General features: G+C 39.3%; 5 protein-coding genes, 2 long non-coding RNA genes and 2 pseudogenes across 14 annotated transcripts in view; 3 read left to right on the top strand and 6 right to left on the bottom strand.

Moving 5' to 3' along the window:
* The first annotated feature begins 7,264 nt into the window (after positions 1-7,264).
* LOC148848580 (Nucleic acid-binding, OB-fold-like protein) lies at positions 7,265-37,072 on the top strand. Of its 2 annotated transcripts, XM_088950575.1 has the most exons (14): positions 7,265-7,635; positions 7,742-8,330; positions 8,412-8,523; positions 8,612-8,732; positions 8,943-9,041; positions 9,213-9,509; positions 9,593-9,700; positions 10,052-10,123; positions 10,243-10,329; positions 10,607-10,678; positions 10,794-10,883; positions 24,268-24,375; positions 34,116-34,184; positions 36,678-37,072. In XM_088950575.1, exons 1-14 carry the CDS (start codon positions 7,426-7,428, stop codon positions 36,750-36,752), a joined length of 2,109 nt encoding a protein of 702 aa, XP_088806701.1. In that variant the 5' UTR covers positions 7,265-7,425; the 3' UTR covers positions 36,753-37,072. The 2 variants fall into 2 exon arrangements, with proteins under 2 accessions (XP_088806701.1, XP_088806700.1); XM_088950574.1 differs by lacking the exon at positions 34,116-34,184 and having other exon boundaries at positions 7,286-7,635.
* Positions 33,603-36,604, bottom strand: LOC148848581 (uncharacterized). The gene is made up of 2 exons (XR_016100926.1): positions 36,340-36,604; positions 33,603-35,329 (listed from the first exon to the last, which is right to left on the bottom strand). It is a non-coding gene; the product is annotated as an uncharacterized LOC148848581 (long non-coding RNA).
* Positions 37,073-45,096: 8,024 nt separating the features above from the next.
* LOC148848579 (tetraspanin-10-like) lies at positions 45,097-52,556 on the top strand. Of its 4 annotated transcripts, none has more exons than XM_088952016.1 (12): positions 45,097-45,396; positions 45,650-45,740; positions 46,352-46,464; positions 46,576-46,630; positions 46,746-46,801; positions 49,265-49,312; positions 49,722-49,770; positions 49,868-49,951; positions 50,072-50,139; positions 50,287-50,412; positions 50,504-50,579; positions 52,191-52,556. In XM_088952016.1, exons 2-12 carry the CDS (start codon positions 45,687-45,689, stop codon positions 52,257-52,259), a joined length of 798 nt encoding a protein of 265 aa, XP_088808142.1. In that variant the 5' UTR covers positions 45,097-45,396; positions 45,650-45,686; the 3' UTR covers positions 52,260-52,556. The 4 variants fall into 4 exon arrangements, with proteins under 4 accessions (XP_088808142.1, XP_088808141.1, XP_088808140.1 ...); XM_088952015.1 differs by having other exon boundaries at positions 45,139-45,396; positions 45,485-45,740; XM_088952014.1 differs by having other exon boundaries at positions 45,231-45,391.
* Positions 52,557-76,057: 23,501 nt separating this feature from the next.
* Positions 76,058-81,582, top strand: LOC148848578 (splicing factor-like protein 1). 2 transcript variants are annotated; one of them, XM_088948107.1, is made up of 2 exons: positions 76,058-76,190; positions 79,113-81,582. In XM_088948107.1, exon 2 carries the CDS (start codon positions 79,167-79,169, stop codon positions 81,390-81,392), a length of 2,226 nt encoding a protein of 741 aa, XP_088804233.1. In that variant the 5' UTR covers positions 76,058-76,190; positions 79,113-79,166; the 3' UTR covers positions 81,393-81,582. The 2 variants fall into 2 exon arrangements, with proteins under 2 accessions (XP_088804233.1, XP_088804234.1); XM_088948108.1 differs by having other exon boundaries at positions 76,058-76,298.
* Positions 81,583-82,534: 952 nt separating this feature from the next.
* LOC148848577 (phosphomannomutase-like) lies at positions 82,535-88,788 on the bottom strand (annotated as a pseudogene). Its single transcript, XR_016101065.1, has 14 exons — positions 88,367-88,788; positions 87,709-87,794; positions 87,267-87,312; positions 87,096-87,162; positions 85,753-85,829; positions 85,102-85,137; positions 84,871-84,983; positions 84,742-84,796; positions 84,463-84,593; positions 84,290-84,389; positions 84,105-84,200; positions 83,914-84,004; positions 83,750-83,801; positions 82,535-82,736 (listed from the first exon to the last, which is right to left on the bottom strand). The product of XR_016101065.1 is annotated as a phosphomannomutase-like (transcript).
* Positions 88,789-115,454: 26,666 nt separating this feature from the next.
* LOC148848576 (short-chain dehydrogenase/reductase 1-like) lies at positions 115,455-118,023 on the bottom strand (annotated as a pseudogene). Its single transcript, XR_016101287.1, has 6 exons — positions 117,960-118,023; positions 117,743-117,827; positions 117,393-117,635; positions 117,135-117,242; positions 116,874-117,032; positions 115,455-116,312 (listed from the first exon to the last, which is right to left on the bottom strand). The product of XR_016101287.1 is annotated as a short-chain dehydrogenase/reductase 1-like (transcript).
* A 4,927-nt stretch (positions 118,024-122,950) lies between these two features.
* LOC148848575 (short-chain dehydrogenase/reductase 1-like) lies at positions 122,951-125,101 on the bottom strand. Its single transcript, XM_088952013.1, has 5 exons — positions 124,947-125,101; positions 124,609-124,852; positions 124,446-124,520; positions 124,098-124,277; positions 122,951-123,680 (listed from the first exon to the last, which is right to left on the bottom strand). The coding sequence occupies exons 1-5, from the start codon at positions 125,087-125,089 to the stop codon at positions 123,297-123,299; spliced, it is 1,026 nt and encodes a 341-aa protein (XP_088808139.1). The 5' UTR covers positions 125,090-125,101; the 3' UTR covers positions 122,951-123,296.
* Positions 125,102-135,376: 10,275 nt separating this feature from the next.
* Positions 135,377-135,944, bottom strand: LOC148848574 (uncharacterized). Its single transcript, XR_016100385.1, has 2 exons — positions 135,775-135,944; positions 135,377-135,675 (listed from the first exon to the last, which is right to left on the bottom strand). It is a non-coding gene; the product is annotated as an uncharacterized LOC148848574 (long non-coding RNA).
* Positions 135,945-140,932: 4,988 nt separating this feature from the next.
* The window catches only part of LOC148848573 (short-chain dehydrogenase/reductase 1-like), an 8,270-nt gene continuing 5,023 nt past the window's right edge, over positions 140,933-144,179 (bottom strand). The window contains exon 5 of the mRNA XM_088948770.1: positions 140,933-141,421. Coding sequence (XP_088804896.1) covers positions 141,408-141,421 — 14 coding nt within the window. The 3' untranslated portion in view covers positions 140,933-141,407. The remainder of the gene's footprint in view (positions 141,422-144,179) is intronic.

The following is a 144,179-nucleotide window of genomic DNA, read 5'->3' as shown; positions in this document are numbered from 1 at the left end:
CTGCCACAACAAGGTACATCCTTTTCCTATGGCCAGGGGGAAAGGTACAAAGAGGTCCATACCCCATTTTGCAAAGGGGCATGGGCAACTAAGGATCGAGAGGGTCGTTACAGGCCGATGGATGATGTTGGAATTCCTTTGGCATTGGTCGGATTTTTGTACCAACTCAATAGCGTCATTCTGGATGGTTGGCCAAAAGTATCCTTGTCTAAGTACCTTCTGTGCCATGGCCTTACCCCTTAGATGATTGCCACATATGCCATTGGGGATTTCTCTCAACATATACTCGCCCTCGTCTTGGCAGAGGCATCTGAGTTAGGACAAAGTGAAAGATCTTTTGTACAACTTGCCCTCGAGTATTGCGTATTGTGCTAACTGTCGTCAGACTCTCCTTGCCTCATTCTTGTCAAATGGTAGTTGCTCATGTTGCAAGTGAGTGAGAATGGGGTCCATCTTGTAAGGCTCAAGTTGGACGAGGCACACTTGCCTCTCTTTGATGTTGGGATGTGTTAAGCTTTCGATGTGCACAGTGCGGCCGAGGGCCAACCCTGAGTAGCTGGCAAGTTTTAATAGGGCATTGGCTCGTGTGTTATCGGTATGTGGGACCTGATGTAGAGAAAAGTATCGGAAGTGGCTGGTTAGATCTCAAACTTTGTTCAAGTACCCAACCATGTTTGGCTCTCTGGCCTCATACTCTCAATTAACCTGGTTCACAACCAATAGTCAGTCACTAAAAACTTCAATGTGCTTGCTCCCGAGGTCTTTTGCGAGCTGGAGGTCAGCTAATAGGGCCTTGAACTTGGCTTCATTGTTGGAAGTAAGGGAACCAAACTGTAGTGCATATTCTAATTCATTGTTATCTGGGATGAGAAGTATGAGACTGGCTCCGCTTCCCTTGGAATTGGAGGATTCATCTACAAACAAGGTCTAGGTCGGCAATTGCTTTTTCTCGTGTTCAGGGGCCTAGTTGTGGTCAAAGGTGCATTCAATCAAGAAGTCTGCCAATGCTTGCGCCTTTATAACAGGTCTTAGCTGGTAGTGTAAATCAAACTTCAACAACTCAATAGCCCATTTGGTTAGCCAACCCAAGGTCTCAAGCTTCGAGAGCACCGAATTTAGGGGTTGGTCAGTTAACACCGAAATACTGTGGGCTTGAAAGTAAGGCCTCAGCTTCCTGGCCGATATCACTAGTGCAAAGGCTACATTTTCTACTTTTGGGTATCTAGTCTTGGCCTTGTGGTGCACCATGTTGATGTAATACACTAGCCTCTGAACTCCCTTGTCTTCCCGAACCAACACTTAGCTTACAACCTCGTTCCCAATCAGGAGGTACAAGAATAAAATCTCTCTGAGGAGGGGCCTTATGAGCAAGGGTGGTGACATGAGGTAGGACTTCAATTCCTCGAAGGCTTTCTATCACTCTTCTATCCATTGGAAACCCTTCAACTTCTTGATGGCTCAGAAGAAGGGTATGCAATGATTTGGACATGAACTGGTTGAGGGCCGCGACTCGGTCGATGAGTCTCTAGGTTTCTTTGATTGACCAAGGGGGTTCCATGTCCAGTATGGCTTGTATTTTCTTAGGGTTGGCCTCTATGCCTCGTTGGGTGACTACAAATCCCAAGAATTTTTCCGATGTGGACCCAAAGGCACACTTGGTGGGGCTCAGTTTCATGTTATATTTTCTCAATACCCCAAATGTCTCACTAAGGTCCGAGGTGTGCTGGCTAGCCCTAAGACTCTTCACAACCATGTCGTCAACATAGGCTTTGACGTTTCCCCATCTGCTTTTTGAAGATCTTGTTCACCAACCTCTGGTAGGTGGCACTGATGTTCTTCAGTCCAAAAGACATCACCTTATAATAGTAAGTATTGTGCTCGAAGATGAATGAGATCTTCTCCTCGTTGGCCAGGTGCACCCTTATTTGGTTGTAGCTGGAGAAGGCATCCATGAAGCTCATTAGCTTATACCCTATGGTGGCATCAACGAGGTGATCAAACCTCAACAAAGGAAAGTTGTGTTTAAGGTAGGCCTTGTTGAGATTTGTGAAATTAATACAGATGCATCATTTCCCATTAGCCTCTTAACCATGATCACGTTAGATAGCCATTTAGGGTAGTGTACCTCTCTTATGAAGCCAACGTCGAGTAGCTTGTCCACCTCCTCTCTGATGGTTTTCCAACACTCCGGTGCAAAGTTCATCTTCTTTTGCTGAACCGACCTACAACTCGAGTCCACGATCAACCTGTGAGTAATGACTGAGGGGTCAATTCTTGGCATATCAACGGCGGACCAAGCAAACATGTTGGGAACTTCATGATAGGGTGGTAAGATGAGACAAACGCCTTAAGTGTGTGAAAAGTCTACCTCCCTATGATGGCATCGTAGAGTGAGCCTATCTTAACAACCAAGAACTTAGTCATCCGAGTGACATGCTGAGGTTCCATTCCTATGGTGACCGGTAGAGTTATTTTTCCTTCGGGCCTGATAACTGCCCTAGAGAAGCTGACAAGTGGCACGTCAATGGACAGTAGCCGGTCTGGTGTTAGCTGCATCTTCTCGGACATCTCATAGAACAAGATATCGACTGAGGAGCCATTGTCTATGAGGATCCTCTTCACCATGTAGTTGGCGATGGTCATTGACACCACCAACGCATCATCGTAGGGCATAAACACCCCTCATAGGTCATTGCCAGAGAAGGAAATAAGGTCCTCCAACCTTAGCTTCTTCGCTGCTTGGCTCTAGATGTTGTATTGCCTAGTGTATGCCTTTTGAGATGAGGTGGATGCTCCCCCCGAGGTCAAACTCCGGCTATAACTTCTTTGACTCCGACGATGATTGCGGGGCTCAGCTTATGGCTGTTGGTAGGATGACGTTGGGGCATTGCCTTCAACAAAGTCCTTTAAGTGCCCGTGGCAGATGAGAGACTCGATCTTGTTCTTGAGTTCGTAGTAGTCCTCGGTGTCGTGGCCGGTTCCGTGGTGGTATTTGTAGTATTTCTTGGGATTCCCTCTTCTCAGGTTTCTCTTCAACTTAGATGGCCACTTCATGAATTCATCCTTCCTTACTTGCATCAGTATGTGCATTTGGGAGGAGTTTAGTGGTGTGTACTTATTAAAGGAAGAGGTTGACAAGCTTCTTTTCTACACCTTAGTTGGTGGGACCATCTTCATGGCCATCTCTTTCCCTTCCTCTTCTTTTCATTGGGTCCCCGGTTGGCCTCGACTTCTAGTTCTTAGAGGCACTTCTTGGCTCTAGCTCTTCGGTGGTGATGTACTTCTGAACCTTCTTCAAAAACTCGGCTTTGGTCTTGGGCGGAGTCTTGGAGAGGGACCAGTTGAGGGGTCTAGATCGGAGGCCATTGATGGTCGCGTGCATAGAGACCGAGGTGTCTATGTCCTTGACCTCGAGTTCTTCCTAGTTGAACCTCTTCATATATGCTCGAATGCTCTCTCTGCGCTTTTACTTGATGGACATTAGGTAAATGACATTTTTTTGACATCGTTGACTGCTCATGAAGTGGCCTAGGAAGGGGTCCGCAAACTATTCCTAGGAGCTGATGGAGTGTGGAGGTAGTGTGGAGAACCATCGACATGCTGATCCCTTTAACGTGGCTTGGAAGGCCCAACACATGACAGTGCCAGAGTACCCGCATAGGAGCATGAGGGCCCAAAAGCTTTTGAGGTGGTCTTTAGGGTCTGTGCTCCTGTCTTAGGTCTCTAATGTCGAGGCCTTGAAATTTGGTGGGAGGGATCAGAGAGAATGGAATCTACAAATGCCTCCATTCGGCTGGATGAGGCATGGAAACTGGTGGAGGCATCACCTTGGCCCTCCTTTAACTGCCAAAGTTGGTCTTGAAGGGTGCCAATTTGTGCTTGATTGTCTTTGAAGCACTAGTCGATGTAGGGCATTGTTTCTTCGGAATGATCTTGGTTCTCTTGTATGTAGGACAGGCCGACCTTGTTCCCAGAGTGCTCGAATGCCAATATGTCCTGGGCCTTGCGAGCGCAACAATCATTGAAGATGTCGCGGAGGCCAAAGACTGGAGGGGGAGAGGCATGGCGTCGGCCTCCTGCCCCCAGAGGGGGACTATGGTGGCCTGAGCACCTGCCATCATCCTAGTTGTTCATAGTGTGATGATGCTGATGGTCTTGCTTCTTGCGATCGACATGGGATCCTACAGGGTTGCCCCCTCCGTTGAAGAGCCGAGGGGTCTTGGAATGGGGCTTGCTAGCCCATCGGCTACTACTGTCAGAATTTGAGGAGTTGACCCCTTTCGGGCCCCCCAAGTGTTGGCTTAGTGGGGTGTGGGCGGATCGCCCTCCACGTTGTCCGTGGTTCCTAGCGAGGCTTACCCTGTGGGTGGCTTCCTGTCGGATGCCCTATGTTGTCTAATTGCTGGGTTAGGTTGTCTAGCCTGCTTAGGACCAGCTCGCACTAGTTGATTGTAACTATGTTTTGGATGTCAAGGAGATGGTCTTGCTTGTCAACCATTTTAGGGATGCTAGTCGATTAAATTAGGTTAGTTTTTTTCTTAAGGGAAAGTTTTGAAGAAGTGTTCCCATAGACGACACCAATTGTTGCTACCAAATGTGGAGCTAAAGGCAACAAGGTAATTTCTAGCGTCCGAGGCTGATAGGTCCAACCTGAGAGAAGAAGTATGTCAGAGGCCCTGGGAGTTATCCCAGGGATGAAGACTTCGATGGTCAAGTTAGCCGAGAACTATGAGTGGTCGGACCAAGCAAGAAAGGAGACTTGGAGCTTAAGTTCTGGTGTATCTTTACCTCAATGTAAGAGCCCCTTTTTATAGTCAAAGTTGCTTCAGAGGAGGAGTAGTTGGGAGCAGGTGGCGGCGGTTGGTAGTGGTTGGTGATGGGTGGTCAGGATACATCTGGCCAATGCCACATATTAGGGTCCGCGAGATGGCTTGGATGCGTTTGGCCAATGCCATGTGTCAAGATCTACAGGTCGGCCAAATACTCCTACATCAGCAATATTCATTCGCATTGTTTTGTTTATTCGGGTTCTTGTTTTTGTTATCTTATTTGATTTTAGTGAATTGGTTGAGTGTCACTATGTTATGTCTGGGTTTTTCTGTCTCAACTTTGCAAGTTAAAGGACCTTTTGCATTACTTTTGATAAAAATCTAGTTTATAAGAAGGGATTGTAGGCCAAAACTTCCAAGCTATTGAGTACAATACCTCCATTGTTATGATAGATCTGCAAGTTTTAGAGATTCCAAGGAAAGGCTCCATTCCCATAGAGAGAGAGAGAGAGAGAGAGAGAGAGAGAGAGTGGTGTAATGGGCGAGAACGGCCTTGCTAGTGGGATTTTAACGAGGGGCAATTCGGTGAAAAAAGTTCGATGTTTTGTCTTGCTAATTGTTTTTGTAATTTGTTTTGAAACATATCCGATTTTGTTAATATGTAAAACTTTATTAATTTTTTTTTGTAAAAAGCCCTTTTATATATATATATATATATTGGTCAGTTCAATTAAACGCCAATTTTTTTCTAGGTTAATTGAAAACCAAACCGATCCTTCATTTTTTTAGAAATATCAAACCAATTAGTTTGATTAACCACATTTTTCGATTTGGTTTTCTTGGTTTAGTTTGATTTTTCATTTTTTTCGGTTTTTAATGAGCACCCCTACCTCAAAATTCATAATTTGATTGTACAGTTTGGGTTAGTGTCAGGGGGGAAAGATTCGTAATTCATGGGGAATGGTGTTTATTGGGGGAGCTGGGAATAAATACATTTTGAGATTATTCCCAATTTTGAGGTGAAATGGATTGTAAAAAGTCCATACAAATCAATGTTTTGAAAAACTGAATTGGATTGGCTGGTTGGATTGAGATCTAGCCCCTTGGCTGGTCTGGATGTTCCCCCAAAACTGGTGCGTTGAAAAAACACAAATAACCGGCCATGTGACTAGTTCAACCGGCGAACCGTAGATCCGATCTCAGTTTTCTATAACTGGTCGATTTTTTTCCATATTCATATTTAGTGCAAAAAGACAAAAAAAGCCAAACTGGGCCAAACAGGCCCTTAGGTCCAATCGGATCCTAAGTTTCCAACCTAGCCAAAGAAAAGTAGAAAACTATCGATCTATTTCTCTCCTCTTCCTCTCTATTCATTCAAACCTAACCTAACACCACCACTAGTGCCTCTAGCTCTACGGCTGCCATTACTGCCGCCGACGGGTACTCTCTCTCCTCCTCTTTCTTCTTCTTCTTCTTCCCATCGATGAACTCCGTTCACCACACACGTCCCTCTCCCTCTAAATCCGCTAGCTGGTTCCTCTCCTCCTCCTCCTCCTCCTCCTTCTTCTTCTTCCACTGATTTCTAAATTCCAAACCTGATTTTTGCAACATTTGTTTTCCAATTCTACAACATTATTCATTATTGATTAGGTTTTTTATAGTTTAGTTTATAGTTTACACTTAAATTTTTAATGTTTATTTTTTAATTACTGAACTTGATTATTTAATTACTCATAGTTTTGTAACTTATGATTACAAGTTTGCTCAAAATTGAAATTCCAATTTGATTTTTGCTCTAAACTTGGAATTTAATCTTTCCTTTAGGCTTTCACTTCAATCCACAAAGTGGAGTTCCAACTAATTGTTCAGTGACTTTAGTCTTGCATGTTTGCCTACCTAATTGTCTAAGCCCTTCGAAATAACTGAAAATTGAAATTGAATTCAGAATTGTGATAGTGATAATGTGATACTAAATAGCTGAAAATTGAAATGAGTTTTACTTTGATTGTACTAGTGATGATGGTGGTTATAATTAGGATTGAGTCTTGAATTTTATTGGATTGTTGATGTATTTGTTTTCATTGTGGGACATACTGTCTTAAACCTTGAAAGTTTGAAGTGTTATCGACTTATTTCTATTTTGGACTAATTTTCCTTCATATTCATTAAGTTTTTTGAATTTTATTTATCATTACATCAACATTGTTCGACCTCCGGTTAGACCCCAGTCAGACCTTGACCCATGAACCTCTCTCATCGATAAAAATCGCCTTTTAAACTTAAAACTAAAAAAAATGCCTTTTCAATCCTAACCCTAACCCGAACTTCAATCCAACCCTAAGTTTTCGGGCTGGATTCGGGTTGTATTTGGGCTAACCCGCCCAAGTTGCAACCCTACTTTTAAACCGTTTGACCGTTTGACTTGTAGGAACAAACGAGCCACGTGGCACGCCCTGATCGCTAAACCTCACTCTCTTTCCTCTCCGTTTTATCCTCAACGATTCCCCCCCGACACGAACTTTTAGCGCTCTCTCTCTCTCAACTCGACTATTCTTTTTCTGAGGCTGAGCAGAGAAAACCGCCATTATCTCAATGCTCCGTTTCTCCATCTGATGAATTCACTCCTGCTTCCCGGCCTTGGAACACAGTTAAGCAGATGGACGGTCTCACTCTCACCACCGGCTGCTCCCGTCGGTTTCTTTACTCCTCCGCGAGAGCTCGAACAATTAACCACCACTTTTTCTCTCGTCGACCTGGTTTTCTCGTTTTCGCTTCCAAAGATGGTCCCAATCTTGACCATTGGGACCAAATGGAGCTCAAGTTTGGTCGAATGCTTGGAGAAGACCCCAAACTAACCCTAGCCAAGGTATGCCTCCTTACTCGACTCCTTTCTGCTAACTTCTAGCTTTCTTCTATGGTTCTTGCTTATTATTTGTGTACTTAGAAGAAGGAATTGCATATTATTTCTGCAGATAATGGGAAGAAAATCTTACCCGGATATCTCTTATCTGGAAATCGAGAAATCATTTCAGAAGAACAGAGGCAAATTAAATGACAACATCAAGGAGGTTCCATTTGATGAGAGCAGTGAGGAAGGACAGGAGCAATTATCTACTTCCTTGGACAGCTTGAATTTGTTGCGACCTGTTCCGAAGAAAGGATTCAAACTTAAGGCCGAGGAGAAGGTGCCCGTATCCCAGATAAGAAAGCCAAGCCAACCAGTTGGCAAGGCAGTTGATAATACCAAGAGCAGCATTCCTAATGTAATATTGCGGAAACCTTCCACTTTTAATGAAGATGACGTTGATATGGAGAAATCTTCGTCGAGGTTAAAGATTAAGCCAAACTTGTTCTTGAAGATGCGAAAGGAGCAACCTAAGGAGAATTTTAGTGATATTACGCTTTTGAAGAAGCCTGGACTGATAAGTGTCCCTACGGATTCTGGTGAAGCTGTTGAAGATCGCTTAGTGTCTGCGTCTTCAAAAGCTGCTGATAATCTTGAAGACGATACTTTGAGCGTGTCTGCATCTGTTGGAATGGCTGACGCGGCTGAGAAAATAGGTAATGCACTAGTTTGCTAATTGTTTATTTTGGTGGTTGAAGTTCTAAAAACTAATGCCGTACTTGTTTTTATTTTTTAAGGATTACAGCCACTTGAGCAGAGTGATTTGGGTTCTGCTGGAAAGAAAGCTTCTGTATCTCAGCCTTTGAATACACTCTTTGTAGAGACTGCATTGCTAGGAAAACCTCAGAGGTTTTCTAAACATCTCCATTTTTTATAGTTTCTCCATTTTCTGCTCGTCAAACGTTGCTTTGTCATTGAAGGGATTATTGAATTGTAGGTTGGACATATCTTCAAGAGAAAGATCACCTCCTGCTAGAGTAGAGTCTGTCCGTGTGAGTTCTGAAAACTATAGTGATGCGGCTGAAATTGAAAAATTCCTACAAACTCCACCCCTACAGGTGATGGTCATTCTCTTACTTGATTCCTATATTTGAACTTCGAAATAATAGGTATATGTTCTTGATTACTGAGGAAGATAAGGATTTTGAAGAGCCATGCCAATGGTCCTTTCTGATAAACCATTCTCCTAAATTACGTTTAGCCTCCTGCTTTTGAATTCTCAACTTTCACCAGTACAATTGAATTCTGAGTATGTTAGATAATTGCAGGAACATGAAGATGCTGACTGGACCAGGGCAGAAGATCTCCTTAAGACAGGAGGGAGGGAAGAAGTAGAATTAATTAGCTGTAGCACCAGAGGTTTTGTTGTAAGTTCCCTCAGAAACTATATTTCTTCTCTGCTGGTTTAGTATGACCTTCATGCCTAAGACCTTGTCCATGCTTTGTTTGTGCAGTAGTGCTATACAGCATGATTCTAACAATTTCATCATTTCTATTCATGTTGACCTTTTTTTTTTTTCTTTTTGTATCATTTCCAGGCATCTTTTGGCTCTTTGATTGGATTTTTGCCATACCGAAATCTTGGTGCCAAGTGGAAATTCTTAGCTTTTGAATCATGGTTGAGAAAAAAAGGCTTAGACCCATCTATGTACAAGCAAAATTTAGGCATTGTTGGAAGTTACGGAGTTCAGAACAAAAATGTTCCTCTAGATCAAAATCCCAGTCTTGTTGAGCAGCAAAATAATGGAATACTGACACCAGACATGAAATTGGAAGATCTTCTTGAGATTTATGACCAAGAGAAAATCAAATTCTTGTCATCTTTTGTTGGTCAGGTTTGGAGAATTCAACTTGGGATCAGTATTCTTATCATTTCCATTTTGAATCTTGATTTCATGCAAGCCTTTCTGTTTTGCAGAGGATCAAAGTGAATGTGGTGCTGGCTGACAGGAACTCTAGGAAGTTAATGTTCTCAGGGAGGCCAAAAGAAAAGGAAGAATTGGTTGAGAAGAAGAGAAATCTCATGGTAAGTTGGTTCCTGTTTCCTGTAGCGCTTGCAAATATCTATTGTTTGGAGAAGAGTTTCAAAGGGTTTTCATGAATTTCATGCCTCCAATAAAGCACCTGCAAAAATCTGATTTTAGCAATTAAGCCCTCCTTTTGCATGGAAAACCATTTTGCACTTAAGTTGCAATTTTACCTATATGTTTAACAGACCAACTTTATCCAACTTACCAAATGGTGACGCTTGAGAATTATCAAAAAAAAAATGGTGATGTTTGCCAACAATTGAAGCTTACCCTTGTTTGAAAATACCAAATTATGATTTCATTCTAAAACTTGTTTTTATTGTTGATGAATTCTCTTTTTTTTGCAGGCTAAACTCAGTGTAGGGGATGTTGTGAAATGTACTATCAAGAAGATCACTTATTTTGGCATATTTGTTGAGGTAAATTGAAGGTTCTGCTCCTTTTCTTTCCTTTTACTTTAACTATTACTCTTATTATCATCTTCAACATGATCATCATTTTAGTTCATGATATTCCTAACCCATATAAAATTTTGAAGGTTGAAGGAGTTCCAGCTCTAATTCACCAGTCAGAAGTCTCATGGGATGCAACCTTGGATCCCTCATCCTTTTTCAAAATTGGGCAGGTATTTGAGTGTATTATGATCAGTATATTGCAAAGTGTTTTTTATTTAAGAATTTAGAATTTGTGAATTGAGAAAATAATTTATGGGATAAGTCTAAGAAGATACAATTATGGAGTCTGTCTTTGTCCATATGAGGCATGCCTTTCTCATTGCGTTAGCTGAATTAGAGAGAGGAATTTGCTTGGTCTTTCATTTGTTGCTGCTTTTAGTTCTCACTGTTGAATATCCTCTTTCCAAAATATTCTTCAAGTTCTTATGAAAACGATTGTGGTTTCAGATGGTGGAAGCAAAAGTTCATCAGTTGGATTTTTCACTTGAACGCATCACCTTATCCTTAAAAGAAACTACGGTACTCTTATGGACTGACCATTGCCATTATCCTGGTTACCTTATTAAGAAAGTTGTGATGAACTAATGGTTATTATTTTATCTTCATTTTATCTTTTTTCTTTCTTTTATTGCAGCCAGACCCACTAATTGAAGCCTTGGAGTCTGTAGTTGGTGATCACAATTCTTTGGACGGGAGGCTCGAAGCAGCAAAATCAGATGTTGAGGTATTGAATCCAGTCTGATATTGTGAATATATATATATATATATATATATATATATATATATATATATATATATATATATATATATATATATATGTATGTATTTCAGATAAACTTGAAGTAAGTGGGTTTCAGAGATTATTTTAACGGTAGTTGAGACTTCTACAAGAACTTGTTAATAAAATGCAAGGCAATAATCTAAAATTAATCTTACGGTGGTATAACTTGTTCAATGATGTTCTACATACACATTTGTGTTACCATGAAAATTGAACCTCTTCAACTAGACTGCTCAAGCTGTAGACTAACTAAATCCAAGGCTTCTATTGAAGGTGTATTTTTTTTTTTCCCTTTGGAATTTTAGGAGCTAAAGAAAGGATGTGAAAGAAAACTCACCAGAGAAACATCTAATAATCATTAAATCACAGATTGGATCAGAAAATGGAGGGAAGTGGCAAGGATTTCTACAAGAAAGACACCAATAAGAAGAGATTAAATACCATATAAAGGTGGCTTCCTAAAGCTTAACTTTAATGGTAGCGGTATTGGGAATCTAGGTCCATCAGGAATAGGATGTTTTTCAGAAATGAGGAAGGCCATACAGTGGCACTATTTTTGGGTCCAATTGGCATAGGGGACTCCTTAAGGGCAGAGATTATGGCGGTTATAGAAGGAGTACAAAGGGCAAAGAAAATGAATATCACCAAGTTAATTATTGAAGGAGATTCAAATGAAAGCTATTGATATTTCAACTCTCTCACAATGAAGGAGGTGGTTGTGGATTCGCCAAGAGATATCGATGACAATCTCAAACTGTTGGAGACAAATTTGGTGGGGCGTTTTGTTAATTCTGATCCTGATGCAAAAGTAATGGGGAGATGGGTGGTTGTAGAATGGCGTCCTCAAAGTTCTCTTCATGTTAGAAAATTGAATGTTGATTTTTTCCTCTTTATCTTTGGCAATGTGGAGGAAGTGAGAGATGTTTTAGTTTGAGAACTGTTAGACAGTTATGCCCTTAGCTCCAATCAGATTGATGTATCTTTTGACATTTATTGTAAATGAATAAAGTACATAATTGATTCATGTCATTGTGGTGCATTTCTGTGTAATACTCTTAAATTGGACGCTTATGACATTGTTGTTAGTTTAGAATCTTCACAACCATTGGATAGATCTGAGGAGATTTATCCTGCTAAGGCTGACATTGATGTGTCGCCAAGTTGGTTGGGGTGGCTTGTCTCAACTGCTAGGGTGAAACCTGAGGTACATGTAGTGTGGGTTTTCTTGAAACCCTAAATCGGACCAAATTCCAGTATTGCCCTAGACCTTGGAGATAGATGGGCAAAACTGCAATGTTACACCTGACCCCTAGACTCGATTATGGTACTGCACTAGGTGTCGGATTGGGTTGTCTTTGATATGCTAATCAGTAAGATCCTTAGAGGGGGTCAAAACTTGGGTGTGTTGGGGCAGTTTGAGAATTCACCTGAGTGGGTGATCATAGTGATAGAATTAGCCCCATTGTTGGACAAAGTGAATGATCGGGTAATGCACTCTCTCTGATAGAAACCTAAACTGCTGGCAGTTGATTTCAAATGTTGAAATTTGTTTTTGCAAAATATATTTATATATATTATGGTTTCAAAATGTTTGCAAAATGTTTTAATTCCCGAGATCCATGTGAGTAGATAATGCAACACTGTACCTTGTAGCCGAGGGAGATGTTCTCTCTTGTTGGGCAGAGTTTGATCATTATGGGCTGAGAGGTTAAGTGTAAGACCATTGAGTGTAATACCTAATGGGATAATCTTGCATCTACCCACAGTTCTTGAGTTTTCATAAGGTGGCTGGATCCAAGAACCATTTAGTGTAAATGTTGGGCCCATTAAGAGCCCATGGTGATGGACTTAGGGGTTCACTGTCTCCTACAGTGAATTCGGCCAGGCCTTGTAACAAAGGCTGGGCTAAACCCATGTGGCTGATGTGTATATCAATATTAGGGTCCCACGCCATACAAAGAGATCCAACTGGGTAGCAGGTTAAGGAGTAAGTGAGCACATAAGCTTAATGGGCCTAAAGCCCAATTTGAACTGGGCTTAAGTTAGTTAATTAAAAGGGGGCCAATTTAGTTTTAAACTGATTAGGATTAGCTGAAGGATAGGATAAGTCTTATCCATTTAAGAGTCCAGATCTAAATATAAGATTTGGATTAGGAAACTCTCTCCTAATTAGATTAGGAGGCTGATCCAAGAAGGCTATAAATAGGGGCGAATTCCTCAGATTTTCACAACAACAAATTGCAAAATTCTTCTCCAGTTCTTACCACCCCTACCCAGTTCGATCTCTACTTGTGGATCTGATCAAGAAAGGTTCTTGATATTGTTTCTTGGTAGAGGAAACAATCTGAAGTCGTGCTCACCAGCCCTTGCTCGATTCTTGCTGAAGAATTCAAGTTCTTGCTGAAGAACCATCTTGCTGATCCTGCTTCACTACACACTGTGTCATCTTTAGTGGAAGCGGGTTTTGGTCTTCTCTTTGGGTGTGAACACCTACATTGGGAGTTACTGTTAGTATCAGGTATATCCCTCACTTCCTAATGGTTTCAGATCTGGTCCTGTTTTGGATTCAAGAACGAAAATTGAAAATGCAGTTTTCTAAATTAGGGAATACGATTCCCGAATGGGAGAGAGAAATTTTTGAAATCTCGCCCAACCTTCCTGCAGGGTTCGGCTATCCATATGATGGATCTCCCATCCCTTCAAGAACAGGGTATGACCAATGTTTTAAAACGCGGAGGCGTGGCGCGAGGCGTTCCACTACCTAGAGGCGTGAGGCGTGAGGCGTAGTTCAGAATGCAAGGGGCGTAAGCCTCCTTAAGAGGAGGGGGGTTAGGAGGAAGGAGGAAGGGGAGGAGGATGAAGAGGAAGTGGGGTGGGGGGGGGGGTCTGGGGGCAAAGCCCCCTTGCCAAGGGGCAAGGGGCAAACCACTTTCTTTCCCCTTATCTTTTCTTCCCTTCCCTTTCCTTTCCTTTTCTTTCCTTTTCTCTCTTTTTTTTTCTTCTCTTTGGGCAAACCACTTTCTTTCCCCTTATCCTTTATTCCCTTCCCTTTCCTTTCCTTTTCTTTCCTTTTCTCTCTTTTTTTTCTTCTCTTTCTTTTTCTTTCCCTTCCCTTTCTTTTCCCTTTCTTTTCCCTTTCTTTTCCTTTTCTTTCCTTTCCTTTTCTTTGCATACACCTCTAGCACGCCTCATGAAAAATGCGCATGAGGCATAAGTGGTAATGTGGTATTATACCAGTATTCTGCCCATGACAGCCATTGAACCGATTTGGTGGGTCCGTCTCCTGCAAAGCACCTGAGGTAAGTCTTGAGTCAGCGGTTCACTACCTCTGCCTGGCCGTCAGACTGGGATGATAACTCGTGGAATGACACAACTGAGTTCCTTGAAGCCGGAAATATTCCTGCCAGAAATGACTCATGAATGTGGGGTTGCGGTCTATTGTAATGGCAGTAGGAGTCCCATGCAGTCCTGCAACTTCTTGAACAAAAACCTTAGCCACTTGTGCTGCTGAGTAAGGGTGGGATAGGGGTATGGCGTGAGCGTATTTGCTCAGTCTATCAACCACCACCAATATCACTATCTTCCCTGCTGACTTAGGCAACCCAGAAATGAAATCCATGGAAATTTCGTCCCATACCTGATCGGGAATGGGGTAGAGCTGTAGCAGCCCAGCAGGAGCCTGTGTGTTGTACTTCTGCTGTTGACAAACGTGGCATGCCACAATGAAATCTTGGATCATCTTCTTCATTCCTTGCCAGTAATAGTGTTCATGAAAGAGATGAATCAAAGTCATTACTGTAGGATGAGTGTGGGAAAATGACCAGCCGATTCTTGTAGAATAAGGTGGTGCCTACCACAGAATATCCAGGTACTGCAGCTGGATCAGTCTGCCACTTCTTCCGCAGGGAGTCCAATTCACAATCTTGCTGGGCTTCCTCTTTAATTTGCTCTACTAAATGGTAGATGGGCTGGGAAACCTGTATGTGAAGCAATTCCTCCTGCCTGGACAGAGCGTCAATGGTGAAATCATAGCCCATGAGCCGAAAAACCCACTTCTGTTGTTCCAGTGTGAGAACTCGCTGGTCCAAGAGATGTTTTAGGCTTTGCTGGTCCGACCGAACTGTGAACCTGCCAACCTAGGAGATAGCCCCACCACTTGTGTACTGCTAGAGCTACTGCCATCAGTTCCTTCTCATAGGTGGATTTGCCTAGGGCTGAAGGTGTGAGTGTCTTGCTGAAAAAGGAGATGGGCTGTCCTCTCTGCATGAGAACATCCCCGATGCCTCATCCCGAGGCATCACATTCTACCACAAACTCTTTAGAGAAATCAGGAAGAGCTAGTTTGGGGGTGTAGTAACTTCCTTCTTGAGATCAATGAAGGCTTCCTTGGCTTGATCAGTCCATTGAAAAGAGTCTCTTCAAAGCAGCTGGGTCAAGGGTGCCATCAATGCTCCATGGTGTCTAATGAAATGCCGGTAGTAACCAGTCAAGCCCAAGAACCTGAGAAGGCTTTTGACTGAGTTAGGCCTGGCCCAATTCGCCATGGTCGCTACTTTGTTTGGATCCGTCTTGACCTGTCCACCTGAAATGATATGGCCCAAGTAGTGTATTTGTGTCTTACCAAAAGCACACTTAGAGAGAGTAGCATATAATCTGTTTTTTCTGACAATGTCCAAAATGGATTTGAGGTGCACCATGTGAGAGGCCCATGTAGGATTGACTGTATACTAAGATATCGTCAAAAAAGACGAGTATGAACTGGTTCAGATGTGATAGGAAGAGGTCATTCATTAGGGCTTTGGAAGGTTGACGGTGCACTGGTCAAGCTAAATGGCATGATCAAAAATTCATAATGTCCATTTTGCGTGCGAGAAGCAGTTTTGTGCACATCCTCTGGGTGGACTCGGATATGATGGTAACTTGACCGAAGATCCAACTTGGAGAAATAGACTGACTGCTTGCCGCAACTCATCAAGCAGTTCCTTTATGAGAGGAATCGAGAAGCTATCCTTTATGGTGATTTTGTTCAATGCCCTGTAATCAATACAAAACCTCCAAGTCCCGTCTTTTATTCTGACCAACAAGAAGGGTGACGCATATGGGCTGTGGCTTGGTTGTATCCATCCTTTATCGAGCATCTCCTATACACTTTTCTCTATCTCAACCTGCTAACAGAGAGGGTATTCGTAGGACCTTGATCTTGGTGGGCGAGGCTCTCGGGTAGGTGGGGATTTTGTGGTCATGGGGGCGAGGTGGTGGAAGGTGCAATTGTTCATTGAAGACATTCTCATAATCGGACATGAGCTGTTGGAGTTGATGTTGCTCCTCTGGGGTGGTATTGGGGGTAACAGGGCAAGTGAGAGTGGGTTCGTTTTCCATGGACCCAAAATGAATCAGAGTGGCGACCTCATGATGCTGATAGTATTTAATGACTGCTTGGGTGGTTTTGGGTGTGGGTCTGCCGAGATAAACCCCCTGTAGTAGATAGCAGTATCCATTAAGTGTGAGCTCCATTGTTAATTGGGCCCAATCACAGGCCACTCGGCCCAATTGTTTCAACCACTGAATACCCAGAACCACGTCCAACCCAGTAAACTCTAAGGTGTAAAGGTCCACCCAGAAGAGACCTTGTATTTTTAGGCCCACCTCCTTGCAACATCTATCACACCAAATGTAGTGTCCATTTGCCACCCGTACAAAAAACAGGCTCGTGGGTTGTATTGCTAGGCCCAACCGTTTGGTCAAGGCCGTGTTGATAAAGTTCATACTACTCCCACTGTCTATCAGAATTGAAACCCCTCTAGCCCAATATGAGTCCATGCACTCACATTGTTTGATATGAGTGCAAACCGGTTAAAGCTTGTAGGAAGATCTTGGCATGCTCTGTTTCCGAGATCTCTTGGTTCACTTCCTCGGGTGGGTCTACCTTCAGTTTGGGGTTGTCTTCCAAGGGGTCATCCAATTGAAGGGCGAAGAATTGTTGTGATTTGCATCGGTGATTGGGAGAAAACTTCTCATCAGTTATAGCACAACCCTTTTTCCTGGCGTGCTTGCATCTCTGTCAATGACAACCTCTTGATGGGAACAACGGGCGGTGGGTTTGGCTTGGATGATATCGGATTAGATTTGGGTGGGGGAGTCTTAAGTATAGGTCCCACGAGTCGAGTCAGGCATTTAAGGCAGTTGAGCCTCTCCTCTTGGAGTTTGGCTAGACCCACCATGGCTAACAGGGAGGTCGGCTGCATCGCCTTAACCTCGACCCAAATATTGTCCCGCAAGCCCCCGATGAAACACCTTGTGAGGGCATTCTCCGGCCAGCCAATGACTTGGGTTGCTAGCCACTCAAACTCGACTTGATAATCCCTTACAATCTTGGTCTGCTTTACACTCGACAATGCCTCATCATAGTTATCTAGACCCGACAGTCCAAAACGGATAGTGAGGGCTTGAGTGAACTCGAACCAAGAAACCTAGGGGTGATTCTGATGATACCATTGGCACTAGAGGATTGCTTCACCATCCAAGTGGAGGAAGCAACCTACATCTTTTGGTTGGCGGGGGTCTCGTGGTACTCAAAGTACAGTTCAGCACTATATATCCAAGGGATCGGATCCTCTCCTGAGTACAGAGGAAAAGTCCACCTTGGCAAAACGTCCGGTGAAGCCTCCACCTCTCTTGCTGGTTCCACTGCTCAAAGCCTCTCCTTTGTTCTCTTTGGTTGGTGCCACAATGATATTCTCGTACTGGACTACGACGGTGGAGAGGACCTCCTTCAATTCCCTCAAGTCGCCGGCTACCTTGCTGACTTCATTCTCCACATGGCTTACTCGATCATCCATGGTAGTGTTGGTCATCTCGGATCGTTGCTCTGATACCAAATAATGAGATTGAAAATTCAAGGAGCTACTTCGAGGGAGCTCAACCTCCTAAAATCAGATTACAATGGAGAGATGAGGGGGGTGAGAGAAGGAATGAACAGAGAGATAACATAAAGGTAAGAATTCAATTATTCTCTTCTGCCAAGTCGTTACATAACAACCTCATTTTATAATCACTCGGTAGCCTTCACTAGTGCTAGCTGTAGTGGGCTGATGTGCCCTTCTGGTGTATATGTATTTGATAGGAGGCTTGTATAGGATATTGCCTCTGCCTTTTGGAATATGAATTTGGGCTTGGGCTGAGTGCTGGGCCTAATCAAGGCGAGGAGCACTAGCTGGGTTCTTATTAGACACGTTCCCCAAAAGTTCAGGATTGGGAGTTGGTACCCATTAATCAGTGCGATTAGAGACATAGGTCCCTCAAGCTTGGTGTGGTTAAACATATATGGAATTCCTTTGCATTTGTGGTGTTTCCAAACTTTTAAAGCCATGGGAGATGCGTGTGGAAGGTTCAGGTTCATGGATTCAAGAATAAGTTCTTGGCGAAACCTTGCTGTTGCTCGTATTTTAGTCGAAGTTGCAGAGATTCATTTGGTGCCCACATTGTTATCCCTGTGCTTTGCTGGAGAGAACTCCAGTCTAAGGTTAGTGGTTGAAGGTTTGTATCCACTAAGATTGGTTAATAAGTTGTCTCGATGGAGGGAGGTAAGTAGCAAGAGTCGGTTTCCTTCTACTGTGTTGGAAGGAAAGACGAGCAAGCAAGTTGGAGAGGAAGGGACGAAGGTTGAAGGTGAGGGTAAGCTTTGGCATTAAAGAAAAAATTAATGGTTGTAAGGATAATTTGGCAAATGTGGGGCACATTGAGAATGGAGAGAGTAGGACCCCAAAAACTGGATGTGGGTTCCACTCAATTTCAGATAAGGAGGATCAGCTTAGCCTGCTCGCCCTAGCGAATAGGGAGGTTGGTGGGGAGGGGGGACACATGGAAGGCCAAGAGAAGAGGAACTTAGGGTTAGATAAGGGAGAGGAAGAGTCTCTATTTTGAACACTGAGATGCTTTGGGTTGAGAAGTTGGTATTAGGGTCGAGTGAGGCCCATTTCAAGAAGCCCAAGTCTTTTGTTAGAAAGAAGTGCAGTAGTTTGGATCATTTAAGGGTAGATAAGAGGAAGGCATTTATTTGCAAACACCCAAAAGTTAAAAAATGCAGGAGCTTGAAATCATTTTCCTTGAGGAAGGTACAAGAGGGGAAGGAAGAGTAATGGGAATTGGCGCTCTTCAGATATGACAAAAGGAAGAAGGAGAAGGGCATCGAGAAGTCTGAGGTGGAGAATGTGGAACATGAAGTTGATCGAAGATGTATTTCTGAAGATTACACCCCCCGTTTGTTGCAATCATAACAAGAATGATGCTGGTTCGCTTTCTGGCACAGTGAACTAGAAGACGGCTGAATTGAATCGGGTTGTTTTCTCTTCTGAGGAGGATTTTTTGGCTTGCAATCCTAGGGGATTTGTAACGGAGTGAAGGATAGGTCGGGGGAGAGGAGGAAGGAAGATGCGGTAGGGGTTGGCAATGTTGAATTTGGAAAAGTTTTAGGAGTTATGATAGTGGAGCAAATGAGGTTAATGGTGCAACTGTCTGCGAATCTCCCCAAGTAGAGTGCTCAGATGCCATTCATAGTCCTTTTGTGCAAGTGGTGATTGGAAAGGTAGGGGTGGCAAATGGAAGGTTTAGCCAGTCATAAGTTGGTGAGGAAACTGCAACTTTTGAAAGAAAAACTAAGAAGTAGAAGGCTGAAGGTTTTGGGTAGAGAGGAGAGTAGAAAGGAGGAGGTTCTGGAAGGTATGGCGAGGCTGGACAGGTTAGAAGAAGGGGCTTTAATGAGGGAGGCACAATTGGAAAGGGAAGGATTGAGGGGAGAATTGGAAAGAATCATTTTGAAGGAAGAAATAAGATGGAGGCAGAAGTCTAGGGCTATTCTAAGAGAGGAGGATAAGAATTCAGCATATTTTCATGCTTTTGCAAGTGCCATAAGGAGGAGAAACCTTATCACAAGAATTGAGGTAGGGGAGGACATGGAGGATACTTGTGAAGGGATTCAGAGTAAGGTTATGGAATTCTTCAAGGGGCCATATAGGGAGAGGGGATGGAGTTGGGTGGCTCTAGGGGGCTTGGAGCCTAAAAAGCTGAGCAATTTTGTTGCAAATTGGCTAGAAAGAGAGATAGAGATTGAAGAATTTAGTGAAGCTCTGAAAAAAGTTAAATGGGGATAAAGCCCCAGGGCCGGATGGGTTTAATTTCAATTTTGTCAAGGCTGGTTGGAGTTTCTTGGAAGATGACTTTTCTCAGATGATCAAGGAATTCTGTGATGCAAAAGAACTTGACAAGGGAATCAACGCCACCCTGCATCTCACAAATTCAAAAGAACTTGACAAGGGAACCAATAAGCTTGATCAGTTGCCCCTACAAGCTATTAGCTAAGGTGCTGTCCAGGAGGTTGAGGGATGTGATCCATGAGGTGGTGGGAGAAACCTAAATGGCATTTGTGGAAGGGAGGCAATTTTGGATGGAGTGTTGGTGGCCAGTGAGTGCATTGACTCTAGGATAAGGAGCGGGAGACCGGGGCTGGTATATAAAATTGACATTGAGAAAGTATACAACCATGTGGAGTGGGGATTCTTGGAAGAGATGCAAAGGCTAATGGGGTTTGGAGAGAAATGGAGAAGTTGTGGGATGTTTGCATGTATATTGCCTGTCTCTTTTCTTTACTTCTCAATGGTGTCTCTTCGTAGTTTTTCATGCTTCTAAAGGGCTTCAAGAAGGGGATCCAATCTCCCCATTGTTGTTGGTGCTAGTGATGGAAGTGCTGAATTTGCTTATGGTTAAGGCTTCTCAGCTGGGTTGGGTTGAAGGCTTCAAAGTGGGTGAAGAGGGTCCTTGAATTTCCCATCTTCAATATGCTGATGACACTCTCATTTTCTTGGATGCCTCAGTTGACCAGGTGCTGAACCTTAGGGCTATATTGGCTAACTTTGAGATGCTCACAGGTTTGAAAGTGAACCTAGCTAAAAGCTCATTGATTGGGGTGAGGGAAATAGGGAGGGAGGAGCTGGAGCAGTTTGCTTGTGTTTGAATGTCAGATAGGGGAGTTGCCATTTCAGTATCTGGGTCTTCCAATAGGGTCTAAAGCTTTTGCAGCAGAAATAGGCTAGTAGTTGAAAGAGTGGAGAAAAGGCTTGAGAGTTGGAAAGCAAAGTGCCCGTCTCTGGGGGGTAGAATCACACTAGTCAGGAGTGTTCTCTCTAGCTTACTGACTTTTTACCTCTCTACTCAAGATTCCAGCAAAAATGGCAGAAAAAAATTGAGAAGTTACAGAGAGATTTTTTGTAGGAAGGTGCAGGGGGAGCAATTGGGAATTAGAAGGGTCAGAGTTTTCAACAAGGCCCTTTTGGGTAAGTGGCTGTGGAGGTTTGGGCTGGGAAGGGAGAGAGAGTCTCTTTGGAGGAGGGTAGTGGCTGAGAAATATAGGTTGGTGAGGTTTGGTTGGGAATCAAGGGAGGTCTCAAATTCTTATGGGGTGAGTGTATGGAAAGGAACAGTGCAATTCAATCAAGTGTTTAAAACTTAAGTTAGTTTTAAGGTGGGTGGTGGGTAAAGGATAAGATTTTGGGAAGACGAATGGTGTGAAGCAGGGAAGCTCTGTGAGGTATGTCCGAAGCTCTACAAGCTGACTAAGCATCAAGTCAAGGCTGACCAATGCTTTTTGCAGGACCAGGAGGTAGAAGAATGTATTCATCTGCTGGAAAAGCTTCAGAAAATTGAAGTCTTACCCTCTTTGAGGGATGGGATGTGGTGGAAAGAGTTCAAGAATGGGGTGTTTTCTGTGAAGTCGTTCTACATGGCGTTGGTGAAGGATCAGCTGAACTCAGATCAAGTGGAGGGGATTTGGGGGAACCCTGTTTCACCTAGAGTGGAAACTTTCGCTTGGTTAGTTGCTTTGGACAGCATACTAACTGCTGACCATCTAAAAATTAGAGGGATCTACTTGGCAAATGTTTGTGTTTTATGCTGGGCGGGTGAAGAAACTGTTTTACACCTGTTCTATACTTGCAAGGCAGCAAAGGTTATTTGGAGATTTTACTTCTTTTTACAGCAGAAATCTTTTCTTCATGGCCAAATTTTAGAGGGAGCAGGAAAGCAAGGATAGTTTGGAGCTGCATTCCCTTTGCAGTGTGCTGCGTTCTATGGAATTTGCAGTGTGCTGCATTCTATGGAATGAAAGAAACAGAAGACTCTTTGATTACAAATAAAAGAACATTGAAACACTAGTCTCTCTGGTTGGGAAGCTAGTAGCAGATTGGGTTTGGGTGCTACCAGATTTTGACCAAATCAGAAGATCAGAAATGGGGGAGAATTTTTGGAATGTTCTTGAAATTCAGTTGATGTAATTTGGATTAGTTTCTGTTCATAACAAGAGTTTGTTTTGATGTGTGTATAGAGGTGACATCTTGTCACCTATTAGTTTGTATTTCACTTTTTGAATTAATGAATTTTCATTCCCAAGAAATCTCGTGGAGCAAGGAGTGCACACATTGTTCATGTTACCAAGATCTTTTCTTGCTAAAACTTGGTTTGGCGGGGGCAGGACCTACAAAAAAATTACAAAAAGGTTTACAAGAGGAGAGGGGCAAAGACAATAGTGACCACATTCGAAGATACTAGAGGTGTGGACTTTCAGGTTAATAATAGTTCGGAATCTCAGATGGGTAACCTTCAGCTTGAAAAAGGAAATGGAAACGACTCCAGTTCTGAAGCGAGAAGTCCTGATAGTAGTCAAGACTCTTAGGTAGAGAGGTCTGGAAAGCTTCCTATTGAGAACATTGTGGAGAAAGAAGTTGAGAATTGCAAAAGCCTTGGCTTGTTCTTTTGGGGAGGGGAGGAGTTTTCTAGGAAGGCCTTTGAGGAATTTGAGAGGAGGGAAGAAAGTTTGAAGAGAATGGAAATTGGGGAGAGAAGAGAGAGGTGGGATGAGGATATTAATGGACAAGAAGTGTTCAAAGGGGAGGTTTAGGAGTTGGTTGCCTGGTTCCTTCTGTATTCTTTTTTCTTTCAATGAATTTCTCTTTATCCTTCAAAATGAAAATGTTGGTGATTGGGTGGTTGCAAGATGTTGAGGCTGCTCTATGGTCTTATCGAATTGAACTAAGAGGATTAAATGGCTGACTAGAGGAATGAATGTGAGACTTCAATGGGTAAAAAGGGGAAGTGAATAGCATGGCTGAGGCTTTAGCCAAGCAAGGGGTGGGAAAAAAAATCAAGGGTTTTGGGCACATTTGTTAGAAAGTAAAAAAAGATGAGAGATAAGAGTCCTTATCTCTTCAAAGAGTGAATGTATATCTACATTATAATTATCTCTTTTGAGCCTTGGAGTTGAGAAATACACCTGTAGTAATTCAGAAAATATAGGAAAAGAAAGAAAGAAAGGAAGAGAAAGGAGAAGAAAATCGTTTCAGCAGTAGGTTGTGGAAGAAGAGAAGGGAAGAGAGAAAAGAAGAGTTTGAATCTCTCTAGCCCCCTTGATCTCTTTTATTAACTTATTTCTAAAATTAAATACAATTACTTGGATGCCCTTAATGGGGCGGCCAGCACTTAAGAAATAATTAAAGAAAACAGAAAAAAGTTCATAACTAAGGCCCATAACCAACAAACATAACCTTAAAAACTACTTAAAAGAAATAAAAAACACTAAGGTCCATTCTGCCCATTCTCAATACAATAATTAATAAAGTTGCTGCTTATTGATAAAAAAAGATGGAATCTACTGGTTGAACACTTTTAAAATCTGATTTCATGATGGGACTATCTATGGATGAACTATCCTTAGGAGGGGTTTTGACAAGCCTGCTATTTTACTTGTGGATGTTGTGGTGACATCTCAGGTTTCACATGCTTGCAATTTCACCATCATTTTGTAAGTTCTAGCCCATTATCCTTTGACCATGTGCTACAAGAACCCTCCTCTATCATTATATGTATGTTTGTGTGTGGAATGTAGTTTTAGTGCCTGTTGTAGTGTTGTTTATACAAGACAACATCCATTGCCCCACACACAAATAGAATGTAGGAATCATAGTATGCTCATGTTCATGGGCCTGTTAATTTAATTGGGTGTCTGTTTGACCTTCAATATAAACCTACTTATGGACCTTAATTAGCCAGAAGCTGAGCTTTCAATAGGCCTGCACTAAGGTGTAGAGGTGGAATTTTCCTCTGGTAGATGAATCCCGTTGGAGCTTGCCAAAGAGAAACACTGAAGAAAGAAGATACCAGTTTGTGATTTCTTAAGCAATTAGGAAGTTAGTGTTAAGAGTGCTAAATATATCTTTCTTTTCTGTTACAAGTCTGCTTTCTTTTTCTATGGCTAAATCAGTTTTAAATTGAAATTGGGCAGTGGGCTGATGTGGAATCACTTATTAAAGAACTTGAACAGATTGAAGGTATCCAGTCAGTCTCAAAAGGCCGTTTTTTCTTGAGCCCTGGCTTAGCTCCTACGTTTCAGGTACTTCCTCTCTTTATTCATAAATTTATGTTTTTTTATAAGTTTATTCGTAAACTTACGTTATTGATCAGACAAAGAAAATAGAACTCTTGAAACTTGGTAGAAATAAAATGAGTTTATGCAGTCCAAGCCAGCTAACCTTTGCAAGGTTATTATTAAGTGCAAAGGGAGCACGATAAGAATAATGTACAAGCTAGATATTGATCAAAAGAATAAGAGCCAATTCTCCTCTCTGGTCTTGTCAAATTGTTGGTCCATGAGGTTTTTTTGGAAGAAAAGTCTAGTGGATTGGAACTAAAGACTGAACTGATGGGAAGCTGAAGTGGAGAAGTTTTTCATTTGGTGAGTAGATGGAAGTCTGAACTGATTATTGAAGAGAAGAAATTTTTATTTGAGAGCGGAAGGGCCAGAGGAAAGAACCTGTTAAAAATTAGGGAGGATAGGAAGGCCACGATACTATTGTTTGAGGAAGGAGTGGCATGGTTAAAGGGCTTTTTTGATGGTGTTATACAATCGGTTAGGACAATAGGATGAAAAAACGTCTTCGAACTGGGAAAGAAGAGGTACGAAGTGGAACTGAGATGCAATGGTAAAGGCTAGTTCATCATGGTCACAGAATATTTCGACGCAAGAAGACAATTGCTTTGCTTACCGGAAGGGAAGAAGAAACAAGGTTGGATGGCCTTTGCTGCAGCAGTTTCTTGTCTCTGTCGATGTGGTGTTGGAGCAAGAACAAAGTTCAGCACCCATTAAAAGCCTGGAGAAGCCGTTGAAGAAGAGCTCATGCAGTGATGGTGAACTTATTTCGAGCTCTAATACAGGGTGAAGCTGTGGTTTGAGGGTGAGAAAGAAGACTGGGAGCGGAGAATGGTGATCTCAGCGAGCAAAGCAATACAAGATTGGGGGAAGGTCCTAAACTCAGTGGTGCACAACTTGAAGCTGGAGTCCGAGGTTGCTCTGAAACCATTCTCAGACAGGAAGGCATTGTTGAGAATTGACGATGAAAAATCAGGGGATTTACATCTTTTGAATGTGAAGAAGGTTTGATTCAGATTCAAAACTGGAAACCGTTGTGTAATGAGATGGAATATGTCTGTGGAAGTTTCCTGCTCAAATTGGTAGGTCTTCCCTTCCATCTCTAGAGTGAAGCAAATCTGGGAAATATTGTGAAGCTGCTGGGCGGAGAAATGGAGGAAGTCCATCTGCAAGATTTTCGTGCCGCTGTGGTTAGGATGGTCGGGGTGAGACCGGAATCGCTCCCAAGAACAATAGAGGTTCTTGCTGAAGGTACATGGTTTAAAGTATGGTTGGTTTCAGAGGTGGAGGCAGAGCTGTGGGGACGAAGACCCAAGGTAGAAGACGATGCTGACGTGGAGGGTTGGACTACTAGGGGCCTACAGCTGGAGGGTAAGACTGAACATAGGGGGCAGCTTAGAAAGGAAGCTGAAAAATCGGTGGGAGAGAACCAAAAGCTACGAAATCTATTAAAAGAAATAAATTCAAAATTTTTTGAAATAGCTGGTAATTCGAAGGGACAAAACACCTTTGCTGACGTGGTTAAGAAAGGGTGATTTTTGCAGGTCGAGTCATCTGAACCGGTGGGTGGACTATTGGCTCAGCCAGAAGGGGGAATCCCTACCCACGTGATTGTTTAAGTGAGCACGTGGGTCAGGGGAGACGGTTGGGGACTATAGACGATAGACATCGTCTATCTACTTCTTCGAAAATTTTGGACGGGGGCGGTGATCTCAGGCAGTCAGAGAGAAGCTCAAGTACTCTCCGGTGGGTGCCTTGCGCAGTTCCTGAAACACCCAGGGAGGGACGAACATCACAAGACAGACCAAACCCCAGGTACGATCGAGATCATCTCGAGGAAAAGGATGATTTTGACGAGGGCTGGGTGGACTGCGAAATGGAGGAAGAAGACGTGGAAGAAGTTTCGGATAGCCAGTCCAGTTTAGGCAGTGTTTTGGGTGAGAAGTTTTCAGAGGAAGAAGCTGCTGCAAATTTTGATCTGGATACATTGTTCTCACAAAGACCAGGTGCGATAACGTCTCACTGTGCTGAGGAAGAGCCGTACATTGTTGTCGCTGAACACATTTCGAACTCTGGGGGTGGAAACTCTAACTCACACTCAGATGCTACATCTCAAAATCTCCTTACCGAACATGTTTTTTGTAAGGGATCCCTCAAGACTTCTCAAAAGCAATACAGGGACACAGTGGGGAGGGATAAACAGGTGGGTAAGAGTTGTGATCTCTGTTTAATAGAGGTGACGGAAAGGCTAACTAATCAGAACCGAACCTTGAAACCAGATGGAACCCACATTCCTTATCAGGGCCAGACTATTTCTGTATCTGTAAAGAGGCTGGGCCCAAGCAAGATAGTTCGTCCCATCTAGCTTAATTGTGGTAACACCCATCAAAACGGAATCTACTGGAGCAGGTCCAGAAGCTGGCACCTTCTTGAACTCACTTCCGTATCTCCATTAATCAAACGAAAATCAAAGAACAGAAAATTTTGATTATGTAAACTTACTTGAAGTCAAACTAGAACTTGGGTGCTTGAAAAACTAGGGTTTTGCTCCGTCCAGCAGATGGGTGGGAGAGAGAGGACACTGCCGCACCTACCAGAGTAACCCAAACTCTTCCAAACCTGAACCGCCCTCCTTTAGCAGTCACAAGACACCTTCCAAGCACAGAGCGCCACACCCAAGCTTCGCCTTTCCTTGTAACTTGAAAATCTCCAGCTGGCTAGGGTTTTGGGCAGCAGAAAAACAACATCACTTCTTGGCGAAATATGGCAAGAACTAAACTCTCCAAACCCTTCTACCAACTAGGCAAGTGATTCTCTATACTATAGAGAACCTATCTCTCCATACACTCTCTTGATTTTAGAGTGTACAGGAACAAAGAAAAAAAAAAGAAGAAAGAGGAATTGAACCCGTTCTGATACCATGTAAATCAGTCCTCTAATATCAAGATTAAATTTAGTGATTAGCAGAATAGAACAGATTTGAATAACTGTGTAAGAGAGGAAGATGGCGAAGAGAAGATGTAAGAGAAGAAGTCGAATTAATTACCCTTCTCCTCTAACCCTATTTTTTATTAATCTCTAAAAAATTGATGATGACAAGTATACCCTTAAGTGGGTGGCCAGCTTGGCAGTTACATAAAGAAAGTAAAATAAGAACAAATAACAGGCCCATTAAGTGAGGCCCATCAACATAAAATAAAAGATAAAATAAAGGATATCACATGAGAGGCTGTTAGGGCCCATTTGGCCCAGTTTCTTTATAGTATCCAACTCCAGCACTCCCAATCTTCCCCACCACAACCCAGGTAACCGTGTCCTTTCGTTTTTTGATATTAACTATTGCTTTTTGACTTCTGTGCCAAATACAGATCCCAACCCAGAGGCTGCAGCCCTTGAAGGAGGGGATGGGGTGAGAAAATATAAGCGATAGGGAGGGTCAGGAGAGAGAAGTAGGGAATGAAGGAGAAACAAAAAAAAAGAAAAGAATCCTGGAAATCCTAGAGTGTCCGTTAAATGAAGCAGTGGTGGAAAACAGTCTAAAGGAAGGGTCAAAGGGAGTTAGAGTAGAGGGTTCTGAGGAAGGAGATAGAAGGGGGGAGACAACAACAGTGGAGGGAAGTAGAAATTCAAGTGTAATAGATGTAATTAGTGAGGATTCTGTAGCGGGTTTTGTACAGAAACTGGGGTGCAAATTGAAGGATCCAAATGCTCTCAAAGTATTTTTGAAAACAAAGAAAGAAGCAAAATCTAAAAGGAAAAGAGTGAGTGAGGCTGAAAGGCTGCTAAAGGAGGTGGGAGGAGATAGAAGTTTGAAGGTTAAAGGAGAAAGAAGGAAGAGGAATAACTGAGGGCAGGAGGGTCTAAGGGGAAGGAAGATAGTTAGATGGGGATCTTAAGCTGGAATGTCAGAGGTTTGGGAAGTGCTAGGAAGAGAGCAGTAATAAAAGAGGCCATCAAGAAAACAGACCCAGATGTGGTACTTTTGCAGGAGACCAAGAGAGCAGATTTTGACATTAGGTGGGCAAGGAGTGTCTGGAAAGGCAGGGGGATTAGCTAGGCGGCTCTGCCTTGTTGGGGGTCTGCGGGGGGTGTTGTCACAATGTGGAAGAATGAAGTACTCATAGGTCAAGAAGAGTTAATGGGACAATTTTCAATTTCCTTGAAGTTTAAACAAGTGGAGGATGGGTTTGAATGGGTGCTTACCAATGCATATGGTCCAAATGATTACAGAGAGAGAAGGAAGTTGTGGGAAGAACTGGCCGATATAAGGGAACTATGGGAAGGGTCTTGGTGTCTGGGAGGTGACTTTAATGTTATAAGATTCTCGGAAGAGACAAATAGTCCGAGGCGGGGATCGACCTTGAGTATGAGGAAATTCAATCAATTTGTGGATGTTTACGAGCTTAAAGAGATCCCACTATCACACAGCTGTTTTACTTGGTCCAATCTCCAAGGGAACCCGATTTGCTCTAAGCTAGATATATTTCTCTTCTCAAATGATTGGGAAGAATATTAGGGGAATCTAAACTCTAGAGCATATCCAAGGGTGACTTCAGACCATTGGCCTATTGTAATCTGTAGGGAGGAAGTAAGAAATGCTGGTCCTGCTCCCTTTAGGTTTGAAAACATGTGGCTAGGACACCCAGGGTTCATAAAGAAAGTTAAAGAGTGGTGGCTAGAAAGCAATCCAACAGTGAAATGGAGTGGAATGAGGTTTCATAAGAAGCTCCAATATTCGAAAGGCAAAATCAAGGAGTGGAATCTGTTAGAGTTTGGGAGATTAGAGGAAAGAAAGTGAATAGTGACTGCACAAATTGAGGACTTGGATGGTAAGGAAGAAAGGGGTTGTCTTACAGAAGAAGATAATGAGCTAAGATGGAATTTGCGTAAATAGTTAGAGGATTATCTTCTTTAGGAGGAAATAAGTTGGAGACAAAAATCAAGGTGTAAATGGCTGAAGGAGGGGGGTAGGAATACCAAATTTTTTCATGCGATGGCAAGTGGAAGAAGAAGAAGGAATTTTGTATCAAGTTTGGAGATTGAAGGGGTTACAATATCCACCCAAAGAGAAATAGCAGGGGCTTTTGCAAACCACTTTAGATCTATCTTTAGAAAACCCGTAAATAATAGGGTGTGGATTGAGGGTATGGAATGGCCAACTTTGCACATAGAGGATAGGGATTGGTTGGAAAGGAAATTTGAAGTGGAAGAGATAAGGGAGCCAGTGTTCTCTATGGATAGATCAAAGGCACCAGGCCCAGATGGTTTTACAATGGCTTTTTATCAAGATTGCTGGGAGATATTAAAGGAAGATCTATGGACTGTGTTTGATGAATTCCACTCTAGAGGGGTGATCAACCTAGGGTTGAACTCCACTTTTATTGCACTGGTTCCTAAGAAGAGGAATGCATGTCACCCAAAGGATTTCAGGCCGATCAGCCTAGTCAACAACCTTTATAAGATTATCACCAAGGTACTGTCCATCAGAATAAGGAAAGTGCTCCCAACAATTATAGTAGATAATCAAGGAGCCTTTGTGAAGGGGAGACAGATAACAGATCAGATTCTGATAGCAAATGAAAGCTTGGAGGAGTTTAAGAGATCCAAGAAAAAGGGGTTGATTTGTAAACTGGATTTGGAAAAGGCTTATGATTTGGTGGATTGGTCTTTGTTGATGGAGGTGATGACCAATTTTGGTTTTGGGGATAATTGGTGTAGACGGGTCTTGGGTTGTATTAGGAACTACCATTACTCCATACTGGTAAATGGGACAGTGGTCGATTTCTTCCCAGCCTTGAGAGGGATTAGGCAAGGAGACCCCCTCTCTCCCTTGTTATTTACTTTGGTAGCTGAAGTTCTGGGGAGACTAATTTATAGATCAGGTTCCAGGGGCTTAATCAGAGGTTGGAGAGTTAGGAGGGAGCTTGTGCCACTCACACATTTGCAATTTGTAGATTGCACCATACTCTTTTGTGAAGCAAGGGACCCTAACAGGGTTAGAAATTTGAAGCTCACTATATGACATTTTGAGCAAATGTCAAACCTTAAGGTGAATTTTGAGAAGAGTTGTATAGTTGGGGTAAATATGAGTGAGGGGGAACCACTCTAATCAGGTCTACTTTAGCTAACCTTCCTGTTTACTTTTTGTCAATCTTCAAGATTCCGACAAATGTGGCTAGTAGATTAGAAAAACTAATGAGAGACTTTCTCTTGGAGCCAGGGGAGGAGAAGAAGGATCATAGGGTGGGGTGGGAGATGGTTTGTAGGAGTAAGAGGGAGGGAGGTTTGGGTATCGGGAATTTAAGGAATAGGAACTTGGCTCTTTTGGGGAAATGGCTTTGGAGGTTCTCATTGGAGAAGGACAAACTTTGGGTGAAGATAGTGGAAAATACTCATGGGGTTGCAACAAATGGATGGGACTCTGGGATTCTAGCAAGGAGTACAAGAGCATCTCCTTGGAAAGCTATTCAAGCTATTCTACCTTTGTTCTCTCCATGGATTAGGTATGACTTGCACTCAGGCAATCTCATTAATTTTTGGGAACATGTTTGGATTGGGGACTCCTCCCTAAAAGACCAATTCCCAAGCCTTTTTGCCCTTTCCACTTTTAAAAATGAACTGGTGTCTTCATTCATTGTTCCTTCTAATTCTATTTTTGTGGTCGAATGGAACTTGGGCTTGCGAAGAGATATCAAGGACACAGAGTTTGATGGTATCTCATCACTGTTATCCATTCTTGAAGGGGTGTTCCTAGAGCCAACAAAGGCAGATGGGGTTGCAACAAATGGATGTGACTCTGGGATTCTAGCAAGGAGTACAAGAGCATCTCCTTGGAAAGCTATTCAAGCTATTCTACCTTTGTTCTCTCCATGGATTAGGTATGACTTGCACTCAGGCAATCTCATTAATTTTTGGGAACATGTTTGGATTGGGGATCCTCCCTAAAAGACCAATTCCCAAGCCTTTTTGCCCTTTCCACTTTTAAAAATGAACTGGTGTCTTCATTCATTGTTCCTTCTAATTCTATTTTTGTGGTCGGCTGGAACTTGGGCCTGCGAAGAGATATCAAGGACACTGAGTTTGATGGTATCTCATCACTGTTATCCATTCTTGAAGGGGTGTTCCTAGAGCCAACAAAGGCAGATAGTAGAATTTGGACTCTCACCCCCTCTGGTTCTTTCACTTATGCCTCTTTCTTTAGCATTCTCACACATTCTTCTTCTACGGGCTTGTCTTTCCCTGTTAAAGATGTGTGGTGTCATCCTATACCTCCTAAGGTTGGGAGTTTCTGTTGGGAATCCTTTTTGGAAAGAGTTAACACAACAGATTTACTTCAAAGAAAAATACCCAATAGTTTTTTTTGTCCTCACTGGTGTGCCCTCTGTAAAGATGATGGTGAGTCTGGATATCACTTACTAATCTCCTATCGGTTCACTAACATCATTTGGGAGTGGTGTACTTCTTTGTTTGGGTGCAGGTGGACCCCCCCTTCGAATGTGCAAAGCCTATTCACATGTATGCCGTTTCGGCCAACAAAAAGGGCCAAGTTTATGTGGAGGTGTATGAGGGCTGCAGTCTGTTGGATTATTTGGGAGGAGAGAAATTCACGAATATTTACAGATAAGGAGAGAAGTTTGGAAGCAATGCTGGAGGTCATCCACATTAGGGTTATACACTGGTTGAAAACCTTGGCTCTGTTCGCAGAATTCTCAGTTGACGAACTGCAAAGAAAGTGGAAGGTGATAGCAGAACTTGTTCCAATGAGGAAGGCCTCAAATGTTGGTTGGGTCCCCCCACCCCATGACTTAGTTAAAATGAACTTTGATGGCAGCAGCTCGGGCAATCCAGGGCCATCCGGAATAGGAGGAGTAATAAGAGATGAACAAGGGAAGCTGTTAGCTATGTATTCTGGACCAGTTGGGGTGGGAGATTCTTTGAGAGCTGAGATTCTTGCAGCTCTTGAAGGGGTACAAAGAATCAAAGATATGCATATTAACAAGTTGATCATAGAAGGAGATTCTGAAGTGGTGGTAAACTGGCTGAAAAAGGATAGTCTTAGACTTTGGAATTACAGTAATGAAAAGAGGAAATTCAAATGGCTGACTAAGGACATGGAAATCCAATACAAATGAGTAAACCAACTCTTTGGCAGGTGGTCTAGCTAGGCAAGGGGTGAACAGACATTCTATTTTTTGGGCTGTCTTGTAATTTTTGTTCTTTTGATGCTTAATGGTTGTTCTTGGGAGCTAAGATTGTTTAACCCCCTTGCTCTGTCATTTTCTCATATTTTTAATATTAATTCAATCCACAGTTATTGATCAAAAAAAAAAAAAAAAAGATTAAGAGCCAAACCTAGTGCTATACAATCAAGTCATCTATACAAGCATCCTATGGTAGAGACGGCCTCCTCTACATTCTTTCCTGATTCAACGCTGATTTTCATAATTTGTCAGTTGTGTCATTAAGTTCCCTGTAACTCGTCAGCATGTCAGCACCACTGAGGCCTAATAACACATCCTGACTTCCACTTTAGTGGAATTGGCCTTTCAAATAAGTCTGTTCATCTGTTCAGAAGACAAGACAATATGCCTGCCAGACACCTGTTATTTGGTATTAGAGTAGTCTATCCTACGCTATCCTATTATTTGGCCTAAACAATATGCCCAGTAGATGCCTATTTCCTGAGCCAAGGAAAATGAAGGCCAAATGATTTTTCCAACCTTAATAAATCTCTACCTTTAGTCCTGAAATTATCTCTGAACCCTTTGAAACTCATTATTAACCTCCTAGTCTCATCCTTGGGTCATAGCCATCCTACATTATTTTGTACTAGAGCATGCCACTATTCTACATTATTTGGTATTATAGTCTAGCCTACATTATTTGTTGTGAGAGTTATTGGTCATGTAGCAGCTCCTCTTGGCTCAGGTCTCTGAACCTTGTGAGTTGTGATCACAAACCAAAGTGGAAAAAGATTAAAGAAAATTTACTCTAATTTCCATTAGATTACCTACATCAAGTCTCGTGTTTTTTATTCCTTGTTCAAGTTGTTGACTTGAGAGAAACTAAATAAATTAAATCAAGGGGTTTTTTAGCACTTTGGTGGCTCCTATTTGGGTTTCATAATGAACTCTCTGAGGTTTCCATTTGCTAGATCTCAAATGCTTACATTCTTTTAAACTTTGACAAAATTTCAAGAATTCTGGAATCAATTTCATGTGATTCTGAGTTTTTGGACATCCAATAGTCACGAATTTAGTGTTCTCCAATGAAGTCCTGGCATTATTAATCCATACCAACTTCATCCATAAAAGAGATTAATGCAAAAAAAAAAAAAATCCTATCCTTCTCACCGTTTTTTTTTTTTGTAATATCCTTTCCACTTTGAATAAGTCTATAATATGCCCTGCCTATACATGGATGATAGATGTAACTTGGGTGGTTGGTACTATGGATTTTAACTATGAATCACGTTCTGGATAAATCTTCTGTATGCCCTTCCTCACAATATGCTAGTATACAGTCCATGGATTGAAAAAGCATCTGGTTATGGACACTTGGAAAGTAAAGAATTTTCACCAGTTTTGTCTTCATATCTTGAACTTTGCTCTAACTTTTTTCTTTTGTTCTCTAAAGGGTATTTTGAACTATTTGATGGATTCTACTATTTTTTTCCTCCTGCCATGGCTCTTTCTTTGCTGCAGGTCTATATGGCTTCCATGTTTGAAAGTCAGTACAAGTTACTTGCTCGATCTGGAAACAAAGTACAGGAGGTATGTATTACAGAAATCCAGATTTTGTCCTCACCAGTGTTTTAAAAGGTGTGGGAGGTGTATGCCTGGAGGCACGCCTCCAGGCGAGGCACTCCCAAAACGTCCTGAGGCGTATGCCAGAGGCGCTGACACCTCTAAGGCTTACGCCTCATGTTCTTTTTTCATGAGGTGTGTGTGCTAGAGGTGTACGCCTCATGCACCTCATGCACACATTATATAAAAAGACTGAAAAAAAAAGAAAAAAAGAAAAAAAGGAAAGGAAAGGAAAAGAAAAAGAAAGGGAAGGGAAAGAAAAAGAAAAAAAGAGAAGAAAAGAAAAGAGAAAAGGGAAGAAAAGATAAGGGGAAGGAAAGTGGTCTGCCTCCAGCCTTTCAACTAGTGCTATGCATCTTATTCTTAATATAAAATATTTTTATTAAAAATAAAGAAAAAATGAGATCCCCCCTTCCTCTTCTTCCTCCCCTTCCTCCTGATCCTCTTCTTAAAGAGGCTTACACCTCCTTGTGTTTGGGAGGTTTACGGCTCTTACGTTCTTAACTACGCCTCATGCCTCTAGGTAGTGGAATGCTTTGTGTCACGCCTCCGCGTTTTAAAACATTGGTTCTCACAGCCTTTTGCAGCCATGTATTGGGAACATCTCAATACTTGTATGTTTTTATTCATGGGGAGATGTTCCCAATGCACAGCTACAAGGGGCTGTGAGGATGGCATGACAATGGTTTTGTGAGGATAAAATCTGATTTCATATTCCAGAATACCTACTGGAATATTGCACTCTTTTTGTTATTAGCCAGGACATTGGGAAAAACGGATTTACATTAACCGGTTCATACTCAAATGTAGACTAGCCTGATTGGAACCCACCTCATTATCTGCAAGAACATTACCTTGCCCTTATATGAGCTCTCTCTCTCCCTCTCCATGTGTGTGTCTCTCCTGGCTCATCCATCCCAAAGCATGATTTTGATGGTTCTGGTGCTCATTTACTGCCCAAAATGGTGGTCCTCAAGTTAGTTTCAGCATCCATCCCGATTTGTCAAGATGAATTTCTAGTTATACGTGCTGGGATTAGGGGCATACTCCCAGCCTGCTCTTTAACTGGTTCTCTTCGTTCTGACTTCTTCAATTCATGCTTCTTGAATTGACTGCAATGAATTGCATTTGCATTGACAGTTTAGAAGCAGTCCACCAACCATTAAGAAGAATGTCAAAACAATGATGCTTAAGTGCATTCTCCAATCTTTGATTTTCTTTATCATGCCAAGACAAGGGGGTTCTTATTGATATATCATATTATAAAACATTACCAACTGTTTGGGAGTAAAAGTAGTATTAAGAAACCACATTGTTTTATCTCAGCACTGTATTTTCACTCTTTGAAACAGTACTCAAGAGTTAGACAAGGCTCATGTGTTGCTTGGAAACCATGTAGAATATAATTATATTTTGCTTTTTCATTGTATCTCGATGTATAAGCTCATCCAGAATGTGGCTATCACTAATATGTTAAATTGAATTTTAAACTGAGAAAATACATTAACATAGTTTTCAAGGTGCCAAGGCGAGGCTAGGCGACAGGGGGGCACTTCTATAGGGAACCTAAGGTAGTTCCCTAGGTTCCGTAACTATATTTCCTTAATAGTTATCCATAATTTTCATAAAAAAAGTATAAATGTCACGTTAAAGTATAGAAAATCAACATATTCATGACAATAAAAAGAGGAAAGAAAAGAAAGTTCAAAAAATATAGGGGCTGAACACCTATTTTTGTTATAGGAAAAGAGGAAGAAGAATAAGAAGCAAAATTTTATGTTCGTCCTTATTGGGTTCAGGTTTTGAAGTCTTTGAGGGTTTAATACAACATTAGCAATGTTTGTGTTGATTAAACCCTAACATATAAGAAAACAAAAAAGAAATTAGTATATAAACACACAAAATGAATATTTTAGTTTAATAATGTCTATTTTATAATTATAATATAAAAAATTAAGAATATAAAACTATTCTATAACACAATGTACCAAACTTCCTGGTTATTAGGTGAGCTGACCCTCCAGGGATAACTTGTTGCCTAGGTGTTACCTTTGACAACTATGCATATTAATAGAATTTTGGAAATAGAAATGATGAGTTCTTAGAGTTTCAAAGGTTGTACCATTCAATTTAAGAAAACTCAATAGTCCAAATGCTATGTAAAATCACAATGAAATGATTCATTGCTGCCTGATTTCTGAAGTCTCCTCTCCCTATTCTCATCAAAGCACTCTATTGTAGAGGAAGTCTACATGGGTGCAGCATCATTGTACTTCCCAATGTTCTCAGTCCCTATTGAGGGGTTCTGAACCAACATAGCATTGAACATGCTTATATATACACTCATCAATGTCTGTTATTTCCCTGTTCTACTTTCCCTCCAGTATGATTTTATTGCCAAATATTTGGTATTTGATTTATTAGGAGTACTAAATCTGTATGTGTTTCTCCATTGGACAGGTAATAGTGCAAGCCTCCTTGGACAAGGAAGAGCTGAAAGCTGCAATTTTGACGTGTACAAATAGAGTTGTATAGAGAGTAAATAGACTGCTCTATTTAACATCTCCATAGGTTGTTTTAAATCCCCTATACCCTGTTTTTGAAGCCCATTTATCAAATTGGAAATGTCTCTGCAATCTTTCATTTGAAGGTTCAACCCCAACATACGTGCGCAGGAGAAGGGGAAAGATGGCAAAAAAAGAATGAAGAGGCAAGTTAAAGATTCCCTCGGCTGCCTCTTAGCGTGATACACTTACCAATTGTCTTAATCAGGTTCCCTGCTTACAGAAATTCCTTTGTACTCAAGAATCAAGATGCAAATAATGATAATTAATAATGCTATTCTTATCCCGTTATTGTTTCTTGCAAGGCTGAGCTACTTCCTAAGTTTCTATGCAGGTTTTATGGTTTCTTAAAGAATTATTTTTGCTCTACTTTTGGTAGCTTATATACACAGTTAGGCTTTATGCCCACTTATCCAGACCATCCCATTCCACATACCCGCCCCCCAAAAAGTGATTAGGGCCTTAGGGGTTGTTTGGTTTCTGTTTCCGTTTTTGTATGGCTTGAAAAGTGAGAAAAACGTTTTATATATATATTGAGAGGTGCCGTTAGACACCATTAGGTGCCACATAAGCAAAATGCCTATAGATGGTATGGATGGCACTGTTTTTCAGATAAATGACAATGGGACCAAACACCATATTATTCAAATAATGGAGGTTTGGATTGTTGGATATTATTTTATGCAACCTTTCAAACAGGAAAGAAAGAGACAGACCCTTTTACCCTTTTACCTAATAAATAATAATGTTAAGACGCTTAGTTCCTGTAACTATACATCTGTCTTTTGGGATTATCCATGATGCTTTTTCCTTTTTTGGAGACGGGTGTTTGGAGTTGATCAGCTTTCAAATTAATGAACTCTACGCCAGATAGACCGTTTCGGATACAGAGAATGGGAGATTGGAGTTACCTACAATCCAACTGGATCTGCATTTCTCGAGCTGAACAAATGTTTTTAGGTTCACGGCTTCACGCATCATGTCATCAGGAGACTCCCACAAGGCACAAGCTAGGCACGCCGCACGCGTACCGCAATGGACAAAAATCAAGGCTATGTTTGGCATCGATGCCATTGCTCCGAAAAATGGTGCTACATCAGTGCCACATTGAAAAAATCGGTGTTTTAGAAAATGACATGTTTGGAATGTTGCTCTAAATCATGCTTTGAAAATCGAGGTGTGGTATGGGGAAACGCCGAATTTGATGTTTTCTTAATTTGGAGCTCGTTCCTGCTAACAATGCAGTGACGTGGCATCCAACATGTATTATATTTAAATTGATATGTTGCATCACAATGCACCATTTTTTATGTCATTTTTTTTTGCGAAAGTGTACTATTTTTAAATTATTACATTTTTCAGCAATTTACTCAAATTTTTATGTCATTCAATTCTAGGCTTTTTATCGGTTTGTTTTTGTGGTTTTCTTTATATATATTTTCTTTTTTCCATGCAATTTCATTCATTTTTCTGATTTTCATACTTTGTACTATATTTTTTCATTTGTCTAAATTTTTCTATATTAATGTATGATTTTTTTTTTGCTTTTTTTCCATGTAATTTTCAGAATTTTTGCTATTTTCCTCATGATACATGGCAGCAATGTTTCCAAAAAAAAAAAAAAGATACCATTTTCAAAGAGAACAGTGCTTCCAACCCATACTATATGTTGTATATGCCATGGTATACACAGTATTGTATCGGTACTTAGAAATACACAGAATGCCTTTTTTTTCTTCAAATTTTGGTTTTTAGGAAGCTAAAAATAGGTTTTGGGGTTCCGAAAGGGGCATATCTTTTTCAAAAGATACAATACAATATGTCCGATACGGGGCGTATTGTATTGATACTTTAAACCTTGGTATATGCAACATCGATGCCAAACACATACAAATTATTTTGGTGGTGTGGTAGTTGTTTACGTTTGATTGAAAAAACAAAATCACTCGCATTGTCAAATAACCTCATATTGTGAAACGATGTGTTGTAGAGCTGTAGGGCCATTGTATCTTGGGGTGCGATTTGGGTGAATCCAATCCAAGATGGAACTGACTCAGCCTAAAATTTTATATAGGCTCGACTCAAGAATTTGGACTCTTTTTATTTTTCGGGCTGGATCTGGGTCTAGTCGTTAGATAACCTACACCCAGCTTTGAATTACATAATGGCTTGTGAGTCTTTGGCTCCTCATCTAAAACTATTGGATCTTTACGGCAAATGCAGAAGACGAGTCAAGGCCTTAAAGTATTATGGGGCTTCTCGAAGAAACCCGTAGAAGTTATTCCAACAAATAAGAAATTTAAGGTTTCTTTGTTTTTTTTTTTCTAATAAAAGGAAAAAGAATGGAGTAATTTCTTTTTGAAAGGAATTTTCTGATGCATTAGTTAATTAAAAGGATAGGGTCTAGTAAAAATGTTGTTTTGTGCAATGACACCTTAAGGATGCAGCTAGGGTGTGTTGATTCTAAGAAAGAAATCTGATTTACTGAGGAGAATTCCCTTGTTATAAATAAGTGGACTTCGAAGGCTGTCCCACAACAGCCTCCAAGGGAGAAATAAAGATCTTTAGTTGGAATTGTCAAGGGGTGGGATCCCCCTCAACAATCCAAGCCATTCATGAGGCCCTAAGAGTAGAAAAGCCAAAAATAGTTTTCCTAATGGAAATAAAATGTTCTCTGTTGTTGTGTAAATCTAAATTAAGATGCTTTAATGATTGTGATTGTTGGGGAGTTGTTGTGTAAATCTAAATTAAGATGCTTTGGTTTTTAGTAAAAATAAATTAAGATGTAATTACTAATTTACCCATTCTCATGGTAATTTGGCATTTCCAGAAATTCTCTCAACAGCATAGGCCATTGGCCACCAACAACTAAAGTTTTTCCTAATTCAAGTGGGCTAGTGAAGCAAATAAGAGTAGAAAAGGAATATTCTTGAACAAATGGAAAGGTCTGGCTAGTTCAATTAATGTGCCTTGACTTTGCATTGGAGATCTCAACATTATTCTCCATGGTTATAATAAAGAAAGAGGTAGACCACTGAGGTGGACTACCCCAAAGCGATTTTTAAGTGTAGTGGAGCAATTCTCTTTATTGGAAGTTGCTTCACATGGTCCTAGGTACACGTGGTCACACAATAGTCATGATCTAGACAATGTTAGAGCAAGATTAGATTGGGCTTTCTATAATGACAATATTAGAGAAAGATTAGATTGGACAAAAAGTCCTTCGTGTTGAGCAAATGTGGGTGACCCATTGTGATTTCATAGATGTTCTTACCTAATGCTAGAGCAAGAAAATAAAGGGTCCAAAGCAATTTATCCTGAGAGAAAAATGACATGCTCTTAAGATTGACAAGGACAAGTCTAATTTTGATAAAAGGAAAGTTGGGGTGTTGCCTGTTGGAGGCTAATCTTGATGTCCTCCTAAAATGAGAGGAGATTATGTGGGCCTAGAGAGCAAAGGTTAATTGACTAAGATTTGGTGATAGGAACACAAAATTTTATCATATGTCTACAATTAGAAGGAGAGCAAGAAATAAGATAGTTAGACAAAAGGGTGACTTTGGAGTTTGGGTTGAGGAGGAAGAGAGCATTCATAACATAACATGCTAGTGAGCCGTCTTTGGAGACATTTTTAAGACTTCAAACCCATCCGGTATTGAGGACTATCTGAGTTTTTTGAGCTAGTTATCAGTTTAGATCAGAATGCCTTGCTCCAAAGAGAAGTAGAGGAAGCAAAAATAAAAAAAAGTTCTTTTTCAGACGGCACCCCTAAAAAAGGCCCCTAGGCCGGATGGGTATCCAAATTCTTTCTACCAAAGCTGTTGGGATGTGGTAGGTTCAGACCTATGTAAAGCAGTAAAGGCATTCTTTCAAAGTGGTCATATCCTCAAAGAGTCAAATGAGACTTTCATTACTTTCATTCCAAAGGTAAAAAACCCAGTCACCTGTTGGTTTTAGGCCAATTAGTCTATATAACACTAGCTACAAAGTCATTGCAAAAATTTGGCAAATGGATTGCAACCTTTAATTGAAGGAATTATTGGTAAAATCAAAATGCATTCATCTTGGGGAGGTTAATAAATGATAATATCCTAATTACTCATGAAATTATGCATCACTTATAAACAAGTAAGAACAAATCATATTACATGGCAATTAAGATATATATGAGCAAGGCATATGATATAGTAGAGTGGTCATTCCTAAAAGCAATTTTGGAGAAGTTTGGTTTCGGCCCCAAATGGGTGGGGTAGATCACAGAATGTGTTTCATCATTCTCTTACAATATCCTTATTAATGGTGCTCCAAGTGAATAATTATTCCTCTCTAGGGGGTTGGGGCAAGGGGACCCCCTTTCCCCTTACCTATTCCTTTTATGCTTTGAAGTACTCTTTAAGAAGATTCAATTTTTAGTTTCTACTGGTTTATTTTCAGGCATTAGACTAACTTATCAGTGTCTTACCATCTCCCACTTGTTTTATTTTTTGTAGATGATAGCTACTTCTATACAAAGGCTTCTCTCCAAGAAGGAGCTATGTTGGTGGAAGCAATCAAAGAATGTGGGGTAGTTTCAAGCCAACAGGTGAACTTTGATAAATCAGAAATTTATTTTAGTAAAAAGATGCATCTAAGACTTAAGAGCATTGTGGCTAGATGTCTTTACTTTAAGTTGGTCTCAAAATCCTCAAATTACTTAAGTCTTACCTATTCCTTCTATGCTCTGAAGTATTCTCTAAAAAGATTTAGTTTTTAGTTTCTACAAGTCTGTTTTTTGGCATTAGACTAACCCATCAATATCCTACCATTTCCCACTTGTTTTTTTTTTTTTTTTGTAGATGATAGCTACTTGTTTACAAAGGCTTCTCTCCAAGAAGGAGCTATGTTGGTGGAAGCAATCAAAGAATATGGGGTAGTTTCAGGCCAACAGGTGAACTTTGATAAATCAGAAATTTATTTTAGTAAAAAGATACATCTAAGACTTAAAAGCATTGTGGCTAGAGGTCTTTACTTTAAGTTGGTCTCAAAATCCTCAAATTACTTAGGTCTTACCTATTTCTTCTATCATCTGAAGTGTTCTCTAAAAAGATTTAGTGTTTAGTTTCTATAGGTCTGTTTTCTGGCATTAGACTAACCCATCATTATCCTACCATCTCCCACTTGTTTTTTTATTTTATTTTTTTTGTAGATGATAACTACTTCTTTACAAAGGCTTCTCTCCAAGAAGGATCCGTGTTGGTGGAAGCAATCAAAGAATATGGGGCAGTTTCAGGCTAGTAAGTGAACTTTGATAAATAAAAAATTTATTTTAGTAAAAAGATGAATCTAAGACTTAAAAGCATTGTGGCTAGAGGTCTTCACTTTCATTTGGTCTCAAAACCCTCAAATTACTTAGGTCTTGCCTTAGAGGTTGGTAGCTTGAAGGTAGAGGCTTTTTCTAATGTTGTTGAGAAGGTTCAAGACAAAACACCATCTTGGTTTAGTCTCTTCCTAACCCCTATTGGTAAAGACCCTTCTTAAGGCAGTAATTGCAACTATCCTTGCGTATGTCATGTCCTACATTTGGTTCTAAAGAATATTTGTGATAGGCTTTCAAAACTTCATAGATAGTTCTGGTGGGGCAAGACCCAATCGAGTGGTAATAAAGTGCACTAGCTGAATTTGAATTAAGTTTGGAAGAATAAATTCAATGGATGCTTAGGATTTAGGGACCCTCACTATCATAACTTGGATCTTCTTGCCAAACTTGATTAGAGGATAGCTAATAATGAGGATTCTCTATGGGCTCAACTTATGAAGGCCAAGTATGTCAAAGGAAAGAATTTTGTAAGAGATGATTAGAAAATTTGGATCTTGGAAATGGAGAAGTGTCCTTGCAAGGAGGGAGGTTTTCTAAAAAGGGTTTTGTTGGGGAGTGAATGAGGGGAAGGTGATCCTCATTTGGGAGGACCCATGGATCCCCTCGGTTAAAGGGGATAGAATAATGGGCCCTAGACCTTACCAACATTCTCAGGGGATGGTATCTGATTTTATTGACCATGAGAGCAAAAGATGGAGGGAGAATGTTATTAGAAGTACTATCCCTGATGGTTTTGTAGATCACATTCTTAGCATTTCTTTAGCAGATGGTGGATGGTCAGATAGGTTGTTATGATTTTCTAATAGTAAAGGTGCCTTCTCAGCCAGATCTGCATACTTCCTAGCAAAGGCTTTACAAGAAGGCTTTTGTTCTTATGCAGTGGCTTTGGGTAATAATAAAGTAATGTGGAGTAGAGTTTGGTCCATCTAGGTGGAACCTAAAGTTAAAACCTTTGTGTGGAGAGCTTTGAATGAAGCTATTGTAGTAAATGATGCTAGAGCTAGGTGGGGTTTGGTGAATAGTGCTCTTTGCCCAATTTGCAAGAAAAAAAAGAAGAGTTAGCTATTCGTGTCATCTGTTTATGTGAGCATGCTAGGAACATTTGGCAAAGCATCAATTTTTTCCTCAATTTTGATAATGTGTTAGAAGACCTTCATTTCAGTAACTGGTTCTGTGATTGGACTTCCATATGTTGGCAAAGGAAGGAAACTAGAGAGGTTTCTCTTATATCCTCAATGTTGGTGCTTTGAATAGTGTGGAAATATCATAATAAAATAATTTTTGAAATCTGCTGTGCTGCAAGTATTTTAGCTAATGATATTATGTGATGATAAAGGACCCGATGGAGATGATCTTGATGAGGAAAGACACAACTCCCCCTTTTTTTTTTTTGTTCGGGAAGTTGAATTAGACTGCCTTAGCTTGATATTGAGCGTCAATGCTAGGTCATTGGATGCTAGTGTTGAGGCCTTCTTTTTGTTTAAAGATATTGCAGAATTGATAAAAAAAAAAAACAGGGTCTCAATCTCTTACACTAGGAGATCTAGTAATGGAGTGGCCCGTGCCTTAGCTCGTAAATGTTTAATAGATCAAGGTGTCTTTGTTGGTGACTGCCCAAATTGGCTTCAGCAGCTAGTGCAAGAGGAGAAGAAACACTCAATATCCTAGTCTTTAGTTGACTAGGTTATTTTTTTCTTTTTTTGTTTTTCATACCTGTTTTGTAGTGGCGTGGTGGTTTTTTTTTGCTACTCTGTTGTTTATTTATTTTTTCAATTCTTTGTTTGTTCTGCTTCTTTTTTATCTCTTTTCTGTGCTTTGGCCTTAGTAATGGAAAGTTTTCTAGTTTACTTCAAAAAAAAATTGCATAAATGCATACATATATGTATAATTTTAGAGTGGGATCATTGATTAATCTGAGCTTGATCTAGGCTTGAGCCCAACCCAAGTGCATCAAATTAAAATACGTGCTGGGCTCAGGTTGGGATGATTAGACTTGACCCTAGGCTTGGTCTAGGCTTAGGCCTTAAGCCCAAATCTTAAGGTTGTGCTTGGTTGACTATAAACACGGCCCAACCCACTAGACTTGCACCCCTAGTTGTATGATCTTGTATTAGGGGTGCAAATGGACCAGATCATGGTCTGAATCCGATCCTATTTTTGTAAGATTCGAACCCCCCAGGTTAAATTTTTGGATCAAATAGGATGATCCAAATGAAAATCAGATCGAATTTGGATCACCCCTAACCGATTTGATCCAACCTATATATTATATTGTATTTTTGTAATATATTTATTTATATTGCATCTTGCCATCTTTGTAATTTTTTTATTAAAAAAGGCATGTATATATACATCATGGTTTTCAAAACAAGACTGGACTGGACGATTAGACTGGAAAAACCGGGAATCGGTCACCCTAGAATCGTCTTTTTGGACAAAAATCATTGATTTGGTTAGCAAACCGCTGACCCAGGCAGTCGAACCATTCAAACTGTTCGAACTGTCTAACAGCTTTTGAGAATTTATTATTATTTATTTATTTATTTATTTCTTTTTTCAGAACAAGCTATCTATTCGGTTCGAACAATTAAAACGTTTAACCTAGGAACCGTACCTGAACGATTCATTGTCTGGTTCAATTTTAAAACCCTTGATATGCATGGTGAAAATACTTGTATTTTTTTTGTTTTTTATATAAATTGTTATGCTTTTTCTTTTAATAATTTATTATTTTTTTCAGAAATTAAATTGGATAGCATTAGATTCGGATATCTCCGACATCCTTAACATATTTTCCGTTTGCATTCCTTATCTTGTATCATTGTATGTCATCATCCGGTCATCCCCTCTACCCTACCCTAGAGTGAGAGTGTATTACCCTAAATTGGGGCCTGTATCTTTCTGAAATTTGGGGTGATTCTTGTTTTAAGTGCTTCTTACAAATATTTTATTTATAGTTGGCCTGCCCCACTTAAAATTCTAATTGTAGCTTATATCGATCGTGTTTGCCAAGCATCAAACGACAGCTATTATTGGTGTACCTTGCTGCTTGGTCTACGTTATTATACTTCCACTCTTAAGTCTTTGACTCTTGATTCTTGTCCCCTATTCCTCTCCAGTTTCCAGCTGCTCAAAAACAAATAGCCGTACTACTAATCCTGTATTGAATATCTGGATATAGTGATCAGATTTAGCTGATTATTGACCAGTTTAACTCTTCTGCTTACTTCTGTTTCTCTTCGTTGATTAATGGAGTGAGGTGAGTGGTGAGACTCATGTTATTTGTTTCTTGACTTTTCCTGGAACTTCATCCCCACACAAGTCCTTATCGTTCCTTTTTCTTGCAGTATAAGTGCCACTTCAGAATATTACTACCTTTTAAATTTAAATCATGTACACTGGCAGAAAATCCGACATTGTGCTTTACAATCTTGCACAGAGTTGTCTCTCTCTCCTCTCTGCGTATTCTTGTGTTTTTATTTTTATTTTTTATTTTTAATTTTCTGTGGAAGCTTAAGAGGGAAAAGAAGGAAAGGAAAGAGAGGAAATATGGGTTCCGGAACAAGCACCTTCGTTATCAGATGGATCAACTTCCTCACCATGGTAACCTTTTCTTGTCTTCCCTTTCCTGTTTGTTTTTTTTTTTCTCCCTTTTTGCTTTACTTTTTCCTTTCTCTTCTTCATCTTAAAGTGAAAACTCTGTTGTATTACCTGCTGGAACCTTCCTCAAGCTCCTTCATTTCTTTCTTCTTCTTCGAGTATCGTTTCCAACTATCTCCTTAATGGGTTTTGTTTCTTTTGCCATTTCGTTCTTAGCCTTTTTTTTTTTTTCCAATTATTGTTTTATTTGATTTTCTCTCATTTGCGTTTATTTTAGTGTCTCATGTTAATGCTATCTGCTTCTTTCATTTTATATTTGAGTATTAATTTAGTTTTTTGACATATTGATGGTTTGCTGCGAATATGCAACTGTGTGGCTGTTCTTCATTTTATAGTTTGGTAAAATGAAATGTTTTTCTATCCTTTTTTTGGTTGGATTTTCCCCTCCTTATTCTAGTTCAAGACTTTCCTGTGAGTTACTCTTTATCCCGTTACAAAAAAGAACAAAAAATGCGCTTCTCTTTACGTGCTATTAAAATGAAAATACAGAAAAGCGCATCACAGTCCTTTGATTTTGAGAAGGTTGATGTTCTCTCCATGTGTTTCCTGTGCAGCTAATTGCAGTAGCTGTCATTTGTTTTGGGGTGTGGATGAATACTCACCACGACGGCTGCCGAAAGTCACTCGCTTTCCCTGTTCTAGGTCTTGGCGGCCTCATTCTTCTCATGTAGGCTATCCATCTCTGATTTTCTTTGGAGCACTCCCCTCCCAACAGAGGGGGAAAAACGCATGAACATTTATCTATATTAAAGTGAACAACGCTTTCTTTCCTTTTCAGATCTTTAATTGGGTTTATGGGCGCATTGAAGAATATCTCCATATTGCTCTGGATTGTATCCTTGAATTAGTTTCTTCATCTCTTTTCATTCTAAGCTCCTTACCTTTCATTTCTTTTTTTTTTCTTTTATAATATTTTCTCGGGACTTGACCTTTACTCTGTGCTTCCAGTATCTAGTGATGTTATGCCTGATCTTAGTGGGAATTCTGGTATTCACAGTACTAGCGTAAGTATTGCCAATGCAAAAGCTGTAGTGGTATTCACAGTACTTAATCCAATATCTTCTTCAGTTTCCTGTTTTAAAAGTTATTATTTTGAAAATAGGGATTGAGGTTTCTTTGTATATCCTCTCCTGGAAGTGCAATATGTTATTTTTTAGCAACAAAATTATTTTCTTTCTTTGGCCTAGTAAAGAACTTGATACAAAACTAATTATACAGAATTCTTTTTATATGAAAGATCCAAAAGAAGTTATATTGCTAAAAAAACATCGTTTTTTTTCTCCTTGAAAATGTTTTTGCTCCATTGTAAACCAGATTAGTTAACAAAATAATAAAAAATATTGTTTGAGTTCCTGTTTATAAATCCGAGTTTGTATTACTATGGATGCTCCATGAAATTCTCGAAAGTTCCTTTCTTTGACTCAACAACATTAGAACCACCATGGTAATTAAGGATCTGTAAAAAATGGACTATTTGGTAGAGCTCAATGTTCCATCTTAACTTTTTCCAACCTCCACTCCAAATACCCATTATCTCCCATTAATATAAAAGGTTATTGCCCAATGTTTGTCACAGCTATATGGGGTCTTGGGAGGGGTAGACTGGATACAGCCCTAACCTCTGGCATTTTTTGCACAAAGTGGCTGCTCTCAGACTCGAACCCCTGTTTTCACATTTGCCAGCCCGAGATTTTTCCGCTACACCAAGTAATAACCCCTACTATCTCCCATTAATATAAAATGGCACTTATGTTATATAGCCAAACAGGTTAAGGTCTTTTCTAATATCAGTTTCTTTGCTGGTTTAAATTGAAGATTATTATTTTTTTAATTTACCAAAATTCTGCAATCTTGTATAAGACTTATGTAATTAGAGCTCAGCTTCTGAACTACTTTTCCTTCAAGTTTAATCAATATTTTACTTATATGGAAATGAAGACTTACCCTTACCATTTAACCTTTTTCTGTTTGTTGATCCTTCTATAAAGAGTGTAATCAATAGATCTTCACGGATGAGTTCTATCATATTGAGAAATTAATAAAGAGGATGAAAACCTTCTGTTTTTGTGGTGAAATTCAATCCTTATGGAATATGGAACAATACATTTTGCCATGTTTCAAGATTGTTGACAGAACTTTGTTTTTAATTGTACAATTTGTACTTCTAATGTATAGTTTTTGTACAGCTGACTGTCATTCTCATGGAACAGCTATATTTCTATTGTTTGTATATTGTAACGGTCTTTTCCCTTTTGTACAATAAATTATCTGCTGCCATCCCAATGGAAGGCCAAGTTAAATTGGTCTTCCTCAATGTTGAAATAAAAAGAATCTTCAAGTCCCTGAAACTGTACTTAGATTCAAATCTCTTGTGGATATGGTAATTCCAGGGTCCAGGATGCTATATTGTCTAATTCTGAAACACATATCTTCGTTGTTGCAATTCCATGTTGCTACTTAAGGGACTGTTTGATCACAGCTGAAGTAGCTGAACTGAATGGCTTATTGTTTTGTCTTTTAGTGAATAAGTTATTAAGGAGATTGTGGGCTCCTCTTAATGGCTGAAGATTTCAGCCTCCACCAACAACCCCTAACACTTAAATACATATCTTGTGTACTGTAAGATTTGACTGCGGCAAGATAGTTAAAGATTGTGTGTGTATATATATATATATATTGGACAAAAACTATCAATGATTAGGGCTGCAATTGAATGGGCCCGACCTAGGTCCAGGCTGACCCAGCCTGAGCTTTTGCTAGGGTTTCTTGAATTTTTGGGCTTTGGGTTGGGCCTGAAAGCTTGGGTTTTACCAAAAACTTGGATTGGAATTAGGTTGAGGCCTCGTGTAGCCTGAACCTACCTAACCTTCCATAATATATTTATCCATGTATGTATGCATATTGTGTATTTATGATATGTACTTATGTATATACATTATGTATTTAAACTATTATTTGCCATATCTAGCATATTTACAATATGTACATGATTAACCAGCCTCACTATCATGCACAAACATGTACATGCATATTATATATGTTTCATTTTTTCAACTACATATATGTATGCATGTATTCATAGAATATATGTGCATTATGTAATGGCATTGTACTTTTTTTATTTCTTATTTATAAATTTGATTGTATAACCCACATAAAAGTAAACGTGCAAAAACATGACAAGAAACCTTCCAAACCTGAGCCACCTGCCCAGGCCTGGACAAAACCGAGCCCAGTCTGAGTTGTATTGGGTTTAACTTGGTTGGCTTTGGGTTGGCAAACTTGGGATTTGACCTCAGGTTGGAACAGGCCTGCGCCTGAGGTCTAGATTTTTGAGTTCCCTGGTTGGTCAAGTTGATCCTAAACCTGACCCAACCAGATCAAGTTGTATCACTATCAATGATGCATTTCATTTCAGGGTATGCTGCATGAATAAATGCTAAAATCTGATTCTCTTGTGCTTATAGGTTCATTGTAACAAATAATGGATCTGGTCATTCCAAAGCTGGTATTCGGTAAGAGTACATGCCATTTCATATGACCATAAAGTTAAAGGTTGAGCGTTATAATTCCTTTATAATTAGACTAGAACCCTTGCTGTATTATGTATTCCAACATTATGATGAAGTTCTAGACAAAAAAAGGGGGAAGAATAAATTAATAGTGAAGGGGGCATAGCCTATGTTAAAATAAAAATAAGAAAAAGAAGAAAAGAGATGAGTACCCCCCTCCAGAAAAAGAAAAAGTACAATAAAGACTTGCAACTTAGTAGGTTTGCCATGAGTAATGCCAGACCATGTTTTGAATTGAATACTGTATTCATATTATTCATTGGGTACACATCAGTTATGGGCAAGGCACCATAAATAAATGCAAGGCATTCAGTAATTCGACCAACCTTCTTTTGTCTGATTATCTGTTCAGGTACAAGGAGTATCAACTTCAAGATTACAGTTCTTGGTTTTTGAAAGAAGTAAGACATTTTTCTTGATATTTGCAATCTGAAGAATTGATGCTTGCATACAAAATCTTATCTAGTTTAATATCCTGCATTGTGGTTCTGTATGTAGTTGAATAACACACGGAACTGGGAGCAATTGAAGACCTGTCTTGTGAAATCTGAAGACTGTAATAATCTCTCCAAGAAATATAAGGTCACTGTTCCAATGTGGTTTCTTCTTCCAAGTCTTTTTCTTTTTGTTAACCGTCTCCAATTCAATATCCAACATTAATATGCCTTGTTCCATTTTCACATTTTGGTAACTTCCGTGCAGACTCTTAAACAGTACAAAATGGCAAAACTCACCCCTATTGAGGCTGGTTGTTGTCGACCACCATCTGAGTATGAATCTTGCATATTCCTAAATGCTTGAGTTGGTGTTTAGATAAACTTTCTCCATTAGTTTACCATTTACCATGTTTGTGGTAATGTATGTTTACCACATATGAATGGCAGTGCTCTGGTTGAATTTCTTATTACACTTTTCAGGTGTGGCTACCCTGCTGTAAATGCTTCATATTATGACATGAGTTTTCATCCGGTTAGTTCTAACAATGACTGCAAACTCTACAAAAACTCCCGAGCCATAAGGTGTTACAGTTGTGATTCTTGCAAGTAAGAAGGGGAAAAGGAATTGCGATTTTTTTTTCTTATTTTTGTGTAGTATTTCACTCAATTATGAGTTTTTCTTCCATGATCATTTTAGGGCTGGAGTTGCGCAATACATGAAAACTGAATGGAGAGTGGTTGCGATCTTTAATGTGATTCTGTTTGTTGTCTTGGTAAGGACTTGGTACCTTTTGTTTTTTCATAGAAGTAGAGTCATAAGAAAAAAGTCTTAACAATCCAAAATAAATTATTAACATTTAAAACTTTATAGTTTCAGATGGGTCAAACTGATTTGAGTCCCCTTGCTTAATGACTGGAACTACCATCATGCCATCAATAAATTTCATGTTGAAATGCATTCAACTCGTGGAAAACTGCTGGCTTTAGATTAAGGGTTAGACATGTTATAGGGAGAATAAGAAAGTTAGAGGGTTACAGAATATCCCATCACCTTTTAAAATTGAGTACAGAAACTTATATTTTCTCCATCTAGCTATCATTATTTTAAAAGGTAATGTGTTGTATTATTGCTATCGGAAAGTGAGAATACAATAGCTAGCCCTGTAAAATACTAATACTGTGCATGGGACCGTATCCATTCTGTTAGCAAGATATTAACAAGAAAACAAAACTCCCTGTGTGTGGATAACCAAGAACATAACTTTCCTTTGATTTTTCCCAAAACATCCTGCTCACTGGTACTTCTTTGCTCAAGGATCTGGACATTTCTCTCAGCCCAAACACACCCAAAATCCACTGCAGGCAACAAATCTCAGACCATCTTTCGCCTCCTAGTTAATCTCCCAAGCTACCAGCTTAGCAGGAATGACTTTATATCTTTACTGTTTTCTCCATGTATCATGATCTTCTCATCGGGATGACATGGTGATCTAGGATTATCCAAAACAACTTGTAACTGCTTTAAGCCATGGCAAACGCATAGGGACATTCAAATAAGACATAATTCCCATATTACATTGACATCTATCACTAAAATGGTTTTAAGTTATAACTTCATCGAAACACATTGTATTTGTAAAAGACTTGGTCTTGACTCTTGATGGATAGGTAACATATAATGATGATAAAATCATATTAAATGGACCAGGTTTTGACACCTGAAAATTTTACTAAAAGAAAAAATGCCGAAATTGCATCTTCAATTTTTCAAAATTTCTAAAAATTCTATAATAAGACTCTACAGACTATCTTTTCCTTTTAAGATGATTAGTCCTATTCCTAAAACACAGATAAATCGGAAAACGGCTACTAAAAGACTCGACATTGATTAAAATAAAAAACATCCAAAAAATATGAAATTGCCACCAGTTGAAGAATTGGAAAAAATTGATTTTTTTTCTTCATGGTTTCTTTCCTTTTCTTTTATACTGCATTACATGGTAACAAGTGTCCATTCATATGTTCAGTTTTGTCAGACCCAGACTAGAATTGTTGGTTAAACTGTCAAGTCTGTGACCTAGTCCCAAAACTAGTTTCTGAAATCATGCTACCAGATGCTAACTTTACCATTATAACCCCAACACTTGCCATGGCCTAACGTCAATACACAACCATCCTATAACTTCTTGTAGAATTGTATCATCCTGTCTTCGTTATTTTTCATAATATTCACATTTTTTCTTTGAGTCGGTCAAGCAATCAGTCCAAACAGTTAAACCGTTAAGACTTGTGATCCTCCAGTCTCGGCAATTGAATTGCCAATACATGGTTTCTCTTGACTTGTAGTATTGATCACTGACATTTCTTTTGTTCCATGTTATTAGTCAATGATCTACTTTGTGGGATGCTGTGCAAGAAGAAATGCTGCCAGGAGTCGTTCGTCCAAAGTTTGAAAAGAACTGCTCTCCCAATACGTCACTCGCGAGGAAATTAAGACTCATTTCCCAATATTCATGGATTAGTCCATGCATTGACAAAGATGAAGGTAACGGGTAATGAGAAATGTACAATGTTGGCATTCCTTTGGGTCTGCAGTTGTGGATTTTTTTTTTCCCTACAGGCAGTGAAAGCATAGCATGCATTCTGAGTTTGTTGCTTTCATATTAGGGTGTTGTCATCATCCAAAGCCTTATCTCAATTTCATGGGGTTGGTTACATGAATCCTATTTCGCCATTTCATTCTGTTCAAAGCCATATTCATTGTAGGGTGTGTGCAATGATGGGAATATTAATCCATCAATGGACCTAGAAAGTGCAGCTCCTGTGGTTCTGTGTCAAATTATACCGATTTTAAGAATTAATCAACCCTAAAAAGCTGGAATAAAATGATGCACATACTGGGCTGGGCAATGGCCAACCTATCACAAGTGAACATATACATGAAATCCACATCTTATGTGTAAGGAACACTAAGATATTCACTTGTACTATCTTGCCCAGCCAAGGTTCAAAATATCGATATGCCAGTAGGGACGTATTGGGATAATCGATATCTTGTTTTTTTTTATTTTTTTTATTTTATTTTTCCGAAACTGGTTAGGGGAGCTGGTTTAGAGCTCTTCCACCCCCTGAATCGATCAGACCCCCGATACATCCACTGTAGGGACGTATCAGAAGGGTCCCGGAATGATACGGGCTGATACGTGTTGATACTTTGAACCTTGTGCTCAGCCCAGTGTTTGTCTCCTGCCAATTTGGATTTGGACTCCTGAAACCACACCCAATCCAAAAACTAACCTCTATAGCTGATCTGATTCATGTTAGACCTCGTAATATCCACATCTTACAGACTTTAGTTGTTCTGGTCCAGGGGTGCTCATGGCTTGGTTAAAAACCAAACCGGTATCACCTATTTTCCATTACTTACAACCGAAACTGAACCGAAATAAGTGGTTAATTCTAGTTGGTTCACTGGTTAACTGCTCTTTGGTTTTTCAATTTTTTTTTTTATATTGTAATTTTCATTAAAAAAATCTTCCAAAAACAACCAATCCACCATTAAACGATTATCCTGGATCAAGAATACAAGATAGCCTATACATCTAATGTCTATATCCATTAACCAATCAACCTGTACATCCATATCCCCTTCCAAAAATAGCAAAAACAATCTAACCTGTACATCCATGTCCCCTTCCAAAAATAGCAAAAACAATCTAACCTGTACATCCATTTCCCCTTCCAAAACAGCGAAAACAATTAATCTGTACATCCATTAACTAATCCAGCCAAAACCAATAAATCTATCCGTTAACGATCATTAACCATCATTAACTATTAAACAATCAACCTGAATCAAGATAATTTCTACATCTATCATAAAAAAGAAAAAAAAAATCAACCTATACATCTAATAAGCAATATCCACCCAAAACCAATGAACTTGCAAATCTGTTAAGGAATTAACCAATCCATTAACCATTAAACAATCAATCTATACATGATACATCTATTATTGAAAAAACCAACCTTTACATCTACTCTCTCTCTCTCTCTCTCTCTCTCTATATATATATATATATATATATCCATTAACCAATCTAACTCAAAACCAATAAACCTACATATTCATTAATCGATTCACTTGTACATTTAATAATAAACCAATATCATGAAAGTTGTAACCAATAAACCTAGTGGTAACCGTTCAACTTGTATCATAAAATTGGCAACCACTAACCAATAAACCAATCAATCTATATTATGATAAACTAATCAATCTTTAATTGCCATAAAATAAATGTTGTAAAAGTTCAACATCATCCATGATATTATTAAAATAACATAATACAAAAGTTTAAGTCCTACATCAGCCTTCAACAAGAGCCCATTCAACGAAAGTTATTTAGATTTCTTGATTCTTGACGTTAACACTCAATCATCAATATTAACAAAATGATCTTTCTCAGTGATAGATGATATCTATACAAAATAGATTAAGACAAATATAAACTAACATTACTATAATGAAATAAACATGAACACAAAAAAAAATAGAAAACATAAAGCTTAATTTTGTATTTTCAAGTTCATCTAAACTCTCCTCTATATGATCATAGATAACCATGTGATTTTTGTAACCAATCTTGTCCACAAATGCTAGCTTACACCATTTTTAGAGTTAAAGAACTACGAAATGAATCAAGCACGTGGCTTCTAGTTCCAAAAGTTATCTCGGATGCAATTATAGATATGAGTATAACTAATAAATCCTGAGTCAACAAAATAAAGCACTTGATATCTACAGAAATTAATTTTCCACCAACTCAATATTTTAAATAATTTATTTATCTTCGGATCTTCACATTCCTTCCCTAATTATCTATAAAATTCTACTTTGTTATCTACACATTGGCTTGCCTTTTGCTTTTTATATAGTGTATTCATAAAATCAACATCTTTCACACTATCAACTTCCATTTCATTTGTGTTTTGAGATTGATTAGTTGATTGAACATTATGAAATGATTGGGCTGAACTATAAAACTTAAACATGGAAACCAAAACTTGTTTCACCTTATCTTTCAACATTTGAGCATTACCAACATCATATGATTCACTAATAACCCAATCCATGTATTCCAATTTATATTAATGATTAAGAATTATCACAATGAACAACATGATATTGATATTGTTCACATTTTCCCAATACTTTTCCAAAATTTTTATCTTGGAAGATATAAAATTAACACTAAAATCATCATTACTATACCTTCTATAAAATAACAATCCTAATACTATAATTTTTTTTTTCACATATACATTTCTAATGGCATAAGGTGAGCAAGATAATTTTAATGCAGTTCTATAGAAAATTAAAAAAAAAGGCAACAAAGCATGGGCATATTCCTAATCATCATCGGTAGGCAAACCTTATTTTTAGAATTAGTAAGATCCTTTACATACTATTAATACTTTTCAACAAATTAAATACCTTTTAGAATTTTAAAACATATTCCAATATCAAGTAAGTAGAGTTTTCTCTAGTTTCAACATCTAGATAAACAAGACTCTACTCACTATCTTTTCTTTTTCTACACAATCCTTAAACCTTTGCGATCATATTGGAGAAGACCTTGCATTATTTTACTGTATAATGAATCCTAAAAATAAAAGCATCCAACTCTAACAATCCCTCTCTTACAATTAGACTCAAAATATGTGCACCACATCTCGTATCTAAGAACTCACTCTTTAAGACACTTCCCTTCAAACTATTGAATCTCCTTTTCTACATATTGAACCCATATATCATTTGAGTTTGCATTATCTATTATTATAGTGAAAACCCTTTTAATGCCCTAATCAAACAAGTATATCCAATAGATTTGCCAAACATTTTCTCTTGAATGTTCCAAAATTGGACAATTTGAAATGATGTCCATGTATTGGTAGTAAGGCAGACCCTCGATGGAAAATTTTTAAAATACTTCTTCAATTTCCTCTTCTCCCTATAGAGATAATAATAATCCCTAATTATAGCGTGGTGTGAAGAAACTATAAATCATGGTTGTGTCATGCCACAAAAGTCATGAAATCCCTCCCATTCCACATGCTTAAAGGGCAATTCATCTAAAATAACCATCATAGTAAATGCCTTTATACAATTTTCTTGGTCAAACTTGTAAGGTACAAGTGATAGTGTGGTGCTCTCTTTTTTGCATTTTAATATGAAGACTCCAAGGTTTTTTTTTTTTTTTTTTCTCTTGTCCACATTAAGAGGATACTCCTTACATTTAAACAAATGATTAATCAAACTAGTACCACTTATAGTAGGACAAGCTAAGTCCTTACCACAATAGTTACACAATACTATTTTCTTTTCTTTTTTTTTTTTTGGTACATCGAAAAAAAGGCTCTAACAAAGGTGATGTGTAGAGCTAAAGATCTGAAAGCTTGATTTTGTTACACATTGCTCTTTGATCACTTTTAACCTTACAATCCATCCTAGTGAAGGTGATCCCACACCCAAGTTTTTTACTTAGAAGTAGAAGAGATGCTAATCTTTGAATTAATCTCTAGAATATGTGGATTTGATGAGTTATCAACATTACTTGGAGGTATAGGAGAAAGGTTTGTGCTTGTACCATTAAGTAGATGATAGATACTTTGACCCTGCCATTGTATTATTATCACCCATACTTGACATCTAATGAATAAAAAGTTGTATGTTTAATTAAAAATAATAATCAAGTGTTATCAATGAACCAATCAATCTCACATCCTATTCCTTATATAATTGAAAAAAAAATCTGAAATTCATAATCACATTAATGGTATTAAAGCTTTAAACCATATAATAGAGTGATAAACATTTGCAAAAATTTAAAATAACCACAACATTGAACTCAGTCCTTGAAAAATTTGAAAGATAAAAGAATCAAAGAAGACAAGATATCATTATTAATTTTATTTATATCAAATAAAAAATAAAACACAAAATATTTTTTAAAATGAAATGCAAAACCTTAAAGTTGGAGACTTGAATTGAGAAGTCTCAAAGCCTAAAGTTTTAAATGATAGGAATCTCATAGCTGAAATCTTAAAATAAAATGCTATGTGCCATGATTGAAGCTCTATGGAATGAATGGTCTATGAACTAAAATAATGGCAATGGCAAGACGGGTTGCTTGTAGTTTTCGTTTTGAGATTTCCTTCTATTGATCCTAATTGGATTGCCTTGACCCATCAAACACTAATAAGAACAAGAAAACTCTAATTGTTGACAAAGAAGATAAGAAAATTAGATAGTTAAGAGTTGAAACCTTAATATCAATTGGCAAGAAGAGAAGAAGCTAAAAGGTATTGTAGCTATAGCTTTTTACAAGAAAATGTATCAATCAATCTATCTATCTAACTATAAACTAAGGTGGATATAAGGTTTTTTCCTCTACTTGTAACTCATGTAGTTGGGATGAGGCTTGAGTTGAGAGAATTGAAGAAAGATGGAAAAGTCAAATAAGCTATTGAAAAAAATCCAAATCCTGGAATTCTATACAAAAGGTAAAGTTAAATGAACTAACTAAAAGGATCAAGGTCTTAAAGTTAAATTGAAAGAAAAGAACCAAGGTCATCAAGTATTGTTTACAATTATTTTCAATTGGTTAGAGGTACCGTCAATGACAAAAACAAAGTCAATTCAATAATAAAAAAGGTGGAAAGAATTATTAGATGCAAACCCTTTAAATAGGATAACAATAAGTAAGGGAAATAGAAGTTTTAAAAGAATCAAAACTTACAAAAAATTATCAATAAAACTTCTTTCTATTGATCAATTGCTCATCACTATATTGAGCTCTGATAAAATACAGTCTGGAAATAATATCAACTACTTGAAATTTAAAACAACAAAATATTTCCTACTTATATGAAAACACATCTGTTTACAAAAGTTTGGCGGAGCAATAACTGCTACTATGATGATTAGATGGCAAGGGAAGATTAAACCATCAGTCATAGCCTCATAGGATTGTTTTTACTTTATTTTTATCTAATAACATACTAGAAAAAACATATTATAAAAGAAACTCCTTCAAAAGAGAAGGGTCTGGGGCAATGGATTGGACTAACCCACATAATAGCTAGGTGAACAAGAATACAATAGTAGTCTAAGTTCATTTAGCATTTAAGACACAATTTCTATTGATTTCTTCTAAAATCTTTACTCCATCTGACTACATTTGGAGAACCCACTTCAATCAAGGTAAGTGAGGATCTTAATTCTTGTTTCTTTTTATTTTCAGTTATAGAAAAACAACCCAATAAAAGGAGGAAAGCAACAAAAAATCAAAGAAAAGATGGGCAAGTGGGTTCTCTCTAATATAGTACTATAGCCATTAGATCAAGCAAGTCCAAAAATAGTTAGATCATTAGTTGAATAGTTGTTACCTTTAAGAGAGACAAATAAAGTAATGACTGTGATTCATGAGGCGGCGCAAGCAAGTCCAAAAATAGAGGAGCCTTCAACTTCAGCCAAGTCTATAATACTAATACAGAGGTGGTAGTGGTATAGGAGTCTGAGTTCCTTGGCTTCTTTCTTGTGCGACTAAATGAAAGTCTATAGTGGATTGAATTGTTTGATGAATCGGAGAATGCCAAAATGAAGATTAGAGAGAGTGAGAGAAAGGCATTCTTCTTTCTTCAATGACCAGGTGAAGTTCACTCTTTGGTTTAGACTTAGAGAGATTAGAGAGATGAGAAATTGAGAGATACAGCACACGATAGTACCAGGAGGGAGAACATTGGACAGCGGAGTACTAGAGGCTATGGTTCTTCTTCTTCATTGTTTGTTCACTATTCAACACTTCAGTTTTCGACTGTAGTTTGCACTGTGTAGAGGCTAGAGAGAGATGGGAGTTAAGAGGAGCTAGGGTTTCAAAACTTAGAAGTAAAAGGGAAAAGGGTGGTCAATGTTCAATTTAGGATTTTTGGGAGAGGAAGGTTTAAAATTGTAAAAATTTAAAAGTTGAAAACTTGTTTTAAATATACCGGTCAATTTAGTTAACCGCTGTTTTTTAATTGAAAACCAAACCTCAACGTTAACCAAAATTTTTTATTTTGTTTCCTCGGTTCAATTTAGTTTTTTCAGTTTTTCAATTTTTGATGAGCACCCCTACCCCTAGTTCGGGAATTCATGGCCTAGTTCAAGTCCAAAATTTTGAAAAGGCCTTCCCATTTGACCATTGGGCTTCCCGTTGAAAACCCAACTTGAGAAGTATTGATGTCGAGTGAGTTTTGTTCTTAGTTGAGTTCAATCTATTGTATAATGAGGAGAGTAATCAAAATTGGATACCTTGTGTACATTTGCAGAACATATACACAATAATTGGACACCATTTTTAACCTAAAAACTTAAGCTATTAGGCTGTGAGCCATCTTTGTATACAAGTCTTTTGCTTTTCTTATTGGAAAAATCTATGACAGGAATGACATGATACCAGAAAGGATTTGATCAATCAAAACTCTGGTGAATTTTAAGGAAAACCCACTTGATTTAATTTGTCACCATTTTTATGATGCTGATTGATTCGTTATAAGCTTTTCTGGCATCATAGTGCAACCCTTTCTTATTTCTTTCCAATGTTAGGTTCTACACTATGCATCTGAACAATTTTCTCCTCGTGTGAATCTCTCCCATATCAAATATGAGAGTACATTCCCATGAGTGGAAGCATGAGATCAATTGCTCTTGTCAACTATTTATCTATAGGGAAGCCAACAAAGTTATGGGAGTCATCGCATGCATCCATCATACTTGTGTCCAACCTGTTTGGGTTATGGTTGGGCTAGCCCCGCGTGCCACATGGTGGCCTCCATGGCCATTTTATTTCCTTGGCCACGTCGACACCACATAGGATGGATAAGTGTGATCAAGAAGAGGAGCCTCGTATGGATAATGAAGACAACTCTATCGGGGATTAAGACTTATCCGAAGACCTCAGTGAATAACCTCATCCCAACAACCCCAAAAGCCTCATCTGAATCGAATATGGATATTCGGCTATAAATAGGTAACCTTCGCTCAAAGTAAGGGACTTTTGACTCCTCAGATTCTATACTGTTACTCTACTTTTGCTTGGACCGACATTATTCTCAACTGTTCGGCCTGACCACCCGTCTCCCATATCATTGACTTGAGTGTCAGAGTGCCTATCCGGGGAACAATTCCTTGGGCCTCTAATCTCTTTCTTAGTTTCGGATTTTGTTATACGACTTTGTCCTTCCACCTTGGCTTCATCATGATTATCTAACTACAATTTTGATTCTGAACACTTCGGATCAAACAACATCACAAACAAAGGACCAAACCTTTGGCTTTGACATCATACATAAGAATTATATACAAAAGTTGGACACTAACTTTAAGACTTAACCCAAAATCTGAAACCGTTAGGTTGTTGACCAATCTTTATATATTAAGTCCCTTGCCTTTTTTTTTTTTCAATTCCTTTCCAATGTGGGATTTTACAATGTATATGCATCCTAACACAACCATAGTTGTAGATCTATGTACCAAATTTTGAAGTTAAAGAGTTTCAGGTTGAAAATAAAAGTATAACACTAATAAAAAATTGTTTAATTTATATTTGAGTCATTTTTGTATTTATATTTTCAATAAATGTTGCTGGATTGGATCTTAATTGAACCAATTGGAGTTGTTACAATTTTTTTCCAATATGAAGGGATACACTAATTAAGATCCAATATCTAATTTGAGTAGATTCTGGTCGGATTGGAATATTACACTTTCAATGACTGAATGAATGACATCGTAGGAGATGAACATAATGTTGCAATTCCAAGATGTGAGTTTGGGCCAAGATGAGAGTAGCATATACATCTTCTGACTTACTCTCTATTGCAACCTTACATCTGCACTTCCAGAGAATCCTCAAAAAAGTAAATATTCAACTTAAAGCCATATTTCCCAATCGAGCTTATAATTGGTGAGAATCAAGGTGAGAGATCAGCATATGGGACAACACATCTATCCCAATGTAAATAGATAGTGCCCTACCATAAGAAAATTTAACATTTTAGCATATTTTCCCAAGTTGGGAAGGGATTTGTACCAATTCTAGCAGTCTAGAGATTATTTCCATATTAGCCTTTAGAACAACTTAGATCCATAAGGCAGATGGTTTAGTCAAGAATTTCCAACAAAACTTTATTGTTAAAGTTAAGGTCTGTTTGATTTGTAGTTGGAATCAGAATCGAAATCGAAATCCTCCGGCATCAGAATTGGAATGATCCATTCCCATAGTTTGTTTGGTTCAAATAGGAGTGAGAATGAGAATTAAAATAAGTAGGAATGAGATTTCATTCCTGATGAGGGCGGATTTGGCCCTCCAATAACATTATGACACCTGATACCTCATGACAATTAGGTGTAGCTCGGCACTTCATAGGCAGCTTGCCATCATGTAGCTTGGCACCTTACAGGCAGCTCGCCACTAGGCAGCTCATCATCATGTAGTCTGGCATCTTACAGGCAACTTGCTACTAGGCAGCTCACCATCATGTAGCCTAGCACCTTATAGACAGCTCGCCACTAGGCAGCTCGCCATCATGTAGTCTGGCACCTTATAGTTAGTTCGCCACTAGGCAGTTCGCCATCATGTAGCCTAGCACCTTACAGGCAACTCGCCATCATATAGCTTGGCACCTTACAAACAACTCACCACTAGGCAGCTCGCCATCATATATCCTGACACCTTATAAACAACTCGCCACTAGGCAGCTCGCCATCATGTAACCTGGCACCTTACAGGCAACTTGCCATTAGACCTGTTCATGGGCGGGGTGGCCTGACGGGCCAGCCCGGCCCGACCCGACCCCCAGACGGGCTTGAATAGGCTTTTTGGCCTACGGGCTTAACCTCGGGCCAAAAAGCCCGACCTACATAAAATTCGAGCCGGGCTCGGGCTTTGCCAAAATAGCCCGACCCGAGCCCAGCCCGGCCCGACCTATAGTTAAACCTAAGTAAACCTGGCCCGGCCTATAGTTAAACCTAATTTAAAATCCTATGTGATGTCCATTTGAATAAATTTTTTGATTTGAGAAGGTTGTTGATTCACTTGTAGGCCCATTGTTCATTTAAATAGGGGAAAAAACATCTGAATTAAAATAGATAATGTCTATTTGAATAGGGAAAAATTTGAATTTCTTTTATTAGGTCGGGCTTCAGGCTCGGGCTTAGGCTTCGGGCTTTTTATCAGGGCCGGGCTTGGGCTTGAGCCTAACATTTTTCTGTTAATAAAGAGTCAAAGCCCGGCCCGAACCCGGCCCGACCCGGCCAATGAACATGTCTACTCGCCATCATGTAGCTTGGCACCTTACAGGCAGCTCACCATCATGTAGCCTGCCACCTTACAGACAGGTTGCCACTAGGCAACTCGCCATCATGTAGCACCCTATAGGCAGCTCACCATCATGTAGCACCTTACAGGCAGCTCGCCATCATGTAGGCTGGCACCTTACAGGCAACTCGCCACTAGGCAGCTCGCCATCATATAGCCTGGCACCTTATAGACAGCTCGCCACTAGGCAGCTTGCCATCATGTAGCCCGACACCTTATAGATAGCCCGACACTTCACAGGCAGCTTGCCATCATGTAGCCTGGCACCTTATAGACAAATTGACACTTCACAGGCAGCTCGTCACTAGGCAACTCGACGCTTATAGATAGCTCGCCACCGCATGACAACCCCGAGGAGCTCACCACCGTACCCCGCATTTTACGGGATTGTGACTTGTAACGGCTATATTAGCTCACCCACTCCCCGATTTAGGCAGAAATGGGCAACCTTACGGGTTGATGGCTTTATCCCCACCTAACACGCAAATAGGTCCCATCACATCAGGAATCCAAGAACTGCTCCACCAAACCTACGAGGACTCCAATATATAAAGGCCTCACCCCCGGAGGGGCGAGGGAGGGGAGGAGGTGGTAATCTCTACTCTCTCTAGCTCTCTCATTCTCTAATATCCTTTTCAGCTCACAACTAAGTGCTGACTTAGCCATCTGAGTGACCTCGCTGGGTAAACACCCCTGGGTTCTCTGATTCAGTTCTTGTAGGTTCCTCAGTTCCCGCTGTCTACAAAGATGAGCAGATCATCTCCTGCAGGGAGGATGGGTTCCTCAGTTCCCGCCATCTACAAAGATCAGTAGATCATCTCCTACAGGGAGGATGGGTTCCTCAGTTCCCACTGTCTACAAAGATGAGCAAATCATCTCCTGCAGGGAAGATGGGTTCCTTAGTTCCTGCCGTTTACAAAGATGAACAGATCATCTCCTGTAGGGAGCAGCTGGGTTGCGCTACACTAGGGAGCTCCACTTCAGCCTCTGAGTCATCAGCCACTTGGGAGTAAACGAAATGATGAGGTACTTAGACAAAAAAAAATGATACGCGACCAGAAATCGTTACATCAATTCCCAAGATAGGGGCAAGGAATGGCCACTCCCTCAAATGGGGAAATGCCATTCCAACAGGAATGAGAATGGGATTCCGATTCCTCCCAACCAAACAGTTGGAATCGGAATAGCGCCCATTCCAATTCCGATTCTATATCCCTATTCCTGCAAACCAAATGGATCCTAAATTTTGGTGGTATGCGTTATAGAAACCCAAACCGTCTATCTTTGCATATAGCAATGAATCCCAATATTTTAGGTCAAATGTGTCTACCATCACAACCACCGCACCAAAATTCATGACAAATTGAATTGGTCGAAGAACATACGTATTTAGGAATAGTAAGTGAATGTGCATAGTGGGCACACTTTCAAGAGTAGTTTTAATTAGGATTAATCACCCCACTTGCATTGAGAAAGGGTTTTAGTCTTTTACCTGGTGAGTTTGCTGCACACCTTTGCAACAAGAGATTTTCAAGTGAATATCTTAGACCACTGATTAGAGGTGTTTGTTATTGGTTGTTTGGTATGGTTTTCTAAATTTTAGAAACCAGTCCAAACCATATTAAACCGAATTATTAAGATACATTTATTAATGTGTATACATATGTTTAAACATATGTATGTATGTATTCATTTAACATTTTATATATTATTGCTGTTTGTTTCAATTTTTAATTTGTATATTGATGCTCGAGGAGTTGCATATGTTAGAGAAAGTGTGAATGTAGTTTATATAATAATAATAGGTGACACTTGTTAACATTTTAGTTTGATATTTGAATTATATTTGTTATTTATGTAGGTATGCATATTATTTGGTCTTTCTAATTGGGTTAAGTCCAATGGAATGGCCTAAACCATATTAGAAATTGGACAATGGTTTGATTTCTATAATAAAATGGTTTGATTTGGTATGAGAATATCTCAAACTGTAATTTACTGATTTGGTCTGAGATCTTCTCCAAACGGAACCAAACCAGACTATGAACACCCCTACTACTGATAGAAGAATGTCCCACTCCAATATATCTCCTTGGGATTCATGACTTTTACGCCCAAATAATTAGATAACTAATGTCTAGTTTTCAGGTATGTATTTTACTGAAATGGACAATAGATTTATGATAATTTACTTCTTGTCCAAACCATTTCTAGACAAGATCCAATTATTGTTTATAGATGATTTCCTATTATTTGGACCAATTATCTTTTTGGGTCCTAGTTAAATAGTGGTTTTTATGAATTGTATGGGCTAACCACCATTACTAATAAAACCATGAACCAATGAGCATTTGGATTTTTGTTCGGTCTTAGTCTTCGACAATACAATATTAGTATACAATAAAGGGTTTTTTACCGTTCAGACCACCTTTAAAAATCTTATCTCCACCGTACAGGTGGAATGAATCCTGACCATGAACCGATGCTAAACCCACGGGCAGGATGCAGTTTATAAAGGGGACTACTTGTAGACTAGGAGGGGACTTTAATTTCAAATTTCTGAGGGGAAGTGCAGTCTATATTATCCCTATAATTAATAAAAGTACCAAGTTTTTTTGGTAAAAAAGACCAAAGGATTTTATTACGTTGGATATTCAAAATGGACATCAAGAACTCAAAATAAAAGTATTTAGATCAAATATGGGTTTTGTTATAAAAGGTGAAAGGAAGAGGCTGAGATTTTTCCTCACCATTATATTTTCACACTCTAGTTAAGCCAATATATTATATTATGTCAATGGGTTCAGCTATGATATAGTATGTGTTTGATTCCGTTTATGTTAATTGGGTGGGCGTTTATCAGAAAAACGTTTATCTGATAAACACCCACTTTAAACGCTTTTCTTTTTGTTGTTTTGTTAAGCTTATTTCGGGCGTTTCAAGAAACGCCCCTTTACAAGTCAGCAATAATAAACCTTTTTCCATTTCATGCTGTTTGGTGGCACGTTTCAAGAAACAGCCATATGGATGATTCAGTGTAACACTTTCATTGTGGTGTATAGGATACATTACATGTGCTTGAATTTGAAGACTAATTTTCAGATCCAACGGTTAATATATGATATAATCCACATCCAACTGTGGATATATGACACTTTCACTTTGACTCTCTCTCTCTTTGTTACCTATAAGGGAATGATGGCTATTATTTCTATTCAAAAGAAAACTGAGCTAAACAACACGGAATTGTTTTACATTTCTGAAATGTAAAGTTGCCAATCTCTCTTTTCTTTCCAACATTTTATCGAAGCACCTTTTTTTTTTCTTTTGAATAACAAAGATACCATTGGCAAGGTAGATCAATTTGGACTTGGCTTGGGGACTAGCTAGGGGAAAGTAGTAGTCCAGGTGAGTTCTTGGCTTGAAGGAGATCCGGTCAGTCTCAGACTTAGAACAATTAAACATTGTCTTTGTTCTTTAACAACCAATCCCCTATCTGAACAACAGATCTCCTATCTGAACAATTAAACACTGCCTAGTGGGGAGTTCTTCATTGATTCATCGATCAGGCAAAGGGTCGTCTAGATTCGATCCTTTGCTGAAACGAATCTGGTATGGCCATGTCTGAGGAAGCCTAGATATCTCTAAGCTCTAAAGCCTGCCGTACCGTGCACTGGACAGTCTGGACTTGAGCTTAGAGAAATGGTTCTTCACTCATCAGTCTTACCTCATGTACCCAAGTTCCAGCTAGTTAATTAGAAACCGGCAAAGCAAAACTGATACTTTGGAAACTGAAGCCAGCATGACCCAATGTGTTTTTCCATTTCGATCTTGAAAAGAGTTACCATGAATTCAAAGATGTTCATTGGATACTGTATTTGTGAAGCATAGCACAAGCATAATAACAGACGAAAATACAAAATAACCCTAGATCTCAGAGATTAATACATATCCTCTGTTTTGCCTTTCATTGTTGCAGATATGAGAAACTCTCTCCAATTGTCGTTAGGGTGTTCTTCTCTGCATGCGGCGAAGACTCCTTTCTCTGGTTCGTGCTTTAAGACTTAGGTCATCGATGAGAGAAACAAAACATATTGGGATGGTAGATCCGGGTTGCACTGGATCAAAACTTAAGTGCGCCATGTTAGCCGAAACGTAGGATCCATGTCAACATAACGTTTCATGAAACACCCAGCCATTGGAGGAAGCGAGAAATTCTCACTTCTCCCAACGACTAATTTCACAAAAATCTATAAAAATAAATGCCAAAATGTTTATTTTTTGTGTTTTTTAATAAATGTGCATACCAAACAGTGGTTTTGAAGCCAATAAATGTTTATTGTGCCAAATGCTAATATGGCGTTGAGGTGGCACTATTTTTTCAAAAAACGTAAATGGAACCAAACATCCCCATAATCAATTAGTATCATGAAAGGGGTAATCGAATCTTGTTTCTTTCCCCATATCAATAAGGGTGTCAATTGACCAGTTTTGGATTGGACCCCATCCGGTCCAATATCAATTTTTACGAATTAGATAGACCAACAAGACATATTGGTGTTAGACAGTTTTGTATGCCCTTAGCTTCAATCAAAATGGTGTACTTTATGAGTTTATTGTAAATGAATAAAATTGCATATTTGATTCATGTTCCCTTGGTATGTTTTTGTGCAATACCTTTAAACTGGACACTCAATGAGACTTGTGTTAGTTTAGAATGTTCACAGCCAGTGGATCGGTCTGGGGAGACCTATCCTGACAAGGCTGACACTGTGGTGCCACCAAGTCGGTTGGGGTGTCCTGTCTCAGCTGCTAGGGTGAGACCCTAGGCACATACGGTGTAGGATTAATTGAATATTTGAACTGGACCAGATTTTCAGTATTGCCCTGGACCTTGGAGATTGATGGGCAAAACTGGAAAGTTACACCCGACCCCTAGACTCGACTATGATACTATAGTAGGTGTTGGATTGGGCTGTCTTTGATATACCATTCAGTGAGATCCTTAGCGGGGGTCAAAACCTGGGTATGTTGGGACAGTTTGAGAATTCATCTGAGTGGGTGATCATAGTAACAGGATCAGCCCCTTTGTCGGACAAAGGTAATGATCGGGGATGCACTCTCACTGATGGAAACCATGACTGTCGGCAGCCGATTTCAATCGTTGAGATTTGTTTTGCAAAATATATTTTATATGAGATATAAAAGTATATATATTATGATTTCGAGATGATTTGCAAAAGGTTTTAATTCCCGGGATCCATATAAACAGAGAGTGCAACACTGTTCCTTGCAGTCGAGGGAGAGGTCCTCTCTTGTCGGGTAGTGTATGATCATTATGGGCTGAGAGGTTAAGTGTAAGACCATTGAGGATAATACCTGATGGGCTAATCTTGCATTTGCCCACAGTCCCTAGTGTTACAAGGTGGCTTGGCCCAGGGATCACTTAGGATAAGTGTTGGGCCCATAGAGCCCATGAGATGGGTTTCAGGGGGTGCACTGTCCATAACAATGTATTCGGCCAGGCCTTGTAACAAAGGCTGGGCCGAACCCATGTGGCTAATGTGTAGATCAATGTTTGGGTCCCACGCCATACAAGGAAGCCCAACTGGGCAGCAGTTAGGAAGGTTAAGTGAGCACATAAGCTTAATGGGCCTAAAGCCCATTTCGAACTGGGCTATTTAATTAGTTAATAATGGGGCGAATTCTGAGATGGATTAGCAGATAGGATAGGGTCTTGATCCTATCCACTCAAAGAGTCCAGATCTGAATGTGATTCAGATCTAGAAACCTCATAATGAGATTAGGAGAAAGCTAATCTAATCTGTAGATAAGATAAGGGTTTATCCCTATCACCTAAAGAGAGATCTTATCCAAATATGATTTGGATAGGCAGCTCCTAATTGGATTAGGAGCTGATCTTTTAGGTTAACAAAAGCAAGAGAGGGTGGCAGCCTTTAGAAGACATCACATTCAGATCCTCTTCAGTGCTGAAATCAAGAAGGAAGAATTAAGCATCTTTGCAGAATTCTTTTCTTGCCGCCTACCTGTTCTTGCCTCCCTGTTTTGCCAAGTTCGATCTCCAGTTGTGGGAGAAGTCAAGATTCGATCTTGATATCAGTTCTTTGAGAAAGAATTGATAGGAAGCTGTGCTCACGTGCCATCCAGTTGATTCTTGCGAAGGGTCAAGTTCTTTGGAAGAACACTGTTGATTCTGCTCCACCCTGCACTGCGCCATATTCAGTGGAAGCAGATTTTGGATCATTCCTTGGGCATGAACACCTCAATTGGGAGATACTGTTTCTCCGTATCAGATATGGTTCAATTTATGGTTCAAGAATGATCCTTGAAAATATGATTTTCTAAATAGGGAATGCGATTTCCAGTTGAAGGGAGAGAAAAATTTTTGAAATTCGCCCCCCTTATTCTGCAATCTTTGGGCATCCTTGTGATGGATATCCTATCCCTTCAGTGGTATTAGAGCCAAGTTCAAATCTTGAACCAATTTGTTTCAGATCTGAACCTACGCAAATGGGCAGAAGGCGTTTGTGCAGATATGGGTTTTGAGAAATTTTTTCCCAAAATTAATGGGCTAATAATCTAAAATTAATTTTATATAAATCTGATTATTGTTTAGAATAGTTCTTTATGATTTTCTTGATTTATGGACTATTCGTACAAGAGTAGATCGAATTCTTGGTTTGCGTAGGGAAGCTGCAAGATTTGCAGTTTCTTGATTTGTTTATTACATTTGGTCTGTAAATAATTTTCTTTTTTATTTTTAGACTGAATGTATAGGTATTCGATCTGATGGAATTATTAATAGAAATAGGATTTCTCACGGTACCTTGGCATTCACGAACATGATGGGTAAGCACTCACTGGACAGAAAGGTTTACCTGAAAACGGCTCTGAACCTTGTTTGATAGAGGCCAAAGGGAAAAATCATATAATGAGTGGATATGATCCTTCATAGAAAGGTGGTGGGGTTATGCAACTGAAACAGTTGACTCCATGCACCCTATGTGATTTTCCACATTTCCAGAGACAACTCGTAGTCTCCGTCCCTGAGAAAGGAGAGAAATCTCAGAGATGAATAAATGGAAATGGACTGTAGATTAAAATCCATATCTATGAAATGAACATGAATCAAATTAGGTTGTGGACTGATGTTTGCTCTTTTATCAAAAAATGACAAACGGATCATTTGCAAAGCTTTTGACGACAACAAGCTTAAGGGTCCAAACTATGCCGACTGGTACATGAACCTTATGTTGGTTTTAACCTCTGAAAAGTTGGATAAGGTAGCCAAGAATCCTGCCTTGGATCATCCAGGAGATAGGGCTTCTGAGGCCCGTAGAAGAGAATACCAAGAATGGGAGGAGAAAAACTCCCTTGCCCGCTACTATATCATTGCCTCATTGGACAATCCAATTCAGAGGCAGTTCGATCAGATCGAACTTGCCAAGGACGTATTGGATAGTCTCAAGACAATGTACGAAGAGCAAAATCGTTCTACTCGACAAAAGGTCTTGAAACAGTTCATGACCGCGCAGATGTCCAAAAGTCAACAAGTTCACGACCATTGTCTCCGGATGATGGGTTATATCAACGAACTGGAAGCTCTTGGATCCGAGCTAGATCTGGTAACACAGATCGATGCTATTCTCAACTCTCTGCCTCCATCATTTAATCCATTCATCATGAACGTCAGCTTGCAGGAACTCAGCAATATGTTGCAGAGGGCCGAAGAATTGATTAAAAAGGATGAGCCCATTGCCATGCTTGTTGAAACTGGAAAATTGGGCAAGAAAAGGAAGGCAAAGAGAAAGCCCCAGAAGAAGGCTGCCAAACCTGAGAAGCAGAAGAAAGACAAAGCATCGGATGCCTGTCACTTCTGCAAGAAGACCGACCATTGGAAAAAGGAATTGTCCTGCCTACCTGGAATCCAAGAAAGGTAATTTCGAAACTTGTGTTATAGAAACGAATTTATTGGTAGCTTCTGCGTCCTGGTGTATTGACTCCGGGGCTTCAACTCATGCGTGTAACTCACTGCTAGGTTCAAGGTAAGCAGAAGGCTGAGTGAAGGAGAAGTCACACTCTACTTGAGGACTTCTGCAACTATTACAGCCACGACCATAGGAATCGTGGAGTTACTTTTTAGAGAAGGAACTATTGTACTAAGAGATTGTCTTTATGTACAAAATTTAAGGAGAAATTTGATTTCTGTCTCAAAACTGTGTGCAGATGGTTATTCTGTCTTCTTTAGTAATACAATTACTATTAAAAGAAATAACAGATTCATCGCATACGGGGAGCTGGAGAACGGTCTCTATGTTCTACATCCTTGTCTAGAAACTAACATAACCAAAACTACGTCGGCTGAAATCCCCAAGAAGAGAGTCTGTGATACAGTTAATCCCACGTGTCTGTGGCATTACTGACTTGGCCACATCGGTGTTGACCGAATCACAAGGTTGGTAAAGGATGGTCCTTTGGATTTTCTAATTGTAGAAGATCTTCCCATCTGTGAGCCTTGCCTGCAAGGCAAGATGAAACGGCCATTTAACGGTAAGCCTGAAAGATGTACAGGCACACTTGACCTAATACATACTGATGTATGTGGTCCCCTGAGTGTTAGGACATGGAATCAACATGTGTATTTTATCACCTTCACAGATGATTATTCACGATATGGTTATGTGTACCTAATGAGACACAAGTTTGAATCCTTCGAAAAGTTCAAAGAGTTTAGATAAGAGGTCGAGAAACAGTTAGGGAGAGAAATTAAGGCCCTTCGATCAGATCGAGGTGGCGAGCATCTCTTTGACGAATTCATGGACTACTTAAAGGATAATGGGATAGTATCACAATTAGCTCCTCCAGCTACACCTCAACTTAACGGTGTTTTAGAGAGGAGGAATAGGACCTTATTGGATATGTTCCGGTCACTTCTCATACACTTAGAGTTACCCACATCCTTTTGAGGACGCATTAGAGACAGCGATTTACGTGCTGAATTGGGTTTCAACCAAATCGGTTCCGAACACTCCATATGAACTTTGGATCGGAAAGAAACCAAGTGTCAGACACTTGAAGATTTGGGGGTGTCTAGCACACGTTAAAAGAATGAGTGCAGACAAGTTGGAATCCAAGACCAGTCGTTGCCTATTTATAGGCTACCCAAAAGGCTCAGTAGGTTACCTATTCTATGACCCAAATGAGCAGAAAGTGTTCTGTAGTCGAAATGCACAAGTCTTGGAAACCGATTTCATCCTGGACACCCATCGTCAGGAAGTTGTTATTGATAAGGAGAGCTCAGGAGTAGTGGGAGATGTCCCACAAGTTCCAGGTAGTGACCAACATAGAAGATCCACTCGGGTATTCAGGCCACCAGTCCATTATGGTTATGACCAGGATAGTTACTTGGTAGCAACCTTGACTAGTGAGGAGGATCCCGTGACTTACGTGAAAGCTATGTTGGACATAGATTCCCAGAAGTGGGTGGAGGCCATGAAAGCAGAGATGAACTCAATGGAGACTAATGGAGTCTGGACTCTAGTAGATCTACCCTCCGGGGTAAAAGCAATCGGTTGCAAATGGATTTACAAGAGAAAGAAGGGCCCCGATGGTAGGGTTGAGACCTTCAAAGCTCGTCTGGTGGCAAAAGGGTACACTCATAAAAAGGGCATCGATTATGAGGAAACCTTTTCGCCTGTGGCCAAGCTTAAATCCATTAGGATCCTGTTAGCTGTAGCAGCATACCATGATTATGAGATTTGGCAGATGGATGTCAAAACTGCATTCCTAAATGGAGATCTTACTGAAGATATCTATATGCAGCAGCCGCAAAGCTTCATTGCTACAGGCCAGGAAAACATGGTATGCAAACTTAATAGATCCATTTATGGACTTAAGCAAGCTTCTAGAAGTTGGAACATCCGTTTTGACTCTGCTGTCAAATCATTTGACTTCGAGCAGAATCTGAATGAACCCTGTGTTTACAGGAAGTACAGTGGAGATAAGGTTACCTTCTTGGTTCTGTATGTAGATGACATTCTACTCATTGGGAATGATGTAGGAATGTTAACTACAGTGGAAGTATGGCTTTCACAGCAATTCTCCATGAAAGATTTTGGAGAAGCCTCCTATATACTTGGTCTTCAACTCTATAGAGATAGATCGAAACGGATAATAGGATTATCCCAATCTGCTTACATTGACAAAATAGTCAAAAGATATAGCATGGAAAACTCCAAGAAAGGAAATGTTCATTTCAGGCACGGAGTCACTCTCTCCAAGAAAATGTCTCCCAAGACTTCTAAAGAGATTGATGGCATGAAAGGCGTTCCCTATGCCTTTGCCGTAGGAAGCATCATGTATGTCATGCTATGCACTCGTCCTGACATTGCTCAGGCAGTGAGTATAGTAAGCAGATTTCAGGTCAACCCAGGGCAGGAGCACTGGACTGCTGTGAAAAACATACTTAAGTACATTCGAAGGACAAAAGAGTTTTGTCTAGTATTCGATGGTAGCTCACTACAGATCCAAGGGTATACAGATGCCGATTTCCAGTCAGATCCAGATGATAGAAAGTCTACATCTGGATATGTTTTCACGATAAGATCATGTGCTGTTTGATGGAAAAGCAGCAAACAGGGGTCCACTGCAGACTCCACGACTGAGGCCGAGTACATTGCTGCAAGTGAGGCTGCCAAAGAAGCCGTGTGGATGAAGAAGTTCGTTCCATCCAGCACATCACCCATCTCATTGTTGTGTGACAACAATGGAGCCATTGCTCAGGCTAAGGAGCCATGAGCCCACTCGAAGTCGAAGCACATCAAGAGAAAGTACCACGTACTACGAGAGATTGTTGGTAGAGGGGTCGTCCAGATTCAGAAGGTAGCGTCAGCGGAAAATGTAGAAGACCCATTGACAAAGCCACTATCACAGAAAATGTTTGAGAAACGCATGGAAAGCATGGGACTCCAGCTTGTACCTGATTGGACCTAAGTGCAAGTGGGAGCTGTTAGACAATTTTGTATGCCCTTAGCTTCAATCAAAATGATGTACTTTATGAGTTTATTGTAAATGAATGAAAGTGCATATTTGATTCATGTTCCCTTGGTATGTTTCTGTGCAATACCCTTAAACTAGACACTTAATGAGACTTGTGTTAGTTCAGAATGTTCACAGCCAGTGGATCGGTCTGGGGAGACCTATCTTGACAAGGCTGACACTGTGGTGCCACCAAGTCGGTTGGGGTGGCCTGTCTCAGCTGCCAGGGTGAGACCCTAGGCACATACAGTGTAAGATTAATTGAATCTTTGAACTGGACCAGATTTCCAGTATTGCCCTGGACCTTGGAGATTGATGGGCAAAACTGGAAAGTTACACCCAACCCCTAGACTCGATTATGATACTGCAGTAGGTGTCGGATTGGGCTGTCTTTGATATACCATTCAGTGAGATCCTTAGCAGGGGTCAAAACTTGGATATGTTTGGACAGTCTGAGAATTCATCTGAGTGGGTGATCATAGTAACATGATCAACCCCTTTGTCGGACAAAGGTAATGATCGGGGATGCACTCTCACTAATGGAAACCAAGACTGCCGACAACCGATTTCTATCGTTGAGATTTGTTTTACAAAATATATTTTATATGAGATATAAAAGTATATATATTATGGTTTTGAGATGATTTGCAAAATGTTTTAATTCCCGGGATCCATATAAACAGAGAGTGCAACACTGTTCCTTACAGCCGAGGGAGAGGTCCTCTCTTGTCAGGCAGTGTATGATCATTATGGGCTGAGAGGTTAAGTGTAAGACCATTGAGGATAATACTTGATGGGCTAATCTTGCATTGCCCACAGTTCATGGGTGTTACAAGGTGGCTTGGCCTAGAGACCACTTAGGGTAAGTGTTGGGCCCATAGAGCCCATGAGATAGGTTTTAGGGGGTGCACTGTCCATAATAGTGTATTCGGCCAGGCTTTGTAACAAAGGCTGGGCCGAACCCATGTGGCTGATGTGTAGATCAATGTTTGGGTCCCACGCCATACAAGGAAGCCCAACTGGGCAGCAGTTAGGAAGGTTAAGTGAGCACATAAGCTTAATGGGCCTAAAGCCCATTTCGAACTGGGCTATTTAAGTAGTTAATAATGGGGTGAATTCTGAGATGGATTAGCAGATAGGATAGGGTCTTGACCCTATCCACTCAAAAAGTCTAGATCTGAATGTGATTCAGATCTAGAAACCTCATAATGAGATTAGGAGAAAGTTAATCTAATATGCAGATAAGATAATGGTTTATCCTTATCACCTAAAGAGAGATCTTATCCAAATATGATTTGGATAGGCAGCTCCTAATTGGATTAGGAGCTGATCTTTTAGGTTAACAAAAGCAAGAGAGGGCGGCAGCCTTTAGAAGTTGAAATCAAGAAGGAAGAATTAAGTATCTTTGCAGAATTCTTTTCTTGCCGCCTACCTGTTCTTGCCTCCCTGTTTTGCCAAGTTCTATCTCCAATTGTGGGAGAAGTCAAGATTCGATCTTGACATCAGTTCTTTGAGAAAGAATTGATAGGAAGCTGTGCTTACGTGCCATCCAGTTGATTCTTGCGAAGGGTCAAGTTCTTTGGAAGAATACTGCTGATTCTACTCCACCCTGCATTGCGCCATTTTCAGTGGGAGCAGATTTTGGATCATTCATTGGGCGTGAACACCTCCATTGGGAGATACTGTTTTTTCATATCAGGTATAATCTCTCTCTACTCCTTTTGGTTCAGATCTGATTCAGTTTATGGTTCAAGAATAATCATTGAAAATATGATTTTCTAAATAGGGAATGCGATTCCCAGTTGAAGGGAGAGAAAAATTTTTGAAATTCGCCCCCCTTATTCCGCAATCTTTGGGCATCCATGTGATGGATATCTTATCCCTTCAATTAGATTGGACCAATCCAAACCAAAATATTTAATAAATTGGATCGGACGTAGTCCATTCGTAACAAATTTATATTGGATTAAGTTGGATTAAGCCAATATCTAGTCCATTGATATAAGATAAAAATGTATGTATTAATGAATTAGATTTGGGTTGAGACCAATCTAAATCAAAACGAATTTTAACAGATTGGACAGTCCATACATTAAATTGGACCAGTCAAAATTAATCCAAAACATTCATTAACCTGTTACATTTATAATGGAATCACATTGTAGTGAATTAGATTGAACGAAATTCAGTCCAATTGTCACCCCTGCATTTCATACAAACACATTAATATCGAGCCCGATTTGCTCCTGCCATGGATCTCACAGCATATCCGAGGCGCACATTCAAAACATCTCTCTTATTTGTATATTATTATATATGTGAAATATTCTTAATACATGTGGGATGTGGCTGTAATATCACTATTAAGGGCGCTTTATGAATTGCAAATGCCAATTCATTAATGTCATAGGGTTCGGATCTGCTGACAGCAAAGCCACGGGCATCCTACCACACGTCACAAAACATTGGCTGTAATTTCAAAAACCGATATTCCCGATGTATAATTGGATGTGCGTGCCCAGCAATGTGATGTGATCAGCATATCCGAACTTATCATTTGCATGTGATGCTGCCCACGGACATAGTGCATCAATTCCGTCAGGTCGGATCATTTGCATCAATCCGATGGAAGATGTTCCCAATGCACGGATGCAAGTGGACGGTGTGAGGACAAATTTTGAGATGATCAAATCCGGATTCTCAATTAATGGTGATGATAGTTACTTTTTACCTCAGCGTGTTCGTTATTTGTATCCTTTATCCGTATATATCTTTTTTCCTTCAGCATTGGTTTCCTTTACACTGAAAAGAGATCTTCTGTTACAGGGTTTCGAGCTCCTCTCTCCCGGTTCGAACGATTTCTCGTCGTTTGGAGCTACTTTTGGTATTCGTGGCTTCACTCAGGTTTGTTTCAACGGAATCTCGATTCTTTTACCGCAATTTCGCATACGATTCGACACGACGTTTATTTTCCTTCTGTGCTGCTCTTTCGGCGGCAAGATTTCAAGAAATGTATGACATCTTCGAGAAAATACTTCGTTTCTGTGTTCTTTTCTCTCTCGATTGTAGTTAGCTATATGTCTCGGTTTATGGGATTGCGTTCTACTCATTTTTCGTTGTAATATGTTGATAAATTGTTGGAAAATGAAGCCCTGGAGATATTGTATGGTGGGCTCAGACTCAGGTCGTTCCTTTCAAGAAGGAGAAGAACAATCGATTATGTTCCGCCCGTTTCTCGATTAAATATAAGAAAAAGAAAAAGAAGATCTTGTTGTGCATAACCTAGCAATCTCTTATGTTTTCCATGATGGAATTTGGCCTCTCATTCATGGTTATTTATCTATTTATTTATTATTCTTCATCCCTTATTTATCTATTTATCTATTATTCTTTATCCCTTGTTTGGTTGAGAGCGTTGAAAACTATCAGTTGGCTAAGTAGCTTGTATCCCTCCTCCCCTTAATAAAACGAAAGAAGAGAAAAAGCAAAGTTACTAGGCCGATTATTAGAGACCTTTTTTAAAAAGAAAAAGAAAAAGAAAATTATAGACTTTTATTTTGGATATGGGAACCTGTAATTGTACGGCAACTTATCTGAGGAGAGTATTGCCCCGCTGCTGAACAGAGTCAATCTACTACTGTTGCTTGCCATTTGATTATTATGTTGCTTTCTCCTTCTGATGTTTAGTCCAAAAGAAGTTCTTGCTATACATTTAGAGGCTTGTTTTTTAGTTTATAGGTTTTGGAGTTTGTGTGTTTTCTTATATGATTTACTTGTCTAGTTGATGGTGTGCTGATTTGAGAATTGTGCGCACTTTGGAAATCCTTATGTACTCTAATATTATTGATAATAATAGGAGGAGAAAAAAGAAAGAAAAGTAAGATTCATGGTCTCTTATGCTTCTTCATTCAAGCAAATATTTGAATTTCTTAACAAGGATGCAGAATTGGGAGAAAATGTACAATAAGAGATGCATTCTCGTATAAGAAAGTTCTCCACCAGGATAGGGTAGCATATGGACTATTTTAATAGTTTATACTTTTTTATAGAGTGTCTGTGAGTCGATTTTTCATCTTTCTGAGTTAGACTCCCTAACACATGTCAGATTCTGATTCCCATGTCTATGTCCAAGCAACACTGCTCTTAGGAATCAATGACTACATCCCTGTATGAGTTCCTTTTTATCATACAACTTTGTGGCTAGGTCAGTGTCAAGTTCTTTGAAATCTTGTGTCCTTTTTCATTTACACATTTTTCTATGTACATTTTAGCCGTAAATAGATAGAAACAGATTTTAAACTACGGAACTTAGGGCTGTAAATGGATGGATTTACAACCATCAGAGTTTGGTTCAATTAGAAAAATGCATGCATTTAATTCAATTCAAAATCCAATTGTAGCTATGGGGTGTTGGATCAAATTTGAATCGGATCTTTGGATCTAATGCAAGTTTGATAATCTTTTATGTGCCTTATCAGATTCTAGTTTGTCCTCCTGTTATATCTTTTAGTTTTACAGAAACAGAAAAAAAAAAAGAAAAAGAAGAAAGAAAAAAGAAAAAGGCAAAAAAAATCCCTAATACAAACAAAAACAGGCAAAATGCTTTGCCATTGAAATGCAGTACACAAATTGAGAAAACAGAAAATTAGAAAAGAGGATGAGAGTGGACTACTCAAAAACCAAGCTGACGAAAATATGCATAAATAAAAATGGAAAAGAAAAAAAAAGGCATAGTAGAATTAGCTGCTTTCTTTTAATTTATTGCACCATCCAAGTAATGAGTGGCTTAGTAAAATATGTATCTCTTTCTACTTTGTTACAACGATTGGTGGTGAAATATGATTATTATTATTATTTTTTTCTCTTTTGGGTTGGATTAGATTGGGGGAGATGATGCACACTCCATGCAAATCTTCATTTCCTCCTTCAAATCTATTCTCTAACAGTGTGAGAGGCTTTACTAGAGCTTTACTGGTTTGGTTGATGGTTGCATATTAGAATGAGAAAATATGATTTACAAAACCTTTTGATAGGGGTTCCTTGGAGGTATCTAAAAGTCACAGCAAGTTTTATACATTGCCAATAGAGTAGGGAGGTTTTAGATTTCCCTTAAAATAAATACCAATCAATGGGAGAATATTCCATGGATGTATGCTGGGGTAGGTTGGTAAACTAACATCCCAAGTATGTAATGCATGTTTTAGTTGGACTTGGATCTTAATTAGAATCAATTATTAAATAGTTCCTGCTTGCATTGCCCAAGTTTGGTTTGTTTCTCTGTCTAGACCATCCATGTCTGAATAATTAGATAGGGGTGCAGACTTTTGGATCCTGTTGACAGGCCTAATGACACTCCTTGATACAATTGAAAAAAAAATGTAAGAATGATATTCTATGGGAAGCATGAGGAACATGCATAAATGAAAGCAGTGTTTCATGGACTCTTCTAAATAGTTGAAGTGTCTGTGTTGGGCATATGTTGGATTGTAACACTCCAATGGATTCTTGAGGAACACTTCTTTGTAACATTTTCCTTTCTCTTTGTATTTGACATAAATGAACAGTTAATTACATAATGTTATTCTTTAAAAAAATATGGACTGTTTTAACAGTTTATGCTTGCGTAAAGATGTATCCACCAGTCCTGCTTTTTTTTCTTGCCAAGTTAGATTCCCAGATAAGCAGTTGTTTTTTGATTCCCTTGTTTGTACCCATGCAATGTGGAATAAAAGATATATGTACTTGTTTTTTGTTTATGTTTTCACAGAATACAGTTAATTTCCACCTGTATATTACTTATCTGTTTCAGTATCTTTTATGATGCAGCATTATTTGGATTAAGCACCTGCTTTTTATGTACTTTGTTTGTACCAAATAAATATGAGGAAGTATATGGCATCAGATGCTCCGGATATTTTGAATGAAAGTAATGAAGAACCAAATGAGCAATTAACTGAGGAAGAAGAGGATTCAACTGAGGACCCATCAGAAGAATCTGTTTCTTGGTCATCTTCAGACAGCCACAATCATGGAAATGGAAAGCCAAATGAGGAGCCAGGTGCCAAACAACAGGAGCAATCAACAGAACTATCTGAAGATCCTATTTCTCAGCCATCTGCTGACAATGACAATGATATGACTGAACATCAAAGTAAGGAGCTGACTGAAGCTACATCTAGGCCTTCAGGTGGTTACGTTGATGATAGTGAGCACAAATTGGAATTTCATCCAATCATTTTGAATGAAAAGAAACGGGAACTGGATGCAATAGCAGATGACTCAATTCCATTGCTGGTTTTTCCTTCAGAAAAGAAGTGCAAGCGAGAGCAGTTCTTGGAATCAGATGACAGGTCTTCTGTTACAGAGATCCAGAACAAGTCTAAAACTTCCAAGGCCTTTGTTGCTGATGAACATGCTTCCGAGCAACAGGAACATACAGGAAGTTCAGGAAAACGAAGACGGAGTAGATGGGATCCACAGCCTGAGAATGAGGGGGAAGCAGATGGTCATATGACTAGTAAAAAGAAGAAAACCAGGTGGGATGGTGATGATTCTCAGATAAAAATGCTAGGCCCAATTCAACTCCCAGACTTTGTGAAGGAATCTAATTCTGAAGCTGTCAATGATCCTGAAATTAAGAAGTTGAAGATGAGGCTTATAGAAATAAATAGGAAATTGCAAGGATCAGAGATCCATGATGACAGGCCAGAGGAAGAAAGATCCCCATCTCCCCCTCCACTATATGATAACTTTGGAATCAGAATAAACTCAAGGGACATCAGATCCCATCAGAAGCTTATCCAAGAAAGGCAATGTATCGTTTCAATGTTGATTCAAAAGAATCCCACCTTTAAACCTCCCTCTGACTACAAGCCCCCAAAACTCTACAGGAAACTTTACATACCCTTGAAGGAATATCCTGGATATAATTTCATTGGTCTTATATTAGGCCCTCGTGGGAACACACAGAAGAGAATGGAGAAGAGAACTGGGGCCAGGATTGTAATAAGGGGTAGAGGATCAGTGAAAGATGGGAAGGCAAAACAAAAACCTGATCCATCCGATAATGATGACCTACATGTCTTGGTAGAGGCAGATGACCAGAAGTCATTGGATGCAGCAGTTACAATGGTTGAAGATCTGCTAAATCCAGTGAGTGAGAGGATGAATGAGCACAAACGTGCACAGTTACAGGAGCTTGCTGAGCTGAATGCAATGGTTAGAGATGTAAAGTCACCAAAGGTCATGGGTGAACAGGGACATGAGCCTAGGTCATACACTAGTGGATCCAAATATGCAGTTGCTTGTGATACATGTGGTAGCAGAAACCATGCAACTATAGGTTGTCCCTTAACTGCTTCAGCACCTGGTAGCCATGCTGACAACCAATATCGTAGCTTTCTTGCTGATCTTGGGGGTGGAATGGGCCCCAACTTCAGCACCTCACCAATTTCTGGTAGCACTCCCCATGGTTTTAGTAGTTTTGGCTTTGGTACCAACTCTTGTTATTATTCTCAACCCAGCATAAATTTGACTCCACATATGGAAGACAAGTACAACAATGTTGATGAAAGGAAGCTGTATGTGGGTTGTCTTCCTCAAAGTGTGGATGAAAACAAGTTATTTGAGATGTTCTCGCCTTTTGGCAGGCTTACTGAAGCAAAAGTAATAAAAGAAAGAACCACAGGTTTGAGCAAAGGCTATGGGTTTGTTAGGTATGATGATCCTACAAGTGCTGCTAGAGCTGTGACATGTATGAACGGTCGAAGTTTTGATGGCAGAATGTTGGCAGTGAGAGTAGCCAGTTGTCCAGTAGCAGTGGGATCCTCGGTGAATAGCCTTCCCAAGTATGAAGGCCCCTCGGCACTATTTCGAGATAGCCCTAGTCAAACAGGCTGGCCAGGTCCACCAGGTTCATTGCTGACTGAATCTCAAACTTCCTGTTTCAAGGGTGACTGGTTAGGTTTTCCTCATTCCTCCACCTCACCGCAACATGGTACTTTAAGTAAACAATTCCATTTATCTTATGGGTCATCATATGACATTCAGATCTCATCACCTGTTTCTTTTGCAAAATTCCCTGGTAATCCAAATTATGGTTCCTAATATTGACAGCTGAAAGGAAGATAGCCATATGGTACATATTCAGAAGGTTGCTTTGGTACCTACAAATTTCTTTTCTGTTACTTCTGCTACGAGTTTGAAAATTACTTCCCACTACAAATTTGAAAATTACTTCCCATGTGATGGGTAATTTCCATCTCCAAATGTTAAATGTAATTTCCCCCTTTTTTCCTCGTCTCCTTTCTTTTGGAAATTGCTTTAGGCATTTAATTTGTTTTGCAAGATGAACAAGTTTCTCAATCAGTGTATGCTCTTAAATATTCTTAGTGCAAGCTTCTACCAAAAAAATTGGTGCATTCATCATTCACACCACGGGCTTTTTAGCGCAAGGGGAATGGGTACATGGGTGCAATCCAGCATCGCAGCAATTGGCATGTCTCCACTCATCACTGTGGGCAATTCTCCGGGAACTCCATGGGGACTTCTGCCAAGGAAGCTTTCCACAAAGTGAAAGAGTCCCTGCGTGAAATTTCTCCTGGTTGGGAAACTGGGAATATATGAGAGTTTTTTTTACTGGGTTTTTATTTTAAAAAATATAAAAAATGGAGATGGGAGACATTCTATCTTGCACGTTTCCAAATGGTGTTTCGTATGAGGGACATATACTATCCCTAGGCTGTGATTGGTTGCAATGCAAATAAATTTGCACTGATATAAAACTATGGCGGGATATAAAATTTGATCTATTCTTGTTTCAAATTTTATTTTTTTTTGTTTGATTGCAGTACAAATGAAGTGATTTGAATATAAATCAAAGCGTGATGCAAAAATCATTATCACCACACCACATGATAGCTCATTTCGAGAATGAGAATATGACACTCATCTCATCTCTAGTTATGAGCACAAAAGCAATGCTTGATTTCTAAGTCGAATTGTTTACCAAAATAAAAAAGATTTCTTGGCCGAATTATGCAAAGAATATTAAGACTTTACTGTCTGTACCTATTTTTCATTATGCTTTAAATTTCATCACAGATTTAAGCAGATAATGCTTGCTGATGTTCATCTGGTATTTCACGTTCTAAAAAAACAATTTATATTCAAGAGTTAAAAAATGACGACATATAATTTGAGTACACGAAATTGCTAGTTTCCATAGTTCGTACCGGCACAAGATTTCATTTCTATTCTAAAATATTACATATTTAACTTGCACTACTGCTTACTGCTGGTTGTGCAGCACTTATTTTTACCAATGTAAAAATTACAATGACATAAAATTGAACACATGAAATTTCCGTTGCCATAAATTTAAGAGCTTTGATTGTGCATAGCAAGGAAGAGAACTGTACAATTGCTCTTCTGCATCCTCGGGGCTGGTAACTGTAATCAAAATGGAAGAACAACTTCAAATCAGTGGTAGCACAGGGAGAAGAAAGAAGAACAAAATAAAACAAAGCAGAAACACAAGTCTAGATTGGTGGCTTTTCCCTTTTTCTTTCTCCTATCCTTTTTTACCCTCTTTCCATTGATCCTGCACTGCTAGTACAAGGAGACCATTCAGATTGCATTTGCCATCCGTTTTTTGGTACAGTTGATAAAAAATAATTTCTACTGCATTTTTATTTATTACTATTAGTTTTGTCACCGATAAAAAACCATTTCATTTTGTGCAAAATCTACTTTAGGCAGATGTATGTTTCCACATTTACATAAGGTTCTAGTGTAGATTTTCCCTTGTATTTAGGGAAGGATTTAGATACAAATAACAAGAGAGTCTATCAGTCACTACTTTATGAAGTCTATCCTATTTATTTCAAATTCTAAAAAACCCAGGGACCGTTTGTCAAGTCTTTTTCGAAAGATCTTCTAGAAGTTCTGACAGTCAAAAGACTATATGAGCTTTTGCATCAACATCTTAACAGCTTCAAGACTGTTTGGTTAAGGCGCACCTGTCCACGTGTCTTTCCGCACAAAAATTAGTTGAAAGAATGACGAAAAATTCCATTTAGAGCTTTCCAAAAATAATCCGTGTAATACTTAAATCAAATCTCATGAATTGAAACTGAAAGCATCAATTTCACAGTTTTGGCACAGGTAAACTGTCCAACCACCTGTTCTAGATATCAATAAGTTTTAAGCCTAGACTCAAAAAAAAAAAAAAAAAAAGGCAGTCTTACAGTTGAGATACGAGTTTACTTTTGTTACGATACTATTGTAGTGCGGGGCTAAAACCAAAAATCAAGGCCTTAGATGTATTAAAGTAGCTCCACCAAGAAGTTACCTTATCTAATTCAAGGTGGAGCCATGACAAAACATCAAGGTTTTGATTTAGTTGTTTTCAGCACATCAAAACAAAGAAAAACAAGGTTACTCTACAGGGGATTGCAGCTGACCTTTGTGACCCACCGTTCGCTCTGATTCATAGATTTCATAGTCGTTTCCTCCCTGAAGATGCAAACTCTAGCTACCTTACTCCAACGAATATTGTTAAATGTATAAGCATAATGAAAATCATCAAATGATGAAATAAGAAACTATATTTGAACAAAAAGGTTACCTTGTAAGTTTTTGTCCCCAAAGAAGTGAATTTCATGAAAATCGTCAAGGTATCTCAAGCAATATGTCTTGTCCCAACCATTGGGGAATACCTGTGACAAATATTTTTCAAAAAATAAATTATACTCCATAGATTTCTCCCTGTAGATTTTTGTTTTTAACTCAATGCATAAAACGAATTAGTCCACTCACATCAAAGCTTATTTGTCCTCCAATGGAAAATGTCAGGTTAAGGTGAGAAAATCTCTCTTGAAGAACAGAAACCATTTTTGGCCGTATGTTGTGAACCTGAATCATATTTTTCGCAGATGAAAAAAGGGATCTTGATTATTAAGCAAGTATTTCCAGTTGTTTATTGGAAAAGACAAAGTTTATACCTTATCATACTTTTCGAATTCATCCCGCTCTTCCTGACTGCAATTTCTCCCAATCGGTGATACATTAAGCATCCCACTTCGGAACTCTATGAATGTTCCCCTGGAAAGCAAAAGAGAGAATCATATTCTGATCTTTTAGTTAACTTACAGGAATATTAGTGAATTTTACCAACCTTTTTATTGGGATATCCAAATCAGCAATATAATGGAGTGTAAAATCAATAACTCCTGCAAAATTTTCAAGAGGTAATGAAAACTTCATAATTACAAAATATAATCCTGGTCTCTTCCAGGTAAACCCCCACTAAGTTACCAAAGAAAATCAACCTAAGTAGTGCACATGCAGAGGATGAATATAATAAAATGGCCCCAGCTTAGGAATCTAGCAATGCCAATTTGAACCAAGGCATGAATAGGCCAGTTTTGAGAATTTGTTTTATGGGAATCCTTACCTCTACTTTAGGGTAGTGATTTGGCACATCCCATTTCTGATAAAGGGGAAAGCCCCTGATCATGAAACAAAAAATGTACAAATTGTAGAAGATAAAAATATCACCAAGCTTTGACCTTTATACCATTACAAATAACGGTTTAATTGCCTTATACAAACACGGATGATATAGCATATATGACATAATTTTGCTTGACACGGGATATTTTCTAGCCAGGATAATCTGACTTTGGATCCCAACCCCTGCATATGTACCGGCATGCCATTAGTAAACCATACTTGGGGGCTAACCAGAAGCAACCTATGTTTAAATATAAATTCTCTTAAAGAGAAGCCATTGGTAATACAGGGAAAATCTCACCTTGAGTTTTTCTTCTCCAAGGAATGATTTCAAGCTCTGACAGAGAAAAAAGAATCCATGTTTCACTAAATGGATAGTTCTCATACAAGAAAATAGAAAATGCATATAGTAGTGATTAAATGAAATTGGTAGACTGCTTAAGAACTCCAAGCTTTATTTCGAGGGATAATTAATATTTAGTATGATAGTTGGTCATATATGATTATACGCTTACACATACATACATCCTAAAGTAGTCCAGAAGAAGAATAGCACCAAAAGAGATGACTGATAAGGTAGTTACAGCTAAAAACTTCTCTACATTCATGGTTTTGGTTGTTTCATGACTGCAGGGTATTGATATTGAAGCAAATGCCCACTTTGGTAAAGCAGTTTGATGATAACATATAGAACTGCAAATCTATTAACCTAAGATGCATTATAAAGACTAGGGGTACAAATGCTTGATCAGGTAACATGGATGTAAGCTTCATTTCTTCAAATCTGTGACATGGACATCAATCCATATAATTTTGATAGTGTAGTTGACAGTATTTTATCATTTCTTTAAGAAAGAATAAAAAATCATATATTTATTTGATGCAAATGTCATCAAAATTTTAATATATACAAATGCATTAAGATTATCTCAACATAACTTGGAAACAATACCTGAGTGCCAATCAGTTTCCCATCTATGTGTGCGACAAGGCCATTTTCAGAGAAGACATAATCATAATCATTGATAACTGCAAGGATAAGAAATGATCATTACAAAGCTTCAAACATGGTAACATGGAAAGTTGGAAACTAACACATTCACTTGGAGATTCAGTCAAAAGCTATGCCTTATAAAACAGTATAAAGTTAGACAAATATGATAACAAGTAAGAATAGTTTGCAAATAAAGTGCAACAATTTTAGTTGAATTCCTATTTCGGACAAGTCATACATTTTATGATTTCACAACAGATGATACAGAATTTCAGGGTTTTTCATGGTATCCAAGTCAGTTTTATAATGTAAAATTAAAAGGGAAATGAGAGCAAAGATAGAAATTCAACCAGATCCCTCTAAATGCATGATAAAATAGATAGTTCACTGTCCACATTCAATGGCGTTTGAGTGAATATTATGGATCCTGGAATTGTAACTTATCATTCAATTATATGATTAAATTTTATTTACTATGGTTCCAAATTCAGGGTAAAAATTTCCAGCATTATCACAACACGTATCAATCAAGACTCGTTAGGAAATGATGCAAGCCTTTTCTTAGCTTCCTGCTTTTCTGCTTGAGGATATCTAAAGGAAATATAATCTGAAGTGATGACCTTTGTCCATTCATACAAACCGGAAAGTTGGACAAAAGGGAAAGAAACCATAACCCAAAGACTGACCAGCTGAGCCCAACTACCTCTGCAACCAGTAACCATTAACAAATTTTGCTGCTCTACTTGACAAGGCCCCCAATAAAGATATTGCCTCTTTACTCCTCTTTCCAGACATCTGCTAACATTAATTAACTGATCTTGGCATCCACCCGAATGAGCAGTTCTTCCTTAATGTCAGATATTTTGTTTCCCTTAGGAGATATCTAATGGCCCAAGGACCATCTGGTTGTGACAGCATCCTGATGCAGTCAGTTGATAACAGTTTGGGAGTCGTCAAGTGTTACAATCCAGTTGATAACAATTTGGGATTCAACAAGTGCTCAATATTTTCAGGAATGTAAATGGACAAATAGCAACTACTCAAGCAGGAAACAATACCGAGATGAGCAATGGAGAAAAGTGCATCCTTTCTGACAAGGGGATTAAGCTTTAAGCTGGTAAAAGAAGGGTTAAACTTCAAATGTTAAACTTATATGGGCATTCAAGTTGCAAGGCATGCTACAAAATATGGGAACCAGCAAGATCTGTTTTGCCAAACCTTGCTTTTAAGGCTAAATTCTATTTGGGCATCCAAGTTACCTTTAAGCATATGAAAAAGGTCAGGGGCAATAAAAAACAAACCTGTTCTACCAAGCTGCTCTGATATCTTAGCAAGATCAGATCCTCCAACCACACCAACTGTCACAACCTGCAATTGGAATAACCTGTTGTAATATAAGTGGGATCTATTACGGAATGGTACTGTGCTTATCCTTTCTGCTATACAGATATGAAGGCGGCATGACCAAGTACCTCGCGAAGCTTCTGCGTGAACTCTTAACATATTTGGAGTTGCTACCTAACATTCAATAGAGACAAATTGACTAAGAGATAGAACTACAGAAACCAGTTTTTAAGTTTCCACGATAACTATACAACTCAAGCTTTTCGAACAAAAGCAAGGAGGTTGAGTAAGGCAATATCAACAAAATTGTTACTAGAAGATTCAGTCAAGTCTCGAGAAAAAAAATTAAAAAAACTTGGCAACTACTGACCCCAGAGAGGGGAGAGCGGAGAGCGGAGAATGCAGTTCCATATCAAGAGATTTCTAACTAAACATAAATCAAAAAGCAAAATAATCAATTAAGAAAAACAAAAGAGATGCATAATCGACTAAGTTACACAGCTTTAACAACCCGTTTCACATGTCAATCAGAATACCGATAACAATAAGGGCAACAAAGAAAAGCCATACCTTTCTTGGAGCTGTAAGCGTACCATCCACATCAAATAAAGCAATCACACCAGGCTTCCTTACAGCCATTGTTATTATAATGCTTCCTGCCACCAAATCAACAAAATTGTAGAACTTCTAAACTATCCTCAATACCATGTGGACCTAATTGCTCAAAAGCGAAAAGTAAACAAGATGCATCTGAATTCCACTGAATCAACTCGGTTTCTGCGTATACTAGGAGAGTGACGTTGTGAACTCTACCAATTTTGTTGAAACCCGAGTTCAGATTCTGTAGCGAGATGAAGTCGACTCGGCAGAGTCGAGTCGAGTATCAATAAGTGAGCCCCCATGGATGTGCAAACGAACTCCGAGACGCACTACGAAATTCGTACTAGTCGACTCAATTCAGTTTGGTTGTTGTATGCACAAAACCGAAACGTTGATTTCACAAAATGAAGCCCAAACATACAGTGGATACTGCTGGAACAGGGGAATTAGAAGGGAGACGTTTCGATACAAGGCCAGTAATGCAGAAACATCCAATAACAATCCACCAAGGGAACATGAAAAAACAATAGAAAGAATGCAAAAATGCAACCGCTCGAATTGCGCCGAAAGCTAATATCAGCTCCAAATCTACGCTAAGAAGCAGAAGAAAAGGAAAGGAGGAATGTACCTCTAGTAATTCAACGAAATGGATGTGGCGCGAAATTCCTCCACAATTAGCGGGTTTCTCTGGATACAGTTGCGATCGCGGCAGATCGTTAAATGGTGTTGAGTTGAGCGCAGATCTACAGACTTGTTTAATTTAACTAACACTCTCCTTCTTCTGAGTGTAGGTGCACTGTAGAACGTAGACAGCCAGATCTGAACACTATCTTTTCTTGTTGAAGGCGCACTTTAGAATTTTTTATGATTCGAACGTAGACAGCCAGACTTGAGATGGATATAAGGGCAATTTTTGGTTTTGGTCCCAAACCCAATATCAACAAAAATAATATTTTTAATATAATTTTTAGAATAAATTAACTTTTTTAAAAAATATCAAATAAGGGCAGTTCACGTCCATCGGACCTCTAAAATAAGGAGAAGACACTCGTTCAATCGAGCACCGATGAAGGGATGGTAATGAACTGCAGCAATAATTGATTTGGTGGGCCTTTCACACTACATGCACAAGACCTGCCGAATCTTCAATATCTACAAACCATGGAATTTAGATTTTAAACTATTCAGAACTAAAAAAGTAAATAGACGCAAAGGTAAAGATTGAATCATGGTGAGCAATCTTGACATGTATTAGCATTGGAACTTGAATCTTGAATATATGGATTACATATAAAATTTAGACCTTTTCATGATATAAAAAGTAGAAAAAGAAATCAAAGATAAAATTGAATCTTTGGGAATAATAAGACATTGAATTTAACTCTGTATTGGCGGAAATTTACAGCACCAAACCGAGACATTGTCGGAATGATGATCAGAAGGCAGAACCAATCTGTGAGAATACTGGCCTGATCAATTATCATCTACATGTCTATGTTTAGAGAGAAGTTATTTATCTAATATTTTTCATTTTTTTTTATTTTCCAATGTCTCTTATTTTAATATATGTTATTATTATATTTAAGAGAAAGAAAGAGAGAGAGACTTTTGGGTTTTTCAAGGTCTCTTATTTTATGCATGTTATTATTACATTTAGAGAGAGAAAGAATAGTAATAATATTGAGGGTGTTTGGTTCCGTTTATATTTATGGGTGGTCGTTTATCTGTGCCTTTTCACTTTAAACGTTTTGATGGTGCGCGATCTGGTCACTCCTAGCTGGAAGTGGCTGCGCTCCTACCTGGCGAAGGATAAGATATACCTGTGAGGAAGAAGATGAAGGAACCCGGGGGGACACCCGGCGGGAACACTCCGATGGTTAAGTTAGTAACCGGATTGAAAGCTGGGAGAGAGAGAGAGAGAGAGAGAGAGAGTTGTAGAGAAATTAAAGAGCTAGAGTGATGATCACACAATACCCTCGACCCTGGGGGTCGGGGTCCTTATATACTAGTATCCTAACATGTTAGGTACAACCGCTTCTGAATCTCTGTTGCGGCGATCTGCTATCAGATAATGGCTTGGAGTGGTTGGCCGTTATTTGTCAGAGTTGAGTTGGCGGGCAAAGGTGATCGCTGCAGAGTATGGTCCTGCCAGACAAGAAACAACCTCCAGGGTTGGCAGGCATGACGCCGCCAGGCGGGATACGTGGGTGCAGTCTCTAGGTTTGGTAGGTACGGTTGTCAGGCAGAAAACCCCCTGCGATATGCTGAGCTTCTCTGCAGTGAGCTACCTTACACCGAGCTGCTGGTGATGCGCCAAGGTGCTTCGACCCGAGGCAAGTTTCCAAGGTGGCCTACTTAGGTTTGGACAGGAGCGAGCTTATTCTAGTTAGGGAGCTGACGAGCTTAACCCGAAGTGCCTTAAGTTCGGGGTGCTCCCTACTTGGGAGAATCTTAGCTCGGGGTGCTCCCTACTTGGGAGAGTCTTAGCTCGGGGCAACGGAGTATTATCTCGTAGCGAGCTGTCAGGTTGGGTTATAACGAGCTCATTACACTGAGTTGTAGCGAGCTTGTTATGCTGAGTTGTCATTTATGTCGAGTCACATCCACGTGTCCCCTTATTATGAGGTCGGGCTAAATCACCCTCCATCAATTGCCCCCCACTCCCTAGGCCAGGGGTCCTGACCTGGTGCGGGGAGTTTTTGGCATGACGAGTGGATTTGGCTTGAGGTTCAGGCTATCCAGTCAGACAGTTCGTCGGTCGGACCAGTTCGGCTGCTCTGCTCAACCAAGTATAACCCAGGTCGCATGCGGTTTATGCGCGAACGTCACACAATCTATAGACTCCACAGACGCCAAAAAACACGCTAAATTGATTTTGACCTCGAAGGCCGTGCAAACGGTTTTCTTAGGAACCGTCAAATCTCCTTGATCTCGACCGTTGATCCCCTGACCTTGCGGCTATAAATAGGGGGGGACCCGAGTCATTTTCTCCACCATAAGTTTACTAGCATTCGCCTTGAGGTCGTAGTTAAAGTCCTAAGCTCGGGTTTTCTAGTTCGTCAGTTTTTCAGTTCAGTCTCTCTTCTTGGTGCGTCTCCCTAGCTTCTCTTTTCAGTTTGTTTCAGTTCAATAGTTATGTCAAACCATAGTTTTGATAGCCTTCTAGATGAGCCCGATGTGGGTACCTCGGCTCAAGTGGGCCTTTCCGAGGTGCAATCCTCTTATGAGGTGCAAGAGGCCTCAGATAACCCAGCATCCACCTCTTCTAGAGGTCGGGTGCCGGACGAGTTCAGTTCCTCAACCATGACCGTAGATAGACTTAGGGCCCTGATACATAAGTACAACCTCCCGAGGGAGTATACCTATAAGCTTACCACGGGCAACTTCCCTTGGGAACACGATCATGATGAGATCGTGATCTTCAGAGAACAGCCCACGGCTAGATTCCATCTTCCTCTACACCCCCTAATCATAGAAGTCTTGAAGCATTTCGATGTCACCATAGACCAACTTCACCCGAACTCCATTCGGAATGTGGTTGGGACAATTTCCCTTTGCTTTGACTACACCCTGCCCCTCGACCTCGACGTTTTCTCATCTATTTTGTCAATAAAGAAGAATGCTTCTTGTGTCCTTCCTGAGTAAAGGCGGACCTATTACTTGTCCCCTTGTTCGGGCTACAAACTGTTACATGGCCTCCCTAGTAAAATCCCGGCCTGGAAGCGGGATTATTTTGTAGTCCGCAATCCCATGGGGTGGCCCTTCCCAACTCATTGGAGGGTGGCCATTCAGGACTCCGGCATTAGGTTGGACCTGAAAACAAGGGAGTCCAATCTTGGGCAGAGGTTGGCCTCAACTACAAGGATTACATCGCCGAGGACAAGCTCGTACAGGCCGGCCTGAGTCCTCGTAGGTCGCCTTGGTTTAGAGTTAGTATTTTACCTCAGTACCTGGTATTTCTTCTTGGTAGCATCGCTAATGTCGAACTTTACTGCAGGCCCCTTGTAGCAGCTCACCGCGGACAAGCTCTTCGGAAAGATGAAGGGAAGGAAGAAGCAGGCTGCTAAAAGAGCTCATGTCGAATCTCTGCGGCCCCTACTCCCGAGCCCGAACAACCTCCAAGCGCTCCTCAAGTGCTCGACCTGGTTGAGGAGTCAGAGAGGAGCCCTCATGCATCCGAGGTGCCCTCGGAGCCCGCTCCTTCTACAACTGTAGTTTCTTCAGGTAGTGAAGGGGCAGTTCAGAGTATTTTGACTCCAGAATATAGCCTCCATAAAAGTAAGGGAGCGGTATATGCTTATGAAGTCACGAGCTGGTCTGAGCTATCGACCACCTAGCTCAAAGCTCGAGCCGCTACTCATTGCGTGGTGGTAAATCTTGTTCTGCCTTGATTTCTAGTTTTGTAGCCTTGCCGGTACAAACTAGTATTCTCTTGGTAGGTCAACTCCGTCATGCACGCCCTGATCCTCCAGTCTGAGATGCGCTTGAAGCGGGCCCTGACTGCCAAGAGCTTGTCCCACGAGGCTCACACCGAACTAAAGTTAGCTTGCGGTCAGATCCACTGGCTAGAAAGCGACGCGATAGTCAAAAAGAGTATATCAAGGTGTTGATGTTGGAGAAGGAAGATTTGCTGCGCCAGGTGGAGAGCCTCAAGGCTGATGTTAAGGAGCGAACAAAGGTCCTCTTCAAATCTATGGATGAGGACAAGGTGAAGGCCGTTGATGACTACAAGAGCTTGAAAGAGTTCGATGGGGCACTGGTGGAGGCCTACCTTAAAGGCTTCAAGCTCAGCAGGTGGCTTATCAAGTGCGAGTTCCCGCAGCTCGATGTAAGCACCATCACCACTTCGTGGATCACTAAGGAGGTAGCCCTTCTAGCTGCTGAGGACTCGGACTCCGAGGAGGAGGGTGATGATGACATTGGAGAGGCCAATGTCATTGATCAGGGTGGTACTTCCGCGGAGGCTTCGGGCAAGAGTGACAAGTCCCCTAAGTAGTTCGAGTGGTCTTTTGTATTTTGAGCCTACGAGCTCGGCATTTTTTGTTCCTTTTCTGCCCTTGTAATGAATTACAAAATTAATGAAATACTCTTTTTGCAAAGTGTTGAGCAATTACCTCCTTTTTTATCATAATTATGTAATTTTCTCTGAACTGTTGAGTCATCGAGCTAGGTGATCGAGGTAGGGGTTCCTTAGCTGTTACCCAAAACTGCCACCCATACTTGGGAGTAATTTGTCGAAGTGAGCGACATTGTAGGGTATACGCCCGACCTGTTTGCACACAGGCTACATGTTGTAACAACCATTGTAGGTATTCGTACTCGAGTTGGGTGTGCCTTAGTACTTCGCCTATACCAAAGAGGCGACTAGGTCTTTGATGGTGTCGAGGTCCTTTGTCGGTATTTTTGCCCTTAGGCTAAGGGAGTGACTTATACTCCACTCTCCTCTGAAGATCACCCATGCCAAAGAGGCGACTGGATCTTATATGGTGCCGAGGTTCTTTTATTAGCTTGGCGCTTTGGCCCTTAGGCTCGAGGAGCGACTTGTGGTCCACCCTCTTCTGGAGTTTTCCCATGCTGAGGAGGCGACTGGGTCTTATAATGTCGAGGTTTAGCTTGGCACTTTGGCCCTTAGGCTTAAGGAGCGACTTGTGGTCCACCCTCTTCTGGAGTTTTCCCATGTCGAGGAGGCGATTGAGTCTTATAATGTCGAGTTTAGCTCGGAAATTTGGCCCTTAGGCTTGAGGAGCGACTTATGGTCCACTCAGCTCGGTAATTACAGATAATATTGCCTTAGGTTGACAATATTCCATGCCTGAAGTATTTGCTTCCCTTCTAGGGTTTCGAGCTCATACATTCCTTCCCCGAGTACCCACTTTACTCGGTAGGGTCCTTCCCAATTTGGCCCGAGCTTACCAACACCGGGCTCAGGTACCATGACTTTACGAAGAACCAGGTTTCCGACGTGGAGGTTCTACTTCTTGACCTGGCGTTATAGTACCGAGCTACACTCTACTGGTAGGTTGCGGTCCTAATGTATGCAAGGTCCCGTACATCATCAAGTAGGTCAAGGTTGGTGCGTAGTTCATCCTTGTTTGCTTCGTCATCATATGCTTCCAGGCGTAGCGTAGGGACCTCAATCTCGGCTGGGATCACCACCTCCATGCTGTAAGTGAGGTTGAAAGGGGTTTCACCCGTTGCGGTCTTCACCGTGGTTCAATAAGCCCATAGTACGCTGGGCAGCTTGTCTACCCACAGTCCCTTAGCTCGGGCTAGACGTGCCTTCAGTTCATAGAGAATGGCTCTGTTTCTGACCTCCGCTTGACCGTTTGCTTGAGGGTGCACCACCGAGGTGAAATTTTGTTGTATTCCCATGTCTTTGCACCAGTTCTAGAACTTAATGTCCTCGAATTGTTTGTCGTTATTAGAGACGAGCACTCAGGGTAGTCTGAAACGACAAACTATAATCTTCCAGAAGAAATTCTGTACGCTTCGCATCGTGATCGTTGCAAGAGGTTCGACCTCCACCCACTTAGTGAAATAATCGACTGTTACCACTAAGAACCTCCTTTGTCCTGTCGTTGGTGGAAACGGTCTGAGTATATTAATCCCCCACTGTGCAAAGGGCCATGGGATGGTAAGGTACTTTAGGTTGGCAACGGGCTAGTGGTGGATGATGGCATGCTTCTGACACTTGTCACACCTTCTCATGAACTCAATCGCATCTGCCTTCATCGTTGGCCAATAATATCCCTGTCGTAGCGCCTTCAGGGCGAGAGCCCTGCCCCCCATGTGTCCGCCGCACAAACCCTCATGAGTGTCATGGAGCATGAGCTCAACTTTAGAAGGTCGTAAGTAGCGCAGATAAGGGAGCGTATAGGATCTTCGGTACAACCATCCGTCTAGCATGACGTATTTGGCTGCCTGACGCTCTACCCTTCTAGTAGCAATACAATTTGTAGGGAGGGTCCCATGTAGCAGGTAGCTCGTGAGTGGATCAAACCAGCTCAGCTCTGCTTGTACGATAGGAGCGACCTCCTCTTCCCCCCCGAGAATGCTAGGCCGAGGCAGGTTCTCTATGTACACGGTTCTCATGGCGTTATCGCTTGTGCTGGCTAATCGGGACAGGGCATCGGCCTTAGCGTTTTTGGATCTCGGGATCTGCTTGAAGAAGTAGGACTGGAAGTTTGTTAGACAGTTTTGTATGCCCTTAGCTTCAATCTGATATGATGTACTTTTGACATTTAGTGTAAATAAATAAAGTGCATGTTTGATTCATGTTGTTTGGTTTGATTCTGTGTAAGACCCTAAAACTGGACACTTATTGAGACTCGTGTTAGTTTTAAATGTTCACAACCATTGGATAAGTTTGGGAAGATTTATCTAGCCAAGGCTGGTATTGGTGTGCAGCCAAGTGTTGGGATGGCCTGTCTCGGCCACCAAGGTAAGACCCAAGGCACATGTAGTGTGGGATTGCTTGAATCCTTGAACCAGACCAGATTTTCAGTATTGCCCTGGACCATGGAGATAGATGGGCAAAACTGAAAAGTTACACCTAACCCCTAGACTCGATTATGATACTTCAGTAGGTGTTGGATCGGGCTATTTTTGATATGCCAATCAGTGAGATCCTTAGCCGGGGTCAAATCCTGAGCATGTTGGGGCAGTTTGAGAATTCATCTGAGTGGGTGATCATAGTGACAGGATCAACCCCTTTGTCGGACAAAGGTAATGATCGGGAATGCACTCTCTCTAATGGAAACCAAACTGCCGGTAGTTGATTTCAATCATTGGAATTTTGCAAAATTTATATTTGATATATAAGCCCAATCAGGTGCCTAAGTGCAACTGGTTTGATTTGATCAGTTTAAATGAGGGGCGGATCTGAGATTGAATCAGTTGATAGGATTGGGCCTTGACCCTATCCACTCAGAGAGTCCAAGATCTAAATAAGATTTAGATCTAGGAGTCTCCTAATAGGATTAGGAGAGGGCTGATTTAATCTACAGATAAGATAAGGGTTCTTCCTTATCACTTAAAGGAACTTCTAATCCAAATATGATTTAGATCAGCAACTCCTAATGGGATTAGGAGCTGATCCCTTTAAGCCTATAAAAGGAGGAGGGGGCGGCAACCTTTAGACACAACAAACAACACAAGAGAGAAAAATGTCTCTAATCTTTAGAGCTGAAATCACAGAAGAAAGATTTCTGCAATCTCTGCAAAAACTCTTTCTTGCCACCTCCTTCCTGTCGCCGCTAGACCTCCAGTTCGATCTCCAACTTTGTGGGAGAGATCAAGATTCGATCTTTATTTTAACCCTTTGTGAAAGGACGGGTTGGAAGCAGTGCTAACATGCCATCCAGCTATTCTTACGAAGGATCAGGTTCTTGGAGAACGCTACTGATTCTGCTCCATCCTACACTGCGTCATCTTTAGTGGGAGCAGTCTTTGGATCCTTTCTTGGGCATGAACACCTCCATTGAGAGATAATATTTCTCTGTATCAGGTATACCTCTCTCCTACTTCTTTTGGTTCAAATCTGGTTCAATTCATGGTTCAAGATTGGTCCTTGAAAATATGATTTTTTAAATAGGGAATGCGATTCCCAGTTGAAGGGAGAGAATTTTTTTTTTTAAATTTGCTCCCTTCATTCCGCATAGTTTGGGCATCCATACGATTGATCTCTCATCCTTATGGTATACCCCGAGGTGGTTATCATAGTGAGCATATGCCCGACCTGTATGCACCTGGGTTAAGCTGACGTAGGTTGTCCCTTATTGGATTCAACTAGTATACCGAGGTGAGCCATGCATCATAGGATTCACACTCGAGCTGCCTATGCCTTCGATGTTAATACTTAGCCTATGCCGATGAAACGGCCAGCCGAGATCGAGGTTCCCTCGCTACAACTAGAAGCGTATGATAACAAAGCAAATGAAGATGAGCTACGCACCAACCTCGACCTACTTGACGAAGTACGGGACCTCGCATATATTAGTATCGCGGCCTACCAGTAGAGGGTAGCTCGGTACCATAACGCCAGGGTCAAGAAGTAGAACCTCCACGTCAGCGACCTGGTCCTCCATAAAGTTATGGTGCCTGAGCCCGGTGTAGGTAAGCTCGGGCCAAATTGGGAAGGACCCTACCAAGTAAAGCGGGTGCTCGGGGAAGGAACATACGAGCTTGAAACCCTAGAAGGGAAACAAGTACCTCGAGCATGGAATATTGTCAACTTAAGGCAATATTATCCGTAGGTGAGGTTGAAGGGGGTCTCCCCTGTAGCGGTCTTCACTATGGTCCGATAAGCCCATAGAACATTGGGTAGCTCATCTGCCCATAGTCCTTTAGCTCAATCCAGGCGTGCCTTCAGTCCGCGGAGGATAGCTCTGTTCATGACTTCTGCTTGGCCATAAGCTTGAGGGTGTGTGACTGAGGTAAAGTTCTGTTGAATTGTCATGTCTTGGCACCAGTTCTGGAATTTAATGTCTTCAATCTGCTTACCATTATCAGAGATCAGTACCCGAGGTAACTCGAAGTGGCACACTATATTTTTCCAGAAGAAGTTCAGCACGTTCCGAGCTGTGATTGTTATGAGAGGTTCAGCTTCTACCCACTTAGTGAAATAATCAACTGCTACCACTAAGAACCTCCTCTGGCCTGTTTCTAGTGGAAACCATCTGAGTATATCGATCCTCCACTGTGCGAAAGGCCATGGGCTAGTGAGATATCTTAGGTATGCGGCAAGCTGGTGGTGGATATTGGCATGCTTCTAGCACATGTCACACTTTTTGATGAGCTCGATCGCGCCTGGTTTCATTGTTGGGCAATAGTATCCTTGTCGTAGCACTTTTTGGGCAAGGGCCCTGCCCCCCAAGTGTCCGCCACACAGGCCCTCATGAGTGTTGCGGAGTACGAGCTCAGCCTCGAAAGGTCGCAAGCAACGTAGATTGGGGAGCGTGTAAGACCTCTGGTACAACTGTCCGTCTATTATGACGTATTTGGCCACCTGTCGCTTCACCCTTCTGGTGGCATTACGGTCTGTAGGTAGGGTCCCATGTAGTGGGAAGCTCGCGAGTGGATCGATCCAGCTCGGCTATGGTTGCACGACAGGAGTGGCCTCCTCTGCCTCCTCCACCCCAAAGATTGCTAGGACGAGAAAGGTTTTCTATGCACACGGTTCTCATGGTATTATCACTGGTGTTGGCTAATTGGGACAGGGCATCGGCCTCAGCGTTCTCCAATCTCGGGATTTGTTTGATGAAGTGTGACTGGAAGTTGAACAGAGCCTCTCTTACTTTGGCTAAGTAGGTGGTCATGGTTGGTTCGCGAACTTCGTATTCGCCTGTGACTTGATTGACCACGAGTTGGGAATCACTGCAGATGACGATATGCTTGGCTTTCACTTCCTTGGCTAGAGCCAGTCCGGCTATTAACGTCTCATACTCTGCTTCTTTGATGGATGCCGCGAACTTCAAATGTAGTGCATACTTCAGTTTTGTGCCGCTTGGGCCGTACAGAACGATTCTAGCTCCGCTGCCCTGCTGGTTTGACGAGCCATCTACATGAAGGATCCAGGGCTCCTCATTCCATTTCGCGCTCAGCCTAACTACGAGAGATGCTACACTGGTTGCTACATCACGGTGCTAGAGCTCAACCCGCCTGGGAACTTCCGGCTCGCCTGAGCTGGGGACCTCATGCTTGACCGGCCTGAGGACTTCGGAGCTAAAAGTGCATTCCATGATGAAGTCTGCTAAGGCTTGGGTCTTGATAGCAGTTTTCGGCTTGTATTGGAGGTCATACTCGCTGAGCTCAACGGCACACTTCGTCAGTCTACCAGAGACCTTGGGCTTGAGCAGAACTTGCCTCAGAGGTTTGTTTGTAAGGATGTTGGAGTTACTCAGTTCCAGACCCTTTTAAGGGGCAGTTACCTCTTATTTATACTTGAGCGTACTGGTGGTAGGTGGAGATGAATGTCTCGGATGAGAGTTGGTGTGTAGCTCATTGTGACACTAGCAAGTGCACTAGCCGTTCAAGTAATAAAGTAGTGAGTGAAGTATCGTTCCCACGAGGATTTAGGAAACAATTACCAATACTAAATTGAGCACTTCTTATCTGATCAAGAAATAAATCAAAACTCTAATGAAAGCTAAGAAATCCTAAATTAAAATCTATCTAAATCATTGGCCTAATTGCCTTCAAATCAGGTTAGAAGAGTAAGCAGTAAATGTCAATCTCAGAATTCAGCAATCTATCAATTTGGATCATTCGAATAAATCATGATTGAGCCTTGGTTTGGTGAAACCCCAAGGTCATGAACAGCCTCTCTCAAGCGCATGTTCATCCTATGCATGAGTGACGGTTCTTCTATCTCTAGCAAAAATCTAATCCCCATGCATGCATTTCTTCAAACACTTCTAAGGCATCAATTCAAATATGAATTGATCACCAACTGAATTGTGCAAGTTATCTCTAACCTTGCACTCAATTCAGTTCTTGAATAGTAGATCTGAATTCCTAGAGTCTCTCTCAAGCACTCTAGGAATTCCAAGCTGTAGATTAATTCGGCCAATCTGAAAATTACAGATCTGAATTCTCTTTCAAGCAATTCAGATCTTGCAATCTCAGATTTGAGAATTCATATATGAGTTTTGAAGGTTAGTTGGCCGAATTACTCTACAATAACACCCTTATTCAAGAAACTTCAAGTATAATTCATGACCATTTGAATGAATCAAAAAGAATTAGATTGCTGAACTGAAATTTTACAAGTTGAAATACATCAAGGAAGAATGGAAACAAGGAGAAAGAAGAAAGAAAATATAACAAAGAAACTGAATTCGAATCAAAAGAGAATGAAACTACAAATGATTTATTACAAAAGATCTTTGAATCACAAACCCTCAATTCGAACTCACCTTCTCTTCTAGCTTGCTTGTCTTAAACTTCCTTCAGCCCTTCTTCTTCTTCTTCCTTGCGCCTAGCCTTCTTCTCTTCTCTTCTCTCAAGGTGGCCGAACCTCTAAGAGTGGGAGAGCCTTCCTCTCAAGCAATTGAACACCTCTCCCCCCTCCTAGAGGCCTCCTTATATAGTTTTTCAAGGGGGCTCTTGCCCCTTCTTGAAGTCTCTAGAATTGGGTGTATTACACCCCTCATGAACCTTCTAGAGTGCTCCCTCCTTCTCTTCAAGAAACTTCTAGGAGTTGCCGCCCCTAGCTCCCTTTGGGCTGCTATTTGGGCTACAACTTAGCTTGCTTTTGAGCTCATGTGGGCTACACTCTAGGCTTTGAAGTCTCTAGAATTGGGTGTATTACACCCCTCATGAACCTTCTAGAGTGCTCCCTCCTTCTCTTCAAGAAACTTCTAGGAGATGCCGCCCCTAGCTCCCTTTGAGCTGCTATTTGGGCTACAACTTAGCTTGCTTTTGAGCTCATGTGGGCTACACTCTAGACTGTTATTTGGGCTAAAAATGGGCTGGGCCGAAATTTCCTTCTTGCTAGGCTTCTTCCCTTGGGTTTTTCAAAGAGTTAGCTTGCACTACTTGGGCCGAATGAAACTCCCTTGCTCTCATGGCTGGGCCGGGCTGAACTTGATAAATTTTGGGCTTTCTTTTCTTGCTTTTGCCTTCTTTTTGTTGATTTGGCTCCCCCTGAAATCTTTCTTGCAATCAAGCTAAAATAGGGCAAAATCTAATTAAACCAGCATAAAATTTCATGCAAAAACCTCATAAAATATAGATAAATTGTAGGTTCATCAAATACCCCCACACTTAAGCTTTTGCTTGTCCTCAAGCAAAGACATCAGCCATAAACTTAACATTCCCCCCTTCTGTTCTCACCATTTACCTGGTGAACTTTTTAAGATAGAAATGCATTGAGTAGTCGGGGAACTTTTGTAAGTGCTCAACTCTTATTCTTGTAAATTACCGTTTAAGATATGTATCAGATCCAAGGAAAGGAGAATATGAATTTCATCATAGTCTAGCCTTCACTCCTAATTCATATATAAATCAGCTCCTTAATTGTCAAGGTTAATAACCAAATTTCACTAAGTTTCACATCTGTAACTAAATCTTAATGAGAGTTCAACTTTAGAGTGCCCCTTTGAACCTCGGTTGTCACCACAATTACTTATTTCTAAGGGTGAGTGCATCTTATGCTCCATCTCACCCTTTTCTTCTTTTTTTTTTTTTCCGGTGTGAGTGCATTTTATGCTCCATCTCACACACTTTTCTCTCTTTTACTTTTTTTTTTTTTTTTTTTTTTTTTTTTTTTTTTTTTGGTGTGAGTGCATCTTATGCTCCATCTCACACTGGTCACTTACTTGAGGTAGGTAAATAGTACTCATGTTCTGAGCTGCTAGTTTTACTATTCAGCTCAAAATAGCGGAGTCAATTTGGGCTTTTGTCCTTTTTTGCAATTATTGAACCTCAAGAATCAATACTTCAGATGTGCACTAGCTTTCTTGACCATTAACAATGAAATCAAGGGCTTCCATACACATGAAGGAAGTTAGGGCTATTCATGCTGAAAGGCATATTCAGCTCCCCTTTTCTCCTACATATATCAAATTGGGTCATTCACAAGAATAAAAACTTAACAAGTACATCAGTCTCCCTCAACTCATTGAATTCCTTCTTAAAAAAAAAATCATCAAATAAATAGTAATGAACTTGAGGGGTTCCAGTCTTTTTTGGTTATGTCATTGCCTGCATATGTGTGTTGGGGTGAATGAGGTGCATGGTTTCAACCCCCATACCCTAGCCTCGGGCTCACTCCCCCACACTTAAGATGAACATTGTCTTCAATGTTCGTAGTGTTAGGCAGTAACAATAAAACTAGCAAGAGCATCAAGTAAAGAGAAGGGTAAAGAGGATTTCCTGAAGATTAATTTCCAGATATGCAAGAGTTCTTTTGGTGGGAGCCTCTTCTGCTAGAATTTACTTGTAACAGAAATCATAAGCTTTGTTCTAACTAAAAATAATTTAAACCAAATAATAAATAAAGACTACTATTCACAATTCAAAAGAATGTAAGTAATCCTAATCTACCAGCTATACAAGAAAAATTTACAAAGCCAAGTAATTAATAAGACAAACCAAAATCATTTGCTTCTCTCTTTTTCTCTCTCTCTCTCTCTCTTTTTTTTTTTTTTTTTTTTTTTATAAACAAGAAAAACAGAGCTCCATTACTGAAAACCAGCATTCAAGTGTGAAGTAGATCATTAATGAAAAAGAAAGCTAGCTAAATTAGCAATAGATATTATTACACACTATTCTAGACTAAATAGAAGTAAACATATCTAACATCTACTATAATCAGATCTAAAATCAATTGCTGAATTTAATATCTTTAGGCTGCTCTTCAGGCTCTTAATAGAATCAGACCTGAAGTCTTAGCTTTTGAGAACAGTCTTACAAAAAAACCTAACATCAATAAGTCTGAATAATGATGCAATTAGGTTTGAAATAAGTCCGAACTCAAGAGTTTAAGACTTCTTATTTCAAGTCCCAACTTATATGTCTTGTATGCGTCAATAAATTGCAGAGACTTGAAATTAGATCTGCAAACTTACCTATTGAGAATAGTCACCTTTGGATCTGAGTTCAGATCTGAAATTACAGTAGTCATTTATACTGAAATCATTGGTTACTAGCATTCAAATAACCACTGATTTTAGATCATAAATGATTTTGATTATTAAAAAGGGAATCCAAACCAACAATCTTATTTACATTCCTTAATTATAGCATCTAAATTCAAATACAATTTATTTGAGTTCAAATATACAATTTACAAACCATAAAATTTGGAGTCTGAATTGAATATACTTATTGAAACTATTGCACATCACCATTTACATCTGCTATACTGTGGGCTGCTATTCAGAGCTGAATTGTCAATGTGCCTTCAGAGGGCTTAAATTGGGCTACAACCAGACCTGAGCCAGGTTTGGATTCAGGTTTGTAAGCTATGCAAGTGTATGGTTTCATAATCTTGAAGACTTCTGTGACCTGAAATCAGGTCTGCAATGCATACAACCTGTAAATTCAGCCCACAATTAGTTCAGCCCATGTTTTGTTTAAGATCTCATATCAGCCCATATATATCAGCCCAAATCTGTCTAGCTCAAATATATTAAGCTGTTCAGTCCACAAATTTACAGAAACCTGAAATCAGGTCTGCACTGTTTGGCATTGTTACTGCTGCAATTTAGCAGTGTTGCAGAACAGAACTGAGTCCAATTTTAGATCATTCTCAAAAGAGATCAAAGCTGGTCATCATAAATTTTTTTTATTCTTTTTTTTTTCTTTTTTATTTTACAAAGAGCATCCAAGAATGTGTGGGTGTTCGAAAGCACAAACCTGACCTGAAATCAGGTCTGCTAACTGTTGTACTGTAGCATCCCTACTACAGATCTGAATGCTAATAGAAATACTTGGAAAGTGCTAATTTTTATTAAATATCTGAGGCATAACAATTATTCAATCCAAACATACACCTCCTTAGCTAATGTAGCTCGGTTACAAGTGGATAAAGCAAATGTTCAGTTCACCCAAAATCCAAAATGTGCTCTGTATCAGTTCAGTCCTCAACTATAGTTCAGATCTGTATTAGTTCAGATCTGAATTTTCTTTTTCATTCTTTGCTATCCAATTACCTTTGGGGTATGTCGGATTTATCATAGGGTGAATTGGGGTGATGATGGCACCCAATTCACCTTAAACTTGTATCAGTTCAGGTCTGAGTTCATCTGAACTCAGATCTGAACTGAGCAGTTCTGCAATAGCAGAATTCAGGTCCGAACTCAAGTCTGAGTTCGGATCTGATTTCTCAATTGCCTTACCTTCAGTTATTGCTACCAAATTGTTTTTTTGGGGAATAGCAGAAGTGCCCTAGGGTGAATTGGGGTGGTGATGACACCCAATTCCCCTCAAAATTGCATCAGTTCAAGTCTGAGTTCAGAGGAACTCAGATCTGAACTATTGTAGATCTGCAATAGCAGAATTCAGATCTGAACTCAAATCTGAATTCTGATCCGAATTCTCAATTGCTCCTCTTGTTGTTCAAAAGATCTCCTTTTTTTTCATTTTATATATTATTATTTTTTTGTAATGGAAAAAGAAATAAAAGTCTGAAACACAAGCAATTCTTTTCAGCTGAGTGCTGCAGATCTGAAATCTGCTGATCTGAGTGCCGAATGCAACTCAGATCTGCAACACTCATGTTTTTGTGAATTTTTTCTTTTTTTTTTTTTCTTTTTGAAGGGAACAACACCAAGATTGAATAGAAATCAAATATGCCTTTATTAAAATGAAACTGAAACCAGAAAAAGAAAGTAATCTAATTAAGGAAGAAGAAACATAACTACAGTAGTACAGCAGTTGCATTCAAAGCTAAAATGTAAAGTTAAGCAAATTAAACCAACTATGAATGCAATGCTGAATGATACCAGATTAAGAATGCTCAATGTTTCCTAATATTGCTTCTATAAATCCCCAGCAACGGTGCCAAAAACTTGGTGTGTGGCTCATTGTGACACTAGCAAGTGCACTAGCCGTTCAAGTAATAAAGTAGTGAGTGAAGTATCGTTCCCACGAGGATTTAGGAAACAATTACCAATACTAAATTGAGCACTTCTTATCTGATCAACAAATAAATCAAAACTCTAATGAAAGCTAAGAAATCCTAAATTAAAATCTATCTAAATCATTGGCCCAATTGCCTTCAAATCAGGTTAGAAGAGTAAGCAGTAAATGTCAATCTCAGAATTCAGCAATCTATCAATTTGGATCATTCGAATAAATCATGATTGAGCCTTGGTTTGGTGAAACCCCAAGGTCATGAACAGCCTCTCTCAAGCGCATGTTCATCCTATGCATGAGTGACGGTTCTTCTATCTCTAGCAAGAATCTAATCCCCATGCATACATTTCTTCAAACACTTCTAAGGCATCAATTCAAATCTGAATTGATCACCAACTGAATTGTGCAAGTTATCTCTAACCTTGCACTCAATTCAGTTCTTGAATAGTAGATCTGAATTCCTAGAGTCTCTCTCAAGCACTCTAGGAATTCCAAGCTGTAGATTAATTCGGCCAATCTGAAAATTGCAGATCTGAATTCTCTTTCAAGCAATTCAGATCTTGCAATCTCAGATCTGAGAATTCAGATCTGAGTTTTGAAGGTTAGTTGGCCGAATTACTCTACAATAACACCCTTATTCAAGAAACTTCAAGTATAATTCATGACCATTTGAATGAATCAAAAAGAATTAGATTGCTGAACTGAAATTTTACAAGTTGAAATACATCAAGGAAGAATGGAAACAAGGAGAAAGAAGAAAGAAAATATAACAAAGAAACTGAATTCGAATCAAAAGAGAATGAAACTACAAATGATTTATTACAAAAGATCTTTGAATCACAAACCCTCAATTCGAACTCACCTTCTCTTCTAGCTTGCTTGTCTTGAACTTCCTTCAGCCCTTCTTCTTCTTCTTCCTTGCACCTAGCCTTCTTCTCTTCTCTTCTCTCAAGGTGGCCGAACCTCTAAGAGTGGGAGAGCCTTCCTCTCAAGCAATTGAACACCTCTCCCCCCTCCTAGAGGGCTCCTTATATAGTTTTTCAAGGGGGCTCTTGCCCCTTCTTGAAGTCTCTAGAATTGGGTGTATTACACCCCTCATGAACCTTCTAGAGTGCTTCCTCCTTCTCTTCAAGAAACTTCTAGGAGTTGCCGCCCCTAGCTCCCTTTGGGCTGCTATTTGGGCTACAACTTAGCTTGCTTTTGAGCTCATGTGGGCTACACTCTAGGCTGTTATTTGGGCTAAAAATGGGCTGGGCCGAAATTTCCTTCTTGCTAGGCTTTTTCCCTTGGGTTTACAAAGAGTTAGCTTGCACTACTTGGGCCGAATGAAACTCCCTTGCTCTCATGGCTGGGCCGGGCTGAACTTGATAAATTTTGGGCTTTCTTTTCTTGCTTTTGCCTTCTTTTTGTTGATTTGGCTCCCCCTGAAATCTTTCTTGCAATCAAGCTAAAATAGGGCAAAATCTAATTAAACCAGCATAAAATTTCATGCAAAAATCTCATAAAATATAAATAAATTGTAGGTTCATCAAGAGTCATACGAGGTCACGCTGTAGGCCCTGACGGTACGCCAGATAGTTATGTGATTGGCTCCATATGAAGGTAGTAGGGCTTCCTCTTACAATGGTTGATGTTAGTAGGCATTAGTGGGCTGGGCCAAGCTAACCCACATCACTTGCCCCCCACTCTGAGGTGAGGCCTCGGCTTTTGCCCGTAATGAGGATGGTCATCGAAGTGAGGCTTTGGCTTCGATCATTGGGAGTAGTGGTTGTTATGCCTTTGAAATCTTCATTCGGGGGATACCTTGCAGTGGTGTCATCTTCGTTGTTCGTGTCATCACTCTTCAGTTCAGAAGCCCGTGCGAAGTGAATGCCTCAGCCTGGCAGGGGTGTCCCGTATCCTACACGGGCATGTCACATTAGCGGGGCTACCGTGCAAGGGACAGCCATCCCAGGAGTCTTGTGTTTGTCGGGTTGAACGGTCTGCCCAGTGGTCCATGACGAGCGAGACTTTCGGTTCGCTTAGCAAGTTATCGCAGGCGGCCTTTGTAGTTCACTCAACGTCGTTTTGCCTTCTGAGGGCATGCGTTAGGAGGTGCGGTGAGATTGGTTCATAGAAGTGGTGGGCTCCCGCATCCATTGGATCTGTGTTGATCTAAACCATTGCTTTGGGCGTCGTTTCATCTTTTGAGGGCCTGCTCTAGGGGGCTCCCACATCCATTGGATCTGTGCCAATCTGAACTGTTGTTTTGGGCGTTGTTTCATCTTTCAAGGGCCTATGCTAGGTAGCACACCGTAGTTGGATGGTGGGAGCGGATTGATATCAGCCATCGGATTTAGATAAATCTTGGCCATTCATTTTCCTTTAAATATGGGCCCTGACAGTGCTTTTCTTCTCCATTTGAACTTAGACACCCTTGCACTTGAGTGAACACAATTCCCTAACTGCCAAGTCTCCAGAACTCCTTTGCTTCTTTCTTTTCTTTGGGACACTTCATTCATTTTAGGTAATCTCAAAATGTAATTTTTAGACTCTGGTCTCGAGTGCCATGAACTCCCGAACATCTTGGGAGGGAGCTCTCCTGCAACCCCCTCACCCTTGTCTTCTTTAGGTTCTCTAGTTGTAATCCCCCATCGACGGGAGGTGGCCATTTTGAGGGAGAGGTTAACCTTGGGGGGTGCCAAGGGTAGTCACCAGGGAAATGACTCTCCCCATGAAAGCGCCGCCTCAGTGTCGCCAAGGGAGCCTGAGGGATCCCCTCTCTCCAAGGGTGATGCCATGGAACTCATCACCAAACCAATAAGGGGGAGTGCTGCTCGAAGGGTGGCTGACGTTGGGATCCCACGTTCGGAGTTTGACAGCTCCTTGGACGTGTGCTAGGTCAAATCCCTAGCGAAGAGGTTCCATATACCTCGGTCCTACAGCCTGAGGGTTCCCGACGTGGGGATAGGCCATGGGCCCCCGAGGAGGGGGAAATCTGCATCTACCAGCATTTTTTAGAGTCTGGCCTTAGGTTTCCCCTCCCAACCTTGATCTCTGAGCTACGGAGTGGTACGACATCACTATCAGCCAGCTCGTACCTAACGCCCTCAGGTCCATCGTGGCAATGATGGTATGGGCTCAGCTTAGGGGTGTGGAGTTGACATGGAGACTATTCCGCATCATGTTCGTGCTGAGGAAGCATGCTTCTGAGGCTGACATGTACTACTTCCACCCGAGGAGAGGGAAGCCAGTGCATAACCCCTCTTCTGTTCATGGGTGGAAGGACAAGTTTTTCTACGTCTCATGCCCCGAGGGCTGGCGCTTCAGTTCCGACTAGGGGGATGTAGTTAGGGGTGTGGAGTTGACATGGAGACTATTCCGCATCATGTTCGTGCTGAGGAAGCATGCTTCTGAGGCTGACATGTACTACTTCCACCCGAGGAGAGGGAAGCCAGTGCATAACCCCTCTTCTGTTCATGGGTGGAAGGACAAGTTTTTCTACGTCTCATGCCCCGAGGGCTGGCGCTTCAGTTCCGACTAGGGGGAGGCCTGCCTCCTCGTCGAGAGATATCCCCGACACTCATCTACTTGTAATGGGAGGCGAAGTTGTTGGTGGAGGAGGAGGTCTCCCTTGTCTTTGCTGTGATTAGCCCAACCCCCCTCGGTAGGAGAGGTTATGTAGTTAGTGTGTCTTCCATATTCTTTTCTTTTTCTTTTTGTTGATATGCTAACTACTTTCTTTTACTGTTTCACAGAAGTGCCAATGGACGTCAAGGAGTGATTGTTGGTGAAGGCCCAGGCAAAGCAGGCTAGGAAGAAGGCCGGTGGACAGACAACGAAGAGGCCTGGTGACGAAGTTGCCCCTACCCCGAGAAAGGGGGGATTCACAAGTACCTTCCAAGGTAAAAGCAGACGGTGGTACCGTTGAAAAGGACGGTGGAGGCACCAAAGAAGGCCACCATCGAGGGAGAAGAGCCTAAAAAGCCCACCACTCGGGATGAGGTGCCGAAGAGACCAATGGATGGCCCGAGGCGGGAAAGAAGAGGCCCATTGCAAACACACCGAGGGAGGAGCCCCCGTGGAAGCTTGCCAACATAGATAGGCAGGCCGAGGAGGTGGTGTGGAGGTCCATGCCTGGGGAGCGCCCATCTGGTCCTTTGTCAGCCCCCCCATTCGTGTAGGGCACCTTTGAGAGGACAGAAGGGGCTGGCATGACTTTTTGCCCCCAATGGAAGCTCTGAGAAGGGGATTCCATCCGCGATGAGGGGATTTGCTAGGAGCTGGTGAGCAGATCCATCCTGCCAAGGGATCGTTACCGCCTTCTACAAAGCGACCCCAAGTCAATTTACAACGAGGGCCTGTACCACTTGGCCGAGGTAAGACTTTCTTTAATATTTCCTCATGTATATGCTTCTTTTTTATTTTTTATCTTTGCTGATTAGTTTTGTGGAAGACCTGTTTGAACTTTGTCGGTTTGGGGGACCGAACAAGGATGGCCATAGGTCGCATCGACAAGGCCGAGAAGGAGAAGAAGACCGCAGAGGAGAAGCTCCAGAAGGTAACTGCCGCTACCGAGGAGAAGCACGAGAAGTTTCGCAAGGCACTTCTAGATGAACAATCGCTTCGAGACTGTCTTGAAGTTTAGCTGTAGGAGGCGCGACAAGGGCTCTCCAAAGAGCAAGTGGAGTGGGTGTGGTTGGAGAGTATCATCACGGAAGCGGAGAGACGAGCTGTCGAGGCTGAGAAGAGGGCTGTCGAAGCCTTAAAGAGAGATGTCGAGGCGGAAGCGAAGGTTGCCAAAGCCCTAGCTTCAGTAGAGGAGTCAAAGAAGGCAGCGGCCAAGGTAGTGGAAACGTACAAGAAGTCTTCCAACTACTTGGATGCGTTGGCGAAGTACGCTTTGTCATCTTACCTCAACGGCATAGAAGATACTAAGAAGGCACTCCTACTAGTGCTACCGGATTTTGATGTCGAGGGACTGCAAGTGATCCCCGACACTCCTACCGAGGCTCCCCCAGGTGAAGACGTCGTTCCCCCTCTGGCCCATGAGAAGGCCCAGGCATAGACCTCTCCCCTTCTTATTTTGTTCTGTTGCTGTAATAGTTGCCATCTATTTTATTTTATTTTTGAACACAATACAATATTTTGCAAAGACTGTACAAGATCAATGAATAGTGAATGAAATGAACGAAGCCATTTTTTGTGTATGTTGTCTCTTTCCTTTCTTTTTTTTTCATGTGAGAGGTCCTTGCCCCTCTGAAAGGTTGAAACCACGATACACAAGGCACACACGATTCAGCCGTAGCATTCATTTATTTGCACACTCGTCTCGGCTTGTCAGGATATTGGGAGTTGAGGCAGAGTATACTCTCGATGTGGGGCTCGCTTGCCTTCCAAGTCCCGCACTATCCCAGGCAAGGCCGAAGAGACCTGGTACCTTGGCCGAGGTCTAGGGCTGAAGTATACCACCGAGGTACTTGGGTGGATGAAGAGCCATGGCGGAGTAGCACCATCGGGGTGTAGCTCCCCTGACTCATTCTTACCAAGTTTTCTCTTGGGGGAGGCCAAGGCATCCCATCGCTGAAGCCGAGGGATCTGTCTCATTATTTTCTTTCCGTTGAGTGTAGATAGCCAAGGGGGTCACCACATTCTGAGGTGACAAGGTGATGAGGTGAAGTGAAGAGGAAATTTGCTTCATTCATTCATTACTTTCATCTAAAAATTATATTCATCTGTAGTACATCCAGAGGTTCTCTGAGTTCTACATCCGAGGGACGGGTCTTCCATCTAAGTTTTCCAATCAAAATGTGTTGGGGCCGAGAGCTTGCTTGATCTGATAGGGGCCTTCCTAGTTGGACCCTAGTTTTCCTACTCCAGGTTCGGGAACCATGACCTTCTTGAGGACATGGTCTCCCTCTCTATAGTGTCTTTCTTTCACTCTAGAGTTGTAGTAGGGGGCCACTCGCTGCTGATAGGCAATCATCCTAATCTGTGCTTGTTCTCGGGTTTCTACCAACAGGTCTAAGTTTACTCTGAGTGCCTCGTCATTCCCGTCCTCGGTATACCCTTGGATCCAAAGCATTGGTTGGCCAATCTCTGCTGGGATCACTGCTTCTGTGCCGTAGGTTAGGCCGAAGGGGGTTTCTCCCATCGCTGTCCGAGGTGTGGTTTCGGTACCCCTAGAGGTCGCTGGGTAGTTCATCGGCTCATAGGCCTTTAGCTCTATCCAGCCTGGTCTTTAGTCCGTCCAGGATGGTTCTGTTCGTGACCTTGGCCAGGCCGTTCGTTTGGGGTACACCATTCTCGGAATTTAGCGTCATCAAATTGCTCTCTGTTGTTCGTGACCAACATGTGGGGGAGGCCAAAGCAACAAATGTTGTTCTTCCAAAAATAGTTCTGAATTGCCCATGCAGTAATAGTGGCTAGAGGTTCAACCTCCACCCTTTTAGTGAAGTAATCCATAGCGAGGACAAGGTACTTCTTGCCTCCCGTTGCCTGAGGGAAGGGGCCGAGGAGGTCCATCCCCCACTTGGCAAAGGGCCAGGGGCTGTTGAGGGCCGAGAAGGTGGTGGCTGGTTGGTGGTAGAGATTGGCATGCCTCTCACATTTCTGCACCAGCTCGGCCGCATCCTTGTGAAGCGGCCAAAAGTACCCCTGCTTAGTGGATTGCTGCAGATGCCTTTGTGAATTTCCCAGAGCACGTACTCACCCTCCTCCTCATGGAGGCATTGGAGGTAAGGCAAGGTGAAGGACCTCCTGTACAACTTTCCTTCTACCAAGGTGTAGTGCGATGCCTGTCATCGGAGTTTCCGGGTTTCATTCCTGTCATCGGATAGCCTCTCCGTCAGTAGGAAGTCTATGAAAGGATCCATCCAAGATGGTTCGGCTTCCACGGGTAGGACTTGGATGTCCTCTATAGAGGGTTGGGCTAGTCTTTCCACACACACAGTGTGGCCGAGGACCGCATCCGAGGTACTCGCCAGTTTGGAGAGGGTGTTGGCTTGGGAGTTCTCGGCTCATGGGACTTGCTGTAGAGAGAAGCACTGGAAGTGGTAGGCTAACTATTGAACTTTGGTGAGGTACTTAGCCATGCTTTGTTCTCTGGCCTCGTACTCTCCGTTGACTTGATTCACCACCAATTGTGAGTCGTTGAGGACTTCAACGTGATTGGAGCCAAAGTCTCGGCGAACTACAACCCTGCTAAGAGGGCCTCGTACTCAGCATCATTGTTGGACGTAGGGAACTCAAATCTCATCACATATTCTATGACAACATTGTTGGGGGTGAGGAGAATGAGACCCATTCCACTTTCTTTGGCGTTGGATGAACCATTGACAAAAAGTCTTCACGCAGGGGGGACCTCCTCGACTGGTCGTGCTTCTTCTGGATCATCTTCGTGAGGCCGACCGAGGGGCATGCTGAAAGTGCTTTATGCTATGAAGTTAGCCAAGGCTTGCGATTTAATCACGGGCCTCAACTGGTATTGTATATCAAACAATGTCAGTTCTATTGTCCACTTAATCAGGTGCCCCGAAGTCTCTAGCTTGGCGAGGATGGCCCTAAGGGGCTGGTTTGTTAAGATCACTATGGAGTGGGCTTGGAAATACGGCTTGAGCTTTCTAGCCGAGGTGACGAGGGCGTAAGTTAGGTTTTCCACTTCAGGGTACTGGGTCTCAGCGTCACTGAGGACCTTGTTGACATAGTACACAGGTCTCTGACCTCCGTCACCTTTCACCAGGAGCGAGCTGATGGCCTCATCTCTGACTAATAGGTAAAAATACTGGGTTTCCCTTGACACCGGCCAAGTGAGGAGCGGAAGTGAGGTGAGGTACAACTTAAGTTTGTCGAAGGCACACTGGCCTTCCTCTGTCCATTGGAAATCTTTCATGTTCTTGATGGTGCGGAAGAAGGGAAGGTAGTGGTCTGCCAACTTCGACATGAAGCGGTTGAGGGTGGCTATTCTGCCGGTGAGCCTCTGAATCTCCTTCACTGACCGAGGGGGTGCCATGTCTAATATGGCCTGTACCTTGCTTGGGTTGGCTTCATGTCTAAAATGCCCCTGGGGTTGGCTTCACCCCGAAGGCACACTTGCTCAGATTGAGTATCAAAGGTCTCGGCCAAGTCCAAGGTGTGCGCTTCGGCCTTCAGGCTCTTCAACACCATGTCGTCCACATAGGCTTCAACATTCCTCCTCATTCTTAAGGCCGAATGGCATTACCTTGTAGCAATACGTGTCGTGCACAGTGATGAAAGATGTCTTCTCCTTGTCGTCGGGGTGCATCTGGATCTGGTTGTACCCGGAGAAGGCATCCATGAAGCTAAGCAGTTCATACCCTGTAGTGGTGTTGACGAGGTGGTCTATCCTCGGCAAAGGAAAACTGTCCTTCGTGCAGGCTCGATTAAGGTCTGTGAAGTCAATACAGGTCCTCCATTTTCCATTAGATTTCCTTACCAAAACCACATTAGACAACCAGTTGGGATAATGTACCTCACGGATGAATCCGGCCTCGAGTAGCTTATCAACTTCCTCTCCTATAGCCTTCCATTGTTCCGGTGCAAAGTTCCTCTTCTTTTGCCGAATTGGCTTAGAGCTCAGGTCCACGCTCAGCCTGTGAATAATCACCGAAGGGTCAATTCTGGGCATGTCAGCGGTGGACCAAGCAAAGACATTGGTGTTCGTTCTAAGGAAACTTACCAGTTCAGATAAGTGTTTAGGGGGGAGGTTGGACCAGACGCGGACTGTCCTTTCTTGGGCTGACTCATCCAAGAGAACCGAGATGAGGTCCTCGGCTGGTTGGCCTCGGCTCATTGATTCTTCCTGGGCGTCAAGGCCTTCCAATGATAAGGCCTCCTTATTCTTTCCCTTCAGTGCCACCACGTAGCATTGGCGGGCGATCTATTGGTTCCCACTAATGACTCTGACGCCGTACTCAGTGGGAAACTTAAGGGCCAGGTGATAAGAGGACATGGCTGCCCCTAGTGCATGAAGGGTTGGTCTTCCCATTATTGCGTTGTAGGGAGAGGCAACCTTCACCACTAGGAACTCATGCATCCAAGTCACCTGGTGGGGCGTTGTCCCTACCGTGATGGGTAGGGTAATCTTTCCTTCCAACCTGGTGACGCTACCGGAGAAGCCGACGAGAGGAGTGTCAGCTAGCTAAAGAATCTCTGATGGCTAAAGAATCTCTGATGCGAGCTTCATTCTCTCATTGGTGTCATAGAAAATGATGTCAGCTGACTAACCATTATCCACCAAAATCTTCTTCACAATAAAGTTGGAGATGATAGCTGCGACCATGAGGGCATTGTCGTGGGGGACAGTAACCCCTTCTAAGTCATCATTGGTGAAGACGAGGGCATGTGAACATCTCGGCCTCTATGGAGTGTTTGGGTATTTCTGCTCCTTCGGGGCAGGCTCTTGGATGTTGAGCTGCCTGGCGTAGGCTTTTCGAGCTGAATCTGAGGCTCTACCTGAGGCCATGCCTCTGGCAATGACGTCGATGATGCCTGCCACTTGCAAGTGCTGCTGCTGTTGCTGTTGCTGGGATGACGAGGCACCGACCTCTCCTCCGACGAACTGCTTGAGGTGTCCTCAGCGAATGAGGGACTCTATTTCATTCTTTAGATCGCAGCAGTCATCGGTGTCGTATCCAATGCCGCAATGGTACTTGTAGTGAAGGCATCCTCACCTTGGGAGCAAACTCCAGGGCAGCCGAACTGCCCTCCATCGTCCTGGGGGGTCTCCCTATGACAACGGTGGTGCTGCTCCAAAGATTGATGACTGCCTTCGGATTGACTGGGCACACTCTCCCTCTGGCTAGGAGGACAAACATTCCTTCGAGGTGAGTCTGGGAGGTGGTTATTGCCTGATTCTAATGGTTTAGCTAGTGGATTACCATGGCCGAGGGCTGGTAGCTCGATGTTCTCATGTCAGACTTGATCCTCTAACACCCCAGCGGGGCGGTCATCTTGAGAGGGACCTCCTGTCGGGGGCAAAATTCTTCCATTCGCTGGGTGAGGCGGTCCAAACAATCGAGGACGGCCTGAAACTATTCATAGGTAACCAGGTTCGGATTGTTCCTGGCTTTCCTTACCATCATTTTCAAGCTTAAAGAGGGTTTGGATCTAGAGTGTTATTATTGTTTAACCTAGAGTGGGGGTCGTCTTAGCAACCACGCTCCAATAGATGTCGCCAATTGTTGCCGCACGAGTTGGCCGAGGGCAACAAGGTAAATTTACTAATCATTATCCGAGGACCTCAAGGCTTCAGAAGAGGCTGATTGAAGCCGAGGACAACAAATTGAGGCGAAGTACTCCTTCCGAGGACTATGGTAGACGAGAACTGCTTGTCGAGGCAAGGTCCTTGGTGACCTGAGATATTGCAAGACAGGGAGTGTCAGAGGCCTCGGGGTGGATACCCGAGGTGGAGGCTCCGACGCTCAAGTTAGTACGAGGTGTGAAGCAGGGGAGAGTGTGAGAGTGCTTTTGGAGAGAGTCCTTGGATGCACCAGATCTTGCTGAATTAATGCTAAGTAGACAATGTAGGTGCAGGAAGTAAATGAGTGAGTAAATGTTGGAGTTACTCTGTTTCAACCCCTTTTAAGGGGCAATTACCTCTTATTTATACTTGAGCGTGCTGGTGGTAGGTGAAGATGAACGCCTCGAATGAGAGCCGTACAAGGTTAGGCTGCAGCCCCTGGCGGTAAGCTAGATAGTTATGTGATTGACTCCGTACGAATGCAGCAGGGCTTCCTCTTGATGTGGCTGACGTTAGCAGGCGTTAGTGGGCTGGGCCAAGCTTATCCACATCAAGTTTCATTACCTTTTCCTTCAATCTTGTCGGGGTGGGGATGTAATTTCCAACTAGCCTCCATGTCTGCTATGCCACTAGATAGTTAACTAGGATGTGGACTACAGCCCCACTCATTCTGCACGAATTGCATTGAGGTTCAATTTTAATGCTTTCTTATGGAGACTCTCTTAAGAGGGAGGTTTATCCTTGGTTGCAAGGTAGAGAAAGAATTTTATCTTTGAAGGACGTAGTATTTTTTCAACTTTCTTGAAGATCTTCTTTGTTTGCCTTTTTTATTCCCTCTCAATATTGAGGGGTATAGGATATTTTTTGTTTCATCAGTATTAAGGCTTTTAGCATATTGAACAAGCATACAACATTTTTTATTACATTTCCAATAGAACTTCAAGGGAGACGAGGGACCTCCAATAAAAAACCGAACTGTTTAAGTAAGATTCTTCAATTGATCCCTCTCAAAGAAACAATGGAATTATATATACACTCCAATTCTCACACAACTACCCATAAGGCCATAACCCATTAGACCCATACACAAATGACCTATAATGACACACTCTCACTACTAGTTGACCCATAAATAAGTAATAAATTAATAAACAACTTTTCACAAATGGCCCACGTGGCTCTATATTCCATGCATTGCCCAACACCTAGAGACACCTATTAACTTATTCTTCCAACTTCAACCACATTCAATAAGTGAGCCCACTAACGGACCCATTTGTGCCGGAAAAGCACAAATTTGGACCAGAAAAGCAGTTAAGCTGTTTCAGATTTAATGGCTTCGGAAAGAGAGACATTTCTTATTTCTTAACCATTTTTAATCAAAAGGGTGCAATTTCCCTGCCGGAAAAGAAGAAGCCAGAAGGACCACCGTCAGGCATCAAAGCCAAACTTACAGGGCTTTCCGCCCCTTCATCAGCAGTTAACACCCGTGTTCTGGGTCATATCGGTTTTCACATATCCAGGACAGACAGTTTATTTTGAAATTAGGAAGCCTCTTCGCCATAATCCTTGTATAGGCATTGATAGCTATCTTGGAGACTTTATAGGCAGATCCACTAGCAGACCAACCATTCGTTTCTAAGCTGTCTTCCTTGAAATCGCGTAGAAACTCGTCCAATACTTCATCTACCTTCTCTTCTGTAAGGTTATCCACATCGCTTAAAACCTGTTTCGCCTTTTTATTGGAGATATTCTGGCGTAAGAAAGAAACACGGAGGAAAACCCAATATCAAAAATAGAACGGATGACTATAAAACGAAAGCTGAAATTCATAGAATGAGAACACAAGAAATTAAAGAAGAATATATATTATTCACCAAGGATATCAGAGGTTCATTCCTGGCTCTGGTCACCAAGATGAGAAAAGACTGGGTCCGTTTGGTTTGTAGGAATAAGAGTCTAGAATTGGAATTAGAATGGACCATTTCGATTCTAACTGTTGAGTTGTGTGGAATTGAAATTCCATTCCCATTTTTGGTGAAATCACATTTTCCCACGAGAAAATGACCATTCCACCCCTTTCCCTAGAAAATGAAATTCTGTTCCAACTAATTTCAATTCCTATTTCGATTCCTATCTGAACTAAACAGATTATAAGAATAGATCATTCCAATTCCAACTACAAATCAAACGGACCCTTTTGTTTTTATGTTTTTTTTTTTTGGATATACATGGACCCTGTTGTTTTGAATACCACAAGATAGTTATCTGGTTTCAGATGATTTGGAACTGATCTGAAGGAGGAAATCTGTACCTCTAGTTTCCCGAGGGAGGAGGAAATGTTGATAATTCTAGCTGAGTTAGATAGCTGGAGAAGAGGAATGAGAGCTTCAGTGACTCGTTTGGTGCCATAATAATTTGTTTTCAGGCATTCTTCTGCCAAATCGTATGTCTGTGTCGTTATTTCATTTGACTGCATCACCACCATCACCACCACAAGGAAATTACAACTTACTTAGAAAAAGTACAGATAATGTTTAATTTAATCATGGGTTAATAACAATGAGAGACTTACACCACCACTACTACCACCACCATCACCACTACCACCAACGGCAAGGAGACCGGACATGAAAGCATCAGGATCAAAAACTTTGACTCCATTAACTCCTGCATTGTTGACCTGAAAATAGTTGTGGTTTCACTTAATTTATCCATTCTATTATATACAACCATCAAAGGAATCTCAAAACGATTGACAACTTTATAACAAAATCTGATCAGGAATTGTTTGAGTCTCTAATTCTAAATATACATCAAGTGAAGTTTCTACCAAAACATCAAGCTTCCCAAAATGGGTTTTGATGAAATCTGCCAAGGAAGCGATACTGGATGTGTCCATCACGTCAAGCTGATGGAAAACTACATTAGAAGGCCAGATCCTTTGAGTTTCTCAGCAGCTTCACCACCCCTCTTCTCGTCTCTAGCTGTTAATATCACCATTACACCATTGGAGGCCAATTGTCGACATATTTCCAGTCCAGTCCCTTTATTGGCACCAGTGATCACTGCACATCTACAATAGAGCCGAAGTTGGGGAATGCTAGACGATCAGAGAGGATTTCGTCTCAGAAAAAAATAATTGAAGAACAAGTTCAAGAAAAGCAGTAATTAGATAATTACCTCTTTGATGAAGGAGAAGGCAAGTTGACTATTTCTGCCATGTTCTTTTGGTGAAATGAGAACTTCGTTTCGTCCAAGGAGTTTCCTATATAAGATGTGACAATGGAGGCAATTACAATATTAAGACTATCCTGACTCGTAATCTCACCAGATCTAGCTATTTCGTTGATTACATCGTTTATTGAGATATTCAAGCTTGGTCTGGTCTGGCTTTTACCTTGATTCAAAGTTTTAAACCAATGGAAATGAGACATCATCTTGATTGGCTGAGGCAGCTTTTTCGGGGCGTTTGGGAATAAAAAATTATAGGTGCAATGACCCCAGTGGTAAAAGCCTAAAACCACGTGGTGGCTGCTTTCTCTTCCTTTTGCTCACTGGTTGATCATTGATTAGTTTGGTGGATCCAGGCAGGATCAGGCCCCAGCTGGAAGGAAATTATGACTGTATTTGGTTTGAGAGATTTTGGTGGAATGGGAAACGATGGGATGGGTGGGATGATAAAAGAAATGTGGGTGGAAGTTTTTTCGGAAAAGTATATTGCACCACAATTGCAGAATTCTGAATTCCACTGAAACAAATAGCCCCACTCTAAAACACCAATACTTCCCTGTGTATTGATATGAATTTGGAGCTTGCACCTACCCCAATTGTACTGTGGAGCTAAGAATTCTTAGCATGTGCTGAACAGTCCATTCTCCCAAGTTTTTTTCCCCAATTTTATTGTAAAAAGAAAAATAGTGAGAAAATCAACCTTAATCACAATTATTAATTAATTAATTGGTTATAATAGCATTTGTATTATTTTGTATTTTATTATGAATTAAAAAATAATTGTTAATGTTTTTATTAATTAATTCTATAATTAATTAGTTAATATTTCTTATGAATTAATTAAGAATTTATTCCTAATTTGCATTACTAATTACTTTTAATTAATCAAAATCTTTATTTTTATTTATGAAATAAATAATAAATGAACAAATAATGATATTTTTATTAATTATCATTTTAATATTCAATAATAATTAGATATTCATAATTAATTAGTTATTTATTTAGCTGCTAACATTTATTATGAATTAATTAATATTTTCTATTTTCTATTGCTAATTAATTCTAATTAAAAAAATATTTTTATTATTTTTTAATTAATTAAATGAGAGATAAAATAATTATTTAATTATTACAATATTTATTTGTTAATTTTGTAATTAGTTAGTTAATTAATGCACATTAATAATTAATTGATTATGAATTAGTTAACTGTAATTTTTATTTAATAATTTTTTTTGTATTACTAGCTATTTTTAATTAATTAACACTTTTATTATTTATTTATTATATAAATTAATGATAAAAATAATTATTTAATTGATTAATCATATTTTATTATTAATATTTTACATTATCAATTTGTATTTATTAATTAATTGCAATTAATTCTTTTGTTATTGTCTTATTAAATAATTAATAATTTATTATTAAGCCATGGGTATATAACTCTTAAAAACACTATTTCTATTAAACAAGAATTTCCCTCCTTTTCCACTTGTTTCTTATCACATCTCATGACATCCCACAAACAAAACACAAGAGGGGAAGAATATTCAAGTATATTCCATATTTTCCCTTCCCTTCCATCTCACAAACCAAACAGAGCTTAACAAGTCCAGATCTGGTCCTAATACAGGGTCCAACCGTCCAACAACCATTACAGCTGCGCATCAGAAATTTCTAGCCACGATGACTAAGGACAAGAACGACTTCCATGGCTGACTGGCTGTTGGGATTAGATCCAATTTCAGAAATAATGTCAACTCTTTTTAGAGGAATCTTCATTTATGATTTACCCCACAAATTTGTGAAGTGGGTTTTGGTGAGACTTCCCCTTATTTATTACACATAGGAAAATTAGGAGCCAAAACAGTACAGCAAGGTGCATAAAACCACTCGCCATGCATACCACGTACACCCAGTGATTTGGTGACTTGCTACGACAATAGTTATGGCCCCACTTATTCCTAACTCTAATTCCTAAGCTTCCTATTTTGGAGGAATGCCAAATGATATCCTGATGAATGATGTGATAAAAATCATGATTTTCAAAACTAGACCGGAAAAACCGAAAATCAGTCACTTGATAGGTTTCTTTTACCTTATAATTGTCTTTTTGGTCAAGAACCATTGATTTGGTCAGCAAACTGTTGATCTAGGTGGTTGAATCGATCAAATCGTTCAACGGTTTTTTGTTGTTTTTTAAAATTTGTATTTCTTTTGTCAAAATGAACTATCCATTCGGTTCGAATGGTCGGACTATTCAACCCAAGAACCGGGCCCCTGAACGGTTCGGCTTTAAAAACCTTGGTAAAAACAAAGAGAGCTACTTATATCAGTGTATTGTATTTATGTAAAGACTGAGGAGGGTATTAAATTAGAATTTGCCAATTGAGATCTGCTCCTCATAAAACACACCTCACAGGTACATCCCAATGTGCGTTGGGAACACATTGATTATCTTCTACCCATTAGTTGTTCCCACAGAGAACCAGCACCATATATTGGGAATACCTCCCCATGAATGAATGATAAAGGGGATATTCCTAATGCACAGCTGTAAGGTCTCATGGGTAGTAGATCTGAGCCCTTGGGGCATCTCCCATGAAATAATAACATGTACTGGGATATGCCAGTGAGGTCGGTGTAAAGTGCTGTGTGAAGAGTAAATTCAGACTCAGAATTTGAAAGTACATCCTAACTGTATATTGAAAACATCTCTCAATGACAAATACAAAAAATATTTCCAATCCACACCTAAATGGAAAAGTGGGTTCTGATCTCATATATAAGTCAATTAAACAAGTTCAGATCTCCATACCCACAATAACTTTGCCCATATCTACCAATGCACATAACATCATATCCACACATGAAAAATTTTTCATCCTCCTAAATAATATTTTATACGGGAGATGTTCCAAATACACAAGGAAATCCGGAGTCCAATTAACGCCCAAACCCAATTTATATTGGCATTTTATTTGAATAGATTTTACTTTGGATTGGGTCCATTCAAAGTTTAACAAACCCAAGTCCTTTCAAATTGCATCTGTAAGTATGGTCTAGATCTTTAAAGACATATATGGGAGGATCCGTATAGCCGGCCTGGATTTTGATCAACTTTTGTAATTGGATCTAGGTCAGTTTTATCTGGAATATGGATCCTTGTGAAGATCCACACCCCCCTAAGGATATATGGATGATGGCATCAGATTGATTCGCCTGTTCCATGCTCTGATTCAGATCCAAATTCCGTTGGTCACCAAACTTGATGATCATGCAGATTTTGGTTAGGGAGAAGAACAGACAAGTTCAATGCAAATTTTTGAATTCCATTGCAGAGTTATAAACATTATACCAATGTCCGCTTAATTCCGACTTGACACCCATTCCAACTGTACTTTGGGCCTTGAAATTCTGACCCTGGGCTGCTCCCATTTGGTTATAGGTCGGTCCTCTCTTAGCTTAGTTGGTTGGATCCATTCAATTAATGATGATTTCTGATCTTATAAGCATATGCCATTTGGTAATTTATAATTATCCTAGATGAGTTAGTGTTAGTATACCACAGTTTGAGAGTGCTTATTTTTAGCTTATTTTTAAGTATTTTTTCAATAAATATTTATTACATTTTTAAACCTATTTTAACCTGCACGTAGTTTTCAAAATACTTTTAAGAAAAACACTTTTTCACAAAAAACTCATACCCAAGCCATTATGGGGTTGTATTTTGTTTATATACAGAGAAATAAGGTTGTGTTTAGTTTGAAGGAAAAAATAAAAAAGGGAAGAGAAAAGTAGAAAAACTTTTACAAATACTGTATAGATTTTCTTATCTTTTCCTTCAAATCAAACATAGCCTAAATGTAAAATGATCCCTATTGTTCCAGTCCGATTGATTTGAAGGACAAAATAAGAAAAGGACAGGAAACCTGTAATGTAAAATGGTCCCCTTAATTTTTCCTTCAAACCAAACACAGCCTTAAATTCGTGGCCCATTCTTTATCCTCTGTGTAGAACCCGACGAAAGGACTGTAGATTGATGGAAGACAAGACAACATAGCACAAATGGCATGGGTCACCCCATGCGTCCTTCCGAACACTTCACCTATGCACACGCAATCAAGTCATACATCAACTTGAAAATAAAATTTTTCAGTCTTTATCCGATGCCGAGTGGTGAGTACCCTTAACCTTTCTATTAGCACTAAGGGTGTCAATGGACCGATTTTGGATTGGATTCCATTCAAATTAAAATCAATTTAGATAGATTGGACGGACGAATAAAGCATTAAATTATAGTAATTCGTCGATTGGATTGGACCTGATCTATCCATAATAAATTTATATTGAATTGAATTTGATTGAACCAATATCTAGTCCATTGATAGAAAATACGAATATAGATGTCAATGGATATATTTAGTTAGAACTAATCTAAGTTAAAACAAAATTGAACAGATTAGACAATCCAAACATTAAATTAGGCCAGTAAAAAATGGTCCAAATTAAAATATTCATAGGATTGGATCAGACCTGCTCCATTTGTAATGGATTCATATTGGATTGGATCAGATTGGACCAAATCCATTCCAATTGACACCTTTATATGCACAAATTATAAGTAGAAAAAACAGGACCCATGTTATAATTAATCTTTTTTTTGTGGGATTTTTGCAGATAAATAAAAGATAATATTTTTATAAAATAATCAAAATAAGGTAATTTTTTTTTTCAAAATATCAAGGACGGACAATAAGAGGGCAATGAAACTGTTCATCGTCTTCCTCTGCCCTTCGTTCTTTGCTCTCTCGCGTGGGATAAAGGACGCAGCCTTTTATAGTCACTGAAAGCATCCTGATTTCTGTACCGGATGCGCCTTTTATAGTTAATGGGATTGGATTTGAAAACCGCTTTGGTCGATGAGATTCGATTTGAAAACGTAGAAAGGGGAAAAAGGACGCGCCTTTTACAGTCGCGGGAACAGCGTTTCTCGTTCGCGTAAATATGCGCTCTGGTTCAGTTTTCTTAGTGTTTCACAAGAATGTATTTATGCATTAACAGTAACAAAAGACACAATTTTTAAGATATAAATGAAAGATAATTTTACGTCGATAAAAATATGTAAACATTTGCAGTTTGCAATCAAAGTGATCAATGTTGAAAACGTATTTTTCAATATCAGGAATTCGTGTTTACATTCATTAATTACAACCAAAAACCATTCGGCAATAAAGTACATTTATCAATCTAAAATAAAATAAACCAACTTTACATTTGTGTGGATCAGATCATCAGAATGCACTCTGGGTATTTGCATTTGCACTCTATTTGCATTCTTTTCCAAAAAGCAGCAATTATGACATCGGAGCTAGAGGTTTGAAGTGTCACTCAGTGGTGTGAAAGACTTCATTTCACACGCAGGTAATTTCACACGCTGGTAGGAGTAAATGAGTAGTATCTTGGTAGAAACGTACAGTAAGCCCAACCATTCCAATCAAAAGGGTGATACCTCTTTCCGAACAAAGAATAGGCCAGAAGGCCCACCATCACCATCAGGACGCAAGGCCAAAGCTACAGGACTTTCTGCACCTTCCCCAACGGTTAATATCCCAGTATTGCAGTTAACGTCTGTTTTTACAAAACCTGGACACACACAATTTATGCAGAAAGCAGGAAATTTCCTTGCTAGAATTCGTGTATATGCATTCATGGCTGCCTTGGAGACCGTGTAGGCAGAGAGATTTGCAGGCCAGCCTCTGGATTCCAAAGAATCCTCCCTGAAATCCTTCAGAAACTCATTTATCACCTCATCCACTTTCTCTTCTGTAAGGCTATCAATATCAGTCAAGACCCCTTTCCCTCTTCCGTTGGAGATGTTCTGAAGACAATGAAATAAGAAAAATCAACATCAATCTAGGTGATGTTTGGTACCTGTTTATCTTTATTCAGTAAAAGTTTATTGATAGTGCCCATAGGCACCATTTCAGCATTTTTTCTTTCTTGTTATTCTGCATATATTGAAAATGTAAAAAGTGAATTTTGGTTTATGTGCATGCAGTCATTTGTAGAAGTTAAAACTTTCACAAATGGCTAGGCATTTATTTATTGTTAAGCTGAAGTGGCGCTCAATTGTCATAAACGGTTGCAATTATTGCATTTCTCAGTTTTACCAACAAATAAAATACAAATGTTTATTCAATAAACATAAAATAAACATAAACGGTACCAAATACTTACCTAATTAAACAGCACTTGCCTTTCTATGGCTAATTAAATTTATGGGTTTCCTACCTACCTGGAGCTTCCCCATGGAGGAGGAAACATTAACTATCCTTGATGAATCAGATAGCTGGAGAAGGGGAATAAGTGCTTCAGTCACTCTTTTAGTTCCATAGTAGTTTGTCTCCATGCATTCTTCTGCCAAGGCATAAGTTTGCTTCATCATTTCCTTCATATTGGGTGGCTCACTTTTTGTCTGCATAGATAAAAGACTAAAAGTAATTTAGTCCTTTTTGCAGATAATACCATCAAACCCCAGAAGATCTCCACCAAAATTCTAATTACAGCAAGTGCACAGATAACTGAACTAGGCTTCAAATACAGTCTACATTGAGTCCATCAAGCATGTTTGTAAAAGCTCTACCTTATCATCCCGAGATTGCAAAGCCCTTAAAGCATCACAGTCTATTATGACTCCACTAATCCCTGCATTGTTCACCTGCAAGAAGATAAATGGGTTCAACAGAAGAGAAGGATAAGACCAGTACAAGTACACGAGTGATCAGTTGGGTTGCAATTAATATTACCAATATGTCAAGCTTCCCGAAATGAGATTTCACAAAATCAGCCAGAGAAGCAATGCTAGAGGGGTTCATCACGTCAAGCTGATGAAAAACCACATTAGGGAGTCCAGATGCTTTGAGATGTTCACAAGCTTCATGACCCCTCTTCTTGTCTCTAGCTGTTAACACCACCATTACACCTTTAGATGCCAACTGCCGACATGTCTCCAATCCAATCCCCTTATTGGCTCCTGTAACAACTGCACACCTGCAAATAGAACCACAGTGGGGGATGTTAGAAACCTTGAGGATCGATTCTGTCAGGAGACTTAGACAGAAAGAGCCATCGATCTGTAATATACCTCTTTGGTGCCGGACTGTTGATTGTTTCTGCCATTTCCAGCGAAATGAAGATGAGTTTGTCCGGGGATATATAACAGCCAAAATTAAAGATATTTTTTTCCGTCCATAATTGAAACTTCAAAGAAATGACGTGGCGTCTCATGGGCCTGGAATTGATTATCTGAAATGAGGTTAGACACGATTCAGTTTTTTCTTTTCATTGGCTCAGTTTGGAAAGAGTACCTTCTCATTGGGATAAAATTTACAAACAGAAGAATCTATACTATTTTAAAAAGCACCAATAGCCTCAATAAAATTTCTGTAATTTTTTGAGGACAAAATTTAATCTTTCATATTTAAATTTATTGATAAAAATGAGGGCAAAAGGGTAATCAATTGTTAATATTAAATGAGTTGAAAAGAGATAATTATAAGATATTCAATACATTTAATTTCCTCTAAATAAATCCAACACTTAAGGTATTAATTTGCATTCACCTCCATTGAATCATATATTTAAGGAATTTTTATTTCTTCTCATCATTAAATTCTATTAATTAAATCCATATATAATAAATTAATAATTCTAATAACATAAAAACATGCATTTAGAATCTACCTGAAAAAATAGTGTTTCCATCTAGACAGTGATAAGAAATTAAACCATTCCGAGTCAAATGGGCCAATCCATGTTGTCACAACTAAATAATAAAATTAAAAATAGATAAAATAAAAAATATATATAGAAATTAAAAAATTTGGGAACATTTTTAACATTATATATTTGACATATTAAACAATAATAAGTATGATAAATAAGAAATGTTTTTATTAATGATGGAAATGGAATGTAAGTTTAAAATAAAACTATTTTCCTAATCTCTCTCATTAAATCTCATATTAAGGTATATTCTCTTATTAAATCCAAAAAATTAATTTTAATATTATAAAAATAAATATTTAAAAAAAAACTATTTCCTTCCCTCCCAATAGTGGGTATGCAATTCAACCATTTTGGGTTAAATGGGTTAATAATAAATGTCATAATTAAATAATAAAAAATTAAAATATATAAAATATATAACACAAAAATTTAAAAAAAAGATAGAACACAAATAATGAAAAAGTAAAAAATTCTATTGCATCTTGGAACATTTATAATGTTATATATTCATCATAATAAATAAAAATAATTATTGAAATAAAATTTATTTTTATTTATGTCTGTTATTGTAATTTAAAATTTTCACATGCAATGCGCGTACACATTTACTACAAGCATTTGAGTTTATTTTTAATCATATTGTTACTTTTGTTAATTTTCAATTTTTATCTTAATTATGATATGTCTAAAATTCAAGTAATTAATATGAAAAAAAATTCTCACGTGCAATGCACGTGCTTAATTACTAGCTAAATAAAATATATGATGGGAAATAATGATTAAAGGAACAAAATCCCAATTTGATCGGTTATATAATATTTATAGCAGTTATTTTTTAGAAATTTTTCTAAAACATGATATCCTTTTTAAATTGCTTTTAATTTAGTAATTGAAACGAAAAGCAGTTCCAATTCCATGGAATTGGACTTCATAATTAAGGGACTTCTCCAAACATGATATCCTTTTTAAATTGCTTTTAATTTAGTGATTGAAACGAAAAGCAGTTCCAATTCCATGGAATTGGACTTCATAACTAAGGGACTTCTCCAAGTCCGCTGAATTTGTGACAAGTGGACAAGTGGACTGTCAGAGGCTGGTCTAGGTTTGTAAAACCGAAGAGAAAAAGACAGAAGCAAGTTTGTGGGTGTGTCGAATGTGGAGCTCAACACCCTAGGAGAGAACTTTATATTAAAAAAAGTAAAATGACCAAATTGTCCTTAGAGTACAAGAGAAGATAGTGTACAAGAAGAAAATGAAATACAACAAATTGTAAATTATAGAAATATCCAACTCGGCCAACTCTCTTTATCACTACACTCCCCCTTGAATTGATGCCTAGGAATCAACATCAGTTTGTCCATAAGGAAAAAGTGGCATGCCCACATCATAGCTTTTGTCAAGAGATCTACAAGTTGAAGCCCAGAGGACACATGGAGAAGAGAAATAGTGCCAGCTTGAAGAAGATCACAAATAAAGTGGCAATCAACTTCAATGTGCTTTGTGCGTTCATGGAAAAAAGGATTAGAAGCAATCTTGATGGCATTGACATTATTTGCAAAGAGGGGAACTGATGGCGGTGACTCCTGTAGTATGTCATGTAGCATAGCCCTAAGCCATATAATTTCACTACATATAGAGGACATGGCTCTATATTCAGCTTTAGTAGAAGATTTTGAAACTGTAGATTGTTTCTTACACTTCCAGGCAATGAAAGAGTTACCAAGGAAGACATGGCTCTATATTCATCTAGTGTCTAGACAACTAGCCTAATCAGCATAGCATAGGTAGTAAGGCTGGTGGATGAGGAGGAGGAGAAGTATAAACCATGAGATAGGGTTCCCCTCAGATACTTAATAATCCGATGAACTGCAGACATGTGAGGTTGTCGTGGAGATGAGACAAATTGGCTCACTATTTTGATTGTATATGATATATCCAACCGAGTCATTGTGAGATATATTAAACTACCCACCAACTATTGGTTCAGAGTAGGATTTCAAGAGGAGAGCCCTTATCCTTGCTTAATTTCAAATTAACCTCCAAGGGAAAATCAAAAATCTTGGAGTCACTGAAATTAGCCATTTTGACAAGATCCATTGCATACTTATGCTGGTTAACAAAATAGCCGTGGAAATTACGGCTGACCTCAAGTCCCAATAAGTAGATTAAAGGTCCCAAAACGTTCATCTTAAAAGAGTTTTTTCAAACCAGTGATTCCCTCCACATCATTCATTGTAATAATTATATCATCAACATATAGGAGGAGAAGAGTCATACCCTGAATTCGATGCAATGTGAAAAGAGAGTGATAAAAAAAGCTTTGAATAAATCCCACATCAGTAATCACAGATATGAATCTCTCAAACCAGGCTGTGGGTACTTGTTTCAAGCCATATAGAGACTTTTTGAGACAACAAACAAGCTCTGGATCTGTGCTATATCTAGGGGAGGTTTCATGTAAATTGTTTCGTTCAATTCTCCATGAAGAAAAGCATTTTTCACATCTATCTGATGAATTGTCCAATTTTTAATTGTAGAGATGCCTAATAAGATTCTGATTGTAGTCATTTTTGCCACAAGAGCAAATGTCTTTTCATAGTCTATCCCATATTCCTATTTATAGCCTTGCACAACAAGTCTAGCCTTGTACCTATCTAGACTTCCATTTGACTCCAACTTTACTTAGTAGACCCAGCGGCTTCTAATGAGAGAGGCTTCAAGAGGAGCCTCGACCAATTCCCGGGTTTCATTCTCAAGAAGAGCTTGGATCTCAAAGTCCATGGCATGTTTTCAATATGGGATAGCTACAACCTATTGATAAGTCTTGGGAATGTCTGTGGTGGATAAGACAGTAGAAAAGGAACTATGATCTAGAGAGTAACCATAGTGGTTAGGAGGGCGAAATATTCTAGAAGAGCTGCACAATGTGGGGGCAATGGGTTCAGGTGGTAGGTTAGGAGAATTTACAGAGATGAATGGTGTAACTGGATTAGCAACTGATGTTGGAGAATGCAGAGGGGGCATAGGATCTGATGTAGAATTTTGTCTTCTAAAGTAGGTCTAAAGTTGTTGTGCAGGTAATGTTGGAGCATTTGGAGGATCTATGGAACCAAAGCTATGCAACAAAGAGACAAAAGGAATAGGAAATTTAATAATATGCTAAAAGAAAGATATGTGCTCAAGAAAGATGACATTATGAGAGATCCTAATATGATGAGCTTCGGGACCGTAATACAAGAATCCCTTGTGGTTAGGGTCAAGATGTTTCTATTCTTTCTTTCTACCACTTCACTTTGTTGTGAAATACCAGGACATGATTTTTGGGATTGGATTCCCTGTTCTTTAAAATAAGCCTAAAATTCCCCATCAAAGTACTCTCCTCCTGAATAAGATCGTAAAATGCATATTCTTCCTTTGAACTGGGTGACAACATAGGCTTGGAAAAGTTTAAATTTATGATAGACTTAAAATTTCTTGTAGAGGAAATAAATCCAAGTAAAACGAGTGCAGTCATCAATGAAAGTTACAAAATATTTGAACTCCATTCTAAAAGTAACTAGAGACGACCAAACATCACTATGTATCAAATAAAAAGGTATTGTGGCATGCTCAGAAGGAAAATGAAAGGGTAAAATATGACTTTTGCTCAAGAAACAAGTAATGCGATATTTATTAACATTCTTAACAGAAGTCGTAACATTAGGTAAACTACTAGAAGCAAATAGATAATCAAGTTTCTTAGTAAAAGGATGACCGAGGCGTCCATGCCACAAGTTCCTATCATTATTACAATTAAAAAGTTTAAAACTATATGCAGTAGAAAGTAAACAAGAAGAAAAAACTGAATCAACTTTCTTCTTCTCAAACTCTAGAGAAAACAGTTAACCCAGTCTATGCCCCTTCCCCTTCACCTCCCCAGTTTGTTGGTCCTGTATCAAACAACCATTAGAGGAAAACAAAATGGCATTACCATGTTCTACAAGTTGACCAATAGAAATCAAATTAGTTGTTAATTTGGGTACAAATAAGGTCTTGTGTAGGTGGAAGTAAGATGATTTTGAGGTAGATAGGTGTAAATAATCACAACTAAGTACATCTAGTTTTTTACCATTTGTAGTGATAATGTGTATATTAGAAAGATGGGGTTTAGGAGACTGACCAACAGAGGCCCCCATCATGTGATTAGAGGTGCCAGAGTCTATAATCCAAAGGTGGTTTAAGGAGGGACAAAAGGTAGAAGACTTACTAGACAGGCCAATAGCTCAGAAAGCGGAAGAGATAGCTGAGGACATGAACTGCTGAATCTAATATTCAGAAATACCACCAAAAGAGTTAGTTTGTGAAGTCATTGAAGTAATGGTAGATGAGGTATCTGAATTCTCCATGGTTGTCTAATAGGCTTTATAAGACGCTTTCTTCTTATTAGATCCATTTCCCTTTGGTGTCCAAGTGGGACATTCTGTAATGGTATGTCCCTATTATTTGCAATACATGCATGTGTTCTTCTTCTTACAATGTGAGACAACATGTCTGAACTCTTTGCATTCAGAGCATTGAATTATGAAGAAATCCTTCTTCCCTTTGATTTGGTTTCCAAGAAAACAACATCAATATTAAAGTCTTTCCTCCCATCAAGTGTGGACTGTGTAGCAAATCTAGTTTTAGCTCTCAGAATTTCCCTAAGAATGGTATATAAATTGGGAAGAGTTCCTCTGCTCAGGATATTAGACCTAGCAACTCCAAACTCAGGTCTAAGATGCATTAAGAAATGCATAACCTTCCTTCTATCAAAGTGTTCCTTCGCATACCTCACACAGCAGTTTGATGGATCCTTTACCATGTGTACTAATTCATATTCTATCTAGAGATTAAGAAACCCTGCATAGTACTCTTGGACCTTTCTCTTATTGATAATATGAGAAGATATCAACCTCTATTTGGTATTGCCTAGAGGTGTTTGCATTGTCAAATTTTCACTGATTTAAAGCCTTAATATATGAGTCATCAGGTTTAGTTATAGTTCCATCTAAGTAGCCCCAAAGGTCCTTTGCCTCAACATGGAACTGGAAATTAAACTTCCATGAGGCATAATTCGATCCATTGAATTTAACTAGGAGGACATCTACTCTCTCCGAAGCCATTATTACAAAGAAAATTACTAATTTCCAAGACTGATATTAGAAACTAAAGAAGAGATGATGATAGAGAGGTACCTTTCGATCAAATGTCCAAAAAAGGAAACTATCACAGTATGCTGAACTAAGAGAAAGATAAAACCCATCTCAAACCAAACCAATTTCAGCCTAGCTGAAGAGGATAACAAGAAATCCTTTGGGTGACACTAGATCTAGAGTTTCAAGTAGATCTGATGTCTCCAAGTGCAGGTCAAAGGGAGAAGATGAAGTTGATGGCGCAAGCTTCTACATTTCATATCTGTCAAGGTCTGATAGAAACTGCCTTGAGAGAGAAAATTCTAGGGCACAAGAGGGTTCCCAAGTATTGTTAGGAAGACCCCTGAATGCCAAAGAATTCAAGGGACAAAGAAATATCCCTCTCGGCTAACTCTCTTTATCTCTACATAGACAAGGTCTAATATTAGCTAAACCTTTAATCGGAAGGCTCTCTAATTCGTTCAATTCCCATCTGTACTATTTTCAAAAGTGGAAATGAAAAACCTATGATGCTAAAAAGAATTGCTACCAAAAAGGCTTTGACCAATCAAAACCCTGTCATGAATTTTGATGAAAACTCACTTGATTGGTTACCACTTTTACAATGCCCGATGATTGATTATAAGATGTTCCAATTTCTTGTTTTTCCAACAACATAATCAAAACCAAGAGAGAAATATGTTCAAATTATTGAATTTTTTTATTAAAATATCCCTATTTTTGAATTTGATCACTCTTAATTATGAGGGTAAACATGTAATTTGAATCATTACCTTTATTCTTTCATTCTAATCAAGGTACATTAAAGAAATAAGCTTTGTAGAATTTTTCTTGAATAAAACACCCCTACTTTTGAATTTGGTCAATCTTTGACTATTAGGACAAAAATGTAATTTGAACTATTTTTCACATCATTCATTTCCGTCTCATTGAGTCCTAAATGTGTTAACTCACATTCTTTATGATCAAATCCTTTATTTGAGATTTTTTTATTTTTCAATAATAAATTGTAATAATTAAATTAGTATCCAATAATTTTAACAGTACAAAACCTAAGTGTTTAGAACAGGGAAACGAAATCGTCCTTCATTCTTGATGGTAAGTAGTTAAATCATTGGATTAAATAGGCCAGCCCATGGTGATGGTATCATAGTTAAATAATAAAAAAATAAAGATAAATAAAAATCTAAAATTTATAAAAAAATGCAAAAAGAAAGTGGAAAAACTTGAGCACATCTCCAATACTATATATTTGTCATATTAAAAAAAGTATGGCCAATAATAAAACTTTTTATTGATGATTAAAATGAAATAAAAAATTACTGATTTTGAAATTAACTTAGGAAAAAGGTTCAACTTTTTAGGAAATTTAGAAAATTTAGAAAATTACTGATTTTGAAATTAACTTAGGTAAAAAAATTATTTATTGATATTTTCATTTACATTGGTTTTTGGTACTTATTAAATACTACATTAGAAATTTATTTTAGATTTTTAACTATACTTATAATTTCCATAACTATTTTGAAATTTTAATATTTATTTGAATTTCCATAAATATTTTGAAATTATAATATTTATTTGAAATATCAAATTGGAAAATTTTAATAATTTCCATAGTTAATTATTGGTAATTTACATTGGTTTTTGGTAATTATTAAAATGGAATCTTTTTGAGGAATTTTAATATTGATAATTTACATTAGGTAATTATTAATAGTTTCCATAATTATTGCTAATTTATATTAGCTTTTGGTATTTGTTGTGAAATTTTAATTTAGTGATTTCCATGAACTAATTTTCATATTTTTGGTAATTTAATTTAGTGAATGTTAAGTCAAAAAATATAATTTACTAAAATTTTTTATATATTCTATAAGTAATTATTCACAAATTCAGATTTTTTGAAAATTAATTTAATCATATCAATAAATTTTGAAAACTTTTTTCATATCAATTCAAAAATGTATTCATAAATTTTTGAAAAGTAATTTATTCGTAGCAATATTCTATACTAAGGATTTTCAAGATATTTAAGTTTTTTCTATTGTGAAAACAACAATAAATAGAGATTTTTTTTTATTAATTTAATTTTAAACATTCCCTACCAAAGTGTCAAATAGTTGGTTGGTAAAGTCTCTTACTAGTTGTGTAGCAAAGAGATCAAATCCAATTTGCACTTGGGTTGGTGAGCTTTATGGGTTTGGAAGATGATCACCCTAGTTGTGCAGCTCCATGGAACAAAAATGTTTAAGTCTTACTTGTACTTTGACCTTTACAAAAAAAAAAAAGAAAAATCCTGACATCTTTTTAAATTATCAATTAATAAAATTAATCAATTTACTGATTTCCCCATTGATCACATGAGGGCCCGCTAATACATCCAATTATGCATACATAAACACATACATTTATGCTAAATTTTAGTCTGGGTTGATTTAGCAACATGAGCCTGGCCCTGGCCTGGACCCAACTCGAATGCATCAAATTTCATTTTGGATTGGGCCTAGACTTAACAAATTAGACTTGGACTCAAGCCTTAGTCCCAACTCTTAGGGGTTGGGCTTGGATTGAGTTTAACCCACCCACCTTGCACCAATACGGATTTCCTGCTAACCTCTTCCTCTAAACCACTCAAATCAGGCCATCTGTCCCTATCTGTCCAACCTCCCAACAAATGTCCAACAAACGTTAACCCTCCGTTAACTAAATAATTTTTTAAGGGGAAACCACTCGATTCTTAAAGATTTTGAAAATTTTGATTGCCGTTCTTTCTAAACTTCAATTGCACTATTATAAAAGATGAAGATCTCTTTCTTGTCTTCAATATTTTTTTTTCTGAGATATTATTAAATAAAAATCCATAATACATAAATAACTACATCAAATAATTTTAAAAAATAAAATAGAGATTATTTCAAAAGTTGATCGTACGATTATTGAAGATGAAGAAAATACCAGTGCCAAGAGTATCTGTTTTAATCTTGAAGAAGTTTGTTTCTAATCCACCGAAAAGAAGAGCTGTCTTGTCTGCAAGTGCATTCAACAATATTGGGAGAGAGGAGATTGGTTTATTCAGACTTGCAGAGTACTTCTAAGTTCTATCCAGTTTAGGTTTCCAATGACAATCAATAGAGAGAAAAAGGGAAAATGCGTGGCATGGGTAACTAAAAAGTAGGGATCTATTTTCCCAAAAGATTAATCCATAAAAAATAATTTAGTTAATGGAGGGTTAACCTTTGTTGGACATTTGTTGGGAGGTTGGACATTTCTCAAAAGATTAATCCATAAAAAATAATTTAGTTAATGGAGGGTTAACCTTTGTTGGACATTTGTTGGGAGGTTGGACAGATGGGGATAGGTGGCCTGATTTAAGTAGGTTAGTAGAGAGGAGAAGAGGAAGAGGTTAGCAGGAAATCCGAATTATTTAGGTAAAATAGGTCAACAAATAATGTCATAATTTAATAATAACTACTAAAATATATGGAAATAAAAAATAAGAAAACTTAACAAATGAGATCATCTTCAACAAAAATAAATGTGATAAACAAGAATTACTTTTTCTAAATAAAGTATGAAAGTGGAATAGAAATTTTAAAAATACCGAAAAACAAGATCAGTTTTCTTTCAAGTAAAAACTAAATGATGTCATAATTATACAATAAAAACTCATAAAATTGATAAAAACAAAAGAATAGAAAAATACGAAAAGACGTGGACATATCTAAAATCATACATTTATCATATTAAACAGAAATAGGCATGATAAATTATTATTTTTATTAACAATGAAAACAAAAATAAAAAAAAATTTAAATCGACAAGCACATCATGCTTTAATTATTTACGTTTTTATTTCGAGTTTAGATAAGGGTAATGAAATTATCATTTTTTGAGCTATTACTGAAATTATCATGTGAAATGCATGTGCACATTTAATTACTAGTATCATACAAAAAGAGAACAAACAAGCAACCATAATTCAGTTTTGGGGAATTAGGGGCTTTGGATGGAAGGACTAACGAGAGTGCAATAAATGTTATTCAAGTTACAAGTAACTTTATGGGCTTTTAATTATTAAACATTTGGGTGATACATATCAGATAAAATATAGGGATATTAACTCACCTTAACATTTTCATATTTTCTCTTAAATTCATCACAATTTTTTAAAACATCGATCTAGAAGAGAGTTTTTATTGTCCAAAGCTCACCCTCCATTGTAGATTGTACACAAGGACTGTATGGATCAACACCATCCATCCCGTTCAACAAATCCCTCCTTTTTTTGTCCTCCCAAAGAGGGGCTGTGGATACCCATTTCCCTTCAAGTCCAAAACTTGCACCAGCAAAAGTATGAACTAGGATATTGAGATTATGTTTGGTGATTAAGTAGTTTGAGAAATAAGTACTTATTGTATAAATACTTGTTTAAACAAGTACTTGATGCTGTTTGACAACCCCTACGAATAAAATTGGTTATATCTCCAATCTCTGAACCAAAGCCATCGAGAAACAAATGATTCCACCACCATGGATCTTGAAGCTAATGGCCGTCAAACAATCGCCTTGGATTAGTAAACAGCCACAATGAACACGATCGACCACTTCATGATTGCCATTAAAATAAGAAACCACAACCTGTGATTCTGATATTATCTAGAATGTAATCAAATGACATGATTTTTCATCCAAACATTAAATGAGGAAAAACCAAACAGAGATCTAGAAACCCCCACAAATACGCAACTTCGCCCATTAGGGCCCTTTATTTTGAAACTCAAAACAACTAAATCCCACAAAAAACCCATCAACTGAAACCTTAAGTGAGAAATCGATCAATTAAGGTTGCCAAACATTTGAGTTGCCCCAGCTCGTATTGTTGGAATTGGTATAGAGGAGAATGACCGATACCTACAAAGAAATTTGAGAGAAAAGATAATGTCTTAGACTTACAGATATGACACCAATTGCTAGACAGGAAAGTCTAATTTCACCATCATTTTTCCTTACTTTTCTTTCTTGAGGCTCAGTGTTTGCTGGAAACTTCTTGGTCTATTTGTTTTTCCCCTCCTCTTTTACTTATTCATTTTTTTCTACAAATTTCACCTGAGAAAATAAGATGAAAGCGATGAAAGGGATAAGAGGGATGAGAGAAAGAGAGAGAGACCTCTCTGCCTCTAGTTCAATCATTGGGAGGAAGAAGATGATGAATAATACTTCTCCCAACAGCATATGCTGGGATATTTGGAAGGGTAGTAAGGAAAATTTGATTATACCATTTATCATTAAACGACAGATCATTGACAGGGCTCTATGGATGTATTTAAAAGTCATGATGAGTTTTAGATAATATTTCTAAAACACATATTGCATTATATGAAAACAGTTGCAAAAAAATGTGAAAGAACCAATGATAAAGTGATAAAATCATAAGTCACAATAACATTTTTAATGTGTTAAAGTCTTTAATGATAAATACAGGCCCATTTGGCGTGTCTTTCCGTGTAGTCTTTTGGCTGTTTACAAGTTGGAAAGACAAAAAATCGGTCTATTCCAGTTTGGGCTGATTTCAGGAAGCTCAAAATGAAGCTTCTCATGTCTTTGGTGTTTTAATCTTAAGTGGAAAGACCTAAAATGACACATGAAAAGATGTGCACCTGTCAAACGGTCTTCGGGCTGCCCAAATCTTATGTCAAAAGCTCAATGCGTCTTTTGACTGTCAAAGCTACAAGAAGATCTTCTCAAAAAGATTTGCCAAACGGGCCCTACATCTTGCAATACATGAAAATACACTTTATGAAGCATGTGAACCAATAAAAATAGGTGTTCATTTTCCATAAAAAAACAATGACAATTAAATTTAAATAAATCGCGTGACTGCCTTCAAAGTGGTTGGTTAAAATTTTGATGTAATTCACCATAAAAAAATTCTAAATGCATGGTGGTTGGATTCTACGTATTATTGTTCTTTGTAAGGGTTGATCTCATTGCCTATATATCACCCTATGGCTAGAATTTCTTGGACATATAGGCCCCATTTGTCTGGGTGCAACTTGATTCGGGTTGGGTTGAGAATTTGTTAAATTTTCAATGGGCCCAAACCCATACCCATTGTACTCAAAATTCTTCAAATTAGGCAATCCAACTTTTGTAGCCCTATCTATTTCATTAACTTTATGCCATGTTTGGTTCAATTCTGATTCTTACCCAAGATGAAATTCTAAAATGGACAAGAATAAGTAAAAATAGGCAAAATGAGAAAATATTGCTATGAACTAAGCACTTTTTCCTTAAAAAGGAATTCTTTTCAGATAGACACATGTCCTATGTTGCTCATTTTCATTCTTAAAAAAAAAAAAGTTGTGTTGATATTCACAAACCTCCAGCATAGGTCTCCAACAGTCGATGTTTACCACCAGTTGGCATGGATATTTTGTAAAAGTGCTTTCACAAAAGTGCTTTAACAAAAGTACTTTTATAAAAGTACTTCCATAAAAGTGCTTCCATAAAAGTACTTTCGTAAAAGTGCTTTAACAAAAGTACTTCCATAAAAGTGCTTTGACAAAAGTACTTTCATAAAAGTACTTTCGTAAAAGTGCTTTTGTAAAAGTACTTTCATAAAAGTACTTTCCTAAAAGTGCTTTTGTAAAAGTATTTCCATAAAAGTACTTTCATATAAGTGCTTCCATAAACGTGCTTTCATAAAAGTACTTTCATATAAGTGCTTCCATAAAAATGCTTTCATAAAAGTACTTTCACAAAAGTGCTTTTGTAAAAGTACTTCATAAAAGTCGTTTTATAAAAGGACTTTTACTTTTATAAAAGTGCTTTTATAAAAGTACATTTATAAAGCGTATTCATAAAAGTACTTTGATAAAATTGCTTTTGTAAAAGTGCTTTTATAAAAGCACTTCCATTAAAGTGCCTTTATAAGAGTAATTTCCTAAAAGTGCTTTTATAAAAGTACTTTCATTAAAGAACTTCTGTAAAAGTGCTTTTGTAAAAGTACTTTTATAAAAGTACTTTCGTAATAGTGCTTTCATGTAAAAGTGCTTTTATAAAAGTGATTTCTTAAAAGTGGGTTTGTAAAAGTATTTTCATGTAAAAGTACTTTTATAAAAATTTTTTTGTAAAAGTACTTTTGTAAAAATGTTTTCGCAAAAGTAATCATCTATGGCAACAATTTTGTAGTCAGGGTTTCCCCAAAGAATGAAATGAGCAAGATGGGGCATGACTATTTTTCATGCCACAGATTACTCAATTTTTGTGTTATGGAACTGATTTTTCATTCTAAAAATAATGTGGCCCTTGGCAAGAATTTTGTAACCAAACACTCTAATGTTATTCATTAAAATGAGCAAGAATTAAGAGAATGAGATCCAAAGCAATGAACCAAACATGACCTTAATTTTTACCATTTTTGCTGAATAGGGCAAGGAATGACCTGTATATGGTGTTTGGTGTGGCTTTGGATTAGGTAAGAAAAAAGGCCCATTTTTTGCCCCAAGTTTGTAGAATAGGAATACAATGTAGGTCTTTCTAACCAAAGAAGAAGAACCGAAAAAGAAGCTAGCTTGGTGCATGGGTCTCTTGTTAGACAGTTATGCCCTTATCTCCAATCAGATTGATGTATCTTTTGACATTTATTGTAAATGAATAAAGTACATAACTGATTCGTGTCATTGTGGTGTGTTTCTATGTAATACCCTTAAACTGAACACTTATGAAACTCGTGTTAGATTAGAATTTTCACAATCGTTGGATAGATCTAGGGAGATTTATCCTGCCAATGTTGACAATGATGTACCGCCAAGTTGGTTGGGGTGGCTTGTCTAAGCTGCCAAGGTGAGACCTGAGGTACATGTAGTGTGGGTTTCTGGAAGCCCTGAATTGGAGTGAAATTTCAGTATTGCTGTAGACATTGGAGACAGATGGGCAAAACTGGAATGTTACACTTAACCCCTAGACTCGATTATGGTAATGCACTAGGTGTCAGATCGAACTGTCTTTGATATGCCAATCAGTGAGATCCTTAGATGGGGTCAAAACCTAGGTATGTTGGGACAGTCTGAGAATTCATCTGAGTGGGTGATCATAATGACAGGATCAGCCCCTTTGTTGAACAAAGTGAATGATCGAGGATGCACTCTCTCTGTTGGAAAGCTAAAAGCCGATAGTTGATTTCAACTGTTGAAATTTGTTTTGCAAAATATATTTATATAGAAATATACATACATACACACATACATAGATTTATATATTATGGTTTCAAAGTGTTTGGAAAAGGTTTTAATTCCTGAAATCCATGTGAGTAAAGAGTGCAGCACTGCACCTTGCAGTCGTGGGAGAGATCCTCTCTTGTCGAGCAGTGTTTGATCATTATGGGCTGAGAGGTTAAGTGTAAGACCATTGAGGGTAATACCTGATGGGCTAATCTTGCATGTGCCCATAGTCCTTGGGTTTTCATAAGGTGGTTGGAACCAATTACCATATAGTGTAACTATTGGGCCCATTAAGAGCCCACCCAAGGATTCACTGTCTTCTACAGTGAATTCGGCCAAGCCTTGTAACAAAAGTTGGGCTGAACCCATGTGGCTGATGTGTAGATCAATGTTTGGGTCCCATGCCATACAAGGAGAGCCAACTGGGCAGCAGACTAAGAGGTTAAATGAGCACATAAACTTAATGGGCCTAAAGCTCAATTCAAATTGGGTTAGTAAGATTAATTAAATAGGGGCAGATCTGGGATTTGAATCAACAGATAAGATAATGATTTGGATCAAAGGAACTCCTAATTTGATTAGGAATGTTGATTTTTATCTGCAGATAAGATAAGGGATTATCCTTTTCTGTTAAAGAGAGTCGAGATCCAAATAAAAGGTTTGGATTAGGAAACTCTTAATGGAATTAGGAGATTCTCTCTTTAAGGCTATAAATAGGAGAGCAGGGCGGACCTCCATACACAGTTCGTTGAATACAAACAGAAGACTACACAGTTTGACTGCTTTTTGTTTTCTGCTCTTGCCACCCCTACCCAGTTTGATCTCCACTTGTGGGAAACCATTCTTGATATTGCTTCTTGCTAGAAGAGGCAATCTGAAATTGTGCTCACCAGTCCTCCACTATATTCTTGCTAAAGATTTTGGTTCTTACTGAAGAGCCATCCTATTGATTCTGATTCACCTCACACTGTGTCATATTCACTAGGAGTAGTTTTTGGTCCTCTCCTTGGGTGTGAATACCTTCATTGGGAGTTACTGTTACTCCGTATCAGGTATATCCCTCTCCTCCCTTTTGGTTGTAGATTTGGTCCGGTTTGGTTCAAGATTGATCATTGAAAATATAGTTTTCTAAAATAGAGAATGCGATTCCCAATGGGAGGGAGAGAAATTTTGAAATTTCGCTCAACCTTCCTGTAGGATTCAGCCATCCATACAATGAATCTCTCATCCCTTCATCTCTCTACTTAGAGATCTATGTCTGAATTGTCTATGGTTCTACAAGTAAATGCAGGGCCAATATGGAAATAACTATTTGCGCCATCAGTTCTGCACATATGAAGTCCACGTATTAGGATGATGTGGGATATCCATTAACCCAGTACTCTTTATATCCTGTAAAAGATTTTGGCATATGTTAACCATTTCTCCTATAAGGCTCAGTTTGGGAGGAGTACAAATGCGAATTTATAGGGTGTAAAACCATGTATTTTGTAATATTTTGTATGCATTTGCACTACAAATTTGCATTTGTACTCCTTCCAAACTGAGCCTAACGATTTCTGTCCATGTAAATTTTGCATAAAGAGATTTTCAAAGTGTTAGATCATTTCTCCGGTCTCTGATTGAACTCAAATTAAACTGGTGGTCTATTCAGACTATGAGCTAATATGAGAAATTTTGCTTTGTTATGTAGCAATAAGTTTGGCCAAATATAAGCAGTGAAGAAGAATACAAAGCTATGCACTCACAATCTCATTCATAGAAAATGATAAACCTCAAATAAGGCAGGCCAAGCCTTACACTTTAAACAAAAAACACTATAAAATTTTGTCTTCGAATTTTTTTTTCAACTTAATTCGGAGCAGATTCAAAAAAATAAAAAACAAAGCAACTCCAAACATAAAACTAAAAACTAAAAATGAGTAATATCCTTAAAAGACTATAAAAATGAAAAGCAGCATAGTACAAATTAATGGCACAAAGAATTGTGAGAGCACATGAACATCTCCACTTTATTTTTGATCAAGAATTGAAGTTGGGTCTAAACATTCCAAAAAAAGTTAAAAGGATGATGGTTCCTTACGATAAAAGAATAGGCCAGAAGGTCCACCATCAGGGAGCAAAGCTAACCTCACAACACTTTCTGCACCTTCTTCAACAGTTAAGACACTGGTATTTCCGTTGATATCCATTTTCACAAAACCAGGACTAACACAGTTTATGTAGAAATCGGGAAGCTTCTTTGCTAGAATCCGTGTATATGCATTGAGAGCCACCTTAGAGACTATATAGGCAAACACAGAAGACCAGCCTCTAGATTCCAAAGAACCTTCCCTGAAATCCTTTAGAAACTCATTTATCACTTCATCCACTTTCTCTTCCGTGATGCCATCAATATCACTCAACACCTCTTTAGCTCTTTCATGGGAGATACGCTGCAACATTGAGAAAACCAGCGTCAATTATTGGGTAATGCATGCACAGCCTTCCACTCATTTAATTTCGTGTAAATTTCTGATTTACTTTTGCTTTAAATTCGACTTGTTTATCAGAAGTAAAATCATGGAGTATGAAGCAAAATAATATGATCTCCATATATATATAGAATTGTGATAGGAAAGAAGGCTAGGTGGTGCAAATTTTGCATCAGCTTTTTGAATGCAAGATTTATACTGCTAACAAGTGCAAATGAGGCAAAAGATAACACTTTTGTATGAAATAATAATACAAATCTTAGTTGCAAACAAATATAAAACTGAACCAGATCAAAATTGCATTCGATAAGATTTGTAGTGCAATCCAAGGTTTTTAAAAACCAATTTAGAATCTGAACCGTTCTGGGCACCGGTTTTTGGGTCAACAATTTGATCATCTGGTTCGAATGCCCAGGTCGTAGGTCACTAACCAAATAATGTCATAGTCAAATAATAAAACTTAAAAAAATAGGAAAATAAATAATAAAAAAAATAAAAATAGAACAAATTTGGAAACATATCTAATGTTATATATTTATAAAAATAAATATTAGGTACATCTCTAATAATATACATTCATTATCAATGATGGAATTGTAATATAAAATTTAATGTCAACATAGAAATCAAATTATTTTCCTTTTTGGGTTGTGGATTAGTGGTTTGGGTCAAATGCATTCACCGATGATATGATAGTTAAACAATAAATCTTTAAAAATATAACAAAGTACAAGTAATCAAAAGAATATATAAAAAATTATTTATTAATTATGTCAAACAAAAATTAAGTATGATAAGTAAAAGTTATTTATATAATGTAGATTATATATAATTTAAAACAAATCCAAAAGTAAAGCTATTTTATTATCTAGATGGTAGATCAATGATCCAACTTTTCAAAGAAACACATGTTGTCATAATTGAATAATAAATATAAAAAAAAAGATAGAACACAAATAATGAAAAAGTAAAAAAATTCTATTGCATTTGGGAACATTAATAATGTTATATATTCATCATAATAAATAAAAGTAATTATTAAAATAAATTTTATTTTTATTTATGTTTATTATTGTAATTTAAAATTTTCACATGCAATGCATGTGCTCATTTACTATAAGGATTTGAGTTTATTTTTAATCATATTGTTACTGTTGTTAATTTTCAATTTTTATCTAAATTATGAAATATCCAAAATTCAAGTAATTAATATGAAAAAAAACTCACGTCCAATCCACGTGCTTAATTACTAGTTAAATAGAATATATGATGGGAAATAATGGTTAAAGGAACAAAATCCCGATTTGATCAGTTATATAATATTTATAGAAGTTATTTTTTTAGAAGTTTTTCTAAAACATGATATCCTTTTTAAATAGCTTTTAATTTAGTGATTGAAAAAAAAAAGCAGTTCCAGTTCCATGGAATTGGACATCATAATTAAGGGGCTTCTCCAAGTCCGTTGAATTTGTGACAAGTAGACAAGTGGATTGTTAGAGGCTGGTCTATTTTTGTAAAATAGAAGAGAAAAAGACAGAAGCAAGTTTGTGGGTGTGTCCAATGTGGAGCTCGACACCTTAGGAGGGAACTTTATATTAAAAAAGGTAAAAGGACCAAATTGTCCTTAGAGTACAAGAGAAGATAGTGTACAAGAAGAAAATAAAATACAACAAGATGTAAATTATAGAAATAGCCCTCTCGGCCAACTCTCTTTATCACTACATTCCCCCTCAAATTGATGCCTAGGAATCAACATCAGTTTATCCATAAAGAAAAAGTGGCGTGCCCACATCATAGCTTTTGTCAAGAGATCTGCAAGTTGAAGCCCAGAAGAAACATGGGGAAGAGAAATAGTGCTAGCTTGAAGGAGATCACAAATAAAGTGGCAAACAACTTCAATGTGCTTTGTGCATTCATGGAAAAAAGGATTAGAGGCAATCTTGATGGCATTGACATTATTTGCAAAGAGGGGAATTGATGGGGGTGACTCCTGTAGTATGTCATGTAGCAGAGCCCTAAGCCATATAATTCACTGCATACAGATGACATGGCTCTGTATTCAGCTTTAGTAGAAGATTTTGAAACTGTAGATTGTTTCTTACACCTCCAGCAATGAAAGAGTTACCAAGAAAGACACACCATCCCGTAGTAGATCATCTAGTGTCTAGACAACCAACCCAATCAGCATCAGCAAAGGTAGTAAGGCTGGTGGATGAGGAGGAGGAAAAGTATAAGCCAAGAGATACGGTTTCCCTCAAATAACTAATAATCCGATGAACTGCAGACATGTGAGGTTGTCGTGGAGATGAGACCAACTGTCTCACTAGTTGGATTGTATATGATATATCCAACCGAATCATCGTGATATATATTAAGCTACCCACCAGGTGTCGGTTCAGAGTAGGATCTTCAAGAGGAAAGCCCTTATCCTTAGTTAATTTCAAATTAACCTCCAAGGGAGTATCAAAAGTCTTGGAATCACTGAGATTAGCCATTTTGACAAGATCCATTGCATACTTATGATGGTTAACAAAATAGCCATGGGAATTATGACTGACCTCAAGTCCCAAGAAATAGGTTAAAGGTCCCAAATCGTTCATCTTAAAAGAGTTTTTTCAGACCAGTGATTCCCTCCACATCATTCCCCATAATAATTATATCATCAACATATAGGAAGAGAAGGGTCCTACACTGAATCCAATGCAAAGTGAAAAGAGAG

This window comes from Nelumbo lutea, chromosome 6, assembly GCF_056320005.1.
Source record: "Nelumbo lutea isolate HS-2025 chromosome 6, American lotus-T2T, whole genome shotgun sequence".
NCBI lineage: Eukaryota > Viridiplantae > Streptophyta > Magnoliopsida > Proteales > Nelumbonaceae > Nelumbo > Nelumbo lutea.
This window is presented reverse-complemented; position numbering and strand designations above follow the sequence as displayed.

Excerpts from the sequence above, each read along its gene's own strand:
- LOC148848580 (XM_088950575.1), top strand. The coding sequence starts at position 7,426 with ATGGACGGTCTCACTCTCACCACCGGCTGCTCCCGTCGGTTTCTTTAC. Across the intron at positions 10,330-10,606 it reads CCTTTTTCAAAATTGGGCAG|ATGGTGGAAGCAAAAGTTCA; the intron begins GTATTTGAGTGT and ends TTGTGGTTTCAG. Across the intron at positions 10,679-10,793 it reads TATCCTTAAAAGAAACTACG|CCAGACCCACTAATTGAAGC; the intron begins GTACTCTTATGG and ends CTTTTATTGCAG.
- LOC148848575 (XM_088952013.1), bottom strand. The coding sequence starts at position 125,089 with ATGAGACGCCACGTCATTTCTTTGAAGTTTCAATTATGGACGGAAAAA. Across the intron at positions 124,521-124,608 it reads TCGGGAAGCTTGACATATTG|GTGAACAATGCAGGGATTAG; the intron begins GTAATATTAATT and ends ATCTTCTTGCAG. Across the intron at positions 124,278-124,445 it reads TGCAATCTCGGGATGATAAG|ACAAAAAGTGAGCCACCCAA; the intron begins GTAGAGCTTTTA and ends TTATCTATGCAG.
- LOC148848578 (XM_088948107.1), top strand. The coding sequence starts at position 79,167 with ATGAGGAAGTATATGGCATCAGATGCTCCGGATATTTTGAATGAAAGT.
- LOC148848579 (XM_088952014.1), top strand. Across the intron at positions 45,741-46,351 it reads GGATCAACTTCCTCACCATG|CTAATTGCAGTAGCTGTCAT; the intron begins GTAACCTTTTCT and ends TTTCCTGTGCAG. Across the intron at positions 46,802-49,264 it reads CTGGTATTCACAGTACTAGC|GTTCATTGTAACAAATAATG; the intron begins GTAAGTATTGCC and ends TTGTGCTTATAG.